This window comes from Nelumbo nucifera, chromosome 4 (assembly GCF_055504915.1).
Source record: "Nelumbo nucifera cultivar China Antique chromosome 4, China Antique-T2T, whole genome shotgun sequence".
In the NCBI taxonomy this organism is placed as follows: Eukaryota; Viridiplantae; Streptophyta; class Magnoliopsida; order Proteales; family Nelumbonaceae; genus Nelumbo; species Nelumbo nucifera.
The window spans coordinates 6,588,967-6,700,865 of record NC_142652.1 but is presented as its reverse complement, the minus strand read 5'-3'; the positions used below and the strand labels follow the sequence as shown (position 1 = coordinate 6,700,865).

General features: G+C 40.3%; 7 protein-coding genes across 18 annotated transcripts; 4 read left to right on the top strand and 3 right to left on the bottom strand.

The window, feature by feature from the left end:
- Positions 1-14,823: 14,823 nt before the first annotated feature.
- On the bottom strand, positions 14,824-19,347 carry LOC104591629 (protein TIME FOR COFFEE-like). Of its 2 annotated transcripts, none has more exons than XM_088902934.1 (7): positions 18,710-19,347; positions 18,375-18,561; positions 18,195-18,243; positions 18,016-18,085; positions 17,524-17,916; positions 16,724-16,874; positions 14,824-15,029 (listed from the first exon to the last, which is right to left on the bottom strand). In XM_088902934.1, exons 5-6 carry the CDS (start codon positions 17,818-17,820, stop codon positions 16,821-16,823), a joined length of 351 nt encoding a protein of 116 aa, XP_088759060.1. In that variant the 5' UTR covers positions 17,821-17,916; positions 18,016-18,085; positions 18,195-18,243; positions 18,375-18,561; positions 18,710-19,347; the 3' UTR covers positions 14,824-15,029; positions 16,724-16,820. The 2 variants fall into 2 exon arrangements, with proteins under 2 accessions (XP_088759060.1, XP_088759059.1); XM_088902933.1 differs by having other exon boundaries at positions 18,016-18,082.
- A 435-nt stretch (positions 19,348-19,782) lies between these two features.
- On the top strand, positions 19,783-36,711 carry LOC104591630 (uncharacterized). The gene is made up of 6 exons (XM_010250546.3): positions 19,783-20,062; positions 20,150-20,286; positions 22,691-23,043; positions 34,211-34,307; positions 34,397-34,684; positions 35,486-36,711. Exons 1-6 carry the CDS (start codon positions 19,918-19,920, stop codon positions 36,473-36,475), a joined length of 2,010 nt encoding a protein of 669 aa, XP_010248848.1. The 5' UTR covers positions 19,783-19,917; the 3' UTR covers positions 36,476-36,711.
- Positions 36,712-43,021: 6,310 nt separating this feature from the next.
- PUX1 (plant UBX domain-containing protein 1) lies at positions 43,022-49,072 on the top strand. Of its 6 annotated transcripts, none has more exons than XM_088902460.1 (9): positions 43,102-43,231; positions 44,568-44,653; positions 44,912-45,023; positions 45,246-45,311; positions 46,028-46,095; positions 46,715-46,844; positions 46,950-47,054; positions 48,273-48,489; positions 48,769-49,072. In XM_088902460.1, exons 2-8 carry the CDS (start codon positions 44,645-44,647, stop codon positions 48,470-48,472), a joined length of 690 nt encoding a protein of 229 aa, XP_088758586.1. In that variant the 5' UTR covers positions 43,102-43,231; positions 44,568-44,644; the 3' UTR covers positions 48,473-48,489; positions 48,769-49,072. The 6 variants fall into 6 exon arrangements, with proteins under 6 accessions (XP_010248852.1, XP_010248851.1, XP_010248850.1 ...); XM_088902458.1 differs by having other exon boundaries at positions 43,114-43,231; positions 45,243-45,311; XM_088902459.1 differs by having other exon boundaries at positions 43,172-43,231; positions 44,562-44,653; positions 45,243-45,311.
- Positions 49,073-52,806: 3,734 nt separating this feature from the next.
- Positions 52,807-61,843, top strand: LOC104591632 (glucose-6-phosphate 1-dehydrogenase, cytoplasmic isoform). Of its 5 annotated transcripts, none has more exons than XM_010250552.3 (16): positions 52,807-53,223; positions 53,725-53,972; positions 54,422-54,507; positions 55,008-55,071; positions 55,164-55,350; positions 56,260-56,417; positions 56,514-56,582; positions 57,404-57,462; positions 58,394-58,430; positions 58,571-58,642; positions 58,979-59,126; positions 59,384-59,479; positions 59,898-59,968; positions 61,031-61,146; positions 61,284-61,329; positions 61,417-61,843. In XM_010250552.3, exons 2-16 carry the CDS (start codon positions 53,793-53,795, stop codon positions 61,582-61,584), a joined length of 1,557 nt encoding a protein of 518 aa, XP_010248854.1. In that variant the 5' UTR covers positions 52,807-53,223; positions 53,725-53,792; the 3' UTR covers positions 61,585-61,843. The 5 variants fall into 5 exon arrangements, with proteins under 5 accessions (XP_010248854.1, XP_088759058.1, XP_010248856.1 ...); XM_088902932.1 differs by having other exon boundaries at positions 52,976-53,087; XM_010250554.3 differs by having other exon boundaries at positions 53,003-53,131.
- A 7,863-nt stretch (positions 61,844-69,706) lies between these two features.
- On the top strand, positions 69,707-75,577 carry LOC104591633 (F-box protein SKIP14). Of its 2 annotated transcripts, XM_010250556.3 has the most exons (3): positions 69,956-70,305; positions 70,753-71,693; positions 74,765-75,577. In XM_010250556.3, exons 2-3 carry the CDS (start codon positions 70,755-70,757, stop codon positions 75,323-75,325), a joined length of 1,500 nt encoding a protein of 499 aa, XP_010248858.1. In that variant the 5' UTR covers positions 69,956-70,305; positions 70,753-70,754; the 3' UTR covers positions 75,326-75,577. The 2 variants fall into 2 exon arrangements, with proteins under 2 accessions (XP_010248857.1, XP_010248858.1); XM_010250555.3 differs by having other exon boundaries at positions 69,707-71,693.
- A 6,675-nt stretch (positions 75,578-82,252) lies between these two features.
- On the bottom strand, positions 82,253-82,956 carry LOC104591984 (uncharacterized). The gene has a single exon (XM_010251136.3). The coding sequence runs from the start codon at positions 82,876-82,878 to the stop codon at positions 82,678-82,680; it is 201 nt and encodes a 66-aa protein (XP_010249438.1). The 5' UTR covers positions 82,879-82,956; the 3' UTR covers positions 82,253-82,677.
- Positions 82,957-84,381: 1,425 nt separating this feature from the next.
- Positions 84,382-90,425, bottom strand: LOC104591634 (2-methoxy-6-polyprenyl-1,4-benzoquinol methylase, mitochondrial-like). The gene is made up of 8 exons (XM_010250558.3): positions 90,188-90,425; positions 88,593-88,719; positions 88,419-88,480; positions 87,614-87,772; positions 87,376-87,520; positions 86,043-86,114; positions 85,478-85,586; positions 84,382-84,728 (listed from the first exon to the last, which is right to left on the bottom strand). Exons 1-8 carry the CDS (start codon positions 90,279-90,281, stop codon positions 84,627-84,629), a joined length of 870 nt encoding a protein of 289 aa, XP_010248860.1. The 5' UTR covers positions 90,282-90,425; the 3' UTR covers positions 84,382-84,626.
- Between the last annotated feature and the right edge of the window lie 21,474 nt (positions 90,426-111,899).

The following is a 111,899-nucleotide window of genomic DNA, read 5'->3' as shown; positions in this document are numbered from 1 at the left end:
TTTTTCGAGGACCCATTAATATTAAAATATGAACGCAAATTATTATTATTATATTTTTTTGGGTAAATTACAAAGACCCCCTGTACTATGGGGTCAGTGACAATGACCCGCTGTACTTTTTTTTGCAATAAAGGCCACCTTGAACTTTGGCCATTAGGCAAATACCCCCCTCCATAAGTGTTCCGTCAATTAACTTTGAAAAAGATTATGATTTTACTGTTAAAGTTTTCTAAATGCCTAAACTACCTTTTCTAATTTATTTTATTTTTTTCTCCTTTTTTTTCTGCTATTATCTTCATCCCATTTACTTTTCTCAAACTACCCTCTTCTCTCTCTTTAGTTTAAACTCTAGAGTATAGAGAAATAAAATGAAGAGCAATAATACAGAGCTTCTGAAGGGGTCCCTCTGATGGTTGTGATGGCAAGTTGAAGAACAACAAGCAGAAGCTCTCTTACATCTCAGTCCCATCCAAGACCGAGAGCCAACCATCCGAAACACACGTTTCCCCTAAAAACCTCAATGCAAACATCAGTTTCCTCCTCCAAAAATTTCGTGTTGTAAAACTGATCGGCGACATCGACCACCTGGTGATTGGCATGCCATGGCTCAAGCTTTCCATCATTGAATTCTGATGATGCACAATCCGGCCGATCTTAGCTGTCAACGATCTTGCCTCTGAACCGGGTGGCAGGGACCTGAAACGGAGGGAGAAGATAAGCTCCGGGGAGAACCCGACGTAAGGGCTCCGAAGCTCAAGTTAGAGTCTTTCAAAGGCAAGATATACCAGATAGCGCAAAAGTTAGCATACCTCGTTTCTGGGGGGTAGGAGCCTTTTATAACCACCTCACGCACTCACTTCCAGGCTTCTGTCAGATCGGGCATGATTACTTCTGAATTCCTGCCAGTTTGGATGTCATTTCCTCTGGCCGGTCAGAACCGCCACTGTTCCTTTGTCGGAGCCATCTCTGCGGCTAGTAACGACGGTGGTAGGTGGCGGTAGCAAGAGGCCGTTTGAAGTGCGGCTGTCAGGCGTCAGATCCCAAATCAGTCAGGTGCGTCGCCCTCGGATACGGACGTCCTTGGCGTCAGGTACGTTTGATCAGCCTGGTGTTTCGGAAGCGAAGTGTTGGAGTGAGCGAGATGTCTTGAGTTCGGTTTGGGGAGTGTTCCGAGTTGCCACGGGCCAGCTCGGGTCACAGCTTTGCGAGGCTTGGGGCCCAATATAGTTTGTGCTCCTTGCAGGGAGCTCGGGTTCTCAGTAGGGAGCTCGAGTTCTTAATAGGGAGCTCGGGCTCTTGGTAGGGAGCTCGGGCTCTTGGTGGGGAGCTCGGGCTCTTAATAGGGAGCTCGGACTCCCAGTAGGGAGCTCGGACTCTTGGTAGGGAGCTCGGGCTCTTGGTGGGGAGCTCGGGCCCTTGGTGGGGAGCTCGGGCTCCTTGTAGGGCGGTCTGGAGTTCGGGCTCAGTAGTGAGCTTGCTTTGCTTTCGGTGTTTGCTTCGGGTGCTCTACTGTCCCGAGTTGCTTGTTTTTGCCACGTGTCGGGTAATTGCGAGGTCGAGCCAAATTCCCCTTCATCAATTGCCCCCCACTCCCCGTGACAAGGGTCCCGTCTTGGCGCGGGGAGTTTGTAAGGTAGCAGGAGGGTTTTGGTCCGTGCTGAGCGCGCTCGCTTTAATTTGATTTTCAAAAAAAAGGGCGCACGTTTGGGAGACGTGACGGCAGTCACTCGAGAGTCGCGCTGCAGACGCTTTTATTGCGAGGAGACGTGCGTCGACACCCCGTCAGTTTCGGGAAGACGCGTGCTGACACCTGTCCTCTGACATGATGTGCGCGACGCCTCGTCAGTTTCGGAAAGACGTGCACTGATTGGCTTCGGAAGACATGCGGTTTAGCGCGGTTGTGGGCCGTTGGATTGGCTTCGATCTGGGCCGTTGCTTTCCGGCCGCAGTGGATATAAATAGCGCGCGGGGGGGGGGGGGGGGGGGACCCCGTCCTTGCTACTGTTGTACCTCTTGAGCTCGCGCCTAAGTTCCAGTTCGCGTCCAGGCTCTTCAGCTCGCGTCCCAGGTTCCTTGCCTATTCGAGCTTTCGCGGCCTTCTTCAGTCTTCTTCCCGGGTGAGTGCTTTTGGAATCCCGTTCTATTCTCTGATGTCTAGTTCGGAGGGTTCAGACTGTTCAAGCGGATCTGATGTAGGTTCTACCAATCGATTTTAGTCCCCTGGTAGTTCAAGTGAGCCCGATGTAGGTCCTGAGGAATGGGTTGAACCTACAGGCCGAGGTGCTTCGGGTAGGTCGGCGTCCACCTCCCGTCGCAGCTGGGTTTTAGATCAGTTCGGTCCTTCGACTATGACGCCTAAGGGACTTCAATCCCTCATAGACTATTACGACTTGCCCGGGGAGCACGCCTACTTCATCCCTACGGGTAGCTTCCCTTGGGAACACGGTCCTGATGAGATCGTGATTTTCCGGGAACAGCTCGCTGTAGGGCTGCGACTGCCCTTTCACCCTCTTCTCGTCGAGGTTCTAAACCACTTCGGTGTGACGGTTGGCCAGCTTCACCCGAACTCCATTAGGAACTTAGTGGGGACGATCTCTTTATTTTGTGACGAGAACTTTCCTTTGGATCTGGAGATTTTCTCCTCCATTTTAATGTTGAAAAAGCAAGCGGGTCCCCTTCCTGGGCGTAGGCGGGCATACTACCTGTCCCCTCGCCCAGGCTTCAAGCTCTTACACGGACTCCCTAATAAGGTCCCAGCGTGGAAGTGGGACTATTTCGGGGTGCGAAGTGCGCTAGGGTGGCCGTTTCAGACCGGCTGGGGGATGGCCACTCCCGACTCCGGCGTCACACTTGATAAGGAGACGGCGAAGGGCCTCCGGCAATGGGTGCGGCTCGGGCTGGAGTGTCAACGGTATCTGACGGAGGCCAAGCTTATTGCTGCGGGCCTGAGTTTGGGTTGGTTCTTTCCCTAGCGATCATGTCTTGCTCTTCTTTTACGTCTTACTGATGCCGAACTCCTTTTCGCAGGTACGATCTCGAGGGACCCGAGGTGGGCACTTGTTCCAGGGCATGAAGAGGAGAAAACGGGTGGCTAAGCGAGCTCGCGCCGAACCGCCCCAGGGTGCGGAGCCCGAGGTGCCAGACTATCCGGCGGAGGAGCCCGAGATGGTTCCGCCTACGCAGGAGCCGGCGGGGGCTCCTTATGCCGAAATCACACACATTGGGGCTCCTGCTTACTCCGAGTCTGCCCATACGTGAGCTGGCTGTCGGGCTCGGAGGCCCCGGGGGGCTTCAGGAGCGTGCTGTCGCCTGTTCATGCTCTTCAACGGAATAAGGAGGCGATGTTTCCCGAGGAAGTTGCGGCGTGGACCGAGCTCCCTCTGCACCAAGTGGCCTGCTGTGCCGTTACTCATGCTATGGTGGTAAGTGCTCCCTTCTTTAGAGTTCTTCGGCTTTTATTCTTCTATTCGTTCCTTTGATCCTGTTTTCCTTTGATAGGTGAACTCTTCTATTCATGCCTTAGCGAACCAGGTGGAGAGATACTCGAGGTAGGCGCGAGCTGCCGAGGAGGCTGCTGCTCGCCTCGCGCGGTCTAGGCAGGCGAGGTCTCAGAGAGATGCCGAGGCCATGGGAGTGGTGGTGAAGAATATGGCGGAGTTGAAGCTGGACCTGCAGCACCAGGTTGAGTATCTTCAGGAGGATATCAGGGAGAGGACTCATATCTTCTCTCAAGGCATCGAAGACGCGAAGAAGAAACCTGTCAGTGATTATATTGCTTTGCCAGATTTCGATGATCTGATGGTGGACTCCTACAAGAGGGGTTTCAAGCTAAGCCGGTGGATGATCTGAAATACGTACCCCGAGCTCGATACCAGCGCCATATCCACTTCGCGCATTACTCAAGAGATGGCTAATGCTGCGGATGCCGAACTGGACTCCGAGGGGGAGGCAGGTCCTTCGGGTGTTGTCGAAGTGGCTTTTGATAATGATGTAGCCCCTGGCTTGTAATGGCTTTTTTTTTTTGAATGTACACATCTATTCTGAAATGAAATGGCTTTTTGTTCAAGTGCTGGTTGTCCTGTCTTCGAGCTACGTTTTTTGCCAAACTGACCATTTCGGTCCTTCAGTTCGTTTTCTGACATGAAATGGCTTTTTGTTTCTGGTTGTCTTCGAGCTGCGTTTTTTTGCCGGCCTGACCATTTCGGTCCAGTTCGTTTTCTACCTAGGCTTCGGGGTACTTGCTTTTGTGGTTTATAGGTAGTATCTTCTTAAGTTGACGACGTTCCATGCTCGGGGTACTTGTTTTCCTTCTAGGGTTCCGAGCTCGTATGCTCCCCCACCGAGTGCTTTCATTACTCTGTAGGGTCCTTCCCAGTTTGGTCCAAGTTTCCCTACGCCGGGTTCGGGCACCATGACCTTACGGAGAACCAGGTCGCAGACGCGGAAGTTCCTCTTCTTTACTCGCGCGTTATAATACCGAGCTACCTTTTGTTGGTAGACCGCAGTTCCGATATGCGCGATGTCTCTCACTTTGTCCAGTAGGTCGAGGTTGGTGCGTAACTCGCCCTCGTTTGTCTGTTCGTCGTACGCTTCTAGTCGCAACGTAGGCACTTCGATTTCCGCCGGGATCACCGCCTCGGTGTCATAGGTGAGGTTAAAGGGGGTCTCTCCTGTGGCGGTTTTTTCCGTGGTTCGGTGAGCCCATAGAACACTTGGTAATTCGTCTGCCCACAAACCTTTGGCTCGGTCTAATCATGCTTTCAGTCCGCGGAGGATGGCTCTGTTCATTACTTCTGTTTAGCCATTTGCCTGCGGGTGTGCGACCGGCGTGAAGTTCTGACTAATTCTCATACTTTTGCACCATTCTTGGAACTTGATATCTTCGAACTGTTTGCCGTTGTCGGAGATCAGTACCCGAGGTAGCCCGGAGCGACATACAATGTTCTTCCAAAAGAAGTTCTGTATGTTTCGGGCTGTAACTATTGCCAGGGGTTCAGCTTCTATCCACTTTGTGAAGTAATCTACTGCCACCACTAGGAATTTTCTCCCGCTTGTCGCTGGTGGGAATGGCCCCAGGAGGTCGATGCCCCATTGGGCGAAGGGCCTTGGGCTGGTGAGGTATTTGAGGTCGGCAGCGGGCTGATGGTGGATACTGGCATGCTTCTGACACTTGTCGCATTTTCTGACGAGCTCGATTGCCTCTGTCTTCATCGTTGGCCAGTAGTATCCTTGTCGAAGCGCTTTTTGGGCGAGGGCTCTGCCCCCCAGGTGTCCGCCGCACAAGCCTTCATGGGTGTCACGGAGTACCAGCTTGGCTTCGGCTGGGCGCAAGCATCGCAGGTAGGGGAGCGTGTAGGATCGTCGGTACAACCGTTCGTCTATCATGACGTATTTGGCTGCCTGGCGCTGCACCCTCTTGGCTGCGTTGCGGTCCGCGGGGAGGGTTCCGTCTAACAGGAAGCTCGCGAGTGGGTCGATCCAGCTCGGCTCTGCTTCAGTGACGGGAGCGACCTCTTCTGCCCCACCGAGAATGCTGGGCCGAGGTAAGTCTTCTACGTACACGGTTCTCCTGGCGTTGTGGCTCGTGCTAGCTAGACGGGACAGGGCGTCGGCCTCAGCATTCTCTGACCTCGGGATTTGCTTGATGAAGTGTGACTGGAAGTTGAGCAGAGCGTCATTTACTTTTGCCAAATATGCAATCATTGTGAGCTCGCGCGCTTCGTATTCGCCTGTAACTTGGTTGACCACGAGCTGGGAATCACTGCAGATAACCATGTGCTTTGCTCCAACCTTATGCACTAGGTTTAGCCCGGCTATCAGCGCCTCGTACTCCGCCTCGTTGTTAGATGCCGCAAACTCAAAGCGTAGTGCGTATTCCAGTTTTGTTCCGCTCGGGCCGCGTAGCACTATTTCAGCCCCGCTACCTTGTTGGTTCGAGGAGCCATCTACGTGAAGGATCCAGGGCTCCTCCTCCCAGTTCGCGCTTGGTCTAACCAGGAGGGATGCCACACTGGCTGCTACTTCACGGGGTTCGGACTCGTTTGTTTTGGGAGCTCCGAGTTCGCCCGAACTGGGGATCTCGGACTCGATCGGCTCACGGGCTTCGGGGCTAAACGTGCACTCGGCGATAAAATCTGCCAAGGCTTGGGCCTTAATGGCAGTTCTTGGCTTGTACTGGAGATCGTACTCACTGAGTTCGATGGCCCACTTCGTCAGTCGGTCGGAAACCTCGGGTTTGAGTAGTACTTGTCTTAGAGGTTTGTCGGTCAGGACGATGACGGTGTGAGCCTGGAAGTACGAGCGGAGTTTCCGTGCTACTATCACCAGTGCGTACGCTAGCTTTTCTATCTGCGGGTACCTTGTCTCTGCTCCCTGCAAGATTTTACTAACATAATATATGGGTCGTTGGACCCGGTCTGTCTCCTTTACTAGTACCGAACTGACCACCTCGTCGCTAGCCGAGAGGTAAAGTTCTAAGATTTCGCCTTCCTCGGGCCGAGCTAAGGTTGGCACACTGGCGAGGTAACCTTTTAGCTCGTCAAACGCGAGCTGGCAGTCTTGGGTCCATTTGAACCCTTTGCCTTTGATTGCTTTGAAGAAGGGTAGGCAGCGATCTGCTGACTTGGACATGAAGCGGCTTAAAGCGGCTATGCGGCCGTTTAGCCTCTAAACTTCTTTTACTTTCCGAGGCGATCTCATATTTAGGATGACTTTTATCTTGTCCGGGTTGGCCTCGATGCCGCGCCGATTGACAACGTAGCCTAGGAACTTGCCCGAGGTGACGCCAAAGACACATTTGTTGGGGTTCAATTTCATGCTAAACTGACGCAGGATTTGGAAGATAGAGTCCAAGTCTTTTATTAGTTCTTGTGAAAACCGTGTCTTGACGACCATGTCGTCCACATAACACTCTATCTTTGTGCTGATCAGGGGCCGAAACAGCCTATTTACAAGTCTTTGGAAGGTCACCCCGACATTTTTTAACCCGAAGGGCATGACCTTGTAACAGTACAGATCGAACTCGGTTATGAAGCTGGTTTTTTCCTCGCCGGACTGGTCCATCCGGATTTGGTTGTAGCCTGAGTAGGCATCCAGGAAGCTTAGCTATTCATGTCCCGAGGTCGCGTCCACTAGGCGGTCGATCCAAGGAAGGGGGAAGCAGTCTTTCGGGCAAGCTCGGTTCAGGTCGGTGTAGTCGACGCACATGCGCCACTTGCCGTTCGCCTTTTTCATCAGCACAGGGTTGGGCACCCAGCCCGGGTAGTGGACTTCCCTTATGAAGTCTGCCGCGAGGAGCTTATCGACTTCCTCGTCGACCGCTTTCCAGCGCTCTGGGGCTAAGTTCCGTTTCTTCTGTCTAACGGATCTGACTAAATGGTCAGTGTTAAGTTTGTGAGTTATAAGACCAGGGTCAATACCGGGCATATCGGCCGCGGACCATGCAAAAATATCTAAATTTTGGTGTAAAAAACTTACCAGTTCGGTCCCTAGGGGTTCTTTGACGGAAGCACCAATCTGGAGTGCGCGAGCTGGGTCTGTAGGCGAGGTCGGGATCGCGACTGTTTCTTCTGTGGGCGAGGCTCGTTCTTCGCCTTGTTCCGCGGGCCGCTCCAGATCGAGGTCGCCGGCCGCCTTGGTCTTTCCCTTTAAGGCGGCAACGTAGCACTTGTGGGACTCGAGCTGGTCGCCCCGCGCTACCCCCACTCCGAAGTCCGTAGGGAACTTCATGGCCAAATAGTAGGTGGAGACCACCGCCCACAGGATATGCGTGATTGGCCGCCCTATTATGGCATTGTATGGGGAGGGGGTCGCGACCACCAGGAAGTCGTGGTTGAGTCTGACCGCACAAGGCCACGTGCCAACTTCCATAGGCACCGTTATTTTTCCAAGGGGCCTGACTTCCTCTCCGCTGAAGCCCACGAGGGGAGTGCTTGCGGGCTTTAGTTCGCTCCTCGGCAGCTGTAGCCGATCAAACGCCGATTTGAAGAGGATGTCTGCCGAGCTGCCCGAATCTACGAGTACGCGCCTAACCTCGAAGTCGCTGATCCTTAGTTTAATGACAAGCGCGTCATCGTGAGGGTAGCGAACCCCTCGCGCGTCGTCTTCTGTGAAGAGGATTGGTTCTTCGGTCTTCGGCCTTTTCGGAGGGTTCTGCTCCTCGAGGACCGCTTCGTGAACTGAAGTCCGGGCTACCGCCGAGGTACACCCCGCTACCACCGAACCTCCCACAATTACATGGATGGTTCCCTGAATTGGCCTCTCTGCCGGAGGCTGTCGCTACATCAGTTCGGCTGGCCTGCTGCTAGTTTCGGGGGCGTCCTTTTCGTGCTCGCCTAGCCGATCCGCTTTATTGCTATTATTGTTGTGCTGTACAAAGTTTCTTAAGTATCCGCGTCGGATGAGCCCCTCTATTTTGTCTCGGAGGTTATTGCACTGCTCGGTACTGTGACCATGGTCCCTATGGAAACTATAATACAAATTCTTGTTTCTTTCGTTCGGATTTCCCTTTAGGCGAGGTGGCCATTTCACGTACGGGGCGTCCTTAATCGTCATTAAGATCTCCATCCGCCTCGTGTTCAGTGGCGTGTAATCCGTCCGAACTGGCAGGGGAGCTCGGAACGACTGGTTCGGTTTTGGGTCCCGGGCCGGGTTTTTTCAGTCGGCTGAGTTAGAGGGCTCGCCATCCCTCTTTCTTTTCTCGTTTCCACCTTCGGTTCGTTGGTTGATTTCCTCCTCCGTCCTCATGAACTTGTCCGCGAGCTTGAGGAACTCGGCCACGGTCGCGGGCTGGTTGGCTACCATGTGCCATTTGAACTCCTTGTGCGTCACCCCTCTTTTTGCTGCGGCGAGCTGCACCGCGGGGTCTAACCGCGGTATCTGTAAGCAATGCTTCATTGAATCGTTTGATGTAGCCCCGTATGGGTTCTCCTTCCCTTTGGACTACCCCGAAGATGCTTTCCTCTACTCTGGGGCACCGTTTGCTGGTGACAAAGTGTGTAGTGAAGACCTGCACGAACTGAGCCCAACACTTTATCGATCCGGGGGCCAGGTTCCTGTACCAAGTGCGGGCTACCCCCTTGAGGGTGGTGGTGAAAGCCACGCACATGCATGATTCGCTGGCTCTGGCGAGGTGCATTTGGGACTGGAAAGCGTCAACGTGGTCGTTGGGGTCGAAGGACCCGTCATACTTGTCTAGAGGCGGGAGCTTGAAATCTCTGGGCAAGAGGACTGCCAGGAGTTCTGACGCGAGGGGGGAAGGAACTAAGAGAATCGGGGCAACTCCTACCTCGTCCGAGCTCGTCTCGCCTTTGCCTCTGAGCTCTGACAGGACGCGGGTGGCGGTTCGTCGACCTCGACGGCGCCTTCGCTGCTGAGTGGGCCTTGTACTGGCGCTGCTGGCCTCCGTGTTGCCGAGCTCAATGGGCCCGGAGTGCTGGTAGTCCGCTGCTGCCAGTGCGCCGAATCGGTTTTCCACGAGTGGGAACTCTGGTTTGGAGCCCCGAGGTGCCGATCTCGCGGGCAAGGTTCCCGACCCGCCTGCGAGCTGTGAGGCGGGGATGACTTTTCTCTCTCTCTGGCCTGGGGACGAGGCCTGGCTGTTTGGGGGGATCTGGGGCCTGGAGGCCTTTCCTTGGTGGAGGCGTCCATCCTGCGGAGAAGCCTTGACCGGCTTCGGAGCAGGGTGGCGAGGTGGAAGTAATGGTTGGTTCGGTGGCAGTTGGGGGAACTGTTGTTGATAGTGATACTGGGAGAGGTTGTGCAACACTTGGTGCTGGTGAAGCTGGTGTTGTTGGAATTGTTGCATCTGGGCTTGCATTGCCCGCATGCACTGCATTTGGTCGTCCAACCGATTTTGGCTAGCTGCCAGGGGGACGGCGGTTGGTTTAGTGAAGGTAGTCTCGATGGGGAGAGGAAAGGGGATGTTTGTGGCAGGTAGGTTTACAGGCGCCACTGCTTGTGGCGTATTCAGATTGGGAATTCCGTCCACCGAGAGGGGGATGGTGAACTGCCCAACACACACCACGGGAACTTGAGGCTGTTCCCCGCTGGTGTTTGTCTCTGTGCCGCGTCCGGCGTTGCTGGAGGAGGCCATGAGTATTGAGTTTTTCAAAGAAGAAGAAAGGGGTATGAAAGTTTTGGAGGGAGGCCTTTTGAAGCGTTCCCACAGACGGCGCCAATTGATGATGCACAATCCGGCCGATCTTAGCTGTCAACGATCTTGCCTCTGAACCGGGTGGTAGGGACCTGAAACGGAGGGAGAAGAGAAGCTCTGGGGAGAACCCGGCGTAAGGGCTCTGAAGCTCAAGTTAGAGTCTTTCAAAGGCAAGATAGACTAGATAGCGCAAAAGTTAGCATACCTCGTTTCTGGGGGGCAGGAGCCTTTTATAACCACCTCGCGCACTCACTTCCAGGCTTCTGTCAGATTGGGCATGATTACTTCTGAACTCCTGCCAGTTCGGATGTCATTTCCTCTGGCCGGTCAGAACCGCCACTGTTCCTTTGTTGGAGCCGTCTCTGCGGCTAGTAACGACGGTGGCAGTTGGCGGTAGTAGGAGGCCGTTTGAAGTGCGGCTGTCAGGCATCAGATCCCAAATCAGTCAGGTGCGTCGCCCTCGGATACGGACGTCCTTGGCGTCAGGTACGTTTGATCAGCCTGGTGTTTCGGAAGCGAAGTGTTGGAGTGAGCGAGATGTCTTGAGTTCGGTTTGGGGAGTGTTCCGAGTTGCCACGGGCCAGCTCGGGTCACAGCTTTGCGAGGCTTGGGGCCCAATATAGTTTGTGCTCCTTGCAGGGAGCTCGGGTTCTTAGTAGGGAGCTCGGGTTCTCAGTTGGGAGCTCGAGTTCTTAATAGGGAGCTCGGGCTCTTGGTAGGGAGCTTGGGCTCTTGGTGGGGAGCTCGGGCTCTTAATAGGGAGCTCGGAATCCCAGTAGGGAGCTCGGACTCTTGGTAGGGAGCTCGGGCTCTTGGTGGGGAGCTCGGGCCCTTGGTGGGGAGCTCGGGCTCCTTGTAGGGCGGTCTGGAGTTCGGGCTCAGTAGTGAGCTTGCTTTGCTTTCGGTGTTTGCTTCGGGTGCTCTACTGTCCCGAGTTGCTTGTTTTTGCCACGTGTCGGGTAATTGCGAGGTCGGGCCAAATTCCCCTTCATCAAATTCCAACCACAATGGCTTAGAAAGGCAAAGGTAGACATGTGAGATGGAATATCCACCTGGGTGCCCATTTACGCACCAATAATCCTCTGTTTTGCGCTTTTATTTGTTCCTCGAATCCCTCCGACAACCAGTCATCCGCATTGAATTCAGAGTTCATGTCAAATCCCATTGAAGGCCTAACGACCGATATAAAATTCCTACCACTTGCCTCCAAAGCAATAGCCAATTCCGTCATTTGTGAAGTAGAGATTGTGTTTTGAGAACCGAAGCAGATGTACAGAACATAATCTGGAGGCTACATATCGAGCCACTCAATGCATTGATTCGGGGTGGTTTTGGTGGCTTTGTCTGTACAAGTTTTGTTGGCCAAGGAAGAGGCGGTAGGCCCAATCGCCCAAACAGGCCGACCACTCACTCTTCTGAAATATTGTAAACCAGTCTGATCGAAGTCCTCCACTGTGTTTAACAAAAGCCTATTTGACCTCAACCACACACGGACCTGTTTGTATGAATTTAGACCATGCATCAGTCCCATTAGTGTACAGTTTGGCAGAATCTATTTCGTAGCGGGAACTTGGGAGAATCCATTTGGTAGTGGGTGACCTCAGCTGACCATCCATTTGGTAGTGGGCGACCTCAGCTGACTGCCAGCGTTGAAGACATAATGAAATATACCCAGGTCGTTGGCGACCTCTACCAAACCATTTAAAAAGCATGTCGGTTTCTCTGTCATCTTCATCTCACCGGTCTCTTCTTTTCTCGTCCAAAAAGTTATCTAGGAATGCCAACTAGTTTTTCAACACCTCGAGGAGGTGTTGGTGCTGAGATTATGCCAACTGGTTATTCGTCTCTCCATACCTTATGTTAAATAACAACCCTAATTCTAGTAAGTTTTAGGAGAGAATGGCTGTGGTGAACGAATCGTTACTTTTGGGCCAGTTAAGTTTTAAGAGAGAATGGCAAAAAAATAAAATTTAAAAAGCCTAATGGGGTATTTTGGTAAGTTAACACATTCTATTACCTGATTTAACGGCCAAGGGGGCATTTGTCGCAATGTAAAAGTTCAGGGGGGGTCTTTGTAATTTACCCTTTTTTATGTAGGACCCACCAAATAAAAATACTTTAGAATTGGAATCAAAATACTAATCAAAATGGGAACTGAATCATTGTTGTATGGGATTTCATTCTGATGGGAGAGGGAGGGCATCGTGAATGGAAATGGGATTTCGATAACCAGAATAGCTCATTCCGATTCTGATTTCAGAACCCTATTACTGCACACCGATGGGCATTAAGATCCGCTTTTTTTTTTTTAATTGTGTGTTTGTGTTTTTCCCCCTTATGGCCGTGTTTGTTTTCGATGTAAATAAGAACCAGATAAACTTTATACCCTGGTTCAAATTTCCCTACGTTTTGTTTTAGGTGTTGTTTTACATTGTAAATTAGCGTAAAACTCCACTTAAGGTGAATTTTACATCAAGAATCAATGAAAAGTTTCCACTGAAAAAATCGATGAAAATCTCCATCGTCTTTGGTGTAAAACTCTACAACGGTCAAATAGTCTATGCTTTGTCATTATCCAAAGCACCAATCCACTTGACCTATGTTGATCATTACTGCCAACCCTGTACCCACATTGCAAAGAAATGACATGAACAATATCCATAAATCCAAGGTCTTGATCGTTTCTAGAATCATGTGTTATTCTTCAATCATAGGGGGCGATAGCCTCATATCCACTTCCCCATCTTCACATGTGGGATCTTTGGATCTTGACTTCAATCTCCAGCTCTGGAATGCAGAGTACAACTAGATAGCCAAGCATGCAACTAGGATGATGAGAAGCACAATGGCAAAAGCGATGGAAAGAAGACCATGGTTTTTGGTGACGTCAAAGGCCAAGAGATAAACATCCATAGTGACAGTGATGACATTGAAGATATTGAAATAATGATCTTGTTTCTCTTGGACGGAGCCAGAGGACAGTGGGACCTCACGGAGGAGGAGGAGGATGCCAATGAAGTAGACTAAGGCAAAGAATATAGACACAGAGAGAGATGTGCCCAACGTTGTATTTTCTGAAGAGGAAATTATTTGGTGACGACACACTAATCTTTGCCATGACATTGCTGGGATCGGGAGAGTTCCATGGCAAAAACAGAGTAGAAGCCTTTCACAGCCAAACATCATCAACGCAAAAATTTAAATCCGCTTGGTTTTATTTTCTATTGATCACTGAACTAGTGCCAGCTTTTTCATTGATCTAAAATTGCATTTACACATAAAACAAACGTAGCCTTTGGATTCTCATGATGGTTAAATAATCACTTGACGAGGCCTTTGGATTTTCATGATAGTGCAAGATAGGAGAAACCAGGTCTACTCCTCACACCAATCTCACAAGTACATCCTACCATGCATTGAAACATCTTCAATGAATAATAATTCATAAACTAGCGGAGGGGTCCCTGCATTGCAGGGGCTAGTGGAATTGTGGAAGTAATTTAATAAAATGATAAAACAAAAACAATGTGCTTGAAAAAGGTGAGGGAAAAATTTAGTAATTTCATTAAAATGATAAAAAATATCGAGGTTTTTATCAAAATCGGATTTTAGTTGGTGTAAACCCATTTGAGCAGCTTTAATAACTTTGCTTTGGAAATCTCTCTCCATGAAATAACGCATAGGACGAAGATATTCTAATGCAAGGTGTTCTAACGACTCTTGCACTAACCGGAAGGTAGTCTCATTTTTTATCACTATTTTTGTAGTTAAAATTATTTTAAATAATTTTCATTTTATTAATTTTTATTTACCAATAAGATATTTGAATAAAAGAAACCAAAATTAATTATACATTTTAAAAAATAGAAACAAGACAGAAAAAAAAATAATAGAGAACTGTACAAAAGAAAAAAAATGTAACACCAAAAAGATGCCTATAATTAATTAATAGTCAATATACACGAAGGCGTTCTCACATGCTAAAACAGACAAGGCGTTCTTACTTAAATCCCAATGGCTGCGTTTGGTTGCAATGCAAACGTGTCCAGTACATATTATTCATTTTTTGGTTCACGAGTGCAAATCGGTGCAAAGATGTGAACTGTTTTTGCAAGGCGTTCTCACATTTTAAACCGTTTTTGCATTCATCCTATTTGTTTGAAATCGGTGCAAAGATGTGGACCCATCATTAAATGCTCCAACTATCTTATGCTCCAATGCCTCAACTTTGGTCAAAAAGTTAATTATCAAATGAATACAAATGTGTAAAAAAAAAAAATATACTCTCTTTTTAGAGTACAAAAGTACCAGAAAAATGCAAATTTACTTTGATAATCATTATTTTTTTACGTTTCAAACAAATGCTCGCAAACGCGAACTGGGGTGCATAAATACCCCGGTTCAGCGTTTGTATCGCAAACAAACGCAGCCAATAGTCCAAAATTTTAATCTTGCTTATTCCATGGTTTATCTCTTTGCTTCCATACCTACATCATCTTCGTAATTGATGGGCATATATTTTTCTTTTTTATGAGAATTTAATTGCCCACAAAAAAAGGCTAAGAAATAAGCCAATGCACATAACCAATTATGTGGTAGCTAAATGTTTGGTTACAAGTTGGAAAGAGGTTCATGTATCAGCTGAGTTACAACTTGCAACAACATAGCAATATTCCAATTAAACAATACATTAAGAACAAAAGGCATTATATTTACAAGTGAGGATTGATACCAAAATAGTGATATGATAATATTACAGAAACATTAATTGCAAAAAATTTGCTACATGTCATGAAACAGTGGATAAAAGAAACAATCAATACCAGATGCTGCTCAACACATAGCTGAAAACGTATAGTGGGTAAAACCAAAAGATCTGCAAGGGAAAGGCCAATCATACAGAATCAGAATGCTAAAAAATCAAAATAGATTGGAAGAGAATGCAAATACAAAAATATAACTAAACAAATACAATAAAGAAAGAAAAAGGACACCTTAGAAATACCACAAAAATCACTACCTACCTTCCTACCTTACATGGAAAATTCATCACTACAACAATTTAAATGTAGTGAAAAGAATTAGTTAGTGGTAAAAACCAAATAATCTTATTTGACCCCTATACTATATTGCACTAAACAGAATGGAATGGTGAAACAGGCCTCATGTAGCCATCCCCATATAGTTGGGCTTAGATGATGATGATGATGAGTCCCACCATACTATATTTAGAGAGATGTAGATGCAAATGCAATCATTTTTTTTTTAATCAGCAGAAAATGAATTTTATTAATGAAAGATTAGGAATTACAAGATCTAGGGTGTAAGTTCCATTCCCAATCAGCAAAGATTACAGATTTGCCAAAAACATATGTCGTCTCACAGACCGTTGTTTGGCCAGAGAATCTGCCATTCCATTTGTTGTTCTTCTTACCCACTTAAAGGAAACATTTAGTTCTCTTGTTAGGCTTACAATCTCCCTAAATTTATACCTGAATACCCAAGGAATCTGGGTATTAACCCCTGCAGTAGATTAACCAGTTCAGCTGTCAATGCATCGCTATGCTCCAAGGGTCCTGAATATTGAACCACCACTCTGCCTTCTTTATCTCTGAAGACACCCCCTACCCCCTGCCATTCCATCACTTCCCTTGCCTTGTCTATAGCTGATGGTGCCACCTCTTTCCAGATTCTCAAATTATCATTTAGTGAAAAGACTTTGAAATCATCCAAAGTTCTCACCCAATGTGCAGTTTTCAGCTTAACTAACTCAAGGATTTCTGCTTGGGTCCTACTCTTAAGTCTTATCATTGAAAATACTATCATCTCACTCTTAATATGTGGTTTATCTCTAATGCAGCAACATGTACCATTTCTTTTAATGGGAATTTATACCTAGCAGATTGATAAGTATCTGCTAAAGAGTTAACTTTTTAACCAATACCCATAAAATTAATCTATACGCACTCTATTATATTCTTTTTCTAAATTAATACAATGTATGTGACAATTCTTCCTTTTTCTTAAGCTTATCTAACAACTATGAAGCAATATACCACTGACTTGTGATGGTTAACCTCCCTGTAATTAAATCTTTGATATCCATTTTCTTTTAATGCAGATGCAATCTTTTGAAACTGTTTTGTTTTGTTTTTTTTTTTCATTGATTAGCTGCAATGCTAATTTTGAGCTATTAGGACCAATTACATGGTATTCTTTCTCTAACATAGAAATGTTCACTATCTCATCTATATTATAGAATTGTATAATCACAAGAAATTCATATATTAATATAATAAGAAATTGAGGCAACAAATGGACTATTCAGATATCTTATGATCCAGAACCAGCCAAGAATTTCTACTGGCTGGTTAAAGTTGAGGAGCTATAAAAAACTGACTAAACTGTAGACTGATTAGTTGAAATGCAATTCTGAAACAAGTTCTGATTGTAACCAATAGGCCCTACAAACACACATTGCCATGTGCACATACCATGTATAGTGAAAAGAACTACGAGATAAATCATAAAATGACTCAAGTAGCTTTTTGAAAAACAATGCATACTTACATAGAATAGTTGGATAAGTCCATTACGTAAAAAGGAATATAGTTTTACAATCCCACCAAGGGGGCAAAGATCTTTTGAACCAAAGTTTTGGCATTCATCAGGTGAAATCCATTGTAGCGTTGGGATGACAACTGAGTTTAGAATAAACAAGCTGCAACAGAGAGAAATTGAAAATTTTAAGTAAATTGGTTGCAACTGTGATTAACTTAACCAAGATACTTCATGTGCAATAAACTTTACATTCAACTGAATAATGACCAAAAGAATTAAAAATGTATACAAGTAATTGGATTTGTGCATAGGGTTCCAAAAGAAAACTGAATAGCATTCAGTAAAAGAAGAAAGGGAGTGTCATGCCACGGGCTAGGCTGGTCCGTGGGCCAGGTCGGGCTGTGGACCGGGCCAAAGCTATTTATTTAAAAAAATAAAAAAAAAACTTAAAATTATAATTTTATATGAATTTTGATGTATACAATTGCTTATATATACAACAATTAAATAAATTAGTATAATAAAATCGAAAACAATTGTTTATTTTATTAATATATGGACCATACCGGGCCGGGCCGTGGGCAGCATGACCCGCTCGGTCGTGCCATGCCGGCCCAGCCTGTGGACCTAAAACCCCAGGCCTGGCACGGCCATGGACCATCATGCCCGGCAGCAGGTGGCACAGCCCGATCTACACCTGTAAATGGGAGGATGAAAGTAGGACCATGCTAACATATAGAGCAAATAAAATTAGTAAATTTCTTAAACCATCACCAGTAAATTATTCAGCGAAGAGGAGAGGGCCATACCAGCAGATTTCCAGAAGAAGCAGACTGCAGAGCTTGCTGGAGCACATGCTGCTTTCTCTGGGCATCCACAAAGTTGGGTGCAACCGCTGCAGAGTTCTTATCCTTTGTAGTATGACCAGAAAATGTGCTAGCAACTTGGCCCTTGTCTGAAACCGAGTTCAAATTCCTACTTGGTAAGCTTCCCTGCAATGGGTTTCCAAGAATAGTGGTTTCTGTCGGGGGCACAACATTGAGATTGTATGGCTTGGCCCCATAAAAAGATGCAGAACCAGCAACTGCTTGCCAGAAAGGATTCATCCTTGTAAACTACTGATGACAGTAGATGCTCCGAGCAATGTGGCAATGAGTTGCGCACCTCTTTGGCCGCTGTTGAGAGAGAAACAAATGTGGTTCCTAATTTTTTATTTTTTTTACACCAGATCACCACAATATCATTAGAGAACTTATGTTACATCGCCCAAGTTGACACTACATAAAAAAAATGACACATACCTGGCTAGGCGTCGAAGATCCAGAACTCCCATCCATGGACACAACAACTTGAAGTGGTGGCATGTATCTACTTATGAAGATGGGGGTAATTTCTTAGCTATGAAATATTTATTGTTACGGTTACAATGATAAATAACCAAAACATCCAGGGAAATATAACGAGGTAATCGGATTCGCACCCAGGGAAATATAACGAGGTCATCGGCAACGGAAAAGAGGTGAATTGAGCTGAAACAGAGAAGAAAATAATGAAAACAAGCAAAGATAAGGAGAAAAAAGGAAGCCACTCAATGCGATAACGTGGGGTCAATAAAACAGACACCCTGCATTGCAAAAATTGGAACTTCAAGTAGGTTTACCAGGTTTCTCCGCCTTCAAATCATTTATTCCAGATTTTGATTGGGCTGGCGGCGGCGGAGGTGGCTGCTGCTGTTGAACTTGCTGCGGTTGTTGCTGTTTGGTGCCACCAATACTGCAACTTTCCCTATCAACCTTCTCTAAATCAAGCTACAGATCAAGAACCCTCTCCTTATTTCCAATAGGTTTCTGCCACAAAATCTGAAACATTTAGTGGACAACCTCCAGAGAGATTGAAAAAAAAAAAGCAAAAGATATGAACCAAAATAAAGAGGAGAGATTGAAAAAAAAAGCAAAAGATATGAACAAAATAAAGAGTAAAAAATTAGAAACTAACCATCTTCTTCCGAGCAGAAGCATTGGAAGATGACGAAGAGATCGGAGCCGGTGATGCTACTACAGCACTTGGTCTCGCCAGTGTCTCGCCGTTCTTGCATGTTAAAAAATATACCACATTTGCAGGCGGAAAGCTCTTCCGATCACCGCCATTGAGAGAGGGGGGGGAGAGAGAGAGAGGGAGAGAGAAAATCGTGAGAGAGAAGGCAAGGTCTGCCACTGTTACTGCTACTGCCAGAAGAAAGAGAAGGGAAAACCTAAAAAAACCCAAATAGGGAGAGAGGGGGAGGGAGAGAGAAAGTGCAAGAGAGGTGATGTGGGGAGAGCAAAAAGACAAAAAAAAGAAAGATGACGGAGACTGCTAGCATGGAGACTACAACACTTGGTCTCGCCGGTAATGTTGAAGCTTGCCGGTGAAACTGCTAGCATGTCCGATCACCACCATTGAGAGAGAGGTTACTTTGCATTTTCATTGACAGGCTCTCCTTTGGACGGCCATCGATCAGATCTACGCGAAGAGGAGACAGGCCCGAAGGAGCTCCCCCTTCGAACTTGGGAAGAAGCATCTCGAACGGCAGCGAAAATCGAAAGGCGAAGGGGCTCTCCCATCGAACTTGGGAAGAAGCATCTCGAAGAAATGGGAGAAGCATGCAATGGATACATGCGTGAAATATTTGCACGTGAGACCCTAATCTACTCGCACGAGTAGATTCCGTTTCCCGGAAGGAGAAACCACCTATTACAGATTTATATATGTATATATATATATATAGATGCGGGAAATGTATGTGCCTGTGAGAGTGTGAGGTCGGTGTGAGGTGTCAATTTGTCCCCAGAAATTCAGTGAAGCTTTTCATTTTCATAAGATTTAAATCGAATTTTTTACCAAAAAAAATCGAATTCATATAAAATCCGGTAGTCCAATAGCTCCGACGGGTTCTAATTCGAATCGAACTCGGGTGCCATCATGTCATATAACTCAAATTGAATCGAACTGGGATGGAGGTACACCCGATCCGAGTCCGACTGATTACAGCCCTGTGAAAAAGAGCCCTAAGGTAAGACACGCGGTTGCAGGTTTCGCTATCTACAAACGCTGAATGAGCTTCACTTTAGTCTTTTGGCCCTTTGGCTCTGGGTAAGATCACCAGAGATGCGAAGACTGTAGCTCGTTATTATCATAGAGAGCAACTTTCCCCTCGCAAATCCATGGCTCCCAAAAGCAAAGAGAAATCGAAACCCTCGCCTTCACCTCCTTCCCAGCCTCCTGCAGCCATCGAAGATCTCTTCACCTCGCTTAATCGGCATGTTCAGCGATCGGAGTTCGAACAGGCTGTCAAAGTTTCAGATCAAGGTTTTTTTATCGTCTCATCTCTTTCATTGTTTACATTTTTATTTAAATTCCCTCTTCCTTTTAAGTTGACTTTACAAATTTCCGTAGTCCTGGCAATCGCTCCCGGAGATGAGGATGCATTGCGTTGCAAAATTGTCGCTATGATCAAGGCAGAAAATATTGATGGCGCACTTGCAACAATTCAAGCTTCCGAGAAACTTCCGGTTGACGTCAACTTCTTTAAGGTATACCTGGGCGGTGATCGTTCTGCATTTGCCTTGCTGTTGCTCTATATTTAATTCGTGTATGCAGCACTTTTAGTTGTCGATCTGGTTTTGTAATACAAAAGAGGCCTCAATTCAGGAAATGATGTATTAAGATGACACACGAACTATCCTAAAATGCAACTTAAAACAGACTTAAAGTCAAAGTTCATATCGTCAAAATCTCTGAAAGCGTTTATGAGCTATGATTTTTCTTCTAGTTTTATTTCCAGTTACACATTGTCCACCTGAAGTATGTTATATCCATGACCTTTAATAAATTATATATTTTATTAAAGGTGTAATAGAGCAGCAATACTTTGGACCATCTGGGAGGAAAGAAACGATAGGATATTTGAAAGTAAAGAAAAATGCAAGGAAGCTTTAGGCGCTGTTTGGCGCGTCTTTTTGCATGGTCTTTCGGCTGTTTACAAGCCAGGAAGACTGAAAATCGGTCTATTCCTGTTTGGCATGCGGAAGATCTAGCCACCAAAAGACGCGGTGCCAAAAATACGCGAGAAGCCCATTTCGGGCTGATTTCGGTAAGCTTCAAATGAAGCTTCTCGCGTCTTTCACGTTTTAATCTCGCGCGGAAAGACCCGAAAAGACGCACGGAAAGATGCGCACTTGCCAAACGGTCTTCGGGCTGCCCAGATCTTATGTCAAAAGCTCAATGCGTCTATTGACTGTCAGAGCTACAAGAAGATCTTCTCAAAAAGACTTGCCAAACAGGCCCTTAGTTGAAACAATAACATTGAGGGTGGCTCATTGGGTAAAAAGTTTGAAGCTGTTTTCAGCCTTTAAGGTCGAAGATTTCTTCAGCGTTTGGGGACTTATTGCTGCTTCATCATCTATGAGACGACAGTTTGTTGAGACTTGGTCCCCTCCAACAGATGGTTGGAAGAAGCTAAACTTTGATGGGAGTTGTGTGGCTAACCCATGCCCTTCAGGTATTGGGGGGGGGCATTAGAGACGAAAATGGTTCCATCATTGCCCTGTACTCCGATCCTGTGGAGGTAGGTGATGTGACAAGGGCAGAGTTTCTAGCTGCAGCATATGGGGTTGGGAAGGCTAAAGAGTTGGGGATCAATAGACTGATCATTGAGGGAGATTCAAAAACTGTGATAAAATGGTTGCAGAAAGGGGAAGGGGTGACATGGCAGTTGAAGAATGATTTCAGAAGATTTAAATGGATGTCAAGGAACATGTCAATTCAGATGGGATGGGTAAGGAGATCTGCCAACAGTTTGGCAGATAGATTAGCAAAGCAAGGGGTTCAAAGAACATATATGTTTTGGGCACATTTGTAATTCTGTACTGGGTCAGCTTACTATGCTGATTTCTTTTGTAACTTATTGTTGTATCTTAAAGTATTTTAATCAATAAAAGTTTCAAAGTTATTGATAAAAAAAGACCTTTAATAAATTATATAATCCATAGACAACCCAAAATTTAAACGTATTGTATGCATTGGAGGACACAAAATTTTGCATAATCATATATGAATTATGAACCACTTCAAAGGTGTTAGCCTGGTATAACTATAACGTGTGTTTGTGATTATTTACGAGAATTCACATTTTCTGGAGACAAGGGATTCAATTTTTCCTTCATTTATGCACCCACTAGCAAGCCTTTACGTTTCCGGTAGAATCATGGACATTTAACATCCTGGTTGGGTTAATGAAATATAGAAATACATTGAGGACAATGGATCTTATATTCCGAGGTGAGGATGGTGGTAGTTTATGCCGTTGCTTATTGGCATGCACTTGAAAGGGATATGACATTTTTTGTTATTTATTATGTTCAGATACCTTTTCCAGGGTTTATGGGGGTTTCCAATGCTCAGAGGACAGGTTGGGCTTTAAAATAAAATGCATGCAATCAACATACCATCTTATTTGTTTAGCATCAGTAATCAAAAGTTCAATTTAGCAGATAAAAGCCCTAACGTCTTAAAGCGCTTGGAACTAAGGGAATAAAAACAATAATGCTAGGCTGGGATAATTTAAAAAAAAACCATTCTTGCAGGTTATCCCATGGACCTGGTCCTCCTCCCCCCTTGAAAAAAAGTAATTTTATTTTGATCATTTTATGCTGATTGCAAATAAGAGATAATAAATGAAGCTTCTAGTTCCTCATCATCCTTCCCCCAAATGTAAAAAAGAAAATGTTTTAATCCATTTAGGAGAGTAAAAAAGGCTATTCTAGAACTTAGTTTGTTACGTTTGTGAAGATAGTAGCATTCTCCATATGTTTCATTCTATGTTCTGTTAACTATCCTTTTAACTAGCAGCATCCCCTTGCATGATAGTGGTTTTATGGATTTTGCTAGCTCAACTGCTCTTAATCAGGATTTTTTCCTTTCAATTTCCCCGACTAGGCATATTGCTTATACAGACTAAACAAGTTGGATGAAGCTTTGGAGTCCTTGAAAAGCCAGGAGAGAACTCCTGCTGCCATGCAATTAGAATCACAGATTCTTTACCGCCTAGGGAGAATGGATGCTTGCATGGATATCTATGAAAAGCTTCAGAAGTTCAAGATTGAGTCATTAGAGATAAATATTGTTGCTGGTTTGGTTTCGGCTGGAAGGGCTTCTGAAGTTCAAAATGTGATGGATGCACTCAGAGTTAAAGCAACTAGCAGCTTTGAACTGGCATACAATACTGGTTGCTCTTTGATCGAAAAGAAGAAGTACACAGATGCAGAACAACAATTACTATCGGCTCGAAGGTAACGTAAAAATGGCACACAAGAACATTGAGTTGAACTAAAGAATATTTTGCAGCTTTATCTTCCCATGTGTTTTCAATTGCCTTTGCTTTGTCATAACTCATGCATGATCTTTTGGCCTTGCCAGTTGCAACGTAACCACTTTCCTTCCCTTTCATCACTTAAAACATGACTCTTTATTCCCTTCAATGAACTTGGGCCATCATTTTGATGTAGAGATTAGTTCAAGAGAAGTTTCTTTTTGTAGAATATTGAAGTGAAAGCTTTTATGCCCTCTGCATTATGAATGAATATTTGTAGCTTTCCGCCTTATCTGTGATGTTCCTATTGGTCTTGCCTTGCTTTCTCTGGGTAGGCCAATTATTTTCTACTTTTTTTTCATTGTTTTTTGATGAAGTTACAGTTACTCATGAAAAAGTTTATTTGAGTGGGAAGTACATGCTGAATAGGGTGTATGAATCTTTTGAAGCATCAAACTGCTCTCTAACTCTAAGTTTTATTCTTTGAAAACTTTAGAGTATATGAACTTTTCCTTCTCCTCTCCTTCACTCTTTTGGTTCATGCATTTGATCCATATTGGTTATGCAATTGGCTGTGTCTTAGTATATTATTTTTTGCCATGTTGTAGTGAAAATTTATCCATATTGTTGGTGTTAAAGAGGATGATAATTGAAATTAGTTTTGCATTCATCTTAGTTTTTTTATTTATTTTTATTTATTTTTATAGATGCTACTTGCTAGATTCCCTTGATGGTGCTGCTAAGAAGCTATTACATACTGATTCTTGTGTCCTCTCTCTCTCTTTCTCTCATACACACACATTGCAGGTTCATCCTGCATCAAAGGTCCTTGAAACTGGGTCCTTTACTCTGAGGTTCATTCTAACAATTCAAAAATTGAAGATCTTTCTCTGTTAAGTGAAAACAGTGTATCTTCTTTACATAGGAGGAAGCATATGTTTCAGTCTTACTGGGTGATTGCTAAGATATATTAAATGTCTTTTCTTTTGGATTCTTGTGTACTAGAAAGGTAAGGACCATTACCTAATGATGGTGTTGGTTGTCTGGGGTCTTGAGAGGGTAGATTGTATACAGACTTAACCTTTAGCATTTTTTGTACAAAGTGGCTGTTCTTGGACTCAAATCTGTTTTCTCATGCTTGTCACCCCAAGATTATACCATTGAACCGGGTAATGGCCCCAAGATTATACTAATTGGCAATGCAGTCAGCGTGGTCTTTACAGACAACAACTTTTGCATGGGGCGGCAAAGTGGTTTTATATATGGAAATATAAGCTCATGTTTGCCTTAAAATTGCATGATCCATTGTTTAATTTCTGTTGTAGATAACCATGCAAAGTGATAATAGAACTTAGAGACTATGGCTATGTTTGGATGATGGTGAAAACCGTGAAATGGAATAAAGAGAGCAAATTGTTCCACCATTATTAATTTTTAATTTTGAGAAATTTGGTAGAGGTAAAATTGAATTGCATTTCCGACAATCCAACATTCCAACGACAGCCTAAATTTTATATACTCTTTTTTTGATCAGCAGAAAATATATTTATTTTATTGGATTTAATTAAAGAAGTAGTTAGTACAACTTGATGACAGCAATGTTATCCCCAACTTTCAAACCCAAGTTACATAGAAGCCCAAAACAATTGCTGCCTCATAACCCCTTGTTTGGCAAGGGAATCAACTAACCCATTTTCATTTCTTATAACCACTTAAACCAGCCTCTATATCCTTAGCAGTCTTTTCCACTTCCCTTATCACATGTTTAAGAGTCCAAGGAGTGCATCTGTTGCAACTTTCCAATGAGATAACTACTTTTGAATCCCCTTCCACCTCAACCTGTCTAAAATCCAACTGCTTTGGTAACTGGAGACCTTGCAGCAGAGACAACAATTCAGCCTTCAAAGAGTTTCCCAAACCGATCAACCCTGAAAATAAGGCCAAAATCCTCCTCTCAGAATTTCTGATTACCCCTCCTACTCCTGCCATACTTGGGTTTCCAATGGAGATCCTATCAAAATTCAACTTGACCTTGTTGTTTTATGGGGGTTTCCAGTCCCACTCTTACTCTATCATTTTCTCTCGATAATTGTGCTATTTCGGTTCAGGCTCTTGGAATGTCAATGACTGAGAAGATTTGAAATCTATCCAATGTCTTTACCCATAATGCCACCTTTAGTTTTATGTTTATCACTTCCTCCAGAGTCATGCTTTTTTTTAGAGAAGATCCTATTATTCCTTTCTTTCCAAACCACCTAACAAATTGCTGCTTTAGTGGCTCTCTAGAGCACTTTCCTTCTTTTCTTTGATTGCCTCAAGAAGTTAGGATTGAACACGCCCACCACATCTTGAGGGGGTCCCACCTGTGCCCAAAAAGAAAACATAAAAACTCCCAAATTCGATGCACAAAGGGACAAGAAATTAATAAATGAGGTAGGGTCTCACCATTGTCCCTACATAAGAAACACAAGTGAGGAGAAATGCATGTATAAGGCCTTCTTCTCTGCAGCATATTACAAGTATTTACCTTATCAAGGAAAATTTCCTAGTAGAAAGCTTGAATTTTAGGTGGAATAGGCTTACTCCAAATTTCTTTCACTGGGAAGTCCACTCCTTGAGGATCAGGCAAGGCAAGGACTTTGAAAAAATAACAAGTGAAGAGACCATTTGGTGATATTGACCAAACTCTAGAGTCCTTGAGGGAAGGGTCTAGAAGTACTTATCCAAAAATGTCATGTAGGTGGACCAAGGAACAACCCTCTTTATCCCTTAAACGTCCTATGAAGCCCAAATTCCAATTTAAACTAGTTGGGAAGGTGTTACCAATCTAGACACAATTTCACCCTTAAAAGTGGAGAGAGCAAAGAGGTTTGGAAATTAGTCTTTGAGTAGAGTCTCTCCTAACCACAAATCTTCATAGAAATGTACTTTATCACCCCCTTCCCCATCAAACCTGATGGAATTAAGGAATATAAGGTAAACTTCAAGAATAACTTTCCAAGGAGAAGCTGAAGAAGAGTGGGGAGCAACTTTAGCATCTCAACCATTACCTTTTAACCCATGAATGCTTTCTACCACCTTATTTCATAGCCTGCCTCTCTTAAAGGGGAAGCTCCACAACCACTTGCCTAATAAAGCAATGTTTCTAGTGACAATATTTCCTAGCCCAAGCCCCTTTCTTTCCTTAGATTTGCTAACTTGTTTCCATTTTACCAAGTGATCCTTTTTCTTTCTCTCCCGATTCCCAAAGAAAGTCCCTCATATATTTCTCTAGTTGCCCTGCTATCCTAGTCAGGATGTGGAAAGTGGAGAGGAAATAAATGGGAAGATTTTCCAACGTGGCTCTAATCAATGTAATTCTTCCACCTAGAGAGATGTGATAGGCTAGTTTCTAACTTCACACCCCAATAACTTCTCTCTCTCTCTCTCTTTTTTTTTTTGAAAGAAGGTAAAGTATGATTGTATTAATAAAATTGTTAGAAACCTTCGAAGTTCCTCAATAACTCTGCAAACCTTAAGAAGTTCCCCTTCTTCCAAGTTGACCCTTGCAATTCCACTTTTACTCTAATTAATCCTAGAACCAGACAAGCCTACAAAGTTGTTAATCAATAACTTCAATTTTCTCAACCATTTCTGGTTTAACACTCTTACAAAATAGAATTGCATCATTAGCAATTTAGAGATGGGAAACTGCCACTTGATTTCTACCAATTCTCCAACCCTTAATCAAGCCTTGCAAATTTACTTTCATCACCATTCTACCTAGGGCCTTTGCCACTAAGGTGAAAAAGAAGGGGGATAGGGGGTCTCCTTGCTTAGCCAAGAAGAAATCTTTTGCCACACCATTGTGAGCTCCGAGAAGTTCATGGCCGGCTCAAAAGATTTGGAGTCGCCACCCATTTTTTAGAGGAAATGGGCCCTCATTTCAGGTTTGAAAATATCGAATTCAGGTCTTTGATAGTGACTCCATCCTCCATGGGAAAGGCATACAACCAAGAGATTCGGGTCCCAAGGATTGGGAGAGGGAAGGTGTTAGGCACCCCTCTCTCCAAGCTGTTGTTGCAGCCCAAAACGGGAGTTGTCCAGGCTCAATTTCTTTAAGAGAAAACAGAAATGGTTGCAAGAGTTTCTTAACTCTGGAGGAACATGCTTTCAACTCCTCTTAAGACCGGTTTTGAGGTGATGTTATTGGGTCTTAGGTACTGATTTCCCTAAGACCCTCACTTCTCTGCCTCTACTCTTAGTCAGGAAGAAATTGCAAGCAATGGTTCTCCAACATTTCAGAATCTCAAGCAACCCAGAAAAACTAGAAAAAGACTTACCTTCCGTATGTGCCTTGACGAGAGTTTTCCAACATCTCGAAATGAGGTAGAACGAAACTTGAATGGGTTCTTGAGCTAGGGAGTGCTTTTGATTGTGGAAACTTCTGCTTGAAAATGGATGAGGGTAATTTATAATCTGGGGTTTAGATTACTTCTGAGTTACAGATGAACAAGAGGCAGTATGGGTTGGAAGAAAGCTCCCTTCTCTCTCTCTCTCTCTCTCTTTCTCTTTCTCTCTAGGGGACTCCCTCAGGTTTTCTCTCTTCTGTCCCTTCCTTAGGTTGCCTCTCAGGTCTCGAGTTGGGCCTCTATTTATAGAGAAAATGGTATGAAATTCGCTCAGCTACAGTGTCTGTGGCTGAGCAGAGTTCTTTCACTGAAATAGGCAAGATTCTTTCAAAGAAATGGGTGCCTAGTCAAGCTTTCTTATTTGGTGAAACATTTTCTTCGATTTGGGGGTGGTTTTCCTAGGTTTTGCGCAACCAATGGGAGCTGAGGGCGTGCCAGACGCTGCAGTCTCGTATTTGGGGCTGTCAGTGGTAGAAAATATAAATTTGATGAACTTTTTAAAGTGGTTTTGTCTTTTCTTGGTTTTAAGTAGGGGTCTGTTTGGTATTTTGGGTTTTTTAAGCCTATTAGGCTCTGTTTCATTGGTCAAGGTGTTATAATGGGTCAAAAATGGGTCTGGCGTCAGCCATCACCCATCTAAGTCTTCAGATTGGGTCAGATGACATGGGATTTAATCTGGTGCATCAAAATGACATCTTTCTAGTTTAATGGTCAAATGTGCAAATCTGGTCATGAAATTTGGTGTCCTTGGGTTTTTTGGGTTTCTGAACATAGTGGTGAGGTCTGATCGGGCAAATAGGGTCGGGAGGATTGAGATCTATGGCTGACAAGTTCGGATCAATAAGATTTGCTAAAATAGAATCTTTGTTTGATAAAAGGTCAAACAGGGGAATTTTGGGATGAAATTTGGTGGGTTGGCATTTTTTATCACCCTAAATCTAATGGAAGTGATGGGTTTTCGATCAGAGGTGTAGATTGATTGATTTAGTTCAGATCATGGTCTTAGCTTATGATTTTTTAATCACGAGAGGGGTTGAAATGGAATCTTACTTTTTTAACGGTCAAACGGAGGCATTTGGTCGTGAGATTTGACATGGTGAGGTTTTTTGGATTTTTGAACACAAAGGTAAGGTCTGATTTGTCACGTGAAGTTGGTAGGCTCTAATTAATGAGATTTGTTGGAATAGGATCTAGGCTTGAGAGGGGGGGGGGTTAAACAAGGTTTAAAATGTCGATGTCAATGGAAATGTCGCTTACCAAAATATAGGACATATGTTGGAAATGTCGAGGGGAAATATTGTAAAAATTAGAGACATTGTGGAAATATTATGAAATATGTGGAAATATGCAATGATATTTTGTAAATTGATAAAAGAAGCATTAGTACATATTTCTAGACTATTATCTCATTCCCAACCATTATATAAAGCTAAGAAACTAAGATCAATAACAAATTAGTAAATGACGATTTACTGATTTATTATGCATTTTGATGTTTTTACAAGGTTATCTGATATTTTCTTTTCTTATTTTTAATTCTGATTTATTATAAATTCTAATATATTCATTTCACACTAGTAAATAGAAATACATTTATTCTGATTTTTTAAATATTAGAGTAATAATACATTATGTTTTATTATAAATTTAATAAACTGATTCTCCTTTTTGTAGTATTAAGATTAAGATAAATTCTGATTTCTTATAAAACTTAATGAATTTATTATGATTTTTAATACTAAATTTATAATAAATTATGATTTAGTATAAAATTTATTAAATTTATTCTGATTTTTTATATTAAATGTAGAATATGGTTTATTATAAAATTTAATAAACTTTTTCTGATTTTAATAAATATTTTAAAAAATACTAACTAGTTAATATTTTATGTTTTCTATTATAAAGTAATCAATTTATTCTTTTGTTTTTATATTTTGTTAATTATTTTTATAAATATTTTATTTGAAATATTAAATAGAAATTATCAATGGAATAATCTATATTAATATACTGTATTATATTAATATAATATATTTTTAATGTACATTAGTCGACATCTTGTCGACATAATAGGAAAAACTGTATTCTTTTTGGTTATTTGGACCGATTTGGTCGACATATTGTAATTTTTATATTACCATCCATTTCCATGTCGGGGAGCCTCAACATCGACATATGTCGGGCAACAATAGCGACATTTGGCGACATTTGAAACCATGGGGTTAAATGAGGGGATCTTGAGCTACAATTTGGTGGGTAGGCATGGATTAAGGGGAGGATTCAAGTGGATGGTTTTGATTTGAGAAGGATATGGTCAATCTTGGTAATCATTCAGGGTCATGGGATCTTGGTAGATTTGTGGTGGGATTCGCTAGTTGATTACTTCCTAGTGATCTTGGGGTGATGGATATGTTGGATTTGATTTTGGAGGAGTTGTGATTTGGATATCGCATATATCGAGACCGTTAGAAAGGAAGTTGGTGTGATGAACAATGGATCTTTAGAGTTTAGTCATGAAAATTGATGTGTAACTAGGTTGTACTTTTCAAAGTCTAGGGATGATGTCTGATCGGATGTTGATATTGATCTCAAGGCTCTTATTTGTTTTGTGGGTTGTGTCAGAGGAGGGTATTTCGGATTTTGGGAAGTGTTGAGTTGATCTGGTTATGTTTCTGAGTATCTGGGGTCTAAGAGGAGGGTACCAAGAGGTGGGGTGAAGGGACTGAATAAAAAATGGGTGCTAACAACCATTGTTAAGAATTGAGTAATGGATAGAGCTATCACAACCTTCAATCCACAATCTCCACTTTGCTCCGAATACAAGCCTCTCTAGTATTTCTAATAAAACTTTCCAGTCCATTAGGTATTTAGGTCGTAGGCTTTCTCTAAATCCACTTTACACACCAAACCATTCTCTCTGTTATTCCTCTTTTCGACAAACACTCAGTAGCCACTACAATTTGATCCACAATTTGCCTTCCACAAAAGATGGGACAGTGGGGGGATGTATTCGGACTTGTCATTACTCTATTTTGGTGAATGGGACAGTGGAGGACTTTTTTTCTAGCGTTGAGAGGAATTAGACAAGGTGACCCTCTTTTCTCCTTTTTTATTTACCCTAGTTGCAAAAGTGTTGGGGAGGCTAATCTCTAGAGCAGATTCTACGAACCTAATTAGGGGGTGGAGAGTTGGAAGGGAGAATGTACCACTTACTCACTTGTAGTTTGTAGACGATACAATTATTTTCTATGAAGGTGGGAATATTGATTGGATTAGGAATCTGAAACTCACTATACAACTTTTTGAGCAAATGTCAAATCTTAAAGTAAATTTTGAGAAAAGTAAGTTGTATAGTGGGGGTTAATTTAGGGGAAGGGGAGATACTGGAGTGTGCTGATAGTGGGGGTTATTTTGGAGTGTATAGTGTCCAACTGCCCCTTAAGTTACCTTGGCCTGCCTTTAGGAGATAATCCACAGAGAGGGGGCTTTTGGACCCCAGTAGTGGAGAGATTTGAGAAGAGACTTGCCTCGTGGAAGAAAAAATTTCTCTTGGAGGGAGAATTACCCTAATAAGGTTTGCGTTACCTAACTTGCTTGCTTACTTTTTTTCGGTATTTAAGATCCCGACAGGAGTGGCTAGTAAGCTAGAAAAGTTAATGAGAGATTTCCTTTGGGAACCAGGGAAAGAGAAAAAGGACCATAGGGTTGGGTGGGAGGTGGTGTGTAGGAGCAAGAACAAGGGAGGCCTTGGCATTGGGAACATAAGGAAGAGGAATTTGTTTTTATTAGGGGAATGGTTGTGGAGGTTCTCATTGGAAAAAGAAAAGTTGTGGGTTAAGGTAATGGGTAGTATTCACGGGCTTGCAGAGAATGGATGGGACTTTGGCATTCTGGCAAGGGCTACAAGGGCATCTCCATGGAAAGCAATACAAGCTATTTTGCCTCAGTTTTCAATTTTTCTCCTTGGATCAGGTATGACTTGCATTTTGGCCACCTTATCAAATTCTGGGAATAAGTTTGGGTTGGGGATTCCCCTTTAAAAGAACAGTTTTCGGCTCTCTTTGCTATCTCTACCTTCAAGAATGAACCAATATCTACCTTCCTCGTACCATCTAACTCTACCTCCGGGTTTTGTTGGAATTTGGGACTGGGAAGAGATATCAGGGACACGGAATTGGATAGTACCTTATCCCTTGTTTCAATCTTTGATGGGATTTTCTTGGAGCCATCAAAGGTAGACATTAGAATTTGGACCCTCTCTCCCTCTGGTACCTTTACTTGTGCATCTTTCTTTAGAGCCATAACACAACCTACTACTGTTCTTATTGGCTTGTCTTTCCTTGTTAAAGAGGTGTGGTGTAAAGCTATTCCTCCAAAGGAGGAAGTTTCTGTTGAGAGGCTTTTCTGGAAAGAGTTAATAGTTAATACAGGAGATTTGCTTCAAAGAAGAAGACCCAATAGATGTTTGTCTCCTCATTAGTGTGTCCTCTGCAAAGCTGTTGGTGATTCTGGGTTTCACCTACTAATTTCCTGTCAATTTGCAAATTCTCTTTGGGAATGGTTTACTTCTTTGTTTGGGTGCAGGTGGAACTCTCCAACGAATGTGCAAAGCTTGTTTACCTCCTTTCCTTCTAACCAGCCAACAAAAAGGGCAAAGATAATGTGGAGATGTGTTAGGGCTGCAGTGTGTTGGTCTATCTGGGAAGAAAGGAACTTAAGGATCTTCTCAGGGAAGGAGAGAATTGTGGAAGCAGTGATAGAAGTGATTCATGTAAGGGTAACTCATTGGCTGAAGACTTTGGACCTATTTGCAGAAATTTCAGTAGATGACCTTCTTAGGAACTGGAAGGAAATTGCAGATTCAGTTTCAGCTAGGAAGGTCTCAAGCTCTTACTGGACCCCCCACCTCTTGGTTTTGCCAAACTGAATTTTGACGGCAGCAGCATGGACAATCCAGGGCCCTCCGGAATTGGGGGGTCATGAGGGATGAAAAAGGGAATGTGCTAGCCATGTTTTCTGGGCCAATTGGAATAGGAAACTCTTTGAGGGCTGAGATTTTAGCAGCTTTGGAAGGGATTCAAAGGGCTAAGGATTTGCACATAAACAAGCTGATCATAGAAGGGGACTCTGAGACTGTAATAAACTGGTTAAAAGAAGACAACTCAAGATTATGGAGCTACAGCAATGAAAAGAGGAAATTTAAATGGTTGACAAAAGACATGGAAGTTCAATGCCCATGGATAAAGAGAAGTGCAAACTCTTTTGCAGATGGCTTAGCTAGACAAGGGATAAAATAGGAATTCTGTTTTTTGGGCTCAGCTGTAATTGTTTTTGTTTTTTGGTGTCTAGTGACAATTATGGGGAGTCAAGCTATTTTAGCTCCCTTTCTATGTATTTTCAGTCTTTAATCATTTAATGAAATCTTTGTTATTGATAAAAAAAAAAAAAAACCTTCCACAAAAGCACCTTGAAAGGGTGAGATCATTTGGGGTAAGACCTGCTTAAGCATCTCCAATGGAACCTTTGAGTTGATTTTATAGAGACCCGAACTAAATTTATTGGTCTAAAATCTTTTGGGGCTTTGTCACCAGTGCAATAAAAGTGGCATTTACCCCTAGGGAGATCTCCCTTTGTGTAAGATTATATCAAAGACTCCTAAGAGGTCCGATTTCAAAAAAAAAAAAAAATCCCAACACTTTTGGTGGAAAGCCATTGAGAAACCATCCTGCCTGGGGACTTTGGATCTCTCCATTGAGCAAATAGCTTCCTTAATATCTTCCACAAGGAAATTTCTTTCTAATATCAGGGATTGATCCTCTGAGATTCTGTTCCAATCCACATCTGGAAAGCCTAACCTAACCCCAACTGAATCTGAAAAAAGAGCTTTAAAATGATTCACAAAAATCCTTGTAATCCCTTGAGCTTCTCTTATCTCTTGATCCTCCACCTCCACATTGTGAATGGTGTTTTTACCATTTGCAAGTGACTGAAAAGCTTAGTATTACCATCCCTTCCCACAAGCCATTTACACTTAGATTTTTGTTTCCAACAAATTTCTTCCTTAAGATCTCTTCTAGTTCTTGCTTTTGCCTCCATCTTTCCTCTTCTGATAAAATTCTGAGAGCCTCTTTCCTATCCAACTCCTCTATCCTTGAGGTTAATTTTTCTTTGATTTCTTCTACCCTTACGAAGTGCTCTTTGTTCCAGACTTATTTTTTCCTTTAATCTCTTTAGATTTCTGGCAAAACCTTCAACCTCTCCTTAAAAGAAGGATCTTCAAACCACATGTTCTCAAATTCACTATTATTTGTGCTGTTGCATATGACAAATGTATCAGGTTACTGATTAGAAAAAGATAGTTCTTTCTTTCATGGTATAAAAATTCCTTAAATTGTATACTTCATATGACCATGATGGCCTATTATACCAAAAGCCATACTTCAACATCCCCATGTTACATTTACGTTTTCTATGTAATTATTTTGGTTTCCCTAAATTAGAAAGATACAAGGATTTGAAGTTAATGGGATAAATTACCATGCACTGAATGCAAGATAAGTACAAGATTGCTGACTACAACTAAACTTTTGCTGCTATATTTGCCCACTGTAATTTTATAGGTTTGATTCATTTGCAGTGGCCTAGTCCATTGGTGTTTCTATCCTTATTTTTTCCTCTGATATTCTTCATTAGGAACAACTCCTTCCTTAACAATGATATAGAGTAAGACTCACTAGACATGCCTTTTGGCAGAATTGGTCAGGAAACACTGATGGAAGACAACTGGGCTGATGATGAAATAGAGTTGGAACTTGCTCCAATTGCTGTCCAGCTGGCATATGTTCGGCAGGTGACTGTTGTAACATTTATTTATTTATTTTTTCCGTTCGTTGATTTTCCTTTCAGCATCTAGTAATGCAAATTCTTTAATTTCTTCAGCTACTCGGATATCCCCAAGAAGCCATTGAAGCTTACATGAACATCATAAATCGGAATCTGGTTGATGATTCTTCACTTGCAGTGGCAATAAACAATCTTGTTGCGTTGAGGGGTTCCAAGGATGTTTCTGATAGCCTCAGAAAACTTGATCGCTTTATAGAGAAAGGTAGTGTGGCACAGAGCTTCCAGCTTACTCATGGACTTGATTTGAAGCTTTCACCCAAACAAAGGGAGGCAATATACTCTAACCGTGTTCTTCTACTTCTCCATGCAAATAGGATGGATCAGGTTCGTTATCTGCAACTGTGCAAACTTTTCTGTTGTTTTCTGTTGAATTCATAAATAGAGGATTTCTAGAAGCTCAACCCAAGATAGTCCTTATCCCAGCTATATATTATTAGCTACAAAAATCTTGTTTCACTATTCTACTCTATCAAGGATCATATCCATTGTTTAACTTGTGTCTTTTATGGCAATTTTGAAATCTATAATCTATAATTCTTCTAAGATTAATGGTACTGTCAACATTCCAACCTGCCCCCTTGGTTCTGCCCATGCATATATATAAATCCTTTTACTACTCAAATGGGTTTATAGAATTTTAAGTGATTCTTATGCCCTTCCTAAAAAGTGTCATTGGTATTGCTATTGAGTTTTATATAGAGAGAGAAATTTGGAATCTTGCTGGTTATTGATATGGGGAGTAGAAATCTATTTTAATTGAATTTTACTTGTTAGTTCAACCACCTGTCTTCATTTGTGAGTTTCCTTGTAAAATAATTATGACTTGTAAGAATTCAGGTTGAGTTCCAAAATCAGCTTTTTCTTTTTCCTCTGTATTTGTTCGAATTAGGCAGTGTTTGTTGATTTGCTCAGGGAAAAGCTAATGTTTTCAACATTCACAAAAATGTAGGAATTTCAAGAAATCAAGGCACACTTAAATTTTAACTGCACAATGCATAGACTAGTTATAGGTGAAAGTGGTTTAATCAAATTAAGCATATTCAGATACATTGTATTTTTTTCAGCTAGTTCTCTCCTTCAATTTCTTTGACTAAGTCTTGCATCATTCTATGAATTTGTTAACAGGCTCGGGAACTTGTATCTGCCCTTCCAGACATGTTCCCAGATAGTGTGATGCCAGTACTGCTTCATGCAGCAGTGTTGGTGAGAGAGAACAAGGCAGGAAGAGCTGAAGAAATCCTTGGGCAGTTTGCAGAGAGGTTCCCCGAGAAATCCAAGGTGGCCCTCCTTGCACGGGCACAGGTTGCTGCTGCTGCCAATCACCCTCAGATAGCTGCAGAGTCTCTAGCTAGGATACCTGATATTCAACACATGCCAGCTACAGTTGCTACACTTGTTTCCTTGAAGGAGCGCTCTGGTGACATAGATGGTGCTGCTGCTGTGCTTGATTCTGCCATCGGTTGGTGGTCAAATTCTATGACTGGAGAGAACCAACTGAAAAAACTCATGCACGAGGCTGCATCCTTCAAGGTCAAGCATGGGCGGGAGGAAGAAGCTGCACACCTGTATGAGAAGCTAGTTAAGAGCCATGGAAGCATTGAGGCTTTAGTTGGACTAATAACAACGGCTGCCCGTGTAGACGTTGAGAAGGCTGAGGCTTACGAGAAGCAGCTAAAGCCACTAGCTGGTTTAAAAGGAATTGATGTGGACAGCTTAGAGAAGACATCTGGTGCGAAGCATGTTGAGGGTAGTGGACATGTAAAGAATGTAGAAGCATATGAGGAGGCGAAGGGAAAGGTTAAAGCAAAGAAGAAGAGGAAGAGAAAGCCCAAGTACCCAAAAGGATTTGACCCCGCAAACCCAGGTCCACCTCCAGACCCAGAGCGATGGTTACCCAAGAGGGAAAGGTCTAGTTACAGGCCCAAGAGGAAGGATAAAAGAGCAGCTCAGGTAAGAGGTTCTCAGGGTGCAGTTGTTAGAGAGAAAAATGAAGCCAATGCTGTCAGTACTAACACCAGTGCTTCAAATCCAAAATCAAACCAACCGACGGCCACTTCCAAATCAGAACAATCCAAGCCTTCATCCAAATCATCAAGAAAGAAGTCGAGAAACTAACTGGGCAAGAAACCAAAATTTTGTTCAAGAATATTGAATTTCATTTTAAATTGAAGTTTTGTTTGCTCTTCAGGGATTATGGAAGCTGTAGTTTATTTGCAAGGGAGTCCTCGTAAAAAATTGTTGGTTTTTAGATTATAATTGCCACCATCATCTTCTCTTTTCTCCACCTATTTAGGTTGTCGGAGGAATTATATATAGATAAGGTTATGATATTGCGTCTTTCCTGCTGGATATTCGGGTAATGTGTGCTTTAGTTCTCTTCAGAGTATTGTTCCTGGTTCTACTTCTCACATTCTCACATTCTCACATTCATTTGGCCAAATATGGGACCTATGGATTGGTCCACCCGTGCAATCAGTTTTTCCATTTGCATTTTCCTTACAAATTACAATAAACAAATGAAGACAAATAATTTTTACTCATCAAATTTTACTTGGGTGCATTTTATACAGGTAAGATGACATTTTGTTGTTTTTGGTGATGTAGCAGTTATTTCTGATTTGAAAAAACAAAATTATATATGCTGATTATCTTTGTAGGCTGTGATCTTTTGGCTGCGCTTGGAAGCAATGTAAAATGTCATCAATGTAAAAGTTTAAGTTGGATGGAGTATTGGAAAGACAATTTTAAGAGATGTATTGGGATACGCTTTAGATATGGATGAAAATTTAAGATATGCATAAATATGGTAGAAAATGTAATTAAATCCTAAAAAATATATTACTAACTATATTTACAAATTTTATATGATTGTAAATAAGTTATTTAAATGTAAAAAGCTATAATTTAATGGTTTATATAAAGTATGACATATCGGGATACAATTAGTAACCGTTTAAAAATGATGGAATAACTAAAATGTAAAAAAAAAACAAAAATGTGAATGTCAATTTTCAAAAACCAATATAATTAATCTTAATATTTATTAGTATATAAATTTTAATAATTAATTCTAACATTTATTAATAAACACTTGTCACTCATTAAGAAAAGTGAAAATTTATTTAAAATAAAATTGGTGAACTTGTGTTTGTTAAAGACAAGTAACTAAGGTTCAAATCTTGTTATTGTTAAAATTTGAAGTTTTTACACTAACAAAATGAAATTAATGGGAGAACTTGAATTAGGCGCTAAAATTCAAATTCAAATTTAAAATTGCCTTTGAGTAATTGACTAATTAATGAAAGAGAAATTAGACTTAAATAAATGACATTAATGATATGTATCAAACAACTGTATCAGACTTGTTTCGGGTCTGTATGGCTGATACAGATCCGAAATAGGCCGATACGGGCTGATACAAATCCAAAACAGTATGATACGGGCCCGTATCGGTTGATACGTGCGAAAAGAAACGAAACAAAAGATTTCTACACGTTCCACATATCGGGTTCAATACGTATCGATCGATACAACCCGATACATTGCGATATTTTGAACCTTGGATGGAGTGCAAATCAAGATCGATGTAAAATTCCATTCCTGGTTTAGATTTATCAGCATTTGGATGGAGTGGAGTTTTACATTGTAAATCAATGTAAAACCTCATTTAAAGTAAGATTTTACATCAATTATCGATGTAAGTATTATTTTATTGATGTAAAATGCCATTTATTTTGAAGCTCAACGGTCATAATCTTTTTATTGTTTGATGTGAAACTCCATTGATGAGGTTTTATGCCGCTTCCAACACAACCTTTGGTTTATTTATTTTTTTGCCAAGGGATTTGCCATTTTTTTGTTTCATGCTGACATTAAACGATAGAATATAATTAGGGAGAATGACGGTTCAGCCCAGGGTCAGAATTCATAGGCACAAAGTACAGTTGGGGTAGGTGCCAGCTCGGAATTGATGCTAACTCACGGGCGGATATGGGTGCATAGAGTGTGGTTTTTTTTATCTTTTGAATGTTTATAGATTTGCAGTGGAAATCGAAAATCTGCATTAGGCTTGTCCTTACTTTTCCAATATAATTAATGATCTCAATCATTACAGAATAAATATAAACTAAAACAAATAAACAAATGATCTTTTTGATATAAATGTTAAGCTCTAATCAAGGGTGAAAATCCATTATTAGGACGCTGAAGATAACTTAATCAGACGATTAAGATAAAATTCACCCTAATGACTGCTTTTTTTTTAACTATATATGTTAGACAGTGTATGCCCTTAGCCAAGGTTTTAAAGTATTAGAAACGTAAGGTGTATCAGAAAGATAATTTAAAGAGACATATCGGGATACGCTTTGGATACGTATAGATATGGATGAAAAATCAAGATACACATAAATATGCTACAAAACTCAAATAAATCCTAAAAATATATTAATAGCGATAGTAACAAGTTTTATATGATTGTAAATAAGTTATTTAAAGTAAAAAAATTGTAATTTAATGGTCTGTATAAAATTCAAGATATCGGGACACTTAGTAACTATTGACAAATGATGGAATAACTAAAACATGAAAAAACAAAAAAAAAACTAAAATGTATATTGATATATATTAGTTTTAAAGCAATCAATATAATTTATCTTTATATTTATTAATACATAAATTTTAATAATTAATTCTAACTTTTATTGATAAGCATACACTAAGAAAAAGAGAAAATTTATTTAAAAATAAAAATGCATAAACCTATAACAAGCAAATAGGTGTGGCTTAGTGGTGAACCTCTAGTTGTTAAAGCCTAATGTTTAAGGTTTGAATCTTGCTATTGCTAAGTTTGTAGTTTTATACTAACAAAACAAATTTAATGAGAAAGAGAGTTATTAATTAATGAAATTAATGAGAAGAGAATTCCAATTAGGTGCTAAAAATGAAATTGAAATTTAAAATTATGCATTAATTACGGGAGTAATTAACTAATTAATGAGAGGTAATTCAGCCCTAAATATAATTTAATGAAATTAATGAGAGAGAAGGGGACTTGTATCAGGTTGTATCGGACTGTTTCGAAACTGTATCGGCCGATACAAACCCAAAACAATCCGATACAGGGCCCGATACAGACTGATACATACGAAAAGGAATGCTACAAATAATTTATGTGTTCCGTGTATCGAATTTATATCGGAACGATACATATCGGCCGATATGGTCCGATACGTTGTGAAATTTTGAACATTGCCCTTAGCTCCAATCAGATTGATGTACATTTAACATTTATTGTAAATGAATAAAAGTACATAATTATGTTATATTTAGTATGTTTTTGTGTAATTACCCTTAACCTAGACACTTATGAGACTCGTCTTAGTTTAGAATGTTCACAACCGTTGGATAGACCTAGGGAGGTTTATCCTGTCAAAGCTGACACTAATGTGCTGCCAAGTTGGTTGGGGTAGTTTGTCTCAGCTGCCAGGGTTAAACCCGAAGCACATGTAGTGTGTGTTACTTGAAACACTAAACCCAAACCATTTTCCAATTATGCCCTGGACCTTGGAGACTGATGGGTAAAACTGAAAAGTTACACCTAACCCTAAACTTGATTATGGTACTGCACTAGGTGTTGGATTGTGTTGTTTTTTATATGTCAATCAGTGAGATCCTTAGTGGGGGTTAAAACCTGGGTATATTGGGGCAGTCTGAGAATTCACTTCAGTGGGTGATCATAGTGACAAAATCAGCCCCTTTGTCGGACAAAGTGAATGATCGGGGACTGCACTCTCTTATGGAAACCAAAACTGTCGGCAATGAATTTTAACTGTGTTTGAGATTTGTTTTGCAAAATATATTTATATATATATATTATATATATATGTATGTATGTATGTATGCATGTATGTATGTATGTATTATGTTTTATGAAAATGTTTGCAAAAAGTTTTTAATTCTCGGGATCCATCCAAGCAAAGAGTGTGACACTGTACCTTACAGTCGAGGGAGATGTCCTATCTTGTCGGGCAGTGTTTGATCATTATGAGCTGAGAGGTTGAGTGTAAGACCATTTAGGGCTATTGTACCTGATGGGCTAATATCACTTAAGACCATAGTCCTTAGGCCTTTATAAGGTGGCTAGACTCAATGACCATTTAGTGTAAATGTTGAATCCATTAAGAGCCCATACTGATGGACTCAGGGGTTCACTGTGTTCAATAGTGAATTTGGCCAAGCCTTATAACAAATGCTAGATTGAACCCATATAGCTTTTTTGAAGATCAATGTTAGGGTCCCACGCCATACAAAGAGGGCCAAGTTAGTCAGCAATTAAAAGGGGAGGTGAGTCCACTTACTTAATGGGCCTAGGGCCCAAGACTAATATGATTAGTCAGGGTGTTACATGACAACTTATGGGTATGGATCAACAGATAAGATAAGGGGATAAGCCTTATCACTTAACGATTCCAGATCCAAATAAAGATTTGGATTAAGAAGCTCCTAATTGGATTAGGAGAAGTTGATCCTTAAGGCTTATAAATAGAGGGGGCGGATTGCTTCAGTTTCACATTTTTCTGCTCTCAGTTCTCTCCTTCTGTTATTGCCACCCTACCCTATTCGATTTCTAGTTTCTTGGACTGATCAATATTGGATTTTGATTTTGATTTTTACAAGAAAAATCAGATTTAATTTGTGCTCACCATCCCTTGCTTGACCATTGCTGAAGGATTGCAATTCTTGCTGAAGGATTGCATTGCTGAACCTGCTTCATCTCAAGCTGCGCCATGTTCAATGGAAGTGGGTTTTTGTACCTTTTTTGTGCGTGAACACCTACATTGGGAGCTACACGTGTGGATTCCGTATCAGTTATTACCCTCTCTTTCTTTTGGTTTTAGATATGGTCCGTTTGTTTCAAGAATGATCATTGAAAAATGCAGTTTTTTCTAAAACTAGGAATACGATTCCCATAAAGGAGAAAATAAATTTTTGAAATTTCACCCAACCACCCTGCATAGTTCGGCCATCCATATGATGAATCTCCTTTCCCTTCAATATATAGTTTAAAAATTCACCCTAACGACTTTTTCTAAACTAAAAAATTTTGTCTCAAATGATCAAAATCGCTTTTCAAATAATCATTCTTTGGAGCAAAATTGTAACATTTGATCTTATGTGTGACACAAGAGTCCTTTTTTTAGTAAACAAGAAAATTAGTTTATAGGTTAGAAAATTAATTTTAAACCTCCCCTACGTTTATATTTTGGGCAGGCAACCTCGCCAGTATTTTGACTTTGAGCCTTGCAAAAAGTCAATAGACTCAAAACCTCTTCATCTCTCAAAGAAATATGCAAATGCACCCCTTAGTGATGGACATAATATTAGAGTTCGTTTGGTTTGTACTTGGAATCAGAATTGAAATCTTCTGAAATCTGAATTAAAATGGTCCATTCTTATAGTCTGTTTAATTCATATAACAATGAAAATGAGAATTAGAATCAGTAAGAATGAGATTTCAATCCCATAAGAAAGGCAGGGAATGCCCATTCCTTCAAATAGGGGAATACCATTCCAGCAAAAATGAGAATGAGATTTCAATTCCGCCCAATCAAATAATTGAAATTGGAATAACCCATTTCATTGGGATTCCATACCCCTATTCCTGCGAATCAAATGGTGCTTTAGATTGTCATATATTTTAAAATTTCCGCTAATTCATTTCTTAGTTGGACCCTGAGCGGTGGGCCTTGACCATTAGCATTAAGCAGTAAAGGGTCCAACTCAACATAGCCATTGGTTTTTTTTGAAGCCAGCAAGGAAAAGGGTGCTCTTTATTATTATTTTGGCTTCGTAGGCTTTATAGCCCGTCCCCATATCCACATAACCCGGGTGTGAAAGTCCAACTGTCCAAGGAAAGAATAGATTCCAAATCTGGGCTACAAGCGGCCAGAGATGTTACCAGCGGAGAAAGTTGGCATCTTCAGCTCACAAAGCGCTTCTCACGCCGACTTTACAGTTACATTTCATTGTGTATTGAGAATATCACTTATAAATAATAACATAAGTACGGAAGATGTTTTGCAGTTGATATATACCGTAAGGTCGGTGTGAGGAGCAGATCTGAACTTGAACGAGTAGAAACAACGCCAACCCTTTGATGAAAAGAATATTCTGAGGATCTATCACGGTCACAGTTTTAGCGTGGCAGTGATGCTAATCTAATACCGTACGGCTTCACGGAGATTCGGGGCTTCGGGCTATCCGCCATGACCGTCCATGGTAATGAACAATGAAGGATTGTCTCGTCCAAACGGAGTCCCGATCATCTGTCAAAAAAGCACGCTCCAACTCTCTACCAACAAATTTTACACCGTACATCTCAACATAATCTTACACCGTAGATCTCGTATATGGGTGGTCCCACATTTATGATAGATCCCAGTCTCATGGTGTAACGTGGGTTGGAACGTGTTTTGTTGGTAGAAAATCCTAATTCAACCGCACCTCTTTTTTCTAAGGTTGCGATAAATTTCGAATCTCCTGCCCACACCTACCCATAATACACTACTCCCGTGAATTGGGAACATCTCCTCTGCATATATATGCAGAAGATGATGTTTTCTATGTGCGGCTGCGATAAACGTGGGCAGGAGATCCGGACTAAGTGAGGACCCTAATGAATTAAAAACCAAAACGGAGGGATTCTTTAGTAGTTTCATATTTGGAAACGGAGAAGCAAGATAGAGAGTGGAGACCAGGGGGAGTTCCAACATTGTTCCCTTGGTGATGAGACTTGATGGTTCGACACCTTGGTCTGTCAAGAGGAGGAGGCTGACGAGCTTTGATCCCATGGAGGCAGACATAGCTAAGGTCTTCTTCTTCTTCTTCTTCTTCTTCTTCTTAATGTATAGCTGGTTTTATCTGTTTCTCATTTGTCCATAGTATTTTGTCATCTTGACCTTTCTGGATGGTTCAACTTGAATTGGTTGATAATGCCGGGATGGTTCCTGTTGGGTATATAATTTTGTGAAGTTAGATTGATAATTTCAAGCCTTTTCTTATGTGAGCTGTTCGAGTTTTTGGCTTCTGATGGCTCAGAATCCGTTAGTGCCCTTTATTTTAATGATTTTGGATTGCTTTATGCATTTTCCGAAATTTTGATACAAAAATCGCAGAATTGTTTATCTACGAAAGCCGCTCTATTGGGTTCCCTACTTCCTTTGGTATTGGAGAGAGACTTAGACTTGTAAAGATTTTTAAGGAATTTAGTGATGTTTTCTTTAATGTACAAAACCTGCGAGTTCCTGGCATGGGGCAACTGTAAATATTCTTGTAACTCTTTTTCAACTTCTTAGGATCGATTGAATGATTGCTCGGCGCTTTTACTTTTACACCTGTTGCAAGTACTCCAAAGGGGTTGCTGTTTTTTCTTAATCTTAAACTAAAATTTGACTCACTTCATGAAGAAAGAAAGGAGCTTTATCATCAGGGTTTGTTTTTACTCTTGTCACTGGCTATTGCAGTAGATATTTTTAAGATTTTGCTTGGTAACATTGGCATGGTCTACTCTGGAGCCTATCCGTTTTTCCTGATTGTCACTTTCTACCATTGGCTGCGTGCAGTACCTTTGGTTGTTAACTGAATTCTGAAAATTTTCGCTCTTCACTATTTTCATGTGGGTGAGGCAGTTGAAATATCTCATGTTGGGTGTCTTGACATCTGAAATTTGGCTGATAGTTCCTGTTTTTAATTGCTTGTACTTTATTAAGCCACTTGTGGGGTTCTTTTCCCTTCCATTAAATGGTACTTGGTTTCTTATATATAAACATAGTTGAGGTATCATTTATTTCTTGTCTAATTAAGTCCTGAAACATGCAGATAAATTATTAATTTTGCTACACTGGAATTGTCTACTATGTTTTACTGAGATAAGTGTCCCGGAAGATAGTACTAGCATTAGCTATTACTAGCAGTCACATTAAAAAAGGAGGATAATCCATCCTAGGGGACTGATCATCTGCATCCTCGTAAAGCCTAGAACAACTTTCCATGTATAATTAGTTCTCTCCTTTATTTATATCCAAAACATGGTTTAAAAACTAAACTTGTTTTCTCCTATCCTATCTTTTTGGTTTAAATTGTTTCTTTTTCACAATAGCCATCAAGTTGTTATCATTTCTAATACTATGTTTTTGTTTAGCTATAGTTGAATGTGTAGACCAGATTTGCTCCAAAACTCATTGAGAAAGAATTTCCTCATTAATATTATTAAATCCTCAAGGGATGATTGGTGTATGTTCCTTCCCTTTTCTTTTTTTCTTTCTTTAATTCCTTTTTGATTTGCTTCTTTCTTTTGCCCCTCTAAGTAACTGCTTTATTGCTCTTGTTCTTGATCTTTTCAATATTGTCCATATTGGTGCTGTTATTTGTTTTATTTTATCATTGAGCCACCATAAGGTGGATTTATTTCAGCTTTTGTGGTATCAATTCAAAGTCCTTTGCCAGCTGGAGTACCATTGTTTTTCCTTTTCTCATTTGTTGTAATCTCAGACCAAACTTGCTGCTATTGCGGAAAAACTTGGCCGAGAGATTCGTGTTTTTGAAACATCGCCAACTTCAGTGACAACAGATAAGGCACCTGCCACACCAATTTCAAATGATGGTATGCTTCACTTCAACTCTTACAATATTTGATTGTTAGATGCTTTTAATTTGTTAACAGATGCATGTGGATTATGGGGTTCTTTTTTATTTTCTGCTTTTTAGTTCTGAATGCAGCCAACAAAATTCTTTGTGTGGTTATCCTCAATTTTACATATCAAACATAAGGATTTAGAATATCTTATCTTATTTATATTGGTAATATTGTTGTTCTTGACAGAAGAACCTGATGATTTCTATGAATTCACTGCGGAAGATTATTATCGGCTCTTGGCAACAAAAAAAGAAGGTACATAGGAAATTATTCTAGCTCTAGCTAAGATTTTTACAGATTGATTAGCAATGTGCTTTTATGTTTTTGGGTTTTGCATTTGACACGAATGGCATGAAGAACATTGAATTGTTTATTGTTATCTCTATGTCTGCTAGGTTTCCTATGGGCCATTTCATCCATTCTTAAAAAATGTGTGTCTTCTACTGGGGTAGTACTTCATTTAGATGGATATGCATACTAGAGTGGAGTAACCATATTATGGGTTTAACAAAAATGATTTTGTATGTAACAGCGTTTGAGATTTGGATCTGTTCATCTGATGAAGAGATTCATATCTGATTAGGTTTAAACTTGGAGATCTCCTTTCTGGGGACTATGTGATAAGTTGCGAAACCTAGATGGGTGCCATGCATACCATTCGAGGAATGGATTCCTTTTCCATTGTTGTTTGCATCAACATTTCTCGTAAGTGCCTATATTCTGAGTTGTAAAGCCCAGACATGTGTTATGCATGCCATCCAAAGGATGGACCCCTCATTTCTCACTGTTTTCTTACACGACTATTTCTAATCATCCCATGTCTTATGGTTTACTCTCATCAAAGTTATAAAGTTCATGTGGAACATTGGATTAAAGTTGCTGATTTAATGCAATTGAATTTGGTTATCTTCATTATGAATCTATCATTAGTGCTGAATATTCTCTACATTGATTTGCTGAAATATTAACAGACAGATTCCTGAAGACCCGCAAAATCAGAGAAGCTGAGGAAGCTGCTCGCAGGTCAAGGATGGCTAAGGTGCTGGCAGACAACTCTGGCTAATGAAGTATAATTTTGTAATGCTTCATGGATGTTTTAATCTCATAGATGTTCAACTTTCATGAAAGTTACCTTTATTATTTCGTGTGTATCTTTGGTTATTTTCAGTGTTGCCCAGCTACCTGTGTGTGGGTGCCATGTTGTGTTGCATACTGCAGTTTTTAGCGTAAATTGTGTGTCTGAATCCTTGTACAGTTGTGCCCTGGTCGTATTGGGTGATATGGGTTATTTTCCCTTTTCAGTTAATAATTAGCTTCTTAGATGGTACAAGTGGCTCTATATGTATTTAATTTAGTGGTATGGAACCCAATTTCTTCTGGTATTTTGTTTTCTTTTTAAAGTTCAAATGATCCTAACTTCAAACTAGAAGAAATGTTCCAATTATAAAAAATATAAGTTTCATGTTATGATCTTAAGTAAAATTGGCAATTAGTAGATTTAGTTAGTGACAATGAAATTTCCCAATTACCATATATTGCACGACATGCATTTTTTTCGGTTATCTTTTTAATTAGGTTGTTGCTGGTGGTTGAGGTTGATGTCTCACACTAAGGGCATATCTTGCCATTTTTCTTTTTTTTTTTTCTTTTTAATGCAGGCAGTAATTAGGGTTCGTTTCCCTGATAATTACACATTGGAGACAAAGTTTAACCCATCAGAGACACTTCAAAGTTTAATTGATCTTCTCATGAAAGTGGTTGCTCGAGTGGACCTACCATTCTATTTATGTAACCATTACTTAATTCATTATGTTTAAATATCTAAATATCCCATTATTTATTTCATAGCTGATGCTAATTGCTAAGCACCTAGGCATTTTGCTTATGTTTCAGATACCACACCTCCAAAGAAGCAAATAAAGGACATGTCACAGGATTTCTACTCTGCTGGTTTTGTTCCTGGTGCAATTGTTTATTTCTCATATGATCTACCAAAAGGTTACTACATATAGTCTTGATGTTGTTACATGTCATTAGATTTTGCTAATTATCTCCAATTTTAGGCAAAGTTTTGGAAACCAGACCTTACATTGGAAATGGACAAGTTTTCCTGGTTCTGTTTTCTGAGTCTGGATTTTGTCCTCACAGCCTTTGCATCCGTGCATTGGGAATTTCTCCTCATGAATAAAAAAATACAACTACGGAGATGTTCCCAGTGCACAGCTGCAACTGCAAGGGCTGTTGGGACGGTGTAAGGACAGATTTTATGAGGACAAAATCGGAATTCCTGTTTTCCCGATTCAACCTCAAAATTATTAGAACTGGCCAGTTTCAACTTCCAATGAACTTGTTTGTTGTCCATTTCTGGTTCATGTTGGTTCAATCTAGTTTTCAAAACATTGAGTTTTAATCAAACTCTATTAGTCTTGCATTTATGGATCTGGTTTTGAATGTTTAGTTGTTCTTAACCATTCATATGGTATGCAATATGATCAAATGCAGTTTCATTCTGTCGCCTTGTGTTATTTTATTCTATATGCTGATGAGTGTGGAAGATGGGCTGTTGCTGGCAGTGTGGTTCATGATTGTAGAGCTGCAGTTCAAGCAAATTTTCTGTTTCTTTAGTTGTTTGGGTTAGATCTTGGGTATTCAGTTTCTGTTAATTGCTTTCATGTCAGGGGAACAACAGAAGGTACAATAGGTTTAATAATTGTTTAACAAACTACCAAGTTTTGAAAATTCTTTTAAGCCTAACTGAAATTTTTTTTTTGGGGGGGTAATCTCTAACTGAAACTAGTTGAAAAATCAAAATGGTTATCAAAGTACGGAGGATGCTTGATGATGTTAGCTTTGAACATTAGTTTTGTTATGCTAATGCTGCCTGTTTTCTGGCCACAACAGCAGTTACTAGTACTAGCCTGCAGTGGTAATGGTGATTGGTTATTTTGGAAACTCATTGGTTGGCCAAATGGGGATTAGCAATACAGTTGAAATTAAATGATCTTTTTTCTCTGATGCAAAAATACTCATTGTTGTGTGGAAAATTTCTTTCATCAAAATGATGATTCTTCTGGTTATTACAGTTAATGTTTTCTCCTACTTAATGTATGTACTGAACAATCCTTGCTTAGCCATGTGAAATGATTACTTGTATAAAGTTAAGCTTCATGCCTTTATGCTTGATTATTACTAAACTATAACTTGCTGCATGTTCAGGAGATGAAAATGCAGCTGAACCTTCGGGACCCTATCTTCAAGACGAGATAATATCTCTAAATGGTCTAGATCTGATTCCAGAACCGGCTCAGTCTGTTGATCCTGCAGCCAATTCTGTAACAGTTGAACCCTCATCAATTGCTCAAGAGCGTAAGCCTGTTGAGAAGAAAACTGTTAAGCCGAAGTGGCTGAAAATGTGACAAGTTGTACTATATATGTGAGGTCCTCTTCCCCGCTTTCCCTTTAATTTGAATAGTCTAAGTGGAGTTGATAGTCTTTTGTTTTATCCGTGTTTTCTTCTGAATGGAATTTCCTTTTTCACTTCCTTTTTCGCAATCCAAAACACAGACTACTTAACAGATTCAGTTCAACCAGTTTCTTTGTTGTTCAAGCTGTTCAGGCACCCAAGTTTGATCTAAGTTACTCATTAAGTGAAAAAAAAAAGTGTTTTAAGTTTAATCCGAGTTTTTAACATTGGTTAATTTGTGGTTATTAGGTATTGATCCTAGGACAGGACCTTATGTGGAGGTTGTAGATACAGCTCTCAAAGGGCTTTGAGGTGCAAGGCATGGAAGGATGGTAAATCTACCAGGATTACTGTGGTTTCTAAGCTCCAAAGGGATTTAGATGGACGACTCTTTTTATTGTACACCAATTTGTAATCTTGGTTGGTGGTCAACTTTATGTTATATATATTTGCGTGCTTTAGGGCTTTGTATGTTCTCTGCCGAAAATTATTATTATATTGCTATGCTGTTAATCTATCTGCTTATCACAAATACAAAAAAAGGGTTAACCAATATATTGGCTACGGACTTTCCCTCTCTTCTCCCCCCACCCCCCGACCAAAAAATTAAGGCCCCATTTGGTTCATATGGGAATAGGCGTCTGGAATCGAATGGGCTATTTCTGATTCCAACTGTTTGGTTGGGTGGAATCGGAATCCCATTCCTATTCCTGGTGGAATAACATGGTCATTCCCTCTCCCTCCCTTGGGAATGAAATCTCATGCTTGTTGATTCCAATTTTCATTCTCATTCTTGTATGAATCAAACAGACTATAATTATAGATCATTGTGATTCCAATCCGATTTCAAAGAATTTTGATTTCAGTTCCTTTGGACTGCAAATCAAATGGGCCCTAAAAATGCCCTTATTGGGCTCGACTGCTTGAGTTATGCACAGGCTGAGTGGATCATGCAAGGGAGTTTGATCCAGCTTGGATCTTCAAGCTGTGAAAATGGCCTGATCCGATCCTAGGCTGGGCCACCCATCACATGGCCGACAGACCAATGATTAAAATATCGATGTGATATGAGAGCCTTTTAAAATATTGATTAGAATATTTTGTATCGGTGTACCCAGGTACAAGAATTTTTTTTTTTTTTTTTTTGACTTGTCATTTGCATCAAAATTAATTAGGATGGACGAATTTGTTTTTGCTGTAAAATTGGAAAAAATAATTATTTTACGGAAAAACGAATACAAAGGGATTTTTTTTGCCGAAGGGAAATATTGTGAGGACCGAGGAGCCCATTGTGCATAGGTAAATTGTGTCGAAAGCCAAAATCATGGTAGCTTCCGGGGATTTGATATTAGATGGGCCTAAATGTCAAATCAATTTCAAGTGGGCCTAAATGACAAAACAAATCGGGTACGGTAGGTGGGCCTAAATGACAAATCAAGTTGGGCTTGAGTACGGATTCAGAACCTCAGATTGTATCGCCAAAACATTTTGGCGATTTATATCCAAATGTCAGACGATGGGGGATCACTGCTGGTGCTGGATTCCCAATAAGAACACACCTTTGGAGCGTGTAAGTAGAACTGTATAAATCCCTACCCACAAGGCCACAAGGTGCCAATTGGCTGGTTGGTGAGGTCTCCTGCTGATTGTAGCGGAGACTTGCCAACGAGATGGTTGGTAAAGCCTTCTGCTGATCGTAACGTAACGGAGACTTGGGATTGAATCCCGCCAGTACCTGGTAAGGTCTCATATGAGGCCTAGCTTAATGCTAGAAGCCGCATTGAGAAAGCCCTTTCAGACGGGTACTTAGTAATAAAATTAGAAATTTGAAAATAGGCTTGCATTAATCTAAAAATCAGCTTTCTACTAAACCATCTTACGTGGTGTTTGGCATCGATGCTGTTTTTTGAGAAAATGACATTACGTAGGCATCATATCAGAGAAACGGTGTTTCAAACAATGCCCTCTTGGTTGGTACTGTTTTTCCAGAAAAAAAAAAAAAAAAAAACGGTGTTTCAGACCATGCTTTGGAAATTGGAAAAGTGTGGTTTGGAGCAACGCCAAATTCAATGTTTTTTGAGAAAACGGTACATTACTACCAACAGTGCAATGGTGTGACATCATCTTGAATGTTGAATAATATAGACCATGTTGAAAATATTGTTATTTTCTCAAAAAACAGCTTTTGTGGCAGTACTGATTCCAAACAAAAAATAAATACAAATTTTCTAAAAAAACGGTGCAATATTCTCAGCCCCAATGCCAAATACCTACTTAAACAACTACTCAAAAGCAATTCATTCAAGGCAGCTCAATCAATGTAGGAGTGATCCTAAATGCAAATGGGCTCTAACACAGGTTTGGGGTGTTAGGTGTTCGGACTGTTGGCATTTAATTAGTTAGACAGTGCTGGACACAATAGAGCCGGGCTACTTTAGAACTTGGTTTAAAGCACATCATCTACACGTACGATTTTTGCATCCTGTTGTCCGATTAGATCCATACGGATGTTTGGGGGTTGGGAGATACTGGTGCAACCGTAAGAAGTTGGCCGTTCAGCCATTGTTGATTGTTCATTGAAATTGAAGAACGTGTAGGTGCACCGTGTAGGAACTAAAAGGGTCTAGCGAGTGGCACGTAAAGGTTTTGAGAAAATCTATGATGCTGGAAAGAGATGATACAAAATGGCTTTGATCAATTATAATTCCGGTGAATTAAGAGTGTTAATGGACCGGTATTGGATTGGACCTCATCCAGTCCAAAATCAATTTAGACGGATTGGATGGACCAATAAGACATATTGGATTGGATCAATTCGGTTCAAAATATTTATTAGACTGGATTAGATCTGATTCGTCCGTAACAAATTTATATTGGATTGGGTTGGATTAAGCCAATATCTGATCCATTGATATAAGATAAGAATATGTGTCAATAGACCAGATTTGGATTGAAACCAATCTAAATCAAAATAAATTTGAACGGATTGGATGGTCCAAACATTGAATTGGATTAATCCAAAATATTCATTAGATTGGATTGAACCTGGTCCATTTATAATGGACACTCCCATGAACACCTCTATTGGCAAGACTATAAAAGACAAACAAGGTAAAAAGATCTTATTCTCTAATAGAACTCTTAAATCTCTTTTTTTTTGGGTTTCATTTCAAGTTTCAAGTTTCAACGAGGTTGAATCGAACCGTTGACCGTAAGATTGGTGGTAGTATTTGGTCAAACACCTTAGAAAGAGACGCTCATTCCAATCTACACTTGCGGTCAATAAGACCGTGTTTGGTTTGGGAATAGAAAAACATCAAGTTGAGGGAAATTTCCATTGAGGAATGTATTCCAATTCCAAAAATAATCGAATAGGAGGAATCATACTCTTTTGACAATCAGATAATATCAGATCCAGTTCCCACCTGCTCTTTTTTTTTTTTTTTCTGGTCGGTCTCCAGTCTCCACTGAATCTACCCTCGCTTAGGACTTTAGCCCACTGGGCCGCTAATCCAAAATTCTGAAATCACGATCAAGATTCTCGATGGATAAATCTTAGCTGTACAAGTTATAGACCATGGGCGCAATAAGCGCCAGTGGAAACCTGAACAAAGTAGCCCATTTGACCCATGCTACATAATTGCTTCTTGTTCTGGTGGGTAGATAATGTGGATTGTGGGCCCATCTCATCTGAATTTCATCCACCAACCGGTAACTTTATCGATCATTCATTCATTCTCAATCAGTAATTAAGGGGAGAACTTTCGAATTGATGGGGTAGGAAGTCGGGGAGTAAAGGAGAAGGAAGATGTTTTCCTTTCTTCTTTCGGTTTCACTGGTCAAAGAAAACAAATGGGAAAGACAGATATCGCTTTCGCTTCCAGCCTTCCACCAAACCGTCGTCCTCGCTTGTCTTTCCAGGGACGAAGGAAAAATCTGGAAAGCAAATCCCAACTGTCAGCCAGGCAGCCAATCCAAAACCAAAAGTCCAAGAGTCAAATCGTGAACAGAAAAATCAAAAATCAAAAAACGAAACGGGACTTGTTTTTGACATTTTGATTAGTTCGAGGGGCATATGAGTAATTGCAAAAAACCATCGACAAAAAGAACCCAACCCAACCCAACTACCCCTTTCAACGGTTGAGATGTGGTAGATGAGCAGCCGGTGATATTTCTCCAAGAGTCAAACAATCCTCGCGCGCCAAGTGTGTCTGTGCCCCCACCATACGCGGTTTGGTTACAGGATCAAATCCATTCAAACTGAGAGTCTGGAGAGGAAGTGGCAGTATCATTTTGTGGAGTTGTTTCATGCCTTCCATTAGCCATATACCAATGGGATAATCTAGTGTTGTGTGTACATAAGAAAAAAAAGTTGGAATTTGATTTCCCCACTCCCCAGATTGTCTGAGTGCGTAGTTCGCACCATTAGTTAGTTAGAATATTTTTTATTTTCATTTTAATAAAATAATAAATAAATAACCAATCGAATCGACCAAGGCGGCTGGTAAGAATAAAGAAACAGAGGAGGGGGTTGGTGATCAACGGAAAAGGATCCATTAAAAACCAGAGTAACCCTTTTTCTTCTGCTTCGTAGATCGCATCACATACAAAGGTTCACCTAGCTAGGAAAGAGAGCAACTTCTCTCTCTCTCTCTTTCTCTCCCTCTTCAGGTTCTTCGGTTTCTTCGTCAATTTGATCACCTGGTTCATATTTTCAACTTTGTTCTCTCTCCTATACTCTTTAATTCTTAAGCTAACTTTGAATGTATGTAGTTTCTCGACTCTGTAATTTGATTTTATTTAGATCGTGGATCTGTGAATTTCTACATTTCCTTGAAATATTCCATATATAGAATTTTCTCAAATTTTTTTTCTTTTTTTTGTTTGTATTATCTCAATTTTCTTTATTTTTCTCGGTATATATCAGATTATCAATTGGTTATTTTCAATAAATCTATCACTTCGACACCTTTTCGATTTATTTTTCTTTTAGTAATTTCCACTTATTCTCTCTCTATGGTGCATGAATCATGGCTCTGATATCATGTTAGCCATGCGGGATAAGCTAGCATATCGCAGTCAGAATAGTCCTTCAGTTATCTATGAAGAATATTACTCCATCTTAACACTCATGTAAAGTGAAGTAGGAGCGGTACTTACCACTTTTTGTTTTTTGTTCGTTTTTTTTTTTTTAACCAAATACAGATCAGGTGATATAATTTACAATAGCAACATACTTGTGAGACACCAGCGCTACCAGTCTGGTCAGTCTGATGGAATCTGGTGGTTCCTCTATAGAAAGAAGGAATACTTTGAGAAGTGATTCCTTCTCTGATGGAAAAGACTTTGACAATCTCCCAGAAACTGGATGTCTCTCCATTATCGTACTTGGTGCTTCTGGTGACCTTGCAAAGAAAAAGACCTTCCCAGCGCTTTTCAATCTTTACCGCCAGGTTTGTTGAATTTACTTGCTCTTTCTCATTGATAAACTTCTTTTCCAATAGTGTCGTTGTTTCACCGTCTTTCAGTCTTAGAACTGGTTGTTCAGAATATTTCATATTGTTTATGGTAAATAAGAGAAATCTTCCCTTGCAGCTACTTTCTCAACTTCATGGGTAAACAACCTTTCAGTATCTTCATTAATGAAATATGTTTATAGATGAATTCCTCCCACTGACAAATTTTCCTTATTACTTCTAAACCTTGATAAGTCCCATCTTCTCTACTCATTCAGCAAACATGGTTCAAAGTGGGGGTTGGGGGGGGGGGGGGGTAGCTTAAAAGCCAGAAAATGATTGGATTACCTCCAGGAGAGTAGTTAGGTTGATTTTGACTGAAACTATTGATTTATTGTTTATAGAGACCTGCATTCATGAACTAACTTTCGTCTGGCTTTACACAGGGATTCCTACAATCAAATGAAGTTCATATTTTTGGGTATGCGCGAACCAAGATTTCGACTGATGAGTTGAGAGACCGCATACACAAGTGAGATCTCTTACCTGTGGTATATTTACACAAATTACTGTTATCATAATCTATACCAAGCTATTTCATCTGTACTTAGATGGCATTCTGTTTTCATTTCTTTTCAATGAATATCCTGATTTGTGCCATTATAGTATAATAAATATAGAAGTTTCAATATAGATGATTTTCTTTAGGGTAATGATCTCATACGTCAAGTTGGGAAAATCTACTAGTCCATCTTATTTGTCAGCATCCACTTGTTTAAGGACTTTTGACTACTTACAAATGGAATCTGGTATAATTTAATCTAGGGGATTCTTTCTATAAACTTGGCAAATAGGAAGTTGTAGTTAACTAGTTATATTTTCCTTATGTCAGAGTTTGTTTTCTGCTTATGTAGAATTTCTGATGCATAATATTTATATTTTCGTCTCAATTTCATTAGCTCTTTTTACTGGTTGCTATAATGCATGTAATGACTGCTGAGGATTAATTCACATGAGTACCATTAACTGCAGATATCTTGTTCATGGCAAGAGCGATTCTGAGCACTCTGAAGATGTATCAAAGTTTTTGCAATTGGTACATGGCTATTTCTCCCTACATTGTTCACCTATGTCTTACAATCACTTGCTACTTCAGAAATTTCTAATTGCTCCACAAATTTTGTGCAGCTCAAATATGTTAGTGGTTCTTATGATTCTGTGGACGGGTTCCGTTTATTGGATAAGGAGATTTCAGAGCATGAAATCTCAAAAAACAGTCTAGAAGGATCATCCCGTAGACTTTTTTATCTTGCACTTCCTCCCTCGGTATATCCACCTGTGTGCAAGATGATCAAACACTGTTGCATGAATAAATGTAAGTGATCCTTATAGAGATGGATGCATCAAACTCACTCTTAAATACAAGCTAGCATGGACAAAGTCATTTATCTTTAAAGATGCACCCTTTATTTTCACATCAACCTGCAATTTGGATTTCAGAAGTGCACCTTTTTTGTTTTGCATGAGGACACCTCCTCCTGAGATGCTGAGTTTGAATTCCATTCACCACTTAACTGAATAAGGTTGTAAATTTCATTGATTCTATGATGACTTTAAAAAGGCAGGAAAACTTGTAATGGACATCTTGATATTTTATGATGGTTCACATCAGGAGGACTTTTATTTTGTTTTGGATGCATGCACATGTATACAGACATGCGTATATATGTGCACACATGTGTTTTTATGGTTCTATCATCATCATCATCATCATCATCATCATTTTAGCCTTGTCCCAACTATATGGGGTTGGCTACATGAATCCTGTTTCACCATTTAGTTCTGTTTGGTGCCATGTCCATTCTTAAATTATGAGCCCTTAAATCATTGCTTACTACCTCAACTCATGTCCTTTTTGGTCTCCCCCTAGCTCTTTTAACCCTTTCAACTTACAGTAGATTACTTATTAGGAGTGTTGTATACGGTGTCCCTAATAAAAGGAGGAGGTTTGTGTCAGGTTGGCAGCTGACATTAAAACATTCTCCAAACTACTATGAACATGGATCCTGAATTGTTTTTATGGGTCTATCTACACTAAAAATTTCAATATAAGGTGCTCATTTTTGTTCCTCTTAATCAAAGAGTCAATTTAATAACATCTTTTTTTTTATGTAATTTAGACTATTTCATGATCCTGAATATGCCAGACTATGATTGCCATGGTTGGGTTTCAGAACATCTCAAAAATACATCCTTATAAATGGATTTTTAAATTCATTTTCAGCCGATCTTGGTGGATGGACTCGCATAGTTGTTGAAAAGCCTTTTGGAAAGGATTTAGAATCTGCAGAGAATCTCAGTACCCAGCTTGGCAATTTATTTGATGAACCACAGCTATATCGTATTGACCACTACCTGGGAAAGGAATTGGTGCAGAACTTGGTATATGTTCCCCAAATGGTTTAATTATTTCTGGCCCATTCTGTTCCTTCTCCCTACTTATACTTATCATGTTTAAAATCTCCTTTTCAATTGCAGCTTGTGCTTCGTTTTGCAAATCGTTTCTTTTTGCCCCTCTGGAACCGTGATAACATTGATAACATACAGGTGAATATGCTTTAGGGAACTCTTTCGATCATTATGCATGATAGTAATTTAGCTTGTATTTGGGATGGGTAAAAATGGAAATGAAGGTGAAGTTGAATTGGCAAATCATGCAACTTTCTGGATTCTACTGCTTGGGTTGACATTCTTGTAGCTGAGAGGAACAAGGAAAAGAACTGGTGGATTTGCTTTTATTTTTTGGAATTTAAAATTCCTATGGTTCTAGCCATTTGTTGGAGTTGGAGGTAAAATGAAATTCAGTTCCATTTCTGCATTTATGAAACAAATGCAATCTTATGCTATTGGGTCATACCATATGCTAGAAAACTAAGCTATTCTTGATAACATTAGGCTGGAACTTTTTTATACTATTGGATGAACAGAGTTTTCTATTACTTGTTACATTGTGATTATAATCATTTCTTTTCTGTGATTATCAAAGGGGAATTGTTATTTTTGTTTCCCTTATATTGTTTTATAAAACTTTATGCTTTTCAAGGAAAATATATGGCTTCACTAGCTACCATGTTTATTGTGACCCTGAGTAGAAACAGCAGGGAATGTTCTTTTCCTTCTTGTGTTCTTTCTGGAGTCAGACATGGGTCATTTGTTGTTTTCTCTGCAATGTTTCATTTGGCCATAATGGTTCTGACCCATGAGCTACGGAATTTAGATCATGCTCTGGTCCAATCTTATGCATGCTAAATCTATGAATATTGACATTCGGAAGCTCAAAAGCAAACCATCTCTTCCCTGGACAACTAATCTCTATATTGTGAGCTTCAATTTTCAGAAATTTTAAATCTTTATCTTCATTCTGGCAGATTGTCTTCAGGGAAGATTTTGGAACAGAAGGGCGTGGTGGATATTTTGATGAATATGGGTATGTTCTCTGGACTCGTACAATGTTGTTGTGTGTCAAAAATCTTTTTTTTTTTTTTTAGCAGCAATGTTTAACTCTATTTTTTACCTTATCTTTAAACAAAACATCCACCCTTAAAGCATTTAATGATCTTCAATTGTGTGAATTTCCAGTTTATCCAAGTAATAGTAAACAAATAAATAAAATAGAAGAAAAATCTTTGCTTGGCAAGAGACTATTCTTGTTGTGAGAACATTACTAGAAAGGAAGCACAACTCTAGTTGCCTAAGATGTGGACATCCTTGTTAACTTTGCAAGATCTGTATGTCTATAGAGATTGGGAAGAAGAAGAAGAAATATGGATTTCTTCTTAATAATTGGTTATTCATTATTTAAGTAGAACATCTTGTACCTTCAATTTTCTATGTTTCAATTCAGGCAACTATATTTATCTCAAAAGTTTCACCCTTATTCTGCTGTTGGATTGTAAAAATCGTGTCTTTCAAGTTTAGATGTGAGATGTTTTTGGCTTTTTTTTTCCCCGACTTTAGATGTTTGCTTGTGGGGTTTGAAGTGGTTCTTGTCTTTGTTGGCTTTGACTTTTGAGTTTTATTTTTGGGCTGTTTTGGGATCTTTTGCTGTTGTGGGGTTTTGTCTTGTGGTGAGTTTGTGGGCTCTGGTTTCTGCTGATTTTGTTGAGGCTTGGCTGGCTTGGAGTGCTTGTGTAGGGTTTTGAAGTTCTGCTTTGTCTCTTTTCTCTCTCGAGTGACTTCTGGCCACTCTCCTCTGTAATTTCTTTTTTCCATCTAATAATTTGCATTTTATTACAAAAAAAATGTGTCTTTCAAATACAAAATGTACTCCATCAAATAGTTGGAGTATATATATGATACATCTATATCCTTGCTAACGTTTAATTGATAAGCAAACATCATTCTTTTTTTTTTGGCAGAATAATCCGCGATATCATTCAAAATCATCTGCTGCAGGTAATTCTTGGATATTCTCTTAGGCATAATCATAAGTGACTCTTTTCCAATTATACATCAACCTGCTTGAGTTGCAATCTGAAACTTTCTTTTTTTGCTGCTAATTCACATATATGTTGTTTGTTTCTTACCAACTGCAGGTTCTTTGTTTGGTTGCCATGGAGAAACCTGTTTCTCTTAAGCCTGAGCACATAAGAGATGAGAAAGTAAAGGTATCTGTCTTGATTCTTTTACATGAGACACTTTCTTTGTTTTGTGTCATCTATCAAAGCCATATGCTAGCCATTCTTCCAATATTTAAAATAGTTATTATCTTTTAATATTTGTATAATGCTAACATTTTGCAATATATTTCCTGGTATGCCAAAGTTTGACCAGAAATAAGAGATTACAATGGCTATCACCTAAACATATCTTAGATTTATGTATGCATTATGTATTATTGTAGCCTATTCTGATTACTGATAAACCATTATAAAGTTGTATATTAAACATCCCAAATACACTCATTGTGTTCTCGTTTTGGTGATTATGATATGATATTTCAGGTGCTTCAATCAGTCCTACCTATAAAACCTGAGGAGGTTGTTCTTGGACAGTATGACAGCTACAGAGATGACCCAACGGTTGCTGATGATTCAAACACCCCAACTTTTGCAACTGTAGTTCTGCGAATTCACAATGAAAGATGGGAAGGTGCAATAAGTTTGCTTTTGTTGAATATTCCATTGTTCTGTTAAGTTATTCTTAGCAATTTTGTTGAAAGGTTACCAGAAATGAATAGAAACCAAGCAGGGATGTGATCAGGAATTCTTTCCTTGTATTTCAGATCCAGACTGTATATGTAGTCCTTCTGAACTAGATTAATCTAAGCATCATCTTAGACTCCAAAACATTTAACTAATGTTTTGACCCATATTTGCCACTAATGCCCAGGTTCTTTTTCTATGCAGGCGTTCCTTTTATACTCAAGGCAGGGAAAGCATTAAATTCAAGAAAGGCAGAAATACGTGTTCAGTTTAAAGATGTTCCAGGAGATATTTTTAGATGTAAGATAGCAAGTTATTCTTTATGTTCATTTAACTTTTTGCTTCCACATGTTAAACACTATCTTAAGTTCTCTAAATCAAGCTTGATTCCATGCAGATAATATATGGACTGAGATTTCTAAAGTAATTATCTGAAAGAACATCTAAAACATGCATATCATATGAAAATCTATTACTGATTATTCATTCAATATTTTAATCTTGATTTCATCTATTTCCACCCATAGTGTTGGTTAAATCTTCATGCTAAGCCCTGTATATGTCTATTAAGCATAAGAGGAGCATTATTGTAAATTATAAGACATGTGCATCTAGGCCCTTCAGGGACCTGGTTTATTCTCTATCATTTCTCTTTATGGTTCTTCTTGCTAATTGATGTTCAATAATGTCTTATGTTCCATATGTTCCTCTTGCATAGCTAAAAAGCAAGGGAGGAATGAATTTGTAATACGCTTGCAACCTTCAGAGGCCATGTACATGAAACTTACGGTAAGTGTTTCTTCTCATGTTGTGAACAAGTTCACTGTTTCACTATCTTTATTGTTGCCTGAAAACTTCTTGTATCTTTTTAACATTCTAAGTTAAAATTTTGTGACATATTTTGTAATGAAACGGATGCCTCAACCTCCATTGGGTTAAAGTTGTTGAAGCATTTTTGTGATACCCAGTTCTTATGAAGCCTGAGCCTCAAGCTCAAATATTTAACTAAACATGCCTAGTGCAAACTTGTTTGGGCTCCACTTGGTCTAGGTTTGGTTTTGTTGTATAATAATATGATCCGTTTATTAATCAGTAAAAATGACTGCTAAATGCTATTGCAATTTGTCATTATTGTTATTAATATCAATATTATCATGGGAGTGGGTTTGGGTCATTCGGTAAGCTTCCCTAAACGACCAAAGAATCTTATTAGTGAGATGAATCCCTAATCTTAGGACTGACGAGCCTGATTTTATCTGGACAATGTTGGTTCATCTTGGCCGGTTGTCATCTATCATGGTAGACCATCCAGGAAAATGATCTTCCCACAAGTTCTATAAATTTGACAGAATTTTGTTAACAAGTCTTCCTCCGTTTCTTGCTACTACTGTGATCTGTTGATTAAATTCCACTCTCGTGTGTTTATTTACTGTTGTTTGGTGGTTCAACCAGGGATACCAAACTTAGTATTTTAGCTGCTCGATAATTATCCATTGGAATTGGAGTGCTTTATATATATCTGAATTTTGACATGCTCTTCTAAATATTTTTATCTGTATCCATTCGATAGTAGAAACAATATAGAATGCTTAAAATTGAAGGCACAATTTTTTACCCATTCAGATGGTGAAAGCATGTAATAGCTAAACTAATCCCCAGCTTCTTTATTGTGTTGTTGTGTGTTGAAAACAGTAGTCTATTATAACTTTAGGGTGCTAATTCGGGTCTACCCCGTTTTTGATAAATGGGGCACGCCCTAGACCTAAGTGATCAAAGTGCTACTCGTAATAATGATAATTATCATGCACGGTTTTTCCTCTTCCTTAACACCTTTGAACTTTCCTCTCACAGGTCAAGCAACCAGGGCTGGAGATGTCAACCATCCAAAGCGAACTAGATTTGTCATATGGGCAACGTTACCAAGGAGTTACAATTCCAGAGGCTTATGAACGACTAATTCTCGATACGTATGATTTCATCTTTGTCATTTTATATGCTTGTATTATATGCATGCAGCCATACTGTACATACAATGAAGATTACCATCACAGTTAGTCAATTATCACTTTGTCACAATTAACTCGGCTGGGACTCTTTTTTGCAGAATACGAGGCGATCAACAGCATTTTGTTCGCAGAGATGAGTTGAGGGTAAGTGAATTATTCCATTTCTGGCTTGAAAATCTCTATGCGCAATATGGCTCAAAGATTTACTGGTGTGATGTTTTTGATCAACAGGCGGCATGGGAGATTTTCACTCCGTTGCTACACAAAATTGACGATGGGGAGCTGAAGCCACTTCCATACAAGCCAGGGAGCCGAGGTCCAGTGGAGGCTGATGAGCTGCTGGCAAAAGCCGGTTATGTGCAAACACATGGCTATATATGGATCCCGCCCACCTTGTAATCATCTTCCGGTTACTGGGCGAGCTGGAATTTTTAGGGCCCCACCCTATAACAAGAAATAGAAAATAATCCTGCCCCCTCCAGCTTGTTGACCCAGATGCGCCCTTTGTGTTGAGAGTAGAGAAAATAATATCTCAGTGTAGCACCTAAAATCAATTGCTTATGTAGTAAGATCAATCGGTTGTTAAATTAGATTACTATATGTTGTGGTATGTACTAGAACTTTGTGTAATGAATTTTGTTTTATTTTTCTCACGTAATTACAAGATACTCCCTGAATCGTGAATATCATAACTGACAATGGCATGGTGAATGGTGATAGGTTTTACCTTGGAAATGCAAATATTCCAAGCAATCTCACTTTGATGAGAATTGTGGATCGGCGTTTGCTGTGGAAAATATCATCTCAGACTTGTTTTCACAGATGGGTTGGGTGACTGGGTGTAGGATGTGGTGCTGGCGAAGTGTCGTGAGTGTAGTAGCCGTGTAGGTGCTGCTGCTAGGGATCGGGGTGGATGTTTGGAAAGTGGAATGGGGTGAGGTGGTGGATCCATTACCATTAGGATAACAATAAGATTATTTTGATTTATTAAAAGGCATATTGGGTTTTTGAGCAAAAAATGATGAAAAAAACTAATGAAAGAGAGGTTTTTTTCCCATGGTTTTCAAAAACAAATTGGACCGAAAAAATTGGGAACTGGTCAGGTGATTGGTTCTGGTTTATCATAGAACTATTATTTTGTCAAAAACCGTTGATTTGATCAGCAAATCGCTGACTTAGGCGGTTGAACCGTTTGGACTAAGGTTCAAAGTATCACTATGTATTGGCCCGTATCGGTTGATACGTATCATTCTGGGACCCTTCCGATACGCCCCTACAATGGGTGTATCGGGGGTCTGAACAGTTCAGGGGATGGAGGGGTCCTAGACCGGCTTCCCTGAACTAGTTTTAAAAAAAATAATAAGAAAAAGGTAAAAAAACGAGTATCAAAACGCCCGATACACCCCTACTGGCGTATCAAACGTATCAATATTTTGAACCTTGGTTCAAACTGTTCAATAGTTTAGCCATATTTTAATATTTTTGTCAGATCCATTTAATTTGAACAGTTAGACCGTTTGACTCGGGGTTGGACCGTTAACCGGTTCGTTGTCCGATTTGGTTTTAAAAACCTTATTTCTTCTTTATACCGCCCAACAAAATGGATATAGATGTAAGAATTATTTTATAAAAAGGCAGGGTATGAATATGAATGAGTAATTATAAGAACCTCGTCCGTACCCCTAAAAGAAATTTATAATGATAGAGAATGGAACCAAGCAAACTTACACATGAAAGTGAGAGAGACTTGATGGACTCGAATAGTAGTAGTTGGGATCTCGGAAAGTTGAGAGCAGTAGTTCCTGTTTCCTGAGGATTGCGCGCGAACAAAATTTTAGTAAACAGGGGTCTCATTTTCAATTTTTTTGCATAATACAGTACTTTTTCTATCAACATAAATAACTTTTCTTAAAAGTGGTGAGAATTGATAGTGGAACTCAAAACCATATCTCCCTTGAGACTACCCAGTTTACAAGCCAACCGAGCCACCACTCAGTTGGCAGTGAAAATAACTTGTAACTTCTTAAGACATAATAACAGTTTGAGCCATGAAATGATTAAACTAATAAACTTCTACTGCAACATCCTGTGTGCTGAGAAGATTAAAATTTTTTTATGGCTTCTCATCTAAAACAAGATTCAAGTTTCCAACTAGAAAAATGATTGTAGAAAGAGGGTTAACGGTTAAGCATCGACCCAAGGTGCCCCTTCTACGGTCAGATGGAAGATAAAGATCATATTTTAATTAAGTGCCAAGTTACAGCCCAAGTCTGGAGACTTGTAGAACCAGATATCAGCGATCGTTTGGCTGAACCTGACTGGAATCTGAACAAGATATTGGAGTTGAAATGGCACAAAACAGTCAATGGTATATAGAAAGAGTGGTGACCCTCTTCTGACTCCTTTAGAAGAGCATGAATGATAAAATATTTAAAAATAAATCTCTCTCTCTCCTCAAGAAATAGTTATAAGAGCGGGATGCTGTTCCAGTGACATCATGAGGCTAACCACCCTCTGTCTAGCTCCAAGTTTGATGCTTATGGTAGCTACGCCTATGCATCAGAGAAACCATACAGGGGAGGTATTAATGGCTAAGATGAGCAAAATAGGAGTTTCAACAATCACTTGGCTGAATTGTGAGCAGATTTTGGAGAGCCCAGATTTCTTACTCACTTTTCCTACCCACTCTCTAACTGCTGTGAATTGCAGTTGCACATCTCTCAATTCATAATAGAGATGTGTGGCTCCAATTCACAACGGATAGAGAATGGGTAGAAAAAATGAGTAGGAAATCACTAGTCGATTTTTCAAGCCCACAAGCTAACCATGCAAGTATACTCTTCATCCATCGTAATAGAAAGTGACTCTTTGGTAGTCGTCAACTTTCTTCAGGAAAGTATAAAGCTCCCCTGATGCCTTTCTCTGGTGGAGGATTTCAAACAATAGCCTACCACTTTGAAGCTCTAGAATCTCCTACAACCATACTCCTAGGAAAAAAAAATTGCTTTGTTGATTAGCTAGCGAATGAGGGTCATGTCCGTGAAGATAACTTCTCTTTATCTACACGACTTGTGAAACTTCAACTATCTAGTTAGGATGGATGTGGCAGGAAGACAGCTTCGTCGTGGTTTTTAAGAGTATCGTTTGCTTGTTCTCTTGTTATTCCGCCCCTTTGTTCTTTTCTTCTGCCTTTCTTCTTCTCAATGTATCAAACAAAAAAGAAACCTCAAGAGAGTATTCATCCCTCATTGATTGTTGTTGTTAATACATACATCGGTTAAATTCAAGGTTCGAAATTTTGACACGATATGGCATATCATATGGCAGTCTTTTTTAAGGATTGTTTGTCCAAATCTGTCAGTTTACCCGTAATCAAAATATTGAAGAAAAAAATTTAAAAAAAAAATAATTTTTATAACAATAAATTACTTGATACATGTGTTTGTGCATATCAAATATATCAATATTTTAAAATAACCAACTTAGGGGGTATTCTATAGCATAGATGAGAAATTGGGTGTGGTGTGGATGAAAATAAACCACATTCCAACAAGGTGGTTGTTCTACACCGTGAACAAAAATGTGTGGATTGATCCACACTACACCTCCATGTGCATTGGGTGTATCGGGCGAATCGCCCTATTTTTATATGTTTTTTTTTTTCTTTTTGCAACCGGTTCAGGGGGGTCGGTTTAGGTCTCCTCCATCCCCTGGACCAGTCAAACCCCCGATACACCCACTGTAGAGGCATATCGGAGGGGTGCTGGAACGATACGTATCGGTCGATATGTGTCGATTACTTTGAATCTTGATCTCAATTACAACATTTGAGATAATCTATGTCATCAATCATTAAAAAAACAATATATTATTTTTTGTAATATACACAATAAAAAATATTATTAAATTGCTAAGAATTTTAATAGTTAATAAAAATAATATTAGTAATAATTAATAATATCAATAACATTTAATAATTATTATTAATATTAATAAAAGTAATATTTGAAACTTAATCATTAATAAAATAATATTATTATTAATTAATAAACATGAGTAGCAGTGGCGAGTGGTTCAAAAAGAGAAGTGGTCGGAGGAGGAGTGGCGAGTGGTTCGAATTAGGTTTGTTAATTATACCCGAAAATCTAAGGCCTGATCTAACATCCGATCCGATTATCTCGGATTCAGATGATGTATTTATTTAATCGGATCAGATTCAGATGTTACAATCGATATCCGATTAAAATATGAAACCAATTATTATAATATTTATTAATTTTAATATATAAATTTTATATAATTATATTTAGAATTATAAAAATATATTATATATGAATTTATATATAATAATTTAGTATGTTATATTTATATTAATTTATTATATATAAAAGTTGAAAAATAAATAAATTTTATTTTTCTGATATTTTAGAAAATTTATAGCAGAGTCGAATTAAATTTGAATTCGATCCGAGTCGTTATGATTCAAATTCGAATCCAACCCGATTGGATTCAAATGTAGGTTCTCAATAATTGAATTGAATGTGGATTTTGTTGCATCTGATTTGAGTCCGATTCAATTACAACCATAGTTCAAATAGAGAAGAGTAGCAATGACGAGCTCACAAAGAAGTGTTGCAATGGTAAAAATAAAAGAGGTCTTATATTAGGGTTAAACAATCATGCGAAGTATGGGATCATTATTCTATATATAAAACAGTATTGTGTAGATGCTTCCACGAGATAAACCCGTGGATGAGAAAATGGATTGTGGTGTAAGCCAATCCATGAAATAGCATGGATCAATCCACACCACAGCCAACCGAACACATGGCACAGAGGTGGTGTGGATTGAAACTGAATACATCGTGACCAATCCACACCACCTTAGTGGTGGCTCGATTGATGTATAGACCGGGTAGTCCCGAAAGTGAAGTGGTTTCGAGCCCTGCTATTAGTTCCCAATTTCCCACCATAATACCTTTGAGAAGAATTGCGGAAAAAGTGAATTTACATCAAGTATAAATGAAATGCGGCCCCTATGGGGGCAAAAGACGATGATTCGAATTCAATAAAAAAAAAACACTTTGAAGGTCAAATCCCACTGCCATGGGATCGGCTTCGGTGAATGCAACGCCCATTCAAACAGCCTTTAGATTCTTGCATTGGGAATATCTCCGCACTTATGTGATTTATTTTACGAAGAAGTATGGATACACCCGATGCAGATTTCTGAATTCCAGCCCCCCCTACTAGCCCTCTCCCCCCTATAAACCACATCCTGCCCGTGAATTTGGCATCAATTCACGGTCAGGATGCATTCCCCCTGTACTTTGAGACTATAAAATTCTGATCTGGGCTGATTGGTCATTCTCCCTTTATTTTATGGGGAGATATTCCCAATACAAGGGTTACAATAGGTTATTTGAACGGTGTGATCACAAGCTTGCACTGATGGAAGCTGAACTCGACTGCCACCATGGTTTGGGGTCATGGGTAGCGGGGGGATGGGTTGATCTCTGAGTTTCCGTTGGATAGCCCAATGGACAAAAAAGAAAAGATGCTATAATTGTAAGGAAAGAAGTTATTATCTATATATTTCTGTTGTTGCTTGGTTATGAAACCCCGCTGATTCAGGGAATCTGGACTTACAGTTAGTTCTAGGCATGGAAAGCAAGAAGAAAGGAAAGAATTAGGAACACGAAAAGTATAAGCGCAAGGGAACCCGCTTGATAGGGGTTGCAGCGTAACGGCATGAGATTGAGAATTGAGATAGTTCCTTTATTTGCCTTCTTCCTCAAATGTTACTTTTCAGAATTTAGGGGAATAATTTTGCTTTCATTTTCACCCTAATGGCTATTTAGCAAGTAGACCTGTTCATAAGCCAGGCTTAGATTGATCTTTTGCCAAAATTTTAATGGAGCCCGGCCTAAAGCCTAAACTCAACATAGTATAAGTTAGGCCCAAAGCCAGGCCCGTGAACAGGTCTAGTAACAAGAGAGCTGCAATGTAGAAGTGTGTACCAGTTTCACATGCTGGCCATAGTGATATGCAAGCTAAACTATTCTTTCATTCAACCACTTGCATCAAATCCCCATTCCAGATTCCAGGGCTCATCTTTTGGGTACAACCGGTCCCTCTATCTAATTGTAAATGTATCTAATCTTGTTGTCTTTTAGTACCCTTTATGCATGAACTCATGCTGATCGACAGATGTATCTCATTCCTTTACTATGGAATAAGATTCAAGATTTAGATACGATAATGTACATCTGGGGTTTTGATACACAGATGTTTCAGGATCCCTTGTTTTAATAAAAAAAAATGCTATTATATCGCTTCAAAAACAAACTAACAAAATATTAAAGCGGGTGTTTCTAAGGACTGATATGATTCCGTTGATACACGTATTTTGAACCTTCTTATGAAATGGAATGGAGCATATACCTCTATCATCTTTACTAAATAAATATTTGCCATGGCTTCATCATAAGAAATTTCTAATTTCAATAAAAAATTGATGTGTTCATTCTGAATTTGGATTTATTCCACACAAAGTATACCTCACAATGCATTGCAGCTGTGTGTATTAAGCTCAATTTGGAGGAGTACAAACACAAATTTATAGAATGTACAACCTTATATTTTGTATATACGCATTTGTATTTATATTCCATAACATAACATAAAATGGCGTGAGGAGAAAATCTGAGCTTACTCATCCGACCTCTCACATTTCACCAACTATTTGGCAGCGCCAAATAATTCTTGGTTTGATCCTGACCCTACAAGGAATAGACCTTATCGAAATTTTGATATGCTTGCACATGACCCTTCAATTCTATTGGTATTGGTTGTAACATTATCCACTTGGTGTTACAAACTAACGCCCGCCCCATTCGCCCATCTTTACCAAATATATGCTATTCTCTCGTGTTGAATTCCAAATTATCCAACCTATTAATAATATCTGTGAAACTAAACCACTACATGCTCAACTCTTGGGGGAAGTTGTTTAAATCATTCACCCATTTCTACTTCACTTTATTGGTTTTTTAGTTTAATTTATCAATAGATCCAACGATACGATTCGGTTTGAATAAAACAAATTTGGATGCGTAGGTATATCCAATTTGTTGCGCACATATAAACATGTTGGGTGGAATAGTTGGGCTGAAGGTGCAGACATTCGTTCCTAGAGTCCTAACTACCTTAGTTATGAGTTTGTTGCGTTAGGCTTTCTTATATACCTTATCCTAAATCCTAATCCGTGTTTAAGGATATTTGTGCCATTTACTCATAAGTCATTTTAATATTTAAATGGACACATGCATGGCTCAAAGTAGGATACATCATCCCCCAGCGGCTGTTGGGGGTCGAGTTCAGATCTGTGCCCCATAATGCCCCACATCACATCTCCATTTACTATTTTTGGAAATATTTCCGAATGACAAGTACGAGAGATGATGAGACATCATCAGGATCAGGAGATATTCTCAATACAAACTTAAGATGTGTTGTGGGGCATTGTGGGGCGGCAGATGTAAACTTTTGGGACTTATTGGGATAGTGTTGGGAGCATTTTGTTGATGGTAGATTCCTTCCCATTTGAAATATTTTTTGGGCATGACATGTTATCACTTATCATGAGTGTGGCGCAAAAGAGTAATTGTGTTTAATATTCTTTTAACCAAAAAGACAAATAAGGGACTGAATGGATTGAGGTGTTATGCAAAAACAGCTCAGGCTATTGGCCTCCATCGGCCAAAGTTTTTCCGAGGCATTTTGTTGGTAGTAGATCTCCAATTCTTTTTTTAAATTGCTCAAGGGGGTCAGTTTAAGATTTATTTACCTCTTGAAATTGGTCAAAATCGTATCGTATCAAAATTTTAAACTTTAAACACATTAGACTTATTGATAAAATGAGAAAAGATTCAAAAAAAAGAGGCAAAGTGGTCTTAAATAATGTATTTTGATCTGTTTGGTAGGGAAAACGAATTCCTACTGAATCTTTGCTTAGTAACGTTGGTACATCGAACTACCAAATCTAGCGACCCTTACTAGTTTGATAAAGCCTAGTTCTGGGCCTCTGGCCTCTCTCTAGCTCGCACTGTCCATCCTATTGTTTGGTGCTCTTTCCTCTTCTCTCTACCAAAAAAAGAAAAGGAATCACAGTTAAGAGGCTAAGAGCTGAAAATCAATGTCATCTGCTGTCTCTAATTATTTAATTGGATTTATACCAGACAAGATGTTTAAAATGGTGAGGGCCATTGGTTTGTGGATCTCAGGCTCAGCTGACTCAAAAGTCACGATCCATGGCCCAAGCCCATGGGCTTTGTAGTCATAGGAACTCATTGCTTTTGCTTGGAAATGATAAGATGTATCGTTCATATAAACATTATGTATACAAAACAGCATCAGATCACATCCATCATATCGATCCACGTGGTGACGCAAGGAATTAGGGCATAGTACACACAAAGAAAAAGAAAAAGAAATACCGAACAAGTAGTAGATCTGTAGATAGAGATAGATAGATCGGCCAGGAAAGAAAGGAGGGTGGGGGGTTCTGGACTTCTCGCGCCAGCGCCACATTCCACATCTTACTGCGAAGAACCAGTATTTCTCTCCTCTCAACTCCACACGTGTCCTTCGCTCCCCTCTTCTCTCTTTCTCTCTCTCTCTACTAATTTTAGCGTTTGATTTCCTCCTCTCTCTCTTTTATTTCCTTTCTCTCTATCAATTTCGTTTCTCGCTCTCCCTCTCTCTCTCCGGGGCTCAATTTCCCTCTCCCTCTCGGATTCGGTTTCCTCTAAAAACTTATTTACTCCTATTTTTTTTTTTTTTTTTCAATTGTGTTCTCTGCAATCCATTTGTATTGGGTGCTCCTACTCCTTGTCTTGGTTCCGAACCGAAAATCTTGAGATTTTATTTGTTGGAAATCTGATTAAGTTTTCTTTCGGCAGTTCTAAGCTAAGTAGATCTCTTTTATCTTGTCCCCACTTCTCCACTCATCGATTCTGTTCGTTTGTACGGTAGGTTTTTGGTGCTCTTCATCTTCCTTTCAAGAATCGGAGACAGCTATTGGTTGGTTTTTATTTGGTTCTCGCCGAAATTGAAGAGGTTGGTTTTTCCTCCCTGTTCGAACAACATATTCGTTTCTTCGCCTGTATTAGTTATCATAACCCTAGTTTTGATCTGGTTACAGAAGGAAAAAAAAAAAGAAGGGAAAAAATCAGAAAAAAGAAGATACACGTGAGCTCCATTTATTTTGTTGATTTATACTTGAATTTTGGCTTTTCGTTTTCTTCCATTTTTTCATTGATTGTAGCTGTTGTTAAGTTCTAAAACAAGAAACTCGGTGAAATTTTTGGTGCTGTGTTTTTGTTGTCATCCGAAATCGAGGGTTTTCTTGTCGGATCTTCTAGGGTTTAGGTTCCGTATTTCTGCTTCCTAGGGTTTGGTTACCTTCTATCCACTTTCTCCTCTTTACCTCTTAAAAAAAAATTATATATATACCAACCTCTACGTCTTGGAAGGAACTACCGAGTTTAACTTTTGTGTATGTAGGGATGACCTTGAATTTTTCTCACCGCCCCATCTTTCCTGCTACTGGTCCTTCCGAAAACAATTTGTTTTCCTCAATTAGAATTGCCAACGGGTACGTTGTGGAGGGAATCCCAGAGAAAAGAGGGGATGGCTTCGGTAAGCCCCGGCATTTCAACTGGGAATTTGAGAATTCCTACGATTACGTAAGGGATAGAGGTGAAAGGGGTGGCTCACGTGAGCCAATTTCCAATGACATTCTGGACCTTCTGCCACCCGATCCCTTTGGGATGGATATAAGTGCTACTTTTACTGCCATCACTGGTTGGATCGAGGATTTTGAAGCGGATTCTGACAACCTTGAAGGAGGCGAAGCTGGGGGAAAGAAAGAAGACTATCAGTTGGTTGCCGGATTGAATTTTATCTGGAACCGGACAATGAAGTTTCAAGCGGAGCCAGAGAACACAAGGACTGATGACAGATCAAATCCATTTGGTAAGTTTGATGTAATGTTGGATGATAAAGAATTAGGAGATGGTTCGTGCGATGGTGGATTCACATCGGTGTGTAACATGGAGGAGTTCCTTAGTTTTGGCGATGATGATCTTTGTGTTGCTAGTCATCAAGCCAAAGACTCGGTGGAGAGCAGTAAAACTTGTTATGATGGAGCTGATGGAGCTCCTCATGAGGCTTTGCTCTATGTGCTGGGTTATTTGGGTGTGCAGGATCTCCTTTCTGTTGGAAGGGTTTGCAGATTACTTCGTTATGCAGTTGAAGATGATTCCCTTCTCTGGAGAAATATTCACATTGATCAGCCACTTAGTGAACGTATGACTGATGATGCTCTTTTACAGCTAACTAATAGGGCTCAAGGCAATTTGCAATGTTTGAGCTTGATTGAGTGTCCAAGGATCACAGATGATGGTCTAAGACGTGTGCTTGAAGGCAATCCAAGGCTAACAAAGGTTAGTACTTTTGACATATTTTTAGCTTGTGTGCAAAATCGATTTTCATTCTGATATTAAGTTCATGAAATATGAGTTTCCTTTTATTTGTAGGATATTCATTGGCAATTTGTCATCATTGATCCTCTCCTATTGCTTTAGATTTATACTCCCAGGAACCTTTTAAGTACTGACCATTTTGGTCACATTTGCAAATTTGTAATATCTGTTGGTAGTGTTTTGTGTCCATGATACTAGATTTTATCATATAACGTTTACGGTCCAATCTGTATGCTCGTCTCGAGTGTTCTTTCAGATTTTTGAAGGCCAATTGTTCATGAGAATGGCTAGTTATACCACTGCTTGGAAATCACAATTTTGAAATAATATGTTTGACATATTGGCAAGAATGTACTTATCTTTTCCATATCTTTGCACTTCATGCTTTTGTGTTCTTTGTCTAGAATGAGAATTAGCCTTTAGTCTGATTAGTAATCAGCCAATAGAATTGCATGGTGCAAATTTACACAACAGGAAGAAATTCACTACTTGCCAAAAAAATATTTAGGATATAAATTAAAAATGTGTATGTTCCACCTTAGATTTTCTACACTATCATCATTCCATGGCTTTCCCTTTACAATAGAAAGTATATAGGGCTTACTTTTCAGTCTTAAGCTGTTAAGGTCATTTTTAAGCCATGCAGTGAAAATGGTCCTTAAACACTCCACACAGGGATATACTGTCAAAGCACCCTATATCTATATCTATATCTATATCCGTATCTATCTATATATTAAAATTTTGTTTGTAAGTTCTATTCACACTATCAGCATTCCACAGCTTTTCTCTTTAGAATCAAAAGTATAAGGGGATTCCTGTTCATTCTTGAGCTGCTAAGGTATGATCATTTTTAAGCTATGTCTGTGGTTATTGGCTCTGCAACACCCCATTCTTTGGATAATAGAATCACATTTGGGCATCTATTTTTGTGAGACTAGCTGGTTGATTTGATTCTACTCTGTTCAGTGCCATATAATTTTAGCCTTTTCCCAACTAAATAGGGTCAGTTACATGAATCCTGTTATGCCATTCTACTCTGTTCAGTGCCATATAATTTTAGTCTTGTCCCTAGCTATAGCTCTAGACCTTTCACTGGTGCTGTAGATAGTCATCTCTGCACGCCATCAAACCATCTTCTTAGTCTATTTTCCTTCATTTTATCATCAATTGGGACTACTACTACATTCCTTCAAATAATTCCATTCTTGATTCTGTCCTTTCTGTTTTTTTAGAAAAGATAAGTATAGATATTTCACTACTATCAACATCCCTGTACAGCAAGAGGATGTACAAAGGGAAACAAAAAACCTTCCCCAAAAAGTCTTACAGAGCCACTATCCCTTGATTGTTTACAAAAGGAGTTTCAAGAGCAAAAAAGACATTTCTTTCTTTAAAATATTCAGCCATGATAGTGTATCATAGTAATTTTCCAACAACTTTTGGAACACTGTATCAGCTGAACACTGTCGATTGCAGCTGATTCTTCCATTTCATTCTTGCCATATGACCCAGAAAATGGCTGCCCAATAACGCTCCAAACAACTTTCCCTTTTCGAATCAAACCTTCCTGGTACCATCAATCTATTAATTCCTTCACTGTTTCTAGACAGCACAACCACCTCTTGCCCCGAACGTGGCCAAAACTCTGTTTCTGATCGATACAGAAAAGTACAATGAAGAAGTAGGTGATCTACTGACTCAATGGAACCTTCACAAAACATAGCAGGAACTTCTTGCCCCTCCGGTCCTTTCTGGTTTTCCCACTCATCCATCCCAATATACACATTTTTGCTGCACTCACTTTTTGATTGGCTAACAATACTAAGCTCCATAATCTGTACCAAGAATAAATAAATGATAACACTAAGCTCCATAGAACATTGCTGGCCTTGTAACCATTATATAAAATTTTCCCTTTAGATTAAGCAACTTCTATCACACAGAACTCCTGATGCAACCCTATTTTGCCCATCCTACTCCAAGTTTATGGACAGCATCCTCCTTAATTTCTCCTTGTTATGGATTATTGAACCAAGGTACCAAAAAGAGGTCACATTGAGATATCTATTGGTCTCCAATCCTAAGTATACCCTGATTATGACTCCTATTACCATTAAGGCCCCATTTGGTTCGTGGGAATAGAGGTCTGAGTCGGAATTGGAATGGGCTATTCCCCCATTTGAGGGAATGGCCATTCCCTGCCTCTCCCTTGGGAATGAAATCCCATTCCTGCTGATTTCAATTCCCATGCCCATTCCTGTCTGAACCAAACAGACTATGGGAATGGACCATTCCAATTCCGATTCTGGAAGATTTCGATTCTGATTCCGACTGCGAACCAAATGGACCCTAAATTTCTATTGCATAAATTGTTTTACTCCTATCTGTAAATTTCAAGGCATTTGTCCATAAATTGCATTTAATCCTTCTCTGATTTCATCAATTCATAGCACATCACTTGTAATTCATGGGACAACAAAATATATATGCTCTTAGCAATGAAGCGGAAAAGAGAGAGAGAGAGAGAGAGAGAGAGAGTATGCTCTTAGCATGTCTTCCTTATGTTGTATGTTGCACTGTGTAGTCTAGGTGGTTATTATTTTCCTCCCCCAAATATCTAGATGCTGCTGGGTTGAAACAAATGGATATATTCCTATCAACATTTACTTGGTGATCATTCCTTAACTTTTTTTGCAAGCCCTACTTCAGAAGAACAAAAAATGTTGATCAATACCATTGAACATTTATTTAGTGACCATTCATGTGGTGCCGACTGTTTTAGAAGTTCTGCAACAATGCCCCTTTACTATCACCTTTGAGAAGAACTGAAATGTTCTTTTTCTGGCTCCTTTATTTTGCCTTTACCTTATTAATTATTTATGGGGGGATTTCGAAATGTGTGAATGTATTTATGCTCTGAATTTCACTTGATGCCCCCTCCGCCTAACACAGTGTATACTTAAGATTGTTCTATTTGGTTTTGGCATTGTGTTTCTGTTTGACAGCCTAACATTGCCTTTCTCATGCAGCTGAGTGTGCCAGGTTGTACAAGACTTAGTGTGGAGGGCATTGTAAATAACTTGAAAATTTTGAAGTCTTCAGGTGCACCAGGGATAAGGTACCTAAGAATTGGTGGCCTTTATGGTGCAACACATAAGCACTTTGAAGAGCTAAAGCTCTTGTTGGGGGCAGAAAACCATCTACAATCTAAAACTCACAAGCCACGATTCTATCACAATGGATACTTGTCTCTTTCTTCTGATGATGACCGTGCCATTGATATTGAGAAGTGTCCAAGATGTCAGAACTTGAGACTAGTCTATGATTGTCCAGCAGAGGGCTGCCAAAACAAACAGCCTACTTCTCAGTTATGCAGGGCGTGCACACTCTGCATTGCCCGGTGTGTCCAATGTGGGCGGTGCATAAATGATAGTGAGTACGAGGAGACCTTCTGTCTAGACTTGCTATGTTCGAACTGTTGGAAACAACTGCTGAAGTGCCAAGAGAGGCAGGAGGAGAAGGATGCTTTCTCGTCAAAGCACACCATCTTCCACCATGAGACACAGTACAAATTTCGCTTTTGTGGCTAGAGTGGCATTATATATTCATTTTGGCTTTAGATGATGGATGAGAAGATCTCTGATTTGTAGTCCGGATATTAAACCAAGTAGATGGAAGCCAGTCATGTGAGTTGATTCTTGTGTTTCTGATAAAGGAGTTTTGAAGTCAGCAGGTCCGTGTTGGTTTCTCATCTGGGTCGATACTGGTTTGGTCGGGATACCTTGGGTTCTATAGCACCCAAGTTTACTGTACTTTTTACGAAAGAAAAAAAAAAAAAAGAACAGAAGACTATAAAAAGAGAAAATAGAATATTAAGATTTCGGGAAAAAAAAAAAGATATTTGAAGAGGAAGAACGGGAGAATGGGAAAAAGAGCATATCGGGCACAGAAGTGGCTCAGCATGAGTTTTTCCTTCGACTGATTTGAGTTTTGTCATAGAAACATGTTCTAATAAGAGCCAGTGGAACGGGGTGATTTATGTGGTTTTGTTTACAGAGAGGGGAGGTGACTTGTGCATTGCTGTCGAAATGGGAAGTCAGCTATGCCATTGACGAGGAAACGGAGAAAGTGCAGCACAAGTATTCTACCGTCTTTTGTTTTATGTAAAGTTTTTGCCAGTATTCTACTATGATACTGGTGTGCTTCCATTAATTTCTGCAGACTGCAGGCATTGTGTTGTTGATGATGCTGAAAATACCTTTTATTTCAAGGGGAAGTATTTCACTCTTACTCGGGGGATGTGGCATCGTTTGTCACTTTTGCAGCAGCAGTTGGCATGGTGCAGGATGGCAGGATGCTATTGAGCAGCACCTACATTTCTGGAGACTGGAACAAAATATTATTCTGGGAGGATTTCTTATGTTGTTGTAATATTGTGGGTCTTCTTCTCTTCAGTCTTTTTAATATATGTGTATAAGTTGATGTTGTGTTTGTCTGGGGACTTGGGTTGGTAAACTAGTGATGTCTAGTTTTTGTTCAAGTTAATCCCGGCAAAATGGTGGTATGACATCTAGCCAATCTAGTGATGTCATCTGCGACTGACTGAGATCGCTTGGATGCCATTCCCTATGAATAGGGGCGTAGGACTAGAAGTCTTGTTATGTGTTATTCTGGTACTTGGCATGGAGGTAATAATGATGCATTGATGATTGGCAGTGCAAATAGTGAAATAGCGTTTTCTGTTCCCGTTGCCACTGGAAAATATGATCGATGACCTCATTGTATGTGTGTGTTTTGTTGGAAGCCTATGGACCTTATTGTGTTGGAATACGAAGATTTATTCAAATTCGATCATCAATAAGATGATCATTGTCCATTCAATTCAGTATGTATGACTGACCGCATCTTCGTGCTTTTTTTTTTTTTTTTCAATTTCACACTGTTGTGAACTCCCTTTATTATAGTGTGATTGATGACTCGTGTTCTTCTTGGGGCTTAAGTTCCCGTGGGCGTTGACGTTGTATACTTTTGGTTTTGCCATTATTTATAATAATGCCCCCCGATTAAAAACTAAATAAAGAGCACTGCCGTGGCTTCTGTGCCGCAGTCAAAACAAATAACCTAGAAATATTTCTTCTCTAGTTTATTGTTTATATTTATTTTTATATGTTGGTTTCCTTATTTCATTTACTTTAACGCGCACGTTCCTTATTTATTTGGTAAATATGCCCACGTTCTGAATTTTGGATATTATGATCAATGTAGCAAGTGTCAAAGCATGAGCAAGAATGAGGTGACATTGCATTTGATTGCAATTTGTTGAATTTTTGTGTCATGATGCTGTTTTTCATCTTTGATCTCATTGAATTGAACCATCCGGAGTTCCCAACAAATCTATGGGCGTGCTATCCATATATCACAACACGTCTTAATATTATCTTACCTACATTGCAATACCGATATTTTCAACTTCGGCAGGGAGTATTGGTGACATCTTGGGACTTGGGGCATTTGACAACAAGTGAATTTACATATTACAATGGTTGGACACCATGGAATAATCACTGCATAAATGATATCATGTCACTAATACGGATCAGACTGGCCACTGGCTGCAAGGTGCCAAGTGCCAATCAGCTGGTTGCCAAGTGCCAATCTGTTAGTTGTAGCAAAGACTTGGGATCAAATCCCGCCTGCATCTGGGCTGGGGGGATGTTATGTATTAGGGGATGGGGCTATCCGCAGTTGTGATAAATGTTACAAATACATCCTACGTCACCTACCTAGAATCTCACCTCAGGCTCACAGGTAATGTCTCTACCTGGTGGATTGTGGCAGAGTCTTGGGATCGAATCCCACCTTCACTAGGGATAGGGAAGAGCTTCTCCTTATTGCCTAGTTCATTTGCCTACCAAAAGAATATTATAACATATTGACTGAACTGATACAGTTTGATATGCATTAGATTTTTTGGCTTACCAATAAAATGTGGCACGGGCAGAATGGTTTTATTTCGATGCTAGCATCAGCCAATAAATTGATAGTCAACTGTTATAATAATAAATCGTCAAAATGGAAACTGAACTGTCACAAACTGTCATGAACCCATATTCAACCATTACAAAGCGGTTTATACTTGCACATCTCGAATTTGAATCGGTTCAAAAAATCATTACATATCGGTCGATACATATCGTATCAGGAGCACCCCGATACACCCCTACAAAGGGTGTATCGGGGTTTTGACCGTTCAGGGGGTAGAGGAATCTTAAATCGGTCTCCCTGAACTGGATTTGAAAAAAATAGTACCGATACTACCTGATACGCCCCTACCGGTAGAGGTGGCAATGAGCCAAGTATATATATATATGAAAGGATGGTAAGATCCATCATATGGATGCCAAAAGGTTGCGGAATGGGTGGGTGAATTTCAAAAATTTCTGACCACCCTTCCAACTAGGAATCATATTCCCTGAATTTTCCAGGATTTATCTTGAATCAAAACCGAACCAATTCTGAACCAGAAAGAGAAGGGAAGGGATATACCTGATCCGGAGAAGTAGTATCTTCCAACGTTGGTGTTCACGCCCAAAGAAAATCCCAATAACTACTCCCACTGAAGATGACACAGCGATGATGGAGTAGAACCAGTAGTGTTTGTCCCACGAACCAGATTCTTCTGAAGAACTCGATGGAAGCAGAGAGCACCACACAAAATCAAGAACTTTTCTTGATCTTCCTTCACAGAGAACTCGAACTGGCAGTAGATGGCGACGGCTGCTGGAGGAGAAAACTAGAGAAGAAGATGGCAAACTGCTTTTTCTTCTCTAGGGTTTCTGAGATCCTATCTCAAAGTTGCAGAGTGTTCTACGAAATCCCTAGGGTTCGAATTCTAGTAATTCGAAATTAGGGTTTCTCCTCTTTTCCTTAGTGATTAAGAAACCTCTTAATCCCATTAGGAGTTATCATAATCCAAATCTGTATTTGGATAAGGAGTCTTCTTAATCCTATCTGTAGATTAGATCATCCCACTCCTAATCTTATCAAGAGGTTACCATATTCAAATCCTAATTTGAATTTGGTCTCCATGAGTGGATAGGGTTAAGACCCAATCCTTTTGGCTTGACCTAATCTCAGATCCGCCCCTTTAAGTGATTGATCAAATCAGCCCAGTTCGAAATGGGCTTTAGGCCCAATAAGTATTAAGTGCTCAATAGGCTTCCAAACTGCTGCCTAGTTGGGCTTCTCTGTATGGCGTGGGACCCAAGCATTGATATACACATCAGCCACATGGGTTCGGCCCAGCCTCTGTTACAAGGCCTAGCCAAATTCACTAGAAAAGCCTAGTGAACCCCTTGAGCCCATCACATGGACTCTATGGGCCCAACACTTACACTAAGTGGTCCCTGGGCCAAGCCATCTTATAAAAACACAAGGACTGTGGGCAGATGCAAGATTAGCCCATCAGGTATAACCCTAAATGGTCTTACACTTAACCTCTCAGCCCATAATGATCAAACACTGCCCGACAAGAGAGGACCTCTCCCTCGGCTGCAAGGAACAGTGTTGCACGCTCTGCTCACATGGATCCCGGGAATTAAAACCATCTGCAAACATTTTGAAACCGTATATATCTATATATCTTATATATAAATTTTGCAAAACAAAATTCCAACGATTGAAATCAACTGCCGGCAGTTTGGTTTCCATCAGAGAGAGTGCATCCCCGATCATTACCTTTGTCCGACAAAGGGGTTGATCTCTCACTATGATCACCCACTCAGATGAGTTCATGAACCATCCCAACATACCCAGGTTTTGATCCCCTCTGAGGATCTCACTGATTGGCATATCAAAGACAGCCCAATCCGCCACCTAGTGCAGTATCATAATCGAGTCTAAGGGTCAGGTGTAACTTTCCAGTTTTGCCCATCAATCTCCAAGATCCAGGGCAATACTGGAAATCTGGTCTGATTCAAAGATTCAAATAATCCTACACTACATGTGTCTTGGGTCTCACCCTGGCGGCTGAGACAGGCCACCCCAACATTTGGCAGCACACCAGTGTCAACCTTGGCAGGATAAATCTCCCCAGACTTATCCAACGGCTGTGAACAATCTAAACTAACACGAGTCTCAATAAGTGTCCAGTTTAAGGGTCTTACATTCAAACATACCACACAACATGAATCAAACATGCACTTTATTCATTTACACTAAATGTCAAAAGTACATCAAAATTGATTGGAGCTAAGGGCACACAAAGTTGTCTAACAATATATATATATATATATATATATATATTAATTATTATAATTCTTAATTTTTAAATATCAAATAAAAAATATTTTTATATGTAATTTTTTTATTTTTATAAAATATTTTTTCTCAAAATCGAGCTTGAACCGAGCCGAGCTCGAGCTTGGTAGTATTCAGCTTGGCTCGGCTCGAATCCACCCCTACCTACCAACATATCGAGCGTATCGATATTTAGAACCTTGATTTGAATTACCTATTAATTAACACCTTAAACTATCTATATGTAGTTGTCAAGACTCGAAGACAAGTATTATCACTAAGTTATACTACACATGCTTTAGGTTTTAATCTTTTAATCTATTTTATCAACTTTTCTTATTAATATATCAACTAAAGTACTTAGTTTATTGGAGAAACTATTATCTTATTAAAAAAAACTTCATAACATAATAATAGAAAAGGTATATGATGATTGGAGAAACAACAAATGATGCCTACCACCTATATATACAAACTTGTAATAACTATTGAGGATTGAACTTATGAACTACGTTATATAAAACTTTGGGAGAAAATAATTGAACTGATTACAACTTGAAACAAGTGTATCAGATAGCTAATATGTTTTTATGTTTGGGAGATCAATCATGGAAACTATATTTCTTTTGAGATAATTGATAAAAGAAAATTCAAAAAGAAGAATAAATATCTTTGTATGATGTTCATTGATCTAAAAAAGGCATATAATAAAGTTCCTAGAAATATGGTATGGTGGGTCTTGGAAAGGAAATGGGCTCAAAATAGATATATAAACCTAATTAAGGATATGTATGAGAGTACAACAACCAATGTTAAAACACTAATGGGAGAGACTTCAGATTTTACAATTACTATGGGTTTTCACCAAAGTTCAACACTTAGCCATTATCTATTTGCATTGATCATGGATGAATTGACTAAATATATTTAAGATGAAGTTTCATGGTGAATGTTGTTTATAGATGACATTGTTTTAATTAATGAACCTAACGAAAGATTAAATGCAAAATTAAGCTCATGGGCAAATGTCTTAGAAACAAAAGGTTTTAAAATAAATAGGACTAAAATAAAGTATATGACATATAAATTTAGTAATAATAGGAGTATAGATCAAGATACACTTAGGATTGGAGGCAAAGAGATAATTTAATGTGACCATTTCTATACCTTAATTCAACAATTCATAATGAGGGAGAGGTTGAGGAGGATGTCACCCAAAAAATTAAAGTAGGATGGGCAAGATGGAGGGGTGCATCTAGATTTTTACATGGTAGATGAACCACTTAGATTAAAACAAAATTTATACAAAATAGTTGTAAGGCTATCTATATTGTATGGAGCAGAGTGTTCAACAATCAAGAAATAATATATCCAAAAAATGAATGTGGTAAAAATGTGAATGCTAAGATGGATGAGTGAAAAAACCTAGAAATGATAGGATTAGGAATGTAGTTATTTGTAGAAACCTAGGAGTAGTTCCAATAGGTGATAAAATGAGAGAAAGTGGACTAAAATAATTTGGGCTCGTGCATAGAAGACAACCAATGTGCCAATTAGAAGAAATGATTTGTTACACATTGAAGGGGCTAGAAGAGCTCAGGGTAGAAAAAAAAATGACATAAATACAAGTAGTAAGAAATGCTTTAAGCACTTAAGATTTAATAATGGATATGGCTTTAAATAGATCGGATAGGTGAAATAGGATTTGTGTAGCTGGCCCCATATAGTTGGGATAAGGCATGGATGATGATGATGAACTAGGAAATTAAAAAAAAATAATAATTAATTGATCATAAGAATCCATTACTTTTCCTGATTTAAGTCATACTTTAATTCTACAATCATTTCCCAATGTTTTTTTTTGTGTATATATACCTTATTTATTGTTATTGATTTGAGATTTGGTTATAATGTTGTTTTTTTTTGGTAACCTAGTTATAATGTTCTTAACACCAACTAATGGTGGCCCAGCTGGTAGGATTCTGAATCAATTCAGTCAAAAAAGAACAGAAGGCCGTTAAGATCCATAGCGTTTTTACCCTTTGTAACTTTACCTTGTTCAAATTCAAACTTTCAAAGATGAATCTGAGCTTAATATAATTACAGTTTACAGAAGGATAAGATCGAATTTTCTGGTTTAGAAAAAACGAAAGAACGAGAGTGAGATTTTTTTTTTTTCATTAACAAACTCTCCTGACCACATCGATGGAACATATCAGTAAGCCACGAAATGAAAGCCAGTTGAGTCTGAGTTTCCCATAAGCAAAATAGTTTACAGAGACTAATAACATATGAGATTACTGAAAACAGGAAGTTGATGAGATCTTCCTACTTCACAACTCTGTTATAAACACAAAAAACCTGTCTAAAATTGGGTTTGTTTCTGATGAATCAAAAACCCACGACATTGTGACCTATCAATCCAGAGAAAAGCCGGTCGAGTTCAAATGGTTAGAGGTGAGATAAGAGACCGAGAGCCCTTACTCTGGACAATTATTAATCAAGTAAATATAATGAAATTGAAGGAGCTATACATAAAACTCCTATAATTATTATATATAGATTAGATGTGACCAGGAGATAGAACAAATAAAACGCGAAAGAGCTCCTCCCACGAGCTATACCAAAATCTAATGAGGCTAAGTTACTTCTGAGGCTTCTTGTAAAGCTGTTTCACCCATCTGAGACTCCACTTCTTCTTTTCACATTTACTTCCGGTGGTCTCAACTTTCTCCTTCTCCTTCTTGCCGTCGTCCTCTGTGACCGGTGGAGGTGGAGGTGGAGGGTCGGGGTTGTAATCCCATTGGTCAGCCCATGAGAGCCCACCGGAGCTGTTGTGATCCATCGCTCTCTTGCTTAATCTATTTCTCTATTTCATTCCCAGTTATCTCTTCCACATACAATGCTAATGCTCGGTTAATGGGTTGGGTTGGGTTGGGTTGTATAGGCTTCAAGGATTTGTCTCAACGGTTAACTGAATTTTATCTAAAAGTAGGAGTCTTACCGTTACTCTTCTTTTAACTTCTCAGTTCTGTCTAATTAACGACTAACAAGGAGGTTAAGCTGAGCCTCTGGTTCTTGAACCGCTCTACGACTTGGTCTTAGTACTGAGGCTTCTTGTACGGCCAAAATCTAATGAGGCTAAGTTACTTCTGTGGCTTCTTGTACGGCCATAGTTGTATGAATCCTGAGGTTAAGCTGAGCCTCTGTTTCACCCATGAGTCCAGAAGACTTGATATACAACTATGGCCGCAGGATTCATCTCTACTCTCTAGATTTTCTAATCAAATCAAAAATATCTTTTTTATAAGAATAATCAAATTTAAGGTATAACAAGGCCCAACAAATATTCCCAAAAGGACTCAAGTATGTCTTTCTTTATTACACTTGGGTTTTCATGATATCAATGCCTAGGTATCATATTATGGGTTATGCTCCATTAGCCATGAACTTGGATTGGATTTTGTAGACTATAGTTTCCATATATTCTCGGAATGAAATATATATAATAGTTTGTTCATGAAATATAATTATATAAATCAAAGTCATTTTTAGTTCATTCTATCAATAATATATAATATTTTGATCATTTTTAGTTTAATTAATTTATACTATTTCAATGTACAGTTGCAATCCAAACTCCATTCAAATCCAATTGATAAGATCCAATTTGAATTCAAATACAAACGAATCAAATTTGGATCTCCCTATACCTGGGTAGATTCAATCCATTTACAAAAAGCACTAGTTGAGCGTTTAATCCACTAGTTATGACTTGCATTTTGCCTTGTTTTAAACCATCATTGCAAATTACAGCTCTCTCGCTTTAGCACTTCTACCATTGTTTCAAGTATGTTTTCAGAGTTTAGACCACTAGTTAGCCCCAAAGGGAAGAACCAGGTAATTGAAGACTTTGAAGTGTAGGAATCTGCTGTTACACCCAAAGCCCTGCTAATTCTGCAAAATTAGGGGCACACTCAACTTCAAATTAAATATTTAAATCTTCTCTGTTATCAAGTATTCCGCATACCTTAATGATTTATTCTCATCCTGGACCCATCGATTGCCAGCCCTAAATCTTATGGGAGGAACCATACCATTTGAAAGTAATAACTTTTGGTTGTGGCATAGAATGGGCTAAGGGTGCTAAAAAAAGAATTGGCTAAGGGCGAAAACTCAGGCCACATCTATGTTTGGAAAAAAAAAGGGAGACCTACAAGGCCAAACTGATCATGTGAATAAGTTACCATTATTAATTTCTTTCTGGTTAGACATTAACACCTTATTTGAAGGAATCAACTTAATGGATTCAACTAAAAATAAGAAAGAAAAAAAAAACTATAAATGCTTAAAAAATGAAGCACTGGGAGCATTATTCAAGGGATTAAATACAAGATAATGACTCGTCTAACCTAAATAATTCAAACGGGTATATACATAAATAAATTGCTATTATGTCAACAGGAGTTGAAGTATTAGAAAATGGAAAACCAATTAATACTCCTTTGTCAACTAAAACTTCTTGTGCTGGAAATCAGCAGACAGATATAAACAAGTCGGATAGAGGGCAAGCCTTTGTAGAACTTGACACCACTAAAATTTCAATCCAGAATGGATGGCAACAACACCTCCTACAAGATTTTCATATTCAACTTTCTGAAACCCAGCTTCTGCAATCATTGAAGCAAACGTTGCCTGCACTCACAGAAAATCCAAAGCCATGAAAGAGAGAGAGAGAGAGAGAGAGATTATATAAGATGAAAGAACAAATATGTGAGCCCATCATCCATCTGTGACAAGAATAACTCAGACTAGACCTCCACTTTACTGTTCTAGTAATGGGAATTGGTCAATTATCCTGGTTGAAATAAGGCAGAGATTTTCTCAGCTGTGAAATGTGTGCACAAGGCCATGGATGACAATATTAACTCTAGAGACTCACATAGTGAGCAGTCAATGCAACCAGTTCTCATATGCATAACTTTATGAGGGAGGGAAAAAAAGGCCATAACCCAAATGTTGGTCCCAGCAATCTGGGTTCTTGAGAGGGGTGGACAGGATACGGTCCTAATCTTTGGCATTTTTTGCACAAAGTGGCCTCTCTCAGACTCAAACCTGCATTCTCACGCCTGATAGCCCAAGATTTTACCATTACACCGAGTAATAAAAGGTATAATAAATTGAGAGTACAATCTCTGTTGGCTGCTGCTCATGGCCCACCTAGGTTCCCACACTTTTTTGGGTAAAGGCCCCAAATGGTGCCTGACATTCATAAAAATCTGTCCTTAATTCTAGATAACTTGGTATTCAAGGTTCCTTAAATTCTACAAAATAACAAAAATACATGTGCATAGATAGCATGCACATCATATAAAATATAATACATGTGGACATGGACATGTCTGTAAAGAAGTATGCAATGTATTGAGGAATTCAGGATTAACCTGGGAAGGAAACCGGCGGATGCTCTCAACCAAGTACTGGTAAGACGCTCGATCACCTGCAACAAGCTCTCCTATTGCTGGAATTAACGAAAATGAGTAGTAATCATACCTGCAGAAGAAATAGAACAAATGCTAAAGTGATGAGGGTAGATGAAAATATACCAAAGCAGCAGAATTACAAAGTTCCATCAAGCAAGGAGATAGAATAGGAGAAAAGTTCCAATTGTTTGTGAGCTTTTAATTTTTATAGAAAACAAGCTCAGGCCATTACAGATATTTCCCCCATTTCAGAGGATTCAAAAAACCAAATTCACCTAGGCAAGCATGTGGCCAGTGGGTGCTTGCCCATGCATCATTACTAATCCTACCACCAAAAACATTTTATAAAAGAATAAGGACACTGGAGGCATTAGTCCACCACCTTGATTTGCCAGATTAGCAGTTTTGTATATGGAACTGCACAGAAACTCAAGCACTTGGCTTAATTGATTTTTGCTTTATGCTCTATTCCTGGGGTTCTTGCATATGCTAGGATTAACCTCTCAATTAGGTCAGAGATGCTTACAACTCTTTAAAGATAGGCATGTCCACATGACTCAGCTCAAGGCAAAGGAATCTTCCTCCTCGTTTTAGTACTCTGAAATAAAGGCCAAAGACATCAACACTCACATGAGAACAAATGGAGTAAGCACAGGTTTTTTAATCATCAGTAACTGTTAAAAGAGAAAAGAAAAGTCATCCAAATAAATTTTATAAAAGATTAGATGGAATGACTTAGCTACTCAGGCACACTCAATACCTGATATATGTTATCCTTGGTTCTGGAAAGTATTAACTCCAACTTCTAAATAAGAATACCAACTAAACTATTTATTAAGAGATGCACATTGATATCCTCTAAAGGGCCTGTTCGTTTTTTGGATTTTGAGAGGGGGGAAAGTTGGTCAGTGGGATTTTGGTTTCCATTGACGAAGATACCCATGTTCTTTTTTCAGATTTATGTGGGGTCCACAAAATTTATTTTCCCTGGGTGTCACTTACCCGGGTAAGTTGTCAACACTTGGATGGGACAAAATTGCCCCTTTTAACAATGGATTTTTATGGTTAAAACAGTCATTGTCTTATTTACCTGGGAAATAAAAGAACATGGGTAAATGCACTTACCCAAGTAAGTGTTTCCTGAGAAATACTACCCAGGTAAATAACTTTCCGAAAAGCGAACGAGGCCGAAGAGATATCATATTCCATACCCATACCATAGGCACAATGTGCATGCAGGAGTATTGGGAATGATCACTAAACTAGCCTCATCTAAGGTCTCTGGTTTGAATGCCAACCCAATAGAACATAGCCATTGATTCATTTGGATGGTGAGAGAATATACTTGTCATGGTCCAATATAAGTAAAAAAGGAAAAAGAAGAAAGCTAGCCATTGTAATGGTAACAATGCTATCACTGACAAGGGATCATGATGGACTACTAGGAAACACACAAGATGGATCTCTCCTAGGATGTGGATTAAAAAAGAGGCAACAAAACCAAATGAGAAGTATTTAATCTGTCCCATATTTATGGACTGTCAGAAAATATATGGCTATCAATTCCTTCATAACCCATGGCATCTCATAGGTCAGAACTATCCATTTGTGGGTCCTTTCTCTTCTTACATGTGTTACAAGTTAACATTAGGTAGGGAAGATGTAGACTTTTCTCTTCTCAAGAAATCAGCTATCCCCTTCTCTCATGTGGTCATCTCACTTATCACCTTTTGTGTGGTGTCAGGAACCCCAGAATCTATTTTTATCAGTGTTGGTGCATACTGCAGGACTACCTATCCATTTCAGCAATTACTGCATTACTGGTCTACAGTTTAAATAGAAATGATACCAGGGCTTACCTGTATGCTTCAGCAAGAGCTTTATCTATGTGTGTGACATTCCTAATCCCAAAAGCAATTGTATAACCATCCATTGAATCATCTTTAAAATTCAAGGCTTCTGCATTTCCTTCCACCCATACAAGGGACGGGTCTTCTCCAAGCCCTGGATACATAGGGATATGAATCTCAGTCTTATTCAAGAACAGGTCATACAGGAATGAAAAATTGACATTTGAGATAATTTGTTGTATTTTACCTCTCTCTATAGCCCTCTTTTTTCCAACATTAAGCATGTTTGGATTGATGTCACATACATAAACTCGAGTTTCATTCTGTTGTTCATCTTCAAGACCATCCTGAATGGTTGTTCTAGTGGCACTGTTAATAGTGTCAATAATCCTGAATGCAACATCCCCTGCAAAATCATAAAGAAATAATTAGAAAGAAACTCTGGGGTAATTTTCAGGAGTATAAGCAAGATTCAGAGCATCAATTTTTGCCTGTAGAAAGACCAAAACTTAATTTCCTATCTTCTTTTTCTTTAATGTTCAATAGTGCTGAAATGTCTTGAACTATATTTAATTTCTATCATACTCCAATAGATTTCACATTATTTCCAAACGAAATTGAGAAGTTTGGGCCAAGGATAGATCAGATATTTGGGATGACAATGCATCAAGTTTTATCTAAGCACATTAGCAACACTGGGTTATTTTGATAAAAAATAAGATGGAGCCATATGCATTGAGAAAGCCAAGGCCAAAGCAAGTGGTTGTGTAGAGGGGTGAATTTTCTAAAAACTCCTATAGCGTTTAAAATATCCAGATTGCCATTATGTAAACATGAATAATTTATGAACACCCACATAATTGTGGGTTGAACAAAAGAGATTGTGGGATTGACAGCACCACAACCCATGAGTTACTTTAGGAAGGTAATTGAGAATTTGTTCAATGTTTTGTTTCACTACAACCCAAAGAATAGTTTTTTCCTCTGCATGTTCTTTGTAGCCTTTGCATAAATCTATTAATTGTCTGCCTAAATGGCTGCACAACGCTAACCTGTCCCACCAGCAACATCTAGATGCTTAATTCCAGGAAATGGACTGAGTTTGGAAACCAACCTGGAAAAAAAATTAAGAAAGAAATATAAAAATATGCAAACAAACTAATGGATACACCACTATAAATTAAGAACTTATGATGCATATCCAGGTGCTTCATAAAGGATCTAACCTATCTTTCCATAATCTATGTAATCCAGCACTCATTAAATCATTCATCAGATCATAGTTTTGAGCAACACTGCTGAAAACATTACCGACCAATTTACTCTTTTCTTCTTCCTTTACCTCCTTGAATCCTGCAAAAGATAACTCAGTTTAGTTACTATGTGATAAAAGTTTTAAGGAACAGACTGATTTTCAGAAAGTTAAAATAGAAACTAACTTTAACATTTATGGATAAGAAGCAACGCCCAATGCTTTCAGATAATACCCTTAATCAAAGGGGCATAAGTCTCGTATTCTCATCTATAAGCATAAAGCGCTTGTTGCATGAAACATAGATCAAACATTTTAGAAGAAGTGCATCAAGTAATAGGAAACACACATTTAATTTATCTTGTTACCAAAAAAAATTAAAATAAAAAAGAAAACACGCTTACATTTACTTGTGGGAGTGTGTTTACCATCTCAATAAAAACATTCATTTCTATCTTAAGAGGTATGTGTGGATTAATATGTTTTCTTCTATTAGGTATTGCTCAAAGATATATATTTCTGCACCATGTAAAATCAACTTTATCCAATAAGCCCAACCAAGAAAAAAAAATTCTTCGTACCCCACAAAGAATATGAAATAAGGGGGCAAAGGAAAAAAAAATAGTTAAGAAGCATTTTTATTCCAATAAAATGGGGTAAGTTGCATAAAGTCTTCAACAATTTCTCTATTCAAATTCAACTACACTAATCAAGATAACAATCAGAGATTCACTACAAGCCGTTATGTTACATGGTACATTATTACTCTCATGAAAAACTAAGAAACTTGGTTATTCTTTCCGTCAGAATTTAGAAAGGACAAAAGTTTGAGCTATGTCACAAAACCATGTTGATAAAATATGGGTTCCTGATCTTTCATATGACCAAGGTTTGCCTAACTCTAACGCACTTGTCTATTTTTATCAACCTTAGAAATTTGAAATGAATTCAGATCACGTCCATACACCATAAAGTTAACAAAGAAAGAAAACTTAAATCCTCTTTCCCCTTACTTGAGACTCTAAACCATGGTCGGTCTCTCCTCTTAGCATTTGAATTTGATCAAATTAGCAGTAGATACAAAATTCAAATGCAGAGCGTGTCTAATTTCTGTTTATTGTTCTGGCATTTTCAATCCAAAATAGAAAGTTATCGAAACTAAACACGTGACAATCACCATATATACAGAAAAGAGAAAACAAAGAAATAGGCGTCCTTTAGAAGCCCCAAATATTTGAAAAAAAAAAAAAAAAGATAAAACCTTGGAAGCAAAAGGAAAAAATGTTTCTAATACAACGACCAGGAGAACAAAGTCTTCGTAATGTTATCGGGAATAGACAACTGATTCACTTAACAGATCCTTCAAATATTGAATACACCAAATTGAAATTTTGGCCGCTCGATCCGAAAAATATATTCTTATATACATCTGTGAAGCATTTCTGAGAGGAGACAAATCTGATTACATCTACATTCTACAGAAAACGGAAAAGAAACAGAAGAATAAATTGGTTTCACAGACATTTCTTTTAAGGCGAGAGAGAACACGAGGAAAAAGAGAATACGTACCAAAGCTGGTGGCATGAGAGTGCAGAAGAGAAATTCGAGAGAGCACGAAGGAGAGCATACTCCCCGTATTCCTCGAAGTCATTCTCAACGCCATGGCTGTTTCAACTCGGACCCCTTAACAGGTTACAAGACAAGAACAAACCTCTTGCTGGGCTTGTGTGGTACTGTGGTGTCTGCTAGAGCAATGGTCCGAAACCGGATCGGAGTTGACTGACGGCCGACGGGATCTCCTGCCCAAAAAACTCTGCATACGCTACGCAACTACGCAAGCATGGCATCCATCCGTACATCGCGGACATCTCCTTATAAATCCGTACATGTACGGAGATATTCCTGATGTGAAAAAGTAAAAATATGATAATCACTTGAGCAGGCGGCATGAGCATCTTTTCTGAATTTAACTAACGGAATTCTAACGGCAAGGGCAAATTAAATGAACATCCAGCGGTATTTGTTGCAAATGAAAGTTCAGGAGCTAACCCCAAGTAAGGATGAAACTGGGGCGGGGCCAACTCGAATCCCACGAATCTAAGTTTTTTGTATGGGCTGGGCCTTAGGCTCTGTTTGCAAAGAATACAAACAAGGTTCAAAAAATCGATACGGTACGCCTGATATTGCATCGTATCTTTTGGGTTCCAAAAGACCCTATCTTTTTTTAATTCCCCAAAAATTAAAATTTGAAAAAAAACTAAAAAATAATTTAATTCTGTGTGTATTTAAGTATCAATACGCCTTTGCCAATATGTATAAGTGTATCAATACTTTGAACCATAAATACAAATACAAATATATATAGTATAAATATATACAAAATAATACAAAATGCAGTCTACATATTTGTATTTATACTCCTTTTAAATTGAGCTTTAGGCTCAGTTTAGAAGGAGTACAAATACAAATATGTAGAGTGCAAAACCTTGTATTTTATATTATTTTGTATATATTTGCACCATACATATTTGTATTTGTATTCCTTCTAAATTGAGCCTTATACTTAGTTTCGAAAGAGTACAAATACGAATATATACAAAATATAAGGTTTTGTATTCTATATATTTGTATTTATATTCTTTCCAAATTGAGCCTTAGACAACAAATTGGAGCCTGACCTAACCCCATGAATTTGAGTTTTTCTTTCATGCGTTGTATCAACTACGGTTGTATTTGGTATTATGCCACTTCTACTTACAATGTTTTAGGTTAGCTAGTACAAATTTTATGAGAATTTTTTTTTTTTTCTGCCACAAATGCTTTGAGTTATCGATATAATGTTTGGCATCATTGGTGTTTCTTCAGAAAATTTCAAATTTGATTTTTCTACCATAAACATAAGCACTAAATTGAATGCTTATGTTTTATTTTTAGTTGAAGTAGTATGTGATGCGATGCAATATTATCATTTTTCAAAAATTTATATTGATCAACCTAAAACATTACAAATAGAAGTGACAATAATTGTGCTGATGAATTTTGCTTTTGGTCTTTATTACAAATGTTCTGTTTTCCTTTCTTTTTTCTTAATGAAACGGAATGCTCAGAGTAGAATGCAAGATAAACCACTCAGCAACAAGGCTGAAACAAAACGACCCTGTCTGAAAAGGAAAAACAGAGGGAGGACACTCCACTATAAAAATAGACCAATTTGTTGAAGAAAATGAAAATGAAATATGCAAACGATGCATAAATCCAGATCTACCACGAAAATGGGTTTTTCTTTTCCTTAGTTTCCCTAAGCTATGATTTAGGACGAATTATTATTATTATTATTATTATTATTATTATTATTATTATTATTATTATTATTATTTTGGGGTGGGGGTAATAGGATGGATTCGTTCTTACAATCAATTATATATGTGATGTCGATTGTATTCCATGAAAATGTTTCCTTACTTGCATCTATCTTTTGAGTCTTCCCCACATACCTTACTGCATTCACACCCCTCCGTTTTAATATGATTCTTTATGGGCTAACTTTCCTCTATAGGTTACATTTGGTTTGATAGAAAATAAGAGAGAAAGCTAAAAGGTGTGGAAAAGCTCTTAACAAAATTTATGACATATATTACTGAGGCTGTGTTTCGTTGCAATGCAAATAAATTTGTATTGATGCAATATTCTGACCTATTATTGTTTTAAATTTTAGCTTAAATTTGCTTGATTGCAGTAAAAATGAAATAAATTAAGACATGAAACAGAATAAAGTAAAATCAAAAACAAAATTAAACAAGAAATTGCATTTTTTTTACGTTTGCACTCTCATGCATTTGTACTAGTCCAAGTAAATTCGCACTGCAACCAAACACAGCCTAAAGAACTTTCTGTCAACTTTCGGTTCCTCTCTTATTTTTTATCAAATCAAACACAAGCTCGGGTTTGAGATTTTTTTTTTTTTTTTTTTAGATTATAGGTTTGCGAATTTGAGATACAACTTCTAATTAATTGTACATTGGGATTTATGTAAGAGAAAACTAAACCCTTAAGAGATTCTGTCAAAGTCATTTCTTATAGAAATTGAACATGGATATTATGCAATGAGGGACAGGAATAGCTGAACATGGACTGGATCCAATAGGCACGATATAATAAACAAGTTCAATGAGCACATAAGAAATATTTTAATAAATATTAAAAGTGTTTTTTAATCTTTTTCAATGGTAGGCTGGGGGTATTTTAAGGGACAGGTGTCAAAATTTTTTCTAAGTGCCCATTCAATGTGCTTATAACGCTGTGCCTACCTGATTCGGACAGGACATAACACCCCCACACTGATGTATTCATCCATGATTGATCAGGTGGGTAGACTGGTTCACACATTGTTTACAGCCTATCCTTGAACCCATAAAAAGTGTTATGTCCCGCAACCACTTCTTTTTTTTTTTTCACACACTAGGGTTGTCTACGAGTTGGGTTTGGTTTAGGGTAAGGTGTATTAATCCCAAACTGATTATTAATCAAAACAAAAACCATAGTCTAGCCAAAACCATGATAATTCTTAATAGGGTTCGATCCAATTAGACCCGATTATACTGACGTTATAATTATCGATATGTTAAATGACAATTTAGAACTTTGTTTTTTACTATAATCTTAATGAAAGTGATAATAAAATAATAAATTGTTTATATGCTAATAAAATCAAGTGTTTTCAATCAAAATTGATGTAGCACGGTCCGGTCACTCCTAACTGAAACTCACGTAGCTCCTGAGAGGTACCTGAGATGAGAAGAAAAAGGAAGAACTCCTGAAGGGTTTCCCGACGGGAACGCTCCGATGCTTAAGTTAGTACTGTGTGCAAGAAGTGAAAGGAGAACGAAGGCTAAGAGTGAGAATAGTGCGTTATCACTATGTTCAGGAGGTCGAAGATTTTAGTAGAAGTTTTCCTTCTGCCCTGAGGGCTTTTATAGGGACACTCACATTAGGTCGGGCATAACCGCCACTGGGCTCCTGCCACAGCCGTTACCAGCCAGGGCTGCGCAGGTGGCCGTTGTGGTGTACGCTTCGCCCGGGTGAGTGACACATTTCCAAAGTGCCAGGACGCCTTTGCCTGTTGAGAGACGTGGATGCAAACTGTCGGAAGGACTGGGACTACGCCGTCAGTAGAGGATATGGCGCAGTCTGACCGGTACGGTCTGTCGGTCGGAAGCTTCCTGGAGGGCGCTAGCGCGGCTCATTCGCGAGCTATCTCGTAGCGAGCTTGGGATACACCAAGATAACCTTAGTGAAATTGGTCATCGGAATGACTTTTGTTAGGGAGCTCAGGCGAGCTAATAACTTTAGCTCGCGAGCTACAGTTGCCTCGGGGTATCTCTTCCAATATAGCACGGGGAACTCGGAGTACGCCCTGCGGCGGACTCCTCCCCTCATGAGCTGTAACGTATCGGACTGCTTCGTGGGCCCGTCACTTGGTCGCTCCTGGCTTCAGTGCTAGGCGGTCGCTCATGCTAAGTTGGTGCCTACGTGTCACCGTTTCATAGGTTGGGTCAAATCATCCCTCATCAATTGCCCCCCACTCCTCGAGCTAAGAGTACCGCCTTAGCGTGGGGAGTTTATGAAGTGCGATGGAGTGATTTGACCGAAATTCAAACTTGATTGATTGTCCTTATTAAATGCATTCGTGGGAATCAAGAGATTTTCTGACTTTCCTGACTTTTCGGATTCCAAAAACGTGTTGAGGTGGCCTTTAACTCCGAACGTCGTGTGGCTGCGACTACCTTAACTACGGAAGACGTGCCGCCAATCGCCTTTGATTTTCAGAAGGCGTGCGGTCAGGGCACCCGCGGACCGTTGGATCTGCTTTGATATGGGCCATCAATTTGAAAGGGTGGAGACTATAAATAGGGGGCCCCCTCGGGCTCTACTTTCTCCCACGCCATTTTGCTGTCTTTGGATTCTGAGGTTGCGCACTTCACCTAGTCTACCCGAGTTCCTCAGTTTGCTTCGTTTCGTCTACTCTGGTGAGTCCCACCTGCTGTCAGCCATGTCTGGGTATCCATATCACACCTATCACAGGGGCAATAGCCAGGATGATGATGCTCCCTCGAGCTCGGAGGGTGCCTGGGAGCAGATCCCGGAAGCTCGGGAAGCCTCTGGTGACATGACGTCTACTTCTAGGGGGAGGGAGCCTGATACCTTTGGCCCTTCCTTAATGACAGCGGAGAGACTCAGGTCTCTCTGATCCGCTACTTTCGCCTCCCTGGGGACCTGGTTTACAGCCTCCCTACTGGTAACTTCCCTTGGGAGCACGGCCCCGATGACATAGTAATCTTTCAGGGACAACTCGAGGCCGGCTTGCGTCTCCCCCTGCACCCCTTGATAGTGGAGGTGTTAAATCACTTCAACGTCACTATTGACCAGCTTCATCCCAACGCCATTCGAAACACGGTTGGGACTATATCCCTGTGTCACGAGTACTGCCTTCCTTTTGACCTTGATATTTTTGTCTCTATCCTTTGTATACAAAGAACGCTGCTCCTGGGGTTCCTCCGAAGAGGCACTTTTATTACCTCTCTCCTCGTCATGGCTATAAGCTCTTGTACGAGCTACCGAATAAGATTCCCGCCTGGAAGTGGGACTACTTTGTGGTCCGTAACCCCGAGGGGTAGCCCTTTCCCACTGCTTGGAGGGGCGCCATCCAGGACCCCGGGGTCGAGCTGGACCCGGAGATTCAGAAAACGATGCTGTCCTGGGCATCGGTAGGCTTCCTTTGCTCGGACTACTTGACCGAGGAGAAGCTCGTGCAGGTAGGCTTGAGCCCGGGTAGGTCGGCCTTTTAGGTTGCGTAGTGCCTTGTCACTATTGTGCACGTGTATTTTGTTTCTTGTCGGACTAATACCTTGTGGTCTTTTGGCAGCCATCATGTCCAGTGCCGATTCATGCCGCCTTCTCTCGAGTAGTCAGAGGCGCCATGCGAAGAGGACGCGCCCCGACCGGACCCCTCCTTCGAGAAGCACTGAGTTCGGGTCTGCCAAGCTGGTCCTACCCTCTCCTCCGCCCGAGGTTCCGATGCCCCCTCCTGAGGGGGCCAGTGGGATTAACCTTGGGGGAAACGAGCTCCCTCAGTCGGGGGGGCCCTGTAACCCCGGTTCCTAGTGGGAAACTGGGAAGGGGTAACTGATTATCTGGTAGCTCGCCGGAGGAGTCGGAAGGCAATTACTAACGACGAGATCGCTCAGTGGGGAAACATGGAGCCTGGGGATCTCTCCGCGTTCGCCTCTTCCCATTGCATGGTGGTAAGTGACATTTTTCCCTTTTTCTCTCTTGTTTTGCCCTTTTCCGCTGTCTTCTGATCTTCTTTTTCGTCGATAGGTGAATTCCGCAATCCATGCCATGGCTCTCCAGACGCGCATCCACCGTGTTGACACCCTCGACCAGCGGCCACCAACCAGAAGCTCCAGGGCGAGCTCGACCGGATCCGGGGCGAGCTCCACCACACCTGCAAGGGGAGCGAGTCTCAGGAGCTACTCGTCCATGACCAGGAGGCTCAAATCGCCCGGCTTACTGAAGAGAGCGCACGTTACAGGGAGGAATCGTCGAGGATGGCGGCGGAGTGGGAGCTCCTCAGGCAGCTGGTGCGGGACTTGAAGTCCACTCTTCTGAATCGGACTTGAAACTTTGATCAAATGGTGGAGGCTGAGCGAGAGAAAGCGGTCTGGGATTTTAAAGACTCCCAGGAATTTCAAGACCTCCAGGCGGAGTATGGTTCGGGTTCGTACCGCTCAGGGTTTAAGCTCTGCCGGTGGCTGGTTCGGAAGAAGTTCTCCGGACTTAACCTCGACGGCTTTACTATGAAAGGTCTGTCTCCTGAGACAACGGACCAAGCGGATGAAGAGGAGCCTGACTCTCTAGAGGATGAGGAGGCGGATCCTTGAGGCGGCGTTTCTCTAGGCTTCTGGTGGCTTTCGGGTGCCGTAAACCCGGTCTTTCACAAGTTTTCGGTTGGGCGGTTGAGCCTTGTGATAATCAAACCTTTCCCGAGCTGTTTAGCTCAGTTGCTGCACTTGTTATTTTTATTTTCTTCTCTTTTTTTTGTGACAATGAAAGTTCTTTCCTTCTTCTGAGTATGATGAACTCACTTTATTTTTGCTAAAGCGATCTCATCATTTGAGCTATTAAAGCTACATGCCCGAAGTAGGACTCTTCGGTAGTCATTTTCCCGATTTGTCCTTTAACGTTTAAGGCCTCTATGGTATACCGCGAAGTGATTACTATGTATGCCCGAACTATGCATTGGTTGGTTAATCCTTAGTTCAACCAACGTATTGAGACGAGCTATGCTTCGTAGGGTTTAAACCCGAGCTGCTTACGCCTTTGATATTTCATACCTTGCCTTTGCCACTGAAGTGGCTAAGTCTTTCGTCACGCCGAGGTCTTTGTTAGCTTGGTGTTTTGGCCCTTGGGCTGAAGGTGTGGCTCGTGGCCCACTCTCGGAGTCTACCCATGCCATAGAGGCGACTGGGTCCTGTTGTGTCGAGGTCATATTAGCTCGGTATTCTGGCCCTTAGGCTTTGGGAGTGGCTCGTGGCCTACTCGATTCTTACAGATAATTTCCTTAGATTGACAATATTCCATGCTCGAGGTACTTGTTTCCCTTCGAGGGTCTCGAGCTTGTATGTTCCTTCCCTGAGCACTCATTTCACTCGGTAAGGACCTTCCTAGTTGGACCCGAGCTTGTCAGCGCCGGGCTCAGGCACCATAACTTTACGAAGGGCCAGGTCGCCAACGCGGAGGTTTCGCTTCTTGATCCTGGCGTTATAGTACCGAGCTACTCTCTGCTGGTAGGCTGCGGTCCTTATGTACGCAAGGTCCCTTACTTCGTCGAGTAGATCGAGGTTGGTACGTAGCTCATCTTCGTTTGTTTGATCACTATATGTTTCTAGGCGCAACGTAGGTACTTCAATCTCTGCGGGGATCACTACTTCGGTGCCGTATGTGAGATTGAAGGGTGTTTCTCCCGTGGCGGTCTTCTCCGTGGTCCGGTAGGCCCATAGGACACTGGGTAGTTCATCTGCCCACAATCCTTTAGCTCGGTCCAGCCGTGCCTTTAGTCCGCGGAGGATGGCTCTGTTCGTGACTTCTGCCTGACCGTTTGCTTGTGGGTGCGTGACTGAAGTAAAATTCTGTTGGATCCCCATGTCTCGGCACTAGTCTTGAAATTTGATGTCCTCGAACTGCTTGCCGTTGTCGGAGATCAATACCTGAGGTAATCCGAAGCGGCACACGATGTTCTTCCAAAAGAAGTTTTGGACATTTCGGGCTGTGATCATCACGAGGGGCTCGGCTTCTACCCACTTGGTAAAATAGTCTACTGCCACTACTAAGAACTTGCTTCCACCCGTTGCTGGCGGGAATGACCCGAGTAGATCGATGCCCCACTGCGCAAAGGGCCACGGGCTGGTGAGATACTTGAGGTCGGCGGCGGGTTGGTGGTGAATATTGGCATGTCTCTGGCATTTGTCACATTTTCTGACGAGCTAAATGGCGGCTGCCTTGATTGTTGGCCAATAATACCCTTGTCGGAGTGCCTTTTGGGCGAGGGCCCTGCCCCCTATGTGACCACCGCACATGGGTGTCGCGGAGTACGAGCTTGGCTTCAATAGGTCGCAAGCAATGTAAGTAGGGGAGCGTGTAAGATCTCCGGTATAGTTGTTCGTCTATCATGACATATTTGGTTGCCTGGCGCTGCACCCTTCTAGCTGCATTGCGGTCTACAGGGAGGGTCCCGTGTAGCAAGAAGCTCGCGAGCGGGTCAATCCAGCTCGGCTCTGCTTGAACGACGGGAGCGACCTCCTCTGCCCCCCTGAGAATGCTGGGCCGAGACAGGTCCTCTATGTACACGGTTCTCATGGTGATGTCGCTAGTGCTGGCTAACCTGGACCGGGCGTCGGCCTCAGCGTTCTCTGACCTAGGGATTTGTCTGATAAAGTGTGACTGCAAGTTGAGCAGGGCTTCTCTGACTTTGGTTAAGTAGGCTACCATGGTCGGCTCACGAGCTTCATACTCGCCAATGACCTGGTTGACCACGAGCTGGGAGTCGCTGCAGATCACGATGTGCTTGGCTTTTACTTCTCTGGCTAAGGCTAGTCCAGCTAGCAACGCCTAGTACTCCGCTTCATTGTTAGACGCAGCGAACTCGAAGCGTAGCGCGTACTCCAGTTTCGTGTCACTTGGGCCGTGCTGGACTATTCCGGCCCCACTGCCCTGTTGGTTCGAGGAGCCATCTACATGAAGGATCCAGGGCTCCTCATCCCAACTCGCGCTTGGCCTAGCTCGGAGAGATGCCACACTAGCTGCTACCTCATGGGGCTCACACTGAACCGGCCTGGGAGCTTCGAGCTCACCCGAATTGGGGACCTCGCGCTCGACCGGCCTAGGGGCTTCGGAGCTGAACGTGCACACGGCAATGAAATCTGCTAAGGCTTGGGCCTTAATGGCAATTCGCGGCTTGTACTGGAGGTCGTACTCGCTGAGCTCAACGGCCCACTTCGTCAACCGACCAGAGACCTCGGGCTTAAGCAATACTTGCCTCAGGGGTTTGTCAGTGGGGACGATAACAGTATGAGCTTGGAAGTATGGGCAGAGTTTCTGAGCTACGATTATCAGTGCGTATGCTAGCTTTTCCATCTCCGGGTATCTCGTTTATGCTCCCTGCAATACTTTACTAACATAATAGATGGGTCGTTGGACCCGATCTACTTCATTTATTAGTACCGAACTGACCACTTCATCGCTCGCCGAGAGGTACAGTTCTAAAACATCGCCCTCCTCGGGTCGGGTTAAGGTCGGCACACTAGCGAGGTATTTCTAGAGCTCGTCAAACGCGAGCTGACAGTCTTGGGTCCACTCGAACCCTTTGCTCTTGATTGCCTTAAAGAACGGCAGACAGCGGTCCGCCGATTTGGACATGAAGCGGCTCAGGGCGGCTATGCGACCATTCAACCTTTGAACCTCCTTCAACTTACGGGGTGGTCTCATGTCTAAGATGGCCTTAACCTTTTCCGGGTTGGCTTCAATGCCGCACCGGTTAACGATGTATCCTAGAAACTTACCCGAGGTCACACCGAACACACACTTGTTTGGGTTCAATCTCATATTAAAGTTACGCAAAATTTCAAAAACAGAATGCAAGTCTTGTATTAATTCATGTGAGAATTGAGTTTTGACGACCATGTCGTCTACATAGCATTCTACTTTTCTGTTGATTAATGGTGCACACAATTTATTTACGAGCCTTTGAAAGGTTGCCCCTGCGTTTTTCAAACCAAAGGGCATAACCTTGTAACAGTACAGACTGAATTCCGTGATGAAGGCAGTCTTTTCTTCGTCCACGGGGTCCATCTGGATTTGGTTATAGCCCGAATAAGCATCCAAGAAACTTAGCAACTCATGCCCTGAAGTCGCATCTACCAAACGGTCGATTCTGGGGAGCGGGAAGCAGTCTTTCGGGCAAGCCCGGTTCAGGTCGGTGTAGTCGACGCACATGCGTCACTTGCCGTTGGCCTTCTTTACCAGGACGGGGTTGGCTACCCAGCTCGGGTAGTGGACTTCTCTTATGAAGTCCGCTGCGAGGATCTTCTCGACTTCCTCATCGACCGCTTTCCACTGTTCCGGGGCTAGGTTGCGTTTTTCTGTCTAACGGGCCTAACTACAGGATCTGTGTTCAGCTTGTGAGTTATGAGTTTGGGGTCTATACCGGGCATCTCTGCCGCAGACCATGCAAAAATGTCTAAATTTTGAAGTAAAAAGCTTACCAGTTCGGATCGTAGGGGCTCCTGGACGGAAGCACCGATCTGAAGCGTCCAAGTTGGGTCTGTTGCTGAGGTCGAGACCGTGACTGTTTCTTCCATGGGTCGCTCCAGTTCGAGGTCGCCGGCCACCTTTGTTTTCCCCTTCAGGGCGGCAACATAGCACTTGCGGGATTCGAGCTGGTCGCCCCGCGCTACTCCCACACAGAAGTCTGTTGGGAACTTCATAGCCAAGTGGTAAGTAAAGACTACCGCCCATAGGACATGGGTGATCGGTCGACCTATTATGGCATTGTAGGGGGAGGGGGTCGCTACCACCAGGAAGTTGTGTTCGAATCTGACCACACAAGGCCATGTGCCGATCTCTACAGGTACTGCTACTTTCCCAAGGGGGCGGACTTCTTCTCCGCTGAAGCCCACTAAAGGGGTGTTTGTAGGCTTCAGGTCGCTTCTCTGCAACTGAAGCTGGTCGAACGCAGCTTTGAAAAGGATGCCGGCTGAGTTGCATGAGTCCACGAGTATGCGCCTGACCTCGAAGTCGTTGATTCTTAGCTTTATTATGAGTGCATCATCATGGGGGTAGTGGACCCCTCGCGCATCGTCTTCTGTGAAGAAAATCGGGTCTCCCGTCTTCGGCCGCTTTGGGGGGTTTTGCTCTTCCCGGGTGGCCTCACGAACGGACGTCCGAGCTATTGCTGAAGTGCAACTCGCAACGATCGAACCTCCCACTATCATGTGGATGGTCCCCCGAACTGGCCTCTCCTCTGGAGGTTGCCTCTGCGATTGTTCGGTCGGCCTGTTGCTGGACTCGGGGGCATCTTTACTGTGCTCCCCTTGCCGACCTGCTCTATTATTCTTGTTATTATTATTTTGTACAAAGTTTCTCAAATATCCGCGACGGATGATCTCCTCTATCTCGTCGCGGAGGTTTTTACAACTCTCGGTACTGTGACCGTGATCTTTGTGAAAATTGCAATACAGACTCTTATTGATCGCCATCAGGATCTCGGCCCGCTTCGCGTTTAGTGGGGTGTAATCAGCTCGGTCTGCTACAGGAGCCCGGAACAATTGACCCGGATTTGCCCCCCGAATCGTTTCCTTTTTTCTTCGGCTGTCCCCTTGAATGGAAGGCTCTCATTCTCTCTTTCTTTTTTTGGGTGCGCCCTCGCCCTTCTGGTTGATCTCCTCTTCGGTGGCTATGAACTTGTCCACAAGATTCAGAAACTCGGTTATGGTCGCGGGTTGGTTGACGACCATGTGCCACTTGAACTCTTTGTGCGTCACGACCCTCTTGGCTGCTGCAAGGCGTACGGCGGGGTTCAGGCGCGGTATATGCGTACAAGCGTCGTTGAACCGCTTGATATTGCCCCGGATGGACTCTCCCTCTCTTTGCTTTATGTTGATGAGGCTTTCTTCAGTTCGCGGGCACCGTTTGCTGGTGACAAAGTGGGACGTGAAGGCTGGTGCGAACTGCGCCCAACTTCTTATCGACCCGGGTGCCAAGTTTCGGTACCACGTGTGGGCTGCTCCCTTAAAAGTGGTGGAGAAGGCCACGCACATGCACGACTCACTAGCTCGCGCCAGGTGCATCTGTGACTAAAAAGCATCTATGTGGTCATTCGGGTCGAATGACCCGTCATACTTATCAAGAGGGGGGAGCTTGAAGTCCTTGGGCATTGGCACTGCCAGGAGTTCGGAAGACAGGGGGGACGGAACCGAGAGGAGGGGAGCTTTGACTTCGGCCGAGCTTACCTCTTCTTTGCCCATGAGCTCGGGCAAATCGCGGGTGACAGATCGGCGAGCTCGGCGGTGACGTCTCTGCTTCTTGGTGGGCTCGGCGTCGTGCTGCTCACCTCTGCGCTGTCCGGAATGGTTTGCGCAGGGAGTAGCCCAGTCTGCTGGTGATGGCTGGGACAGAGGGGTCCTGCTTGGAGTCCGCTGCCAGGATCTCGAACCGGTTTTCAAGGATCGGGGTTCTGAACTTCGACTGTTGAGGTGATGTAGATCTGTCGAGCCGGGGTCCTCCCGACCGGTCCGCCCGCGGTGAGATCGGTGTAGCCAGTCTCTCCCGTCTGTCGCGGGGGGAGGCCTGATTTTTTGGGAGATTCTGGGGGGCCTCTCCTCGGCCGGAGGGGTGCTCGTTCTGGCGGCGAGACTTGGCTTGCTACGAGGTGGGGCGCTGAGGCAGGAGCTGAGGCTGGAGCAGTTGGGGGAACTGCTGCTGATACTGATACTGGGAGACCTGGTGCAGTACGTGTTGTTGATAGAGCTGAAGTTGTTGGAACTGTTGCATTTGAGCCTGCATGGCCCTCATGCACTGCATCAAGTCCTTCAGCTGGTTCGGGCTGGCCGCTGGGGGCACAACCGAAGGTTCGGTGAACGTCATTTCGACTGTAGCAGGGAGTGGGGCCATGACGGGTGCCATTGTGAGGGGCACATTCAAGTTGGGGATTCCGTCCGCCGAGAGGGGGACAGTGAACTATCCGATACAGACAGTAGGAAGCTGGGGTCGTTCCCTGGAGTTATCCATTTCCGTGCTTCGTCCGACGTTGCTAGAGGAAGCCATGAGCGTTGGATTGTTTCGAGGAGGGAAATAACTGAAAGAGTTTAGAGAGAAAGGCTTTTTGAAGCATTTCCCACAGACGGTGCCAAATGATGTAGCACGATCCGATCACTCCTAGCTGGCGCTCACGTGGCTCCTGAGAGGTACCCGAGATGAGAGGAAAAAGGAAGAACTCTCGAGGGGTTTCCCGACGGGAACGCTCCGATGCTTAAGTTAGTACTGTGTGCAAGAAGTGAAAGGAGAACGAAGGCTGGTCGAAGATTTTAGTAGAAGTTTCCCTTTTGCCCTGAGGGCTTTTATAGGGACACTCACATTAGGTCGGGCATAACCGCCACTAGGCTCCTGCCACAGCCGTTACCTGCCAGGGCTGCGCAGGTGGCCGTTGTGGTGTACGCTTCGCCCGGGTGAGTGACACGTTTCCAAAGTGGCAGGCACGCCTTTGCCTGTTGAGAGACGTGGATGCAGACTGTCGGAAGGACTGGGACTGTGCCGTCAGTAGAGGATATGGCGCAGTCTGACCGGTACGGTCTGTCAGTCGGAAGCTTCCTAGAGGGCGCTAGCGCGGCTCGTTCGCGAGCTATCTCGTAGCGAGCTTGGGATACTCCAGGATTACCTTAGTGAAATTGGTCATCGGAATGATTTCTGTTAGGGAGCTCGCGAACTACAGTTGCCTCGGGGTATCTCTTCCAAGATAGCACGGGGAACCCGGAGTGCGCCTTGCGGCGAACTCCTCCCCTCGTGAGCTGTTATGTAGTGGACTGCTTCGTGCGTCCGTCACTTGGTCGCTCCGGGCTTCAGTGCTTGGCTGTCGCTCATGCTAAGTCGGCGCCTACGTGTCACCGTTTCATAGGTTGGGTCAAATCATCCCTCATAAAAAATTATCTTATATATTGTCTATTAAATATATTATTTTAAACATAAAATATGATAAAAATTACAAAAAAATCTAAGAAACCTTTATATATTATTAATGGAATAATTGATCGGGGTATTAATATTTTGGAAAAAAATAACCCAAAACCAGTTTAATCGGTTTGATATAGAAGAGAATCGATCCATTTACAACCCTTTTACTGATGGCTGGCATGGGACGTTACACAGCCCGTTGCAAAAAAGCGAATTTTTCTCATTCATCCAATCGGGATTCATGCGATGGTTCTCTTTCATTTGGCCCACCACACACACAACACACAACGCCTGGAGTGACTCTGGAGTCTGGTCTATTATACACACCATTTGCTTCTCCTGGTCCTCTGGCCAATTCTGTTTCTGCTGGTGAATACTGACGGAGTGTCCGAATCTGGACGATATTGGACCAATCACTGTACAGCGTCAGTCCGATACATAGGATCCATATGTTGTGAACATCAACTGATTTCTTCCACACGTTGGCGTGTTAGTTTTTTATTGAGCTCGCATGCGATCACTGTCGCAGCTGATTTATTACAGGGTATTGGGATCTCCTGTCAATATAACAGCTTCCAACACACTATCATTTTGATCTGATATACATGGTGTGTATCTGATATATATGGGTGTGTGTGAAGTGTTAGATCATGTTGGTAGGGTGTTAAAATAGTGTTTTGTTAGTAAGAGATTCTTACTTCATTGCAATTGAGAGGCATATCTATAGGCAATTTACTTCCACATAATATGAGTTTTTACCTCCTGTGAGGCCATAACTATAATCCGATTCATGGAATTGGGACCTGCTCCCAACAAAAAACTGTTCTAACATGCTTCAAATATAATCTGTGTCCACACATTCCACGATGAGATTGACCCATCATATGTTAGAGGTGTAAATACAAATCATGTTGGAAGGCATTGGAACGGTTTTTTTATGGGAATAGATCCTATCTCACAATGAAAATATAAAAAACGGGTAGAAATCCCCTACAAACAAATTGCTTTCCCAGCAGGCCATTGCTACCGCACGTTAGAGTCATTCTTAGGAAGATACTCCCAATTAGGGCTGTTAGTGGGTTGAGTTGGACCCGATGGACCCGAACCTATTGGGTCAGTTCCGATTTGAAATTGGTTCCACCCTATCCTGAACTGATTTATTTAATATAATATATATTAAATTAATGTATAATATATATATTTAGTATATAAGAAAATTTCCAATTATTATCATATATTTTTGGTTTAGTGCCACTTTAGTCCCCAAACTTTAAAATGTGATAATTCAATACCTGAATTTTAGAAGCGTGTCAATCTAGTACCTATCGTTAATCAACTGTAACCAGTTGTTAAATGCCATTGAAAAAAGACACATATGTCATTTGAGTATCATCTAATTTTCTTTATCAATCATCTAAACGTTGACAAAAGAAAAACAGTCCTAAATCCTTATTTTTTTTAATTCAAGAAAGTTGGGGTCCAAAATGCCCACTGAGACATAACCCCAAGTTGGTTCTTAATTGATACCTTTTGAAAGTTCGAGTATTAAATTGTCGCATTTTAAAGTTTAATGACCAAAGTGACACTAAGCCTAAAGTACAAGATAAAAATCAGGAAATTTTCTTAATAATATAATATGTTAAATTATATATATTAAATAAATAAATATTATTTATACTTTTATTTATTATAATCGACTCCAGGGTCAGATCCGATTGTTCCGAAGTATATATTGTCGGGTCGGTTTCGGTGCCACTGGACCCGACACGTTGAAAGCCTGCGATGCATGGTTGGGACCGTGTTTTTGATAGCTGATGAAACTCGTAAAAAGCAGGTAGGGTAGAATCACCAATCAGAAGTAAACACGTTACTGTTGTTATGTACTGTTAACAGATGTACCATAAACTGACGTGTTCATTTATGGTTTGTTTTTCGTAGCCTGTGTCGACGGTTTGTTTAATCCAAATGTCAAGTCATGTACCGTACGAGCACAACACAACCACAGGTGTGTTTAAAACATCCATCATTCCACCCGCGCAGTGCTTTTACAGTTTTACCAGGTAGAAGAAAACCGAGAGAAGAGAGGTCAGAGGCCAATTCAATTTCAATTTAAAGGGGGTCATGGAGAGATCGTGAGCGCCAAGCCAAACCAGAATCCAGAAGAAGGAGAAGAAAAAGCTATTTACGCCTCACGGTCACGGGTATGCCTTCCCCCTGCTAAGTACGTAGGGAGGCGTTTGTTTGGGTCATCATTTCACTGCATATTGTATTTTTTTTTTTTTTTTTCCAGAGCATCCCTGCTACCTTGTCGTCTAGCACTTATGCTCTCTTAAACCATGTTGGTCTGGTCTGGTCCGACTATGCCAGTTCAGCTATACTATTACTACCAGCCAGCCAGCTAGGGCTTCCTTGCATTAGGAGAATTGAGTCACATAAATGGAAAGATCTTTACTTGATTTCGTTGTATACGATCCCTGTGTGCTCTTGCGTTGGTGGGGCTCCTTCAGCTGCAGTTTTTGCAGCTCTGCTGCTTGCTTCTGGATCGAATTGAGCACGTAACCGTTCAGAACTTCAGAATCGCATGGGATTCATACTTTACAACCAGCCAAGAGCCAACCACAATTTAATATGCTTTAATTTCCGTGGAATCCTGTTTCAAGCATTCCCGTGGATCTACGGAAGGAAGGGGCTCTCCTCAGTCCTGAGTCCAGCTGACAGCTTGTCCTCTAGCGCTTGCGAGTTCTGTTTTCTGAAGGTTTAGTTAGCTTTACTTGTACCCGTTTGTAGGGTTGGATTTCAATAACCCCCATAGCTTTCAGAATGCTTCTCGAGTTAGAATTGCTTTCAACCATGAACCATCCTGCTCGGTTATTTCATAAGTCACCTTTAATTTCTTGCCATGAAGCCTCGTCTGGCTTTAGTTACAAGGGAAAGAAAGGAAAAAAAACAGACATTTAGAATTCTGAGATGGACAATTCGATGTGATTGATTAACTCTGTCAATTGCCAAGCATGAGCTAGCCACCTTCACTTGACTTCATGTGTCTTCACAGTGATACGCATGTGGAGACTCTGAGATGTTGCTCAGATTAATTTGGCGCTTAGTTCTTCCCCCCTCCCCCACTCCCACTTCGGTATCCGTAGTTTTGTTTTGAGGGGCGGCTCGGCGTGGAGCTTGGATGGATTTGTATACATGGTTTGAGACTTCGAGCCTTTTGAGGTGCTCGATCGAGTCCCTGTTTTTTGGTTACGTCCACAAACTGGGTTGGGTTGGAGTGTCTTTATCTCAGGCATTAATAGAATATAATAAACTCAAGCTCCACACTTTTGTAAACATTGTTGTGTTCTCTGGTCCTATCGATCGTCACATTGAGTCCTCCATACTCTGCAAGGAAACTGTGCTTCATCACTTTTTTACGTGCCAATTGGGCAGTATGCAAAAATGGCGCGACATGAGGCATCGCAGTATCATAGAGACACGCACGCGCACACACAACACAGTCACAAACGCAGAGAGAGAGAGAGAGAGAGAGAGTCTGAATTTAAAGTTATAACTTAAAAACTATATATATGGAGAAAACAGAACAGAAGTACAGAACAATTGATCGAACAGAAGATGAGGCTATTACTACATTACTAGGGAATTCTACTTCATCTAACTAACTGCTTCTGTCTTCTATTAATTCGACCTAACTATATATATAGAGAGAGTGAGAGTCTTGCTAAATGGAGAACGGAGTACAGGCGATACAAGCCAGCAAAAGAATGGCGGAAGAAGCTCCGTCATCGTTACCACTAAAGCAGCTTCTCTTGAACTTGCAAGTTTTCCCTTTGTTGCATTGCATTTGCTTCCTCTGCTGCAACTGGTTTTGATGATGATCTCTGCCCTTGTGCTGCGCTTGTTGTTGCTGGCTCTTCTTCATCGATTCCTCTATCACCACCACCGCTTTAGACACCATCTTTTCTTTCTGGCTCTCAGGTCCCAATAATTAACCAGACAAGAGAATTTCTCGTCAAGCTGTTCGACCCTGGAATGGAGAACACCGATCGAGACCAGTTAGGCCTAGGGAAGAGGTTTTGCATGGGAACAACCACCCATGCCTCCCCCATTTATGGGCTCTTCTGTTACTTGAATGCCTTCAATCTCTCCCAAAATTACTAGAATAACCACACAGATATAACAGATGTCCCTTGGACTTGGAGGGGTAACATCGAAATATCACGCTGAAGCGACTCCTGTTTGGATGTAGATGCGTTCCTGCCTCCAACCGCTAGCTCTTTCATCATGTGCGGTGCCATGTGACCATGTGTCCATATCTCGTCCTCTTTCTCAACTGATCCACTGCCTCTTCCCTTTGGGCCCTACAGTTTATTTCATTCGTTAGATTTTGTATTTCTTCTTAATTTTTGGTGGACAAAGAATTAATTATTTTCTTTTTTTTTGTTTCATTTTCCTATAAAAATTATAAGCAATGTACGTAAATATATCAAAATAAATAAAAAATTTCATGAAATATGGCGGAAATTACTAAAATTTAAAACTTGGGTAGGACCGCAGGAGTTGTTTTGTCTTTGGTGCCATGTATTTTTCAATTAAAGTCTTTACTTTCTCCCTTTTCTATTTAAATTCAGCGAATTAAATATTTTTTTTTTCAAAAAAAAGTTCACTTGGGTTCTTTAAATTCTTTTAGGCGCAAATACACACCCCCTCTTTATTAAAGGCAGTTGAGTGGAGGTACTGAGCTAATTGTATGTATCTATAGACCAAGGAGGAGCAAGGGCAAAAGCAGCTAGAATACAAAGAAGGATTGAGGTTACATCCACGTCAGATGAAAGGGGCCAGACATCGATAAAGGCTCTTGTTGTATTTGGAATAGACAGATATGGACTAAGGATATGATCCATAGTACTAAACAAAGTGGGTCATATCTTAGAAAATGGGATGTTGGCCACTCTTGAATCAAGTTATTCAAACAATTGTACTCAGATTTGAATCCCCTTCCCCCCCCCCCCCTTTAAGATCCCCTTTAATCTGACCCTTTTGCCAAGCTAAAAATCCCATTTTAATTAAACTTAATAATCAATTAAATATTAACCCTTCATCTCTCTCTCTCTTTCTCCAGTTGGCAATACAGACTGGGGTGAGTTGGCTTTATTGGCTTTAGCATTTAAATAATATACAGACCCTAGCTATAATTTTAATTGCAATAATGATTATATTGTGTACAGTAGTCTACAGTCTAGACCCCCCAATCCCACATAAGAAAAGCAGTATGAAGAGAAAAAGAAAACACATTTGTGGCATGTGAATTGGGACCATGATTAGATTGATCAACTTTATTCTAACATAATTAATCATCCAATCTATAGCCTGTTCATCTGTTCATCACAGTTTTTCATACTGCTCTGATTCTGCCAGGGTTGTATTTTCATATGCTTGAGATAGGTAGAGAATATAGGAAACAACTTTTAACATATTAGAATGGCCAGGTCAATACAACAAAGTATGGCATACATGAGACAAGACAGTGCAGCTTGTCAAATTATGAGTTCAATTAGCCTATAATTAGTAATCATATTTCTCTTTTAAAATTACAATACTTCACTGCTGAGGCCTGAGTGATCAATAGATATGTTTATGTTTTTTTTTTTATTTCTTTAAATAATATGGGGTGTTGGTATCAATCAGAGATTCAGAGCTCCAAGAGTAAGCCTCTATGTTGTACTGCAATAGAAGTTATTATGTGATTAATGATAAGATCAGGAACCTAATAGAATTTGATAAGATTTTTGATGGAAGACCAGACCATTTAGCTTGATTGTGAAGGGAAATGGTAATAATCATATCAAATCAATAACAATGTGTGTGGCAAATCAAATCAAAGGGACCAAGTATGATGAATGCTTTTAGTTGAAAGGGACTAGAAATGGTAGGAGCATGTGAGTCTGTGTATATAGTTCTAATCGACACAGAGGACCTCGGCCTAGAAGATGGGATGTTGGCTATTGGGAGAGCAAATTAATGATTCAAGGAGATAACATCATTTGACCCTTTTATTGAACTAAAGATTCCACATCAGATAAGCATTTATATATTATAGGTGTATACTTTGGTACCCAAAGTGATGGAATGTCGGATCCAACTCTATATTAAAAGCAGTGGCTAGAATTAATAATAACTAAAATCTGTATATTTTATTTAGTAGGCAAGGATAGAGACTTCCATCATGGCATTATCGAGTTCCAATAATACACCAAATCTGCTGCATGTTCGCTTATTCTTTCATTAAATGAAATCATCGTTTCTTTTCCCATCTGTTGAACAAAACAAACCACTGGGACTCTGTATCCTGTCATGATTTAACATTCCATCTGATGCTGATATTAACCCCTTTTTCCACTTTGTTTCCACATGGACGGAAGATAAAATTTTGGCAGTGAAAGAGGAGAATTATATATATATAACTGATATTTTACATATTGTAATTTTTTTTTTGTCAAAATAGAAAAACATACCTGAAATTTTTAACATAGAAAATGTTAGTTTCTAGCCTGTTTACTGTTGGTTATGTAGTATAACATTATAAATGATATTGTATAAAATATTGTTTTTGTTGTTAATTTGGAATCTATGCCTAAAAACACTATTTCCTGTTTCACACACTTCTCTTAAAATAACCAGCAAGCAGTATACAAAAAAAAGAATGGTGTGATAAGCATTTAATAGGAAAGATACTTTTGATTTACATCAAAATCCTCCAAAATCAGAATCGGAATGAATTATTCCCATAATCTATTTGGTTCAAATAGGAATTAGAATAAGGTGGAATGAGTTTTCAATCGTAAGGGAGGGGGGGACGAGGGAATGGCATTTAGAGGTGAGCATTCAGTTTATTTGGTTAAAAATCAAATCGAATAAATTGAAATTTTAAAAACCAAATTTTCAATTCTGTTTTCAGTTATTTCGGTTAAACCCGAATTTAATTAATATATATATTATGAAATTTGATTATAATACATTATATATAAATATATAGCATATTATATAATAAATTTCAGTTAATTCGGTTTTTTTGGTTAACCAATTTTATAACTTTAAAAACCGAAACCGAAAACCAAAATTCCTAAAAACCGAAACCGAAATTTTCAGTTTGATATTTCGATTTTAACCAAATAATGCTCACCTCTAATGGCATTCCATTATGAATGAAAATGCGATTTCAGTCCCATCCAACCAAACAGTTGGAATCACCTGATTCGACCCCCTATTCCAGCAAACCAAATGGGCCCTAAATTATGAACAAACATGCATGTAATAATATGCTTATTGTGTTAGTTTTTTTTTTTTTTTTCTTCGTAATAGAAGAGTTGGATCAGTGCAAAAGTTAGTATATATATTGGGGGATTACATTGGACTCGGGTTAAGCTGGAGGCCAGGTATTTATAATTAAACAAATTCCCAATCCAACCTGACCCAAGAACCAAGTTGCACCCTTTACCTAGGAACTCGGATGGGATAGCACAAGGTACACGTGAGACCTCTTGTCCATGCTACAGAGAGTATACAGGTTCTGAGCTAACTTCAAAGTATTGATAGTGTGATGCATTTTTCATGTATTGAGGTTCTGCCATGCTCTTTTTTTCTTTCATTTTTTTTTTATTTTCTTTAAGCTGACAACAAACAGTTTATGAACATGTGAAAGTTTTAAAGGTCAATAATCAAAATTCTAATAAATGATGTATCGCCCATCTGAATCAATATGTATCATATGATGCGATGACATTTCCATGGTTTAGATTAAGGATGACAATTTCGAAATTTCCCCATGGGATGATTTTCCCCCAAGTTAACATTGAATGGTTGGGGTCAAAGCCTATGTTGCTGAGAGCGTTTTTAGGTTGAACATGCGAGTCTAGATTAGCTGATCATGATACATTGTTAGTCACACACACGGCACATTCAATTATACATCGAGAATATTGGTGTTTTAAAGTACAAC

Excerpts from the sequence above, each read along its gene's own strand:
- PUX1 (XM_010250549.3), top strand. The coding sequence starts at position 43,148 with ATGAGACTTGATGGTTCGACACCTTGGTCTGTCAAGAGGAGGAGGCTG. Across the intron at positions 46,845-46,949 it reads GGACCTACCATTCTATTTAT|ATACCACACCTCCAAAGAAG; the intron begins GTAACCATTACT and ends CTTATGTTTCAG. Across the intron at positions 47,055-48,272 it reads CTCATATGATCTACCAAAAG|GAGATGAAAATGCAGCTGAA; the intron begins GTTACTACATAT and ends CTGCATGTTCAG.
- LOC104591984 (XM_010251136.3), bottom strand. The coding sequence starts at position 82,878 with ATGGATCACAACAGCTCCGGTGGGCTCTCATGGGCTGACCAATGGGAT.
- LOC104591630 (XM_010250546.3), top strand. The coding sequence starts at position 19,918 with ATGGCTCCCAAAAGCAAAGAGAAATCGAAACCCTCGCCTTCACCTCCT. Across the intron at positions 34,308-34,396 it reads AGCTGGCATATGTTCGGCAG|CTACTCGGATATCCCCAAGA; the intron begins GTGACTGTTGTA and ends TAATTTCTTCAG. Across the intron at positions 34,685-35,485 it reads ATGCAAATAGGATGGATCAG|GCTCGGGAACTTGTATCTGC; the intron begins GTTCGTTATCTG and ends ATTTGTTAACAG.
- LOC104591629 (XM_088902934.1), bottom strand. The coding sequence starts at position 17,820 with ATGAATCCTTTCTGGCAAGCAGTTGCTGGTTCTGCATCTTTTTATGGG. Across the intron at positions 16,875-17,523 it reads CTTCTTCTGGAAATCTGCTG|CTTGTTTATTCTAAACTCAG; the intron begins GTATGGCCCTCT and ends TCTCTGTTGCAG.
- LOC104591633 (XM_010250555.3), top strand. The coding sequence starts at position 70,755 with ATGACCTTGAATTTTTCTCACCGCCCCATCTTTCCTGCTACTGGTCCT. Across the intron at positions 71,694-74,764 it reads GCAATCCAAGGCTAACAAAG|CTGAGTGTGCCAGGTTGTAC; the intron begins GTTAGTACTTTT and ends TTTCTCATGCAG.
- LOC104591634 (XM_010250558.3), bottom strand. The coding sequence starts at position 90,281 with ATGGCGTTGAGAATGACTTCGAGGAATACGGGGAGTATGCTCTCCTTC. Across the intron at positions 87,521-87,613 it reads AAAGAGGGCTATAGAGAGAG|GGCTTGGAGAAGACCCGTCC; the intron begins GTAAAATACAAC and ends CTATGTATCCAG. Across the intron at positions 85,587-86,042 it reads ATGCCTATCTTTAAAGAGTT|GTATGATTACTACTCATTTT; the intron begins GTAAGCATCTCT and ends TTTCTTCTGCAG.
- LOC104591632 (XM_010250552.3), top strand. The coding sequence starts at position 53,793 with ATGGAATCTGGTGGTTCCTCTATAGAAAGAAGGAATACTTTGAGAAGT. Across the intron at positions 56,418-56,513 it reads AGGAATTGGTGCAGAACTTG|CTTGTGCTTCGTTTTGCAAA; the intron begins GTATATGTTCCC and ends TTTCAATTGCAG. Across the intron at positions 61,330-61,416 it reads TTCGCAGAGATGAGTTGAGG|GCGGCATGGGAGATTTTCAC; the intron begins GTAAGTGAATTA and ends TTTGATCAACAG.